This window comes from Thalassophryne amazonica, chromosome 8 (assembly GCF_902500255.1).
Source record: "Thalassophryne amazonica chromosome 8, fThaAma1.1, whole genome shotgun sequence".
Lineage (NCBI taxonomy): Eukaryota > Metazoa > Chordata > Actinopteri > Batrachoidiformes > Batrachoididae > Thalassophryne > Thalassophryne amazonica.
This window is the reverse complement of record NC_047110.1, coordinates 105573981-105680985: the sequence shown is the minus strand read 5'-3', so window position 1 is coordinate 105680985 and position 107005 is coordinate 105573981. Positions and strand designations below refer to the sequence as shown.

General features: G+C 41.6%; 2 protein-coding genes and 1 long non-coding RNA gene across 4 annotated transcripts; 2 read left to right on the top strand and 1 right to left on the bottom strand.

Moving 5' to 3' along the window:
- The first annotated feature begins 2699 nt into the window (after positions 1-2699).
- Positions 2700-4734, top strand: LOC117516249. The gene is made up of 4 exons (XR_004562342.1): positions 2700-2711; positions 2749-2841; positions 2950-4102; positions 4189-4734. It is a non-coding gene; the product is annotated as an uncharacterized LOC117516249 (long non-coding RNA).
- Positions 4735-7525: 2791 nt separating this feature from the next.
- On the bottom strand, positions 7526-66371 carry chka (choline kinase alpha). Its single transcript, XM_034177176.1, is given in 13 exon segments — positions 7526-7716; positions 9709-9761; positions 9764-9789; positions 9885-9991; positions 10690-10798; positions 20102-20189; positions 20310-20368; positions 26241-26345; positions 28075-28208; positions 32208-32321; positions 54683-54736; positions 62116-62224; positions 65935-66371. Coding segments are annotated over 13 exon segments (1260 nt in total). The 5' UTR covers positions 66177-66371; the 3' UTR covers positions 7526-7656.
- Positions 66372-73659: 7288 nt separating this feature from the next.
- Positions 73660-87208, top strand: si:dkey-12e7.1 (uncharacterized protein LOC557553 homolog). Of its 2 annotated transcripts, XM_034177174.1 has the most exons (5): positions 73660-73709; positions 73885-73917; positions 74071-74152; positions 84619-85246; positions 86475-87208. In XM_034177174.1, exons 4-5 carry the CDS (start codon positions 84683-84685, stop codon positions 87060-87062), a joined length of 1152 nt encoding a protein of 383 aa, XP_034033065.1. In that variant the 5' UTR covers positions 73660-73709; positions 73885-73917; positions 74071-74152; positions 84619-84682; the 3' UTR covers positions 87063-87208. The 2 variants fall into 2 exon arrangements, with proteins under 2 accessions (XP_034033065.1, XP_034033066.1); XM_034177175.1 differs by lacking the exons at positions 73660-73709; positions 74071-74152 and having other exon boundaries at positions 73861-73917.
- Positions 87209-107005: the final 19797 nt, after the last annotated feature.

Below are 107005 nucleotides of genomic sequence, written 5' to 3'. Positions count from 1 at the left end.
GCTAAAGGTCATATCAACAAAGTATTGAACAAAGTCTGTGAATACTTACGTACGTACATATGATTTCTTAGTTATTTTATTTTTAATAAATTTGCAAAAAAACAAAAAAACTTCATGTTGTCATTATGGGGTGTTGTGAGTACAATTTGGAGGGGAAAACATGAATTTCATACATTTTGGAATAAGGGTGTAACGTGGAAAAGGCAAAGTGGCCTGTGAATACTTTCTGGATGCACTGTACTTTCTGTATTAATGGTTCATTTGGCTGCAGCTTCAGTCCACCAGGCCAAGCGTGACTCATCTCTGCTCCCGCTGCAGCATTCCACCGTTTCCCACATTGCGATGTCCATTATCCCAGGAAACATTCCTCCTAAATCTGTCCAGATGGGCCTGCTGTGCACCTCAGTGCTGTTCATACCTCAGCACAAAACAACAGCACCATAATGGAAGCAACAGAGCAGTCAACAGTCTGAGCTAAATGAGGGTTATAAACAAGATAACTATTAAGATAGCCGCTGAGATCTACAGTGCAATGGCAAGTTTTTCCCCAGTGAAAGCTGGTATTCCTCAGGGATGTGTTCTAGATCCTACACTGGTCTATGGTTGAGTTGCTTTTGTGCATGAGGACAGCTTGCCTAACCTTTAAAAAAACAAAAAAAAAAACAGATGTGAACCGTCAAATCATCACAAAAACTCTTAAGTAGTCATGTGTATACGTGACCAAACAACAGGAAGGCGCAATCTGCTTGGTTTCTCCAATTTTATTTGTGCAAAGCAGAAATGTACATTTACAGACAAGTTAATTTCAAAGACGCAGCTGCCCAGTGCATTAATACATCACAATGCAAAGCAGTTCAACCCTAAAACCAGTTTAAGAGTAACATTTTAGGAACATGTATGCATTCAGTACAGCTGCTCAAACTGCATAACTGTCAGTCACACTGAAGGCTCACGTGGCTCCTGATGCAAAACAGGGTGCTTTAATTTAAAAAGTCTTAAAGTTAGTGTTTAGCTTGAGTATATTTTCATAAGCATTTAAAATTTCAGACTATGATTTTCTTTTCTTTTTGTTATAATTGTTCTTTAGTTGGTAGAAATTAGGGCTTTAGGGCAATTCTACAGTACCAAAATTAAAATGATAGCAAAATCTTGCCATATTGCAGCTTACAATTAATAATTTGCTCTGATTGTAATTCTGTTACTGTAGAATTGCCCTTATGTTGAAGAACTGTTTTTCATATTTCGTTTGGTTTAAAGTGTATTTAACATAAATGGGTGGAACGCACAAATGTAAAAGTCAAGTTAGTTTTTAGCAAATATACAGTAAAAAAAAACAAAAAAAACAACAACAAAATAGACTCGGGTAAATAATTAATGTTAGGGTTAGGGCAAATGATTACAAAAAGAAAGAACTTTCTGAATGAGAAAAATACAAATTCAACATACGCAAGTAGCTCAAAATGAAAGTCAATAACACTGATTCTGAACAAATGAAAGGACAGTATAAAAGACTGATGCACCAGCAATGCCTTTTTCCCCCTCTGGTGATAGCAGTTCTAAGATATATTTGGAAAACCAGTCAGCACTGTTTGTGTGATTCACTGGAATTAATGTTAAATGACGTTAATCAGCAAAATTCAGCAGCGCTACAGGTACATAGTTATTCCCATTGTGTCTCTCAAACTTAAAAATATACACATGCAAAGAAAATATTAAAGAAATTTAAAATAAGATCCAACTGAATACAAAATTGCAGTAAAGCAACAGCTCGACAAATCCAAAATACTGTAAAATTAAAAAAGCAGATTACATGTACATACTTTCTTCTGTCCACAGACAAAAAGTGCTACTGTAGACATTCAAACATTACATCCGCAGATCACATGATCAAAAAAATTATCATTTTCATTCTCCATCCTGCTCCCCATCCTTAGTGGATTTCCATGTTTAGTCAGTTGCCTTAACACCATAAATCTAGTAATCATTGACTTCACACAACTAAATGTTGTTCAATATTATTTTAAATAAGAATGTATAATAATGTGACTTAGCACTGCTGATTTTTGTTATTGGGTTTTCAGTGAATACTGGTTGCCAGATACTGAAAATGTCTTAGACTTAGTCAATTTTCTCCTATTTCCATGTAATAAATATTAAAAATTATCACAACAAAAACCCCATAATATCATCAATTATACTTCCATCATAGCTAGTGGGCTAGTTGATGATACTACTTGGTATGAGACTACTTAAAGGGTCTAGTTAGTGTCGGGCTGATGGATAATGGGACTATTTGGTAATGTTGCTGTAGTTGGTATTGGGGCTACTTGGTAATGGCACTACCAAGTAACGGGGTGATTGGTGTGGGCAGTGTTGCCACAGTTACTTTGAAAAGTTACTTTATGCAGTTCCTTAATTAGCAGCTTTATGCAATTACATCATTAGGAGCTGCTGACAACTTGCAACTAATAAGTAATGTAACTAATAAGGTAACTAGTAATCTAACTCGGTTACTCTTAAGACTGAGCAATCAGCAAAGTAACTAATAGTTACTTTTCTGCGTACTCAATCTTAAGAATAACCGAGTTAAATTTCTTGTTACTTTATTAGCTACATTCAGCAGCTGCCAACAAGTTGTCTGCAGCTGCTAATGAAGTAACTGTATAAAGTAACTTTTTAAAGTTACTTTGGCAACACCGGGTGTGGGGCTAGTTTACAACAGGATTACTTGGGAATGGGGCTAGTAAGTGTGGGGCTACCGGGTAATGAGGTCTGTATATGATTGGGCTAGTTGGTAATGGTGCTAGTTTGTGTGGGGCGAGTTGGTAACTGGGCTACTGGGTAATGGGGTCAGTTGGTAATGGTGGTACTTGGTTGGGGCGACTTGGTAACGGGGTAATTGGTAATGGTGCTAGTTGGTGTGGGGCACATTGGTACCTGGACTACTAGGTAATGGGGACAGTTGGTAATGGTAGTACTTGGTTGGGGGGGTTGGTAACAGAGTAATGGTACTAGTTTGTGTGGGCTCATTGGTAACTGGGCTACTGGGTAATGGGGTCAGTTGGTAATATTGGCACTTGGTTGGGTCGAGCTGGTAACAGCGTAATTGCTAATAGTGTTAGTTTGTGTGGGGCTCATTGGTAACAGGGCTACTGAGTAATTTGGTCAGTTAGTAATGGTTAGTTAGTAACACGGCACAGTGTGTGTCTTTGTTATCTCCACAGTATCCCAACTACATTTTATGTCAATAATTCAATAATCTTCATAATTTCAGTATGTTCTTTCAGTCGGTCTCATAAGTCTTTTTAATGAAGCAAAAAACTAAGATGCTAGTTTGTCACAAAAAAGTAATCATTTAACTAAAAAAGGCAACACTGACTCTTTATTTTTAACAAATGTGAGTGGGCTAAAAAGAAAAACGATTCAATTTTCTAAGTATCAATGTTGTCTTTAAAGGTTAAGTGACTGATTGACAGGAAGTATCATCTCTTTAAAAGGTCCGTTTTGCTAACGATGATTATTGCTAGTGCTGAGGCTTGTACCCAGAACTGAGTGACTAGCATCCAATTTACCAAATTATTGTTTGGGAATTGTTGATGGTGATGATGAAAAGGCAAAAGAACATTTGCTGTAACTTTTCATGTACTTATTACACGTTTTGAATGCTATCATTAATGAAATTGTGTTGTTAATTGCGTACTCCAGCTGCAGCTATGGAGCTGCTAATGTTAACTGTAGCCACAGCAAAGTGCCACATGCAAAAACTAACAAAACCTATAGCATCAGTTGAATTGATAGCAAGTGACTGCCCATAATTTTAAACATTTTGGAGGAGGCAGTAAGCATAAAAAGTGAAAGAAAGGCATCTTGCACGGATTCTAGTATCAGCTACTCTTGCTAATGCTAACTGCAGCTGGAGCATAGTGCTATTCATAAGAAGTAATTTAAGGTGTAAGTCATCCAAACTGATCACAAGGGACTTTGAGTTCTTGAGAATCATGCATGTTGCCAGTAGCACTCTCATACAGGTAGTTTTATTTAGCCTAATTTATCAATTCAGTTTTCTTTTGATTCTTGAAAATTCCACTATTTATAAAAGTGTGTGTGTGTGTGGAGGGGGTCCCCAACATTGCAAAATATTTAAAATATTTTAAGATTGAGACTGAAGTTTTAAATTTAAAAGAACAGTTGGGTGTTCATGAAGGGAAAACCCACCCCAACAAACCTTTTAACAGAGATCTGAAAAGAATGATTTAATTATTAAATTGTACTTTAGTCTTACGTCACTGGCAAAGGAATCCCAGGAATTTTTTTTGCTATATCAAGTTCAATTCAATATCAGATTTTGGAAATTGTCTTTTGTATTTATTGTGGTGACAGGCAGCAGTCAACTCCAAGGGCACTGGTGTTCCATCCCGTGTTCATGCCGACACAATATGAGATGCAAGTAAAACATAAAAAAGTTTTGTTTGTCAAAAATTTTAGTCATCTGGTCTTCCCCTCTGATCTGCCAGAGGAATCATTTTTATAATTAAAAGCATAGCGTTAAGGTATTTTTTCTCAGAAGAATATCTTTTTCTTATAACATAATTGTTTTAATCTCTCAGTTTTTCTTCTTTCTATGAATTACTAAAGCTTTCATAATAAAGATATGACTTTAGCATTTATTCAGTGTTTATTTCATTTGTTTTAAGAAAGTGATTTTATGTGACAAAACATACATACATACATATATATATACATATATATACATACATACATACATACATACATACATATATATATACATATATATACATACATACATACATACATACATATATATATACATATATATACATACATACATACATATATATATACATATATATATATATATACATACATACATATATATATACTCAACAAAAATATAAACGCAACACTTTTGGTTTTGCTCCCATTTTGTATGAGATGAACTCAAAGATCTAAAACTTTTTCCACATACACAATATCACCATTTCCCTCAAATATTGTTCACAAACCAGTCTAAATCTGTGATAGTGAGCACTTCTCCTTTGCTGAGATAATCCATCCCACCTCACAGGTGTGCCATATCAAGATGCTGATTAGACACCATGATTAGTGCACAGGTGTGCCTTAGACTGCCCACAATAAAAGGCCACTCTGAAAGGTGCAGTTTTATCACACAGCACAATGCCACAGATGTCGCAAGATTTGAGGGAGCGTGCAATTGGCATGCTGACAGCAGGAATGTCAACCAGAGCTGTTGCTCGTGTATTGAATGTTCATGTCTCTACCATAAGCCATCTCCAAAGGCGTTTCAGAGAATTTGGCAGTACATCCAACCAGCCTCACAACCGCAGACCACGTGTAACCACACCAGCCCAGGACCTCCACATCCTGCATGTTCACCTCCAAGATCGTCTGAGACCAGCCACTCAGACAGCTGCTGGAACAATCGGTTTGCATAACCAAAGAATTTCTGCACAAACTGTCAGAAACCATCTCAGGGAAGCTCATCTGCATGCTTGTCTTCCTCATCGGGGTCTCGACCTGACTCCAGTTCGTTGTCGTAACCGATTTGAGTGGGCAAATGCTCACATTCACTGGCATTTGGCACGTTGGACAGGTGTTCTCTTCACGGATAATGCGAAGGAGATGTGTTGCACTGCATGAGGCAAATGGTGGTCACACCAGATACTGACTGGTATCCCCCCCCAATAAAACAAAACTGCACCTTTCAGAGTGGCCTTTTATTGTGGGCAGTCTAAGGCACACCTGTGCACTAATCATGGTGTCTAATCAGCATCTTGATATGGCACACCTGTGAGGTGGGATGGATTATCTCAGCAAAGGAGAAGTACTCACTATCACAGATTTCGACTGGTTTGTGAACAATATTTGAGAGAAATGGTGATATTGTGTATGTGGAAAAAGTTTTAGATCTTTGAGTTCATCTCATACAAAATGGGAGCAAAACCAAAAGTGTTGCGTTTATATTTTTGTTGAGTGTATATATATATGTGTGTTCACAATTAGCAACAAACCTTAAACTCAGTAGTTTAGCTGATTAGTGCGGTGCAACGGTATAGTGGTTAGCATTGTAACCTCACAGCAACAAGATTCTAGGTTCGCATGTGACCTGGAGCATTTCTGAGTCCAGAAACGTGCAGATTATGAATCTATATTTAGTGCAGGCACTAACGTTTTGCTTTTTGCTTTCTGTATGTGTTAGTTACAGCGTACCCGGCCTCTTGCTTAATGTACACTGGGATAGGGCAGCGCAGGGGTACAGCTTTAGTGTTCTCGTCTTGCAGCGAGAAGGTCCCAGTTTAATCAGAATGCGCACATTAGCTAAAATGTGCCTTCAACTTTCACTAACCAAAGCAACTATCTGCAGACATGGACTTGGTCCTCGTGAACCGGAATGTGACCGTCCATGGCTCCTCGTAGTTAGCCTGTGTCTAAGTGTAATTGCAGTCGACTAAGTGCGGACAAATAATTTCCCTTTATGTACAACATAATGACAGTTAACAATGATCATCTTGATTCTGCAAAGCTGCTCAGGATTCAGATCAGAGTCATCTTAAAGGATTTATGTACACAAGCTTGTAATGCTGAGTTTTTAAACAAAGAATCTGATCTTTTTTCAAACACATCTCACAGTTGTTGCTGCCAGTTTAGGAGACATTTTCCATGCTGTAAAATGTCTTTTCTACAGCTTTTCAATGTGCAAACGACAAACAATGGCTCTAGTTATCTACTACGATAAGCAATGGGTTTGTCCTCTTATCCCACAGCAACCTGTACTCATGGTTCTTGAAATGGAGCAATATCTCCACCTGGTGGACATTTACCATTAATGCAGGTACAGTAGAATTTAGCCAAGAGCTCTACAACTACAAAATTTCACATCTGATGGGTTTGAATGCATTATTAGATAGGAAGCTGGAAAAAAACGTCCCCAATGTCAAACTAAATGTTACTGTGCTCAGAATAATCTGTATGAATAACATCAAATACAACATAAAAATATCAGCTCAGGCCTGAAGAGAATGTCACATTAAAAAAAGTAAAAAAGAAAAAAAAAAAGAAAAACCAAACAAATGTTAAGTGTGTAATATTTAGACGTGTCATCAACTGATTCCAGCCAGCAGGTTTGGACATCAGTAACACAGATGGCGAGGTGCCTGGCACGCTCAAATCTATATTACACACACCTGATAAGTGGTTGCTTTACTAAGCAAGGATTTACCACAACACACAAAATGTTTCCATAAAGGAATGACCAGTAGATGTACATTCATACATCAACGCGTCCAATCAAGCTGTAACTGAAATCGGCGTCTCCCAGCACAAAGTGCTGGTGTTGAAGCTTAAGAACGGAATTGGCAGAGAGCCCCGGTAAGTGTTACTGGCTCTCGGCGAGGTGTGCAGTGTAAAACGCTGAGCTGCGGTAGACCGTGTGACGTGCTTTGAGCACTCAGCCGCGTGAGCAATGTTTGGCTGTTGTCAATACAACACCAGAATGAGTCAGTAAGTCCTCTCAAGGCGGGGAATGTAGGTGGAACGGGGCAGTAGAATCTTGTCAGTGTGTTTGTACCCTTCCTGCCGCTTGGCTGAATGTTAGTCCACTCAGCGCGTCTCGCTCCTTTAGACTCTCCACAGCTTCTTCTGCTGGAAGTAGGCATCAAATCTGGCCATGGCATACTCCTAGAACACAGTACAGTGGACATGAAATGTACACAAGCAGCACAAAAAAAGACCCCTGAAAACAAAGGGCCCTATCTTGACAAGCCACAGTCAGGTCCATAACTAGTTGGACAGCTGCATACTTTTGATAATGCTGCCTCTGGACTCCACCACAATAATGTTAAAGGAAAACAAGATGTCCTTGTTGTGGAAACTTTTACAAAAATAAAGCATGCACTGTTTAGGAATTATGGCCATTGATATACAGTTCCTTCATTTTCAGAGTCCATATGTAACTTTAATGTAAGGATAATTTTCAATACAAATCATCATCACTTTTACAACCACTTTTGTTTAGACAAGTAAGGGGACGATGTGTGAAAGCACATGGGACACGCAAGCCTAGATTTTTCTTCTCCAAAAAACCTTCACTGTGCCTTGGTGGCTTCCCTCACTTGTGTCTTTCTTGCACAGTCACTCAGTTTTTGAGAACTGCCTGCTGAAGACAGATTTGCCATACAGTACCATACTATTTGTATATCTTAATGACTGAAATGAAATCCAAGACATATTCAGTGACTTGGAAATGTTCATGTATCCATCCCCCAACTTTTCCAAAGAAAACTGTCTGTGATGATTTGTATTAAAAAAAAAAAAAAAAACACCTTACAAAATAATAATAAAAAAATCCTTATATTTAGTTTGTCCAATTATTTGTGTCTCTGAAAATAAAGACACCATGCATATAAATGGCTACAACTCTGAAACGGTTAATATGATATTTTTCTAAAATCTCTAGAATGCCTTCATGGTGTTTGCATTTGTAGCAGCTATCGGTAGCTTCATGACATTAGGTAGTCAATTCACGATTAGCTGAGGAAATAAGCGGGTCATAATTTTTAATGCCCATACTAAAGCAAAATGCTTATGAAAACTACCGCTCAGCCCCATAAATCTGATTGAATAAACACTAGAGGTGGGCGATACCGGGAATTTTGGTATTGATCCGATACCAAGTAAATACAGGCCCAGTATCGCCGATACTGACACTTTTTCATATTTAAGCTTCATAGATCCAAAGGATCCAAAAGACCTATGATAGAATTTCGCCAAACATTGTACGTGACAACTAAATACTTTATTATCACAATCAACATCTTTGTTTAAAAAAATATCACTCAACACAACTTAAAACAAAATCTCCTGAGGTAGAGGGCTGACAAACCACAATACAAGGGTGCGCTGCTCCGTGTTGTGTGACACAGCGCAGCGCTGCTCTTACAGACAGAGAGTAGGCTTTGATGAATCTGTGTGCGCAGCAGTCAGTGTGTGCGGGAGAGAAAAAAAAGCTTGAGTATTGATGTTTTTACACGAGGATCGTTCAATATCAATACCAGCGTTGGTATTGATATTATCGATATTAGGATCGATCCGCCCACCTCTAATCAACACCTGAACTGAGGTTAGCCTGTTAGCTGAGCTGTGTTTGGGTATCATTTGTCCTGCCAAGTCATACAGACTCACCCACGCTCCACCTCTTTACCCACATGTGGTCTGCAGACACACACACAGACAAACAAGGTGCTCTATATCTAGGATTGCTGGGTGGGGTACAGCTGTTTTTATCAAACGGTTGATTACGGCTTCAGTGATTAATCAGTTGTCACTGTGGTAGTGGATTAATTTGTGACAAATGAATACTTCTTTTTATCTCCACAAAGACAGTTTTTTACTCTGAATGTTCTCAGCCAACCCTCCACAGAAAGCTCATGGAGCAGCACCTGGTCTTTGGCTTGTTTGAGATCCAGATGTTGATTCTGGATCCCAGCATGTTCCCCTAACTTTCTGTGTGGAATCAGGCCTTCGTGACCTAACCTCTTCTGAAGCGTTCACAGTGACACGGTCACGGTTGACGCTGTCTGTTCGGAGGTTAAATAAATGCATTTGGACTGAGACGGCTCATCATGACCTGTATCTCATTTTAGGCTTCACACAATGATATCAAACACCCACCAGGTATCCAAACTTAATGGTTGACAGCCGAGCCTGGATGATGGACCACAAGCCCAAAAGAAGTGAGACGCCAGGGAGAACCTGCAATCACAGACGTGCACTCTGTCTCATTTGTACAATATTCACCATTTCATTGTATGTGACATCTCGAGGTGTATGTCGTGTTCACATCTGACCTGTTGACCTCCACGTAAATATCCTCCTTTAATCTTGTTTGGTCCACGTCACTGAGGCTGTCAAATTCTCCGTGAGCCTCATGCAGATAGGCCTCAATGAACCGAAGCTGGACACAAATGCAACACGGTCACGGTTACATCATTTTACAGGAACTTTAATGTAACACAACTTTAACAGCCATTTTTACATTTTAGCACAATTACATACAATTAATATGCATGCTCGTCACAAAGGGAAAAACTATGAACAAACATGGACTCTGGAAATTAACAGTAGGGAGTTTAAGCAGTGATAGTTTCACTAATGGTGACAGGAAGGCCTGTATTTTCCAGAGTATAAATCACAACAGAGTATGGCACGCCTCTTAGAGGGAGGAGGGAGACCCATATGTCGCACTGGAGTTTAAGTCACACTTTTTTCTGTATTTTCAGCTCTTTCATTTGAGACTTTGGGAAAGCCCTACTTTGCTGTGCCCCACAGCAGCCTGTACTCAAGTTCTTGAAATGGAGCAGTATCTCCACCTGCTGGACATTTACCATTAATGCAGGTACAATAGAACTTCACCAAGAGCTCCAATTATTAATAATAGTGATAACAAATGTGATTTTTCAGTGTATAGGTTGTAGTACCTCCTAAACTAGGGGGAAAACTGACTTAGTCGATTTTCTGTTATCATACATAAATCTCTATAATTTAAACTGGTGTCAGTAGTAAATGTAAATCTATTTCCGGTCACTGTAGCAGAACTTTTAAAACCGCTGTTTATTAAAAATAGACGGCGTGCGTCTTCCACGGTAAACACACCTGCTGAGCCTTCGTGGGATATGCGTCGGCATCGACTTTGAAGAAAGGAAACTCCTCACAGGTGTAGTCGTACATCCATTCACAGAAATGGTTGCCGATGTCAAATCCCCTGCAAGGTTTAAAAATGCATGAAAACAAAAATACAAATAAGAAGACTAAATGCACACAGGAAATCTGCCTTTACAACAATGGTTCATAATGTGTTACTTTTCAAGGTTTGAATTGTATAAATTCAGCTCAAAATAGGCATTTATTTAATGTAGCAGTGAGACAAATTTTGTTCAAGTCATTCAATCACAAAACAACAACTGCAGGCCAAATTCTGTTGATCTCAGGGCTGGTCGTTACCATCCCTCTCAACTGTAGTTGGCATTGATTGGGTCTAGAACATGTTGACAGTCGTGAGGGGCCCAATCATTGGGGATGTCGGATGGAACCATTGCTTCCTTGCCGTTTCGTTGACACATCCCCAGACGACTCCATGTTGATACCTCTCTCACTGATAACTCATTTTCCAAAGAGTCTGTCCTTGAACTCCTCATGCTGTGAAGCAACTTGGTGGACAATATGGGTTGGAGGACACCATGTGGACAAGTGGAGAAGGGAAGACTTCGTGTCGGTAAGGTTTAGCCTACTGAGCTAACCAGAGTTGCTGCCTTCTCTCTCCAGCAAAACTGCCTCGACATGTTTGACCTGCATGTCAAAAACAAACACATATCCACTTTCCACCGCATCGTCACTTTTTCCTTGCATTTTCATTTTGTTTGCGTGTAATTTGTCCAAAAACTCAGAGAAAGTGTCGTGTTTCTGTCCCCGGAAGTACGAGACCTGTCAATAAAGTATAGGTCCTTTTTATTTTTTTCAAAAACTATATGGATTTCATTCATATGTTTTTACGTCAGACATGCTTGAACCCTCGTGCGCATGCGTGAGTTTTTCCACGGCTGTCGGTGACGTCATTCGCCTGTGAGCACTCCTTGTGGGAGGAGTCGTCCAGCCCCTCGTCGGAATTCCTTTGTCTGAGAAGTTGCTGAGAGACTGGCGCTTTGTTTGATCAAAATTTTTTCTAAACCTGTGAGACACATCGAAGTGGACACGGTTCGAAAAATTAAGCTGGTTTTCAGTGAAAATTTTAACGGCTGATGAGAGATTTTGAGGTGATACTGTCGCTTTAAGGACTTCCCACGGAGCGGGACGTCGCGCAGCGCTCTCAGGCGCCATCGTCAGCCTGTTCAAGCTGAAAACCTCCACATTTAAGCCTCTATTGATCCAGGACGTCGTGAGAGAACAGAGAAGTTTCAGAAGAAGTCGGTTTCAGCATTTTATCCGGATATTCCACTGTTAAAGGAGATTTTTTTAATGAAAGACATGCGGACGGGTCCGAGCGTCGGGACGCAGCCGGCACGGTGCGGCGGCACAGGAAAAACACCTCCGTGTTGATAACCATTTGTAAAATCCAGGAGGCTTTTGATGGCTTTCAGTGGAGTGAGTATATGAGAAATTGTTTAACAGCTGGACATGTTCCAACTTGTCCTTAAGGCTTCCAACAGAGGTGTTTTTCCAGTGGCGGAGCGTGGCGGCGGCTGCGAGCCGACGCTGCAATCCGTCCGCACGTCTTTCATTAAAAAAATCTCCTTTAACAGTGGAATATCCGGATAAAATGCTGAAACCGACTTCTTCTGAAACTTCTGTTCTCTCACGACGTCCTGGATCAATAGAGCCTGAAATGTGGAGGTTTTCAGCTTGAAACAGGCTGACGACGGCACCTGAGAGCGCTGCGCGACATCTCGCACCGTGGGAAGTCCTTAAGGCGACAGTATCACCTCAAAATCTCTCATCAGCCGTTAAAATTTTCACTGAAAACCAGATTAATTTTTCGAACCATGTCCACTTCGATGTGTCTCACAGGTTTAGAAAAAATTTTGATCAAACAAAGCGCCAGTCTCTCAGCAACTTCTCAGATAAAGGAATTCCGACGAGGGGCTGGACGACTCCTCCCACAAGGAGTGCTCACAGGCGAATGACGTCACCGACAGGCGTGGAAAAACTCACGCATGCGCACGAGGGTTCAAGCATGTCTGACGTAAAACATATGAATGAAATCCATATAGTTTTTGAAAAAAATAAAAAGGACCTATACTTTATTGACAGACCTTGTAGATAAATTACAGTAGTGTTCAGAATAATAGTAGTGCTATGTGACTAAAAAGATTAATCCAGATTTTGAGTATATTTCTTATTGTTACATGGAAAACAAGGTACCAGTAGATTCAGTAGATTCTCACAAATCCAACAAGACCAAGCATTCATGATATGCACACTCTTAAGACCAGTGATGCCGGTAACGCGTTACTTAGTAACACGTTACTCTAATCTGACCACTTTTTTTTAGTAACGAGTAATCTAACGCGTTAATCTTTCCAAATCAGTAATCAGATTAAAGTTACTTCTCCAAGTCACTGTGCGTTACTATTATTTTTCATTGTGGGTCGACAGCAGCATTAAACCTGGTCCGTGGGCAGGAGGTCGGGGTTTGACTGAACTGCCCACTTTCAGCGAGCTGTGAGCTTTTCATCCACGGTTTTTTGCAGCTGCTCGACTCGTCCTCACCTCTTAAAGCGCGGTGATCAGCACACCTGCACTGAGCTTTACAAAGACATTTTTAAACTTTTTTCCCTACTTTATTTAGAATTCTGAGCTGAGCCGCTCCGTATCGTCTCGTTAAAAACAGCTGATCCTCCGCGACGCGTCAACAACTAACACTATTTTCCACTCAAATGCACCTAAACTCTCTTTCTGAGGACCACATGATGTGAAAACGCAATAAAACTTTCTTACCTGTAAATCTGGTCCTGTTTTCTGCATAAATAAATGTAATCCATTCTTTGTGCTCAAACGCCAAAGCAGGGGCGAATCCAGATGGAATGGGGGCGTGGGGCAGGGATGTGCCCCCCTCACAACACCCCTAGATTAAAGGTCCAGTTTTGAAGCCGTTTTTTACTACAACTACTAATATTGCTTATAATAATAATAATTTCAACAAGTAAAATGTTTAGAGAGAATTTAAATGTTAGAAAAATGTTAGAATTTAATCATTACATTTATAAACAATGTAAGTTTGAAATTGCAAGTTTTACTGTTACAGTGCTGTCAACAGTTAAATATGAGGTCAAGAAAGAGGTCTTTATTTTACTTTTATAAAACAAGTATTTATTTTCTTTGAAGTCAAGAAAGGGTGACTATAAAGTGAGTTTTGGCAAAACAGGTATCATTGTCATGTTGACGTGGGTTGTTGTCAGCAGCTGGGGAAAGTAACTAAAAAAGTAACTAGTAATCTAACTTAGTTACTTTTACAATTGAGTAATCAGTAAAGTAACTAAGTTACTTTATCAAGGAGTAATCAGTAATCAGTAATTGGATTACTTTTTCAGCAACACTGCTTAAGACTATGAAATTGGGCTATTAGTAAAAAACGTAGAAAAGTAGGTGTTCACAATAATAGTAGTGTGGCATTCAGTCAGTGAGTTCGTCAGTTTTGTGGAACAAACAGGTGTGAATCAGGTGTCCCCTATTTAAGGATGAAGCCAGCACCTGTTAAACATGGTTTTCTCTTTGAAAGCCTGAGGAAAATGGGACGTTCAAGACATTGTTCAGAACAGCGTAGTTTGATTAAAACGTTGATTGGAGAGGGGAAAACCTATACGTAGGTGCAAAAAATTATAGGCTGTTCATCTACAATGATCTCCAATGCTTTAAAATGGACAAAAAAAACAGAGACGCGCGGAAGAAATCGGAAAACAACCATCAAAATTGATAGAAGAATAACCAGAATGGCAAAGGCTCACCCATTGATCAGCTCCAGGATGATCAAAGACAGTCTGGAGTTACCTGTAAGTGCTGTGACAGTTAGAAGACGCCTGTGTGAAGCAAATTTATTTGCAAGAATCCCCCACAAAGTCCCTCTGTTAAATAAAAGACGTGCAGAAGAGGTTACAATTTGCCAAAGAACACACCAACTGGCCTAAAAAGAAATGGAGGAATATTTTGTGGACTGATGAGCATAAAATTGTTCTTTTTGGGTCCAAGGGCCGCAGACAGTTTATGAGACGACCCCCAAACTCTGAATTCAAGCCACAGTTCACAGTGAAGACAGTGAAGCATGGTGGTGCAAGCATCATGATATGGGCATGTTTCTCCTACTATGGTGTTGGGCCTATATATCGTATACCAGGTATCATGGATCAGTTTGGAAATGTCAGAATACTTGAAGAGGTCATGTTGCCTTATTCTGAAGAGGACATGCCCTTGAAATGGGTGTTTCAACAAGACAATGACCCCAAGCACACTAGTAAACGAGCAAAATCTTGATTCCAAACAAACTGTGGTTATACAACTAAATACTAGTTTAGTGATTCACAGGATTGCTAAAAAAAAGCAGTTTGAACATAATAGTTTTGAGTTTGTAGCGTCAACAGCAGATGCTACTATTATTGTGGACACTCCCTTTTCTACTTTTTTTTTTACTACAACCCCTGGCAATAATTATGGAATCACCGGCCTCGGAGGATGTTCATTCAGTTGTTTAATTTTGTAGAAAAAAAGCAGATCACAGACATGACACAAAACTAAAGTCATTTCAAATGGCAACTTTCTGGCTTTAAGAAACACTATAAGAAATCAGGAAAAATAATTGTGGCAGTCAGTAACGGCTACTTTTTCAGACCAAGCAGAGGGAAAAAAAAAAGGAATCACTCAATTCTGAGGAAATAATTATGGAATCATGAAAAACAAAAGAACGCTCCAACACATCACTACTATTTTGTTGCACCACCTCTGGCTTTTCTAACAGCTTGCAGTCTCTGAGACATGGACTTAATGAGTGACAAACAGAACTCTTCATCAATCTGGCTCCAACTTTCTCTGATTGCTGTTGCCAGATCAGCTTTGCAGGTTGGAGCCTTGTCATGGACCATTTTCTTCAACTTCCACCAAAGATTTTCAATTGGATTAAGATCCGGACTATTTGCAGGCCATGACATTGACCCTATGTGTCTTTTTGAAAGGAATGTTTTCACAGTTTTTGCTCTATGGCAAGATGCATTATCATCTTGAAAAATGATTTCATCATCCCCAAACATCCTTTCAATTGATGGGATAAGAAAAGTGTCCAAAATATCAACGTAAACTTGAGCATTTATTGATGATGTAATGACAGCCATCTCCCCAGTGCCTTTACCTGACATGCAGCCCCATATCATCAATGACTGTGGAAATTTACATGTTCTCTTCAGGCAGTCATCTTTATAAATCTCATTGGAACGGCACCAAACAAAAGTTCCAGCATCATCACCTTGCCCAATGCAGATTTGAGATTCATCACTGAATATGACTTTCATCCAGTCATCCACAGTCCACGATTGCTTTTCCTTAGCCCATTGTAACCTTTTTTTTTTCTGTTTAGGTGTTGACGATGGCTTTCGTTTAGCTTTTCTGTATGTATGCTTACTTGTAGTTCCTAAGGTTTGTAAGAGTAGAATGGGAGGCAGAACCTTCAGCTTTCAGGCTCCTCTCCTGTGGAACCAGCTCCCAATTCAGATCAGGGAGACAGACACCCTCTCTACTTTTAAGATTAGGCTTAAAACTTTCCTTTTTGCTAAAGCTTATAGTTAGGGCTGGATCAGGTGACCCTGAACCATCCCTTAGTTATGCTGCTATAGACTTAGACTGCTGGGGGGTTCCCATGATGCACTGAGTGTTTCTTTCTCCTTTTGCTCTGTATGCACCACTCTGCATTTAATCATTAGTGATTGATCTCTGCTCCCCTCCACAGCATGTCTTTTTCCTGGTTCTCTCCCTCAGCCCCAACCAGTCCCAGCAGAAGACTGCCCCTCCCTGAGCCTGGTTCTGCTGGAGGTTTCTTCCTGTTAAAAGGGAGTTTTTCCTTCCCACTGTCGCCAAGTGCTTGCTCACAGGGGGCCGTTTTGACCGTTGGGGTATTTACGTAATTATTGTATGGCCTTGCCTTACGATATAAAGCGCCTTGGGGCAACTGTTTGTTGTGATTTGGCGCTATATAAATAAAATGATTGATTGATGTAAATCCCATTTCCTTTAGGCGGTTTCTTACAGTTCGGTCACAGTCGTTGACTCCAGTTTCCTCCCATTCGTTCCTCATTTGTTTTGTTGTGCATTTTCGATTTTTGAGACATATTGCTTTAAGTTTTCTGTCTTGACGCTTTGATGTCTTCCTTGGTCTACCAGTATGTTTGCCTTTAACAACCTTCCCATGTTGTTTGTATTTGGTCCAGAGTTTAGACACAGATGACTGTGAACAACCAACATCTTTTGCAACATTACGTGATGATTTACCCTCTTTTAAGAGTTTGATAATCCTCTCCTTTGTTTCAATTGACATCTCTCGTGTTGGAGCCACGATTCATGTCAGTCCACTTGGTGCAACAGCTCTCCAAGGTGTGATCACTCCTTTTTAGATGCAGACTAACGAGCAAATCTGATTTGATGCAGGTGTTAGTTTTGGGGATGAAAATTTACAGGGTGATTCCATAATTTTTTCCTCAGAATTGAGTGATTCCATATTTTTTCCCTCTGCTTGGTCTAAAAAAAGTAACTGTTACTGACTGCCACAATTTTTTTTTCCTGATTTCTTATAGTGTTTCTTAAAGCCAGAAAGTTGCAATTTGAAATGACTTTAGTTTTGTGTCATGTCTGTGATCTGCTTTTTTTCTACAAAATTAAACAACTGAATGAACATCCTCCGAGGCCGGTGATTCCATAATTATTGCCAGGGGTTGTAATAGCCCAATTTCATAGCCTTACGAGTGTGCATATCATGAATGCTTGGTCTTGTTGGATTTGTGAGAATCTACTGAATCTACTGGTGCCTTGTTTCCCATGTAACAATAAGAAATTATACTCCAAACCTGGATTCATCTTTTTAGTCACATACACTCAACAAAAATATAAACGCAACACTTTTGGTTTTGCTCCCATTTTGTATGAGATGAACTCAAAGATCTAAAACTTTTTCCACATACACAATATCACGATTTCCCTCAAATATTGTTCACAAACCAGTCTAAATCAGTGATAGTGAGCACTTCTCCTTTGCTGAGATAATCCATCCCACCTCACAGGTGTGCCATATCAAGATGCTGATTAGACACCATGATTAGTGCACAGGTGTGCCTTAGACTGCCCACAATAAAAGGCCACTCTGAAAGGTGCAGTTTTATCACACAGCACAATGCCACAGATGTCGCAAGATTTGAGGGAGCGTGCAATTGGCATGCTGACAGCAGGAATGTCAACCAGAGCTGTTGCTCGTGTATTGAATGTACATTTCTCTACCATAAGCCGTCTCCAAAGGCGTTTCAGAGAATTTGGCAGTACATCCAACCAGCCTCACAACCGCAGACCACGTGTAACCACACCAGCCCAGGACCTCCACATCCAGCATGTTCACCTCCAAGATCGTCTGAGACCAGCCACTCGGACAGCTGCTGAAACAATCGGTTTGCATAACCAAAGAATTTCTGCACAAACTGTCAGAAACCGTCTCAGGGAAGCTCATCTGCATGCTCATTGTCCTCATCGGGGTCTTGACCTGACTCCAGTTTGTTGTTGTAACCGACTTGAGTGGGCAAATGCTCACATTCGCTGGCGTTTGGCACGTTGGAGAGGTGTTCTCTTCATGGATGAATCCCAGTTCACACTGTTCAGGGCAGATGGCAGACAGCATGTGTGGCATCATGTGGGTGAGCGGTTTTCTGATGTCAGTGTTGTGGATCGAGTGGCCCATGGTGGTGGTGGGGTTATGGTATGGGCAGGCGTCTGTTATGGATGAAGAACACAGGTGCATTTTATTGATGGCATTTTGAATGCACAGAGATACCGTGACGAGATCCTGAGGCCCATTGTTGTGCCATACATCCAAGAACATCACCTCATGTTGCAGCAGGATAATGCACGGCCCCATGTTGCAAGGATCTGTACACAATTCTTGGAAGCTGAAAATGTCCCAGTTCTTGCATGGCCGGCATACTCACCGGACATGTCACCCATTGAGCATGTTTGGGATGCTCTGGACCGGCGTATACGACAGCGTGTACCAGTTCCTGCCAATATCCAGCAACTTCGCACAGCCATTGAAGAGGAGTGGACCAACATTCCACAGGCCACAATTGACAACCTGATCAACTCTATGCGAAGGAAATGTGTTACACTACACGAGGCAAATGGTGGTCACACCAGATACTGACTGGTATCCCCCCCCAATAAAACAAAACTGCACCTTTCAGAGTGGCCTTTTATTGTGGGCAGTCTAAGGCACACCTGTGCACTAATCATGGCGTCTAATCAGCATCTTGATACGGCACACCTGTGAGGTGGGATGGATTATCTCAGCAAAGGAGAAGTGCTCACTATCACAGATTTAGACTGGTTTGTGAACAATATTTGAGGGAAATAGTGATATTGTGTATGTGGAAAAACTTTTAGATCTTTGAGTTCATCTCATACAAAATGGGAGCAAAACCAAAAGTGTTGCGTTTATATTTTTGTTGAGTGTAGCACTACTATTATTCTGAACAATATTGTACATCATATGCGTCACATTTTACTCCTTTAGCGCCCACCCACAAACAAGACCGCGCTGCCCAATTAATGTTTTCACATGACTACAGGTTGTTTTAAAAAAAAGTGAATTTGTCCTTTAATAAAACAGGCTTGGATGAGGCCTTTCTGCTGCCAAATTGTGGTTATGTAAGAGCTGCAGTGCATTTCAGCAGAGTGACTTATGAACGCCACAAGGACAAACCTGTGGAAAACAACACGACCCAGAGTGCCGTCTCATTTGTGTTCTTTGGTGTCTGGTTTTCTCACACATTAGCATTCCCTCCTCACTCTATCTCTGTTTTCAGGTCAGAGTCGGGCCTATTTATCTTCACCAGCTTTCTGTCAGGCTTTGAGAAAGATGAAAAGAAAATGCAAACTATTCTCAAACTAGCGAACCCAAATCACATCCAGCTGCAAAAATAAAATTCCGAGAAGCGAACACACCGCGTCCTGATTATCGTTATATAACTCATGGAATCTCTGAGGGCGGGTGTGTTTAAAAGCTCTTCCAGCTCACTTTTTATCTTGTATTTGGAGATTTATGTTGCAGATTTGACCATAATAGTGGACAGTGGGGAAACGGGACCGTGTGGACTGGAGAACAGGACAACCAAACTTTCAACTGAGAAGACTCTGGACATTTTATTCACTTCTTTGAATTTATTCAGAATTTAAAGCCTTAATGTTATTTTAAAGTGGTTAATATTTGGTACTAAAATATGATTTTTTTTAAAAGTAGCTTCACACTTTATTTTGCACCTTTTCAGAATCTTCTTACCTGTAGTTGTAGCTGCTGTATTCGAAGTCGATCAGCATCAGCTTCTGTTGGTCTGAACTCTGGCGCTTGTTCAGCAGCAGGATGTTACCTTAGAATTTTAATGCAAACATTTTATATATATATATATATATATATATATATATATATATAAACACCCCACATGCATAAAGTAAACAAATAAGCATTCAGGATGAGTAGGACCATTTACCTTCTTGACAGTCATTGTGGCAGAAAACGACAGGAGAGTTTGTGGACTCCAGCAGAGACCTGAGCAACGAGAAAAACCTTTAGGAGTCCTGCACAGGACAGCACGCTTCAAACTGGTTTGATTTTACAAAAAAAAAAAAAACATGAACATATTGTATCTATGTGTTCTTTCACCAGCATGCCCTGGTGCCACGCTTTGCCACATCCATGGCACCATGGAACCACTTCTCCAGCCACTGGGGTCGTCAATATTCAGGCACGTGCGTGCTGGATGATGAAGTGAGAAACAGGCCACGTGGGCAAAATGTCAAACACGATGCTCCCTCACACTGCAAGTGATACTCCTCATCTTAGTTTCTCTAAGTTTCACTGGTTACCATCCCAGGCCTCATTTCTGCTCTCACAAAATAAGTGCATGTTAATTTACTGACCATGCACACTGAAGACTGTGCCTTTCAAATGTGCAACATTGCACATTTTGCCTTCATCAATATGCAAACTCGGGTTTGTCTAGCCGAATGCGCAAAATTGTGGGTGGGAACACGCATCGCAATTTATCAGTGTCAAACGGAAATTCTAATCCAATTAAATTTGTTCTGCAAATCTGATTGGTTAATACTGTGAGATTTCAGACCACCAAATATTACACTGACGGTGGCAAAATATTCAACCATTTCACATTTGACGTATAAGTCCATGCACTGACCACATTGCTGTGCTGGTGTCAATCGTGGCGCTGTCAGCTGAGACCGTGCAAACAATTGAAACTGAAATTGAAAACCCCCTTGTGTCTGACGATTTGTGGATGTTAATGCTGGATTACAGTCACAAATATCCATTTTACCGGCTCTGCTAATGTGTTGCCGGTAAAACTCAATTTGACAGCATCTGCATTTTGTGTGTTAATGATTGCGCTTGACAGACAGCTGTTAAAGAGCTAACTGTTTACTTAGTGCTTGTTTCTTTAAAAACAAATGTCTCCATGTGGTCCTGGATGGCAACTACCCAGGCACAGAATCGGTCCATAACCACATCTCTTAAACAGTGGTGGGCACACTTCTGATAATCCGATAACAGATAATTATCGAAGATAATGTTTTCATTATCGGATTATCTTTTTAGATAACTTTAAAAACCATTATCGGACCAATTATCTTCCGATTAATTTTTGTCCGATAACTTTTAGACCGATAAACAAAGTAAACAAAGCTGAACAGCGACAAGCATTTTTCAAATTTTAAATCAGTTCAGCACCTACCTGTTAAAACTTTTGTAACAGATGGACAGTTATACCCTCTGCTAACAGAAAAGAGCTGCTTCTATGAAAAGCGTCTCTATCCTCTGTAGACAAAGGAGAAATGGCCAAAAAAAAAAAAAAATCATTTCCTTTACCATACTGATATGCTGGCAATATCACCTAAGTCATCCAGAGGCACACATTTTTAACTTATGGTTTTAACCAAACTAATTTTGGACAAGTTATTTAAAATTACTGTCATGTCTGAAGTTTTATAAAGTGAAAATATCAGATATATGTTTTAGTTTTAAAGTAATGTGCTAATTTTTAAGGTTTAGTGAGCACATGCTGTGCCCAGCAGTGCATTATGGGTAGGATGATGTAATCTCAGTACGTTCACGACAGGACAATTGCATTTCAGACACTCTGTTCAGGCTCCACGGACAACAGCATTAAACTCTAGTGCCTAAAACTCTCGTGAATATATTCTCTGGGTTTATAGACGTTGTTACTGTATTTGCATTTGTTAAATTCCATGCATTTTAAATGTAGCAGACAGGGATTATCTGAAATTTTGTTTTCAAGGCCTCTACTGCCATCTACTGGCCAGTAGTGTTCATGGCAATATTCGCCCTAAGTACTAAGCATCTGGGCACCAGTAGATGGCAGTGTTCTATTTATTTTGACCCCGGTTATATCAGATGATTGTCAAATCACCTTTTTGGCTTTGCAAATGGCTTTTTTTTTTTTTTTTTTTTTTTTACAAATGAAGTTTAAAAACAAAACAACAGCAAGAAAAAAAAAAACATCACAAGACAGCTCTGCGGTGTTTGCACAGGCACAGTGCGAGCGGTTAGATGCTTGTAGCTTTTCAGCAGCAGGATACCCTCACGACGGCCAACCAGAATAATATCAAACAGGTTTGATTTTCATTGGAACATACAATTGGCGATCAGGAGGTGGTCCTGAGATGTTAAACGCAGCTTGTTACTCCATGTACACTACACGATGCAGGACGCGTGATTAACCTGAAACTCGGTCCAAAAAATTCCTGCATGAAAAATCATCTCGCACAGTGTAAAGCACGTTTTACAGCATCACAAAACGTGCGCACATTATCTCCACATGCAAAACATTTTGCGATGACACTTCCAGGGCTCCGTAAAAATGCCTGTTTTTACAAATAAAAAAAATGGAATATTTTACAAAAGCACATTTATCTGTCAATCAATCAATCAACTTTTTTTTTTATATAGCGCCAAATCACAACAAACAGTTGCCCCAAGGCGCTTTATATTGTAAGGCAAGGCCATACAACAATCATGAAAAACCCCAACGGTCAAAACGACCCCCTGTGAGCAAGCACTTGGCAACAGTGGGAAGGAAAAACTCCCTCTTAACAGGAAGAAACCTCCAGCAGAACCAGGCTCAGGGAGGGGCAGTCTTCTGCTGAGACTGGTTGGGGCTGAGGGAAAGAACCAGGAAAAAGACATGCTGTGGAGGGGGGCAGAGATCGATCACTAATGATTAAATGCGGAGTGATGCATACAGAGCAAAAAGAGAAAGAAACAGTGCATCATGGGAACCCCCCCACAGTCTACGTCTAAAGCAGCATAACCAAGGGATAGTCCAGGGTCACCCGATCCAGCCCTAACTATAAGCCTTAGCGAAAAGGAAAGTTTTAAGCCTAATCTTAAAAGTAGAGAGGGTATCTGTCTCCCTGATCTGAATTGGGAGCTGGTTCCACAGGAGAGGAGCCTGAAAGCTGAAGGCTCTGCCTCCCATTCTACTCTTACAAACCCTAGGAACTACAAGTAAGCCTGCAGTCTGAGAGCGAAGCGCTCTATTAGGGTGATATGGTACTACGAGGTCCCTGAGATAAGATGGGACCTGATTATTCAAAACCTTATAAGTAAGAAGAAGAATTTTAAATTCTATTCTAGAATTAACAGGAAGCCAATGAAGAGAGGCCAACACGGGTGAGATATGCTCTCTCCTGCTAGTCCCCGTCAGTACTCTAGCTGCAGCATTTTGAATTAACTGAAGGCTTTTTAGGGAACTTTTAGGACAACCTGATAATAAAGAATTACAATAGTCCAGCCTAGAGGAAATAAATGCATGAATTAGTTTTTCAGCATCACTCTGAGACAAGACCTTTCTGATTTTAGAGATATTGCGTAAATGCAAAAAGGCAGTCCTACATATTTGTTTAATATGCGCTTTGAATGACATATCCTGATCAAAAATGACTCCAAGATTTCTCACAGTATTACTAGAGGTCAGGGAAATGCCATCCAGAGTAAAGATCTGGTTAGACACCATGCTTCTAAGATTTGTGGGGCCAAGTACAATAACTTCAGTTTTATCTGAGTTTAAAAGCAGGAAATTAGAGGTCATCCATGTCTTTATGTCTGTAAGACAATCCTGCAGTTTAGCTAATTGGTGTGTGTCCTCTGGCTTCATGGATAGATAAAGCTGGGTATCATCTGCGTAACAATGAAAATTTAAGCAATACCGTCTAATAATACTGCCTAAGGGAAGCATGTATAAAGTGAATAAAATTGGTCCTAGCACAGAACCTTGTGGAACTCCATAATTAACTTTAGTCTGTGAAGAAGATTCCCCATTTACATGAACAAACTGTAATCTATTAGACAAATATGATTCAAACCACCGCAGCGCAGTGCCTTTAATACCTATGACATGCTCTAATCTCTGTAATAAAATTTTATGGTCAACAGTATCAAAAGCAGCACTGAGGTCCAACAGAACAAGCACAGAGATAAGTCCACTGTCCGAAGCCATAAGAAGATCATTTGTAACCTTCACTAATGCTGTTTCTGTACTATGATGAATTCTAAAACCTGACTGAACCTCTTCAAATAGACCATTCCTCTGCAGGTGATCAGTTAGCTGTTTTACAACTACCCTCTCAAGAATCTTTGAGAGAAAAGGAAGGTTGGAGATTGGCCTATAATTAGCTAAAATAGCTGGGTCAAGTGATGGCTTTTTAAGTAATGGTTTAATTACTGCCACCTTAAAAGCCTGTGGTACATAGCCAACTAACAAAGATAAGTTGATCATATTTAAGATTGAAGCATTAAATAATGGTAGGACTTCCTTGAGCAGCCTGGCAGGAATGGGGTCTAATAAACATGTTGATGGTTTGGATGAAGTAACTAATGAAAATAACTCAGACAGAACAATCGGAGAGAAACAGTCTAACCAAATACCGGCATCACTGAAAGCAGCCAAAGATAACGATACATCTTTGGGATGGTTATGAGTAATTTTTTCTCTAATAGTCAAAATTTTGTTAGCAAAGAAAGTCATGAAGTCATTACTAGTTAAAGTTAATGGAATACTCAGCTCAATAGAGCTCTGACTCTTTGTCAGCCTGGCTACAGTGCTGAAAAGAAACCTGGGGTTGTTCTTATTTTCTTCAATTAGTGATGAGTAGAAAGATGTCCTAGCTTTACGGAGGGCTTTTTTATAGAGCAACAAACTCTTTTTCCAGGCTAAGTGAAGATCTTCTAAATTAGTGAGACGCCATTTCCTCTCCAACTTACGGGTTATCTGCTTTAAGCTACGAGTTTGTGAGTTATACCACGGAGTCAGACACTTCTGATTTAAAGCTCTCTTTTTCAGAGGAGCTACAGCATCCAAAGTTGTCTTCAATGAGGATGTAAAACTATTGACGAAATACTCTAACTCCCTTACAGAGTTTAGGTAGCTACTCTGCTCTGTGTTGGTATATGACAATAGAGAACATAAAGAAGGAATCATATCCTTAAACCTAGTTACAGCGCTTTCTGTAAACACCAACACACGACAGACGTCACATTAACGTGTTGGTTTACATAATGAATGACTGAACCAATCAGTGTTTAGCAGAGGCACTTTTACCCAGACTCCTTTGCGATCTGTCTGTTTGTTACAAAACCTCAGAATTAGTGCATTATTCAACATTAAAAGATATATGCTATATTTTAACTTTGTACAAATGACAGAATTGACATTAATGGAGTTATTCTATTGGTATTAATGTTATTTATAAATCAAAACCATAAGTCAGCATGACCTTATTTTTCAAGACCTCCGCCTGACCGGAGCGTTGTGATTGATACAGAGTTGGCTTTATGGCTGCTCTCAGAGTGCCTCTGTGCTGGGAGCTCTGTAGTAAACAAGCGCTTCCAGCAGGGGCAGAATGTTCAAAGACGAAAGTGTGGTCTCATTGTTTGGGTCTGTTGTTACTTTTAATATTACTAGAAGCTATTGTGGCATTAAAACTTAAATTTGTTTTATTAGTAGTTGTAAATGTACCAGAGACAATATTGGAATTTATCTATTATTGGTTATCTGTAACTTCTGATAAATGTTTGGGTGGTTTATTGTTTTATCTTTATCGAAGATATCTTTTCAGTTATCTGATTATCTGTTATCGAAGTTAATTTTTTGGTTATCTGTGCCCACCACTGCTCTTAAATAAAAGGTACAAATGATTAGTCTAAGTATTATTGTGAGTATGAATATATGAAAACATATGAAAGCACACAATTAATTGTTGAATACAAACGGAAGTTTCTCCGTAGAGTATCTACATATAGAACTGCTAAATCCAGATGCGTATGGAAACTTCCTGTTGGTGTGTGTTTGCACATTTCAACTATGTACGTCTCAGTGGAGGAAACGTACTTGAGTGTATCCATCTCATGCGGCAGGTTGTGGCTGAGCAGACGGTTGAAGCACCGCAGGTGGGACTCTCTGGTGAAGTTCAACCTCAGGACTTGGCTCAGGTACCTGTTGAGAGAAAAGTTTAGAAAACTCATGTTGCCATTCACACAGCAGACAAAAAGAGACAGCTGGAAGAGGTGAAACAATATGACAGCTCATATCAGCATGTGCTGACAAAGCTTTTAAACAATCATTAAGATTAAAACAATTAAATTAAGATAAGCCAACAACCGGCTCATTACTCGTCGATAAGCGTAATATGTTACATCAAACATTAATATCTCTTACTGATCTTGGAGCTGTTTCAAATCGGAATAGCCTTTCATATCTCCCTGTCTCTATCATGTGGGACTACACAGGGAAATCAGAAAGCTAATAACTCTGCCAACTGACAAATGAACATTTAGTGGCTAATTACAGGCAATATCAAACAACAGGGAAGGTACAAATTCTGTCTGTCTGCAGGACGTCTGCAAACCTATGTGGTAAAATAAAGTCAATTCACAGGAGACAAAGGAAGTTGTAACATTAAAGGAAAACTGAAATGGGGAAAAAATTGTGGCAAGTCCAGATCACAATTAAACTTTAACTTTGAGTCCTCTATCTTGACAGTGTACAGCACGTGGTCTGAACAACACTGTGCAAGTCCTATTAGGGCGTGGCCAACTCATTTTTCTATTTATGTAGTGCAAAATATGAGTGTAAAGTAGGACATAGGGTTGGATTCAGTCATCTAATTAGTCATGGGTGTGTTCTAGGCATAGCAAAAAAAAAAAAAAAAAAAACAACCAATCAGTGTCATCTATCATTTCCTCTTGGACATAAGTGCACCAGATGGGTGGTGCATTATCATGTTCAGATGTGAGACATTTTCTGGCAAGGACATGAATCAAGCAGCAGGCAAAACAGACATGGACAACCCAAGAGCACCTGTCAAAAACACCAAAAACCAATGGAAGCCAGTTTTGATGATTGTTGTGATACTTGGATTAACTGATGTTGTGTATGAAAAGCAGTTCTAAGTGTTGTGCAACATCTTCACTGATAGGCAATGTGCCAAACATATATAGCATGCAGCTGGTTCAGATGTGACCTTGCATGCAAATTTCTGAAAGAACTGAAAGACAAGCTCCTCTGGGTACTCTACACTGAGAGGTGTCACCTGCAGCACTTTTATAGGTAAGACAAAAACTGTTCCCTTTGAATTGTACTATAAATCTGTGCACTCATTATGTACGTTGGGGAGCTCTGGTGCAATCACTTCTGACTTTCTCACAATGGTAATCCACCTGCACTGCCCCTGACCAGACTTCGTTTTCAGACCAGCACTTCTGGTTGTGCACAGATGAGTGCATCTAAGTGGAGGATGTGGCTGTGGGGGTGTGCAAATCTCACCCGTGTCAGGTTGAATCTACCACATGTACATGCACTTTTGTGTGCTCTGCTTTTGCACCATGTGAAAGATAAGCTGTTAATCTCCAAGGTAACTCTTTCCCTGATCCACATACGAGCTCACCACCAAACATAATCGTAATAGGTCTGTTACTTCTTGAGATATTTTGTCCACAACCAAATAAAGATACAAACAGAGAGGAAAGAAACTCATAGACTCCGCCTCTTCTGTCAGTTGGCAGTTACAACTTTAAATAGTTGGCAACAGACAACAGAAAATGCCATCTTAGTATCTTTGAACATGAGCCAAGACACAGGGGAACTGAGGACAAGGGTAAGGGGGGCGAGGTGAGACGGGGTGGAACACAGAGTGCTAAGACAAAGCAAAATTTACACTTCTTACTTTTCCATGGTTCCAAACAGCCACTTTGGTTCTTTATTGAAGGGCATCCTCATTCCATGGAACTTGGCCATCTTCTCTGCAACCTCCACTGAGATACTTGGGTCACTTAACTCGCAGGTATCCAGTTTACGGCTCTGTCAACAGGCAATTACACGTGATCATTTAAAAACACACAAATACATGTTGATCTTTCCACGAGCAAAATGACTTCGTTTAACAGCAGACGGTACATATTAAGTTTGCTGAAACCATAAAGTGGACCTGCGCGTCTGGTTTCTGCTGAGCTCACAATCGGCACCTGATCACCTCAGGGCTGCTGCCTCAGCCTCAAACCTCTTCACCCTGTACACCCACGACTGTGTCTCCAACATGGACAACACAGTAATCATCAAATATGCTGAGGACACGCCCATCCTGGGCCTCATCAAAGGTGAGGACGAGGCCGGGTACAGGGCGGTGGTCGACAGCACACTTGGCTACGGAGAGGAAAACGCCCTCATCCTCAATGTAGGAAAGAAACAAAGACATCACTGACTTCAGGAGGAAAGCCCCTCAAATGCACCCCCCACACCATCAATGGCACTGAAGTCTTGAGAGTGGACAGCCACATGTTCCCCGGCCTTCACGGGTCATGTGATCTGAGCTGGTCTGCAAACATTGCAGCAGCCACTGTGAAAAAAGCTCAGAAGCGGCTGCACTTCAGACTGCTCAGGAAGGCCGGGCTGAGCTGCCGTCCCCTCACACGAGCCTACACAGGCCCGGCGGAGAGTATCCTCACCACCGGCATCTCAGTGTGGCACGACAACACCACTCAGGCAGAGAGGAAGGCTCTCCCGAAAGTCGTAAAAACATCTGAAAAAAAATTATTAATAGACTCAATTTACAGTCAATGATGCACATTATCAGGAACCCCCACCACCCTTCTCACTTTTTCCTCAGGCCCAAACACACAGCTTACAGCCTGAGGAAATTATAGATTCCAGAAAAGTTTTTACTGGCCATATTCAGACTGAAACAGACTGTACATAACTAAAACCCACTGGGCAATATTTATCACTCAACTATAACTTAATGTGCAAGATTTTATTTTATTCCTTTTGAAACAACAGTCTTTGGGGCAATATACGAGTACGTTTGAGCCACATGTGCAATATACACTTTATTATCTGTGCAATATCCACTGTGTTGGAAGAGAAGTGTGCTGTTTCCCTATCCCCATGAACCTGACACTTTGTAATATATTTCTTTTATTCAGGTAGACCGTGTATGCTTTTTATTCTGCTATACCTTTTTATACTTTTGTACCTTTATATTTGTTTACTCATGAGCTCTGCACAAGAATTCCAATGTACCCAATCCTTGCATGCAAGTACAAATGTCAAATAAAGTCTATCTCTCAGTTCTGATAACAGATTCTGTTGACAGGTAGTTTTGGTTTTTTTTCCCCCAAAGTGGAACATTCAACTCTCTTGTGAAACATCAGATCAACAACATGAGGTTTGAGTTCATGTATTGGTTGAATGAACACCAACAATACTGTCACACAGTATTTTGTCATTTCCTGGTTTGACATGCTTCAGGTACTGAAGTAATAAAGTTTTAGAATTTGTGGTGGTGTTATGTTGGGCTTTGTAATTTTCTACATTTTGGAAATAAACATTTCATATTCGAAATAGAGGAAATTTACTTGCAGTTACACTGACTGACCACTGAATAGACCTCAATGGAGTAGGGCAGTAGAGAGCACTCTAGGAGGCTGGTATGCAGTTCCACCATAGAAACCATTGGATTTAAGAGAAAATGACTTTTTAGTAGCTGTCCACTGTAGTGACCACTATGCACCAGAGGGTTACTGCAGATGCACATAGATTTCTGGCCCACAGTGTTCGAAACACTGCAATAAAAAAAAAATGTGAATCCTGCTGAGCTGTCAACAGCTGTTTACTTTGGAATTTTTGTGCATTGTTGTAGTGTTCTTTTGCTATTCAAGTTTCAAAGTGGACATAATTTATGGTCATTGCAGGAAATTTTTTTCTTAGGCAAAATGTGCTACAGAAATGCAAAGCGATAGAAATGACACAGAAGACAGATAAAATAATTAAAACTGTTGTAAAACAGCATGAAAAAAATGAAATTGTTTATGGCATTGTTTCCTGGGAAACTCCTATATCAATAGTTGTTGTAATTATTCATTCATTCATTCATTTTCTTTACCCCCGTAATCCAGTTCTATGGAAAATATGGTACTTTCCAGTAGTTTATTTGCCCAGTTTCTTTACTGCTGGCAGTAAACTGAATATCTGACATTTGAGGGCATCATCTTGGGCTCTGGAAAACATTAACTGGTATATTTCACCATTTTCCCGTATTTTATCAACCTAACAATGGATAATTTAATCAAGAAAATAACTGATCAATTAATCGACAATGAATATGATCATTTGTTGCAGTTCCATTGGGCTTAAATTCCAAAATTTTAGATTTGGTGCAGTTTGGCACAGAGTGGAGGTTTCTAAATCTCAACAGGTTGAGAAAAATCAAATCCAAGGTGATTCTGAGTGTGTTTCTACAGACTAAACCGATACTGTAGTTTATTTCAAAAAAGCAGTTTGTGTTTTTGAAACGACAGACTGTTATCAGACAGACACGTGCCCTCTGTCTCTGTTAGGTAATAAAACTCCAAAAGAAGAAATGCACTTAAAAAAAATTATTCTTTCATATGCTACAGTTTGTAACCTGGTACTGACCACAGCAGATGGTCTTTGGTTTATCAGTTCCCCTGAACATTAGTCAGTAATGCAGCACTGAAGGGAAAACACACAAACTGTCATTCATTCCAGGCCGTCTGTCTAAGCCCAACATTCACCTTTAACCCTTTGTCACGCCGCAGCAAACTCAAAACTAAGGGCGAGGAGGTGCCGTGCTCTCGTTAAACATACGAGGTCCTGACAACTCGCATTACATCACAATTATCACGGACTACACCGGCCGTCTGAGGAGAACATGCGGTATACAACCTTCATACATGTTACATTACTGCAAAGTGTTTTCCAAAATATAGCTGGAACTTTTCTTTTCTGCATTTCTCAAGTCCTGCATGGCAAAAACTGGAGTGTTTAAAATCTCAAAGTCCAAAATGTGAGAGTAGATTTAAGCTCTACTCTGGGTTAGGTTGTGCAGTCCAGGAAAGGTTTACTGACCCTGACTTTGCAGACGATGCTGTGATCTTTGCGGAATTAGTGGATACCCAGAGTGCAGCACTTGAGAAGCTGAGTGAGGGATCAGAACACCTGGGTTTGTGATGATGCTAGATCAAGACTAAGATCCAGGCTTTCAATGACTTCCTAGACTCGGCCATCAGGAGTGTATGTTTGCAATGAAAGTATTGAGTTTGTAGAAGCATCCATTTATCTCAGCTGTGATGTTCATGCCTCTTGGTCCCTGAGCCTTAAGACTGAGAGACATGTGGGAAGAGCTTCTGGAGTCTTCAAGTTACTGCACAAAGGTGTTAGGAGGTCTTTTTAGAAGGATGAAGGTCCACGTCTTTAGGGTCCTAATGCTGCCTGTCTTACTGAATGGCTGTGAGAGGTGCAGGATGATCAGTGACATAAGGTGATGACTGGTACGAGCTCTCTTCAGAAGATCCCTAGGTACTGCTGGAAAGACTTTGTGTCAACTGAACAGTTACTCGTGGAGACTCTGATGAGACATACTACTTGAATTGTGAGGAACTAGCTATGACATTTCCATGTGGCGCGTTTCTTTTGGCATGATTCACCAGGGACCTCAGTGTTGAAGACTCCAGCAACTGGAGAAGACCAGGGGGATGACGATGCCCCCTATTGATGGACCGGTTGTCTACTTGGGTGGTTCCCATCCAGGACCCAATGTGAATCTGTAGTGTGGTGGATATGGAGCACCAACGTGTGTTCCCTGACCTGATGTATCAAGTCTGCATTTACATGGATCCTGAATCTGTATCGAATGGCTTTACTTCTTTGCTCAAAATGATGGTAACCTCACCACTAAACAGTTGCGTAACATGCATTAAAATTCCCCCAAACGGCAAACTGGCCAGTATGGTGGTGAACATCATGGCCTTCACAGTGGTTATATTTAGCACGGTCACTTACAGGGACGTACTGCTCCAGCCGGCCCTGAGGGAAGATACCATAGAGTTTCGGCCCCAACTCTCTCTCTGCCAAAATAGCAAACATCACGCTCTCCAGGACCATGGCTTCTGCCCCCTGAAAACACACAAATAGACATTCACAACTGTAAAGAAAATTCCATGAAGGTGCAACAAGTGAAGTACTGCTCCATACCACCTCTCATATAAGTGCTGTGAAAGGAAATCGGAAAAGAAGGAATAAAAAGCTAAACAGCAAAAGCTGTCCAATGTGTGTGACCACCACAGCAATCTTCAAAAATGAAATATATGAAAATATATATAAATGGAGAAAAACACTTTGCTTATTGGAAATGTTGTCATTACAGTGTGTCCAGCAGAGGGTGCTCCGATGGCAGTGTTTTGTAATTACTGAGTCTGTAGACTCAGTGACTGTCTCCACTGATCTTGTGCTAGCCTGGCCGATATATATCGCCTGGGCAATATCAGCCAATAAGAGGCTTTCATGAGCATATTGGTATCTGCAATATTTTTGCTGGTATGAAAATTATTATTTTATTGAATAAATGATGTAGAAAAACACCGGCAACTGGAAATGTTGTCATTACATACTGTGTCCAGCAGAGGGTACTTAGATGGCATTGTTTGCAATGCTGTCAGGGATGGCTGGGACCCCATCACCCCTTGGTGACATTAGCTACAAGAGACTGAGGTAAAAATGACCAATTGCCATTCATTTTCAATCTGAGTGGATGTTTTTCAGTGACGTGACAAGTGGTCACTATGCCACCAGCTGGGTGTGCCCAATGTAGATGAGAAGTATATTTTATGCAAATGCTGAGTGCAGCACAATGACTGTGTAGGCATTGTTAGTTCATAATAAAGTTTGTTCTTAAATTGTAAAACATCAAGCCTCATTTACATTTCTTTCCCCTAAAGTTTTAATTACAGTAGGGGAAATAAGTATTTGATCCACTGTCAATTTTGCAGGTTTTCCCACCTACAAAGAATGGAGAGGTCTGTAATTTTTATTGTAGGTACACTTCAACTGTGAGAGACAGAATCTAAAAAAAAAAAAAAAAAAAATCCAGAAAATCACATTGTATGATTTTTAAATAATTAATTTGCATTTTATTGCATGAAATAAGTATTTGATCCCCTAGAAAAACAGACCTTAAAAATTGGTACAGAAACATTTGCCTGCAGTTCCAGAGGTCAGACATTTCCTGGAGACCAAGTTTTCACACTGCAACAGGGATTTTGGTCCACTCCTCCATACAGATCTTCTCCAGATCTTTCTGGTTTGGAGTTTCAGCTCCCTCCAAAGATTTTCTATTGAGTTCAGGTCTGGAGACTGGCCAGGCCACTCCAGGACCTTGAAATGCTTCTTACGGAGCCCCTCCTTGTTTGGCCTGGCTGTGTGTTTGGGGTCATTGTCATGCTGGAAGACCCAGCCATGACCCATCTTCAATGCTCTTGCTGAGGGAAGGAGGTTGTTTGCCAAAATCTTGCAATACATGACCCCATCCATCCTCCCTTCATTACGGTGCAGTCGTCCCGTCCCCTTTGCAGAAGAGCACCAGCAGAGTATGATGTTTCCACCCCCATGCTTCACGGTTGGGATGGTTTTCTTGGGGTTGTTCTCATCCTCTAAACATGGTAAGTGTAGTTGATACCAAAAAGCTCTATTCTGGTCTCATCTGACCACATGACCTTCTCCCATGCCTCCTCTGGATCATCCAGATGGTCACTGGTGACCTTCAAATGGGCCTGGACATGTGCTGTCTTGAGCAGGGGGACCTTGCTGCCCTGCAGGATTTTAAAGCATGACAGCATCATGTGTTACTAAGGTAATCTTTGTGACTGTGGTCCCAGCTCTCTTCAGGTCATTGACCAGGTCCTCCTGTGTAGTTCTGAGCTTTCTCAGAATCATCCTTACCCCACAAAGTGAGCTCTTGCATGGAATCCCAGAATGAGGGAGATTGACAGTCATCTTCTGTTTCTTCCATTTTCTAATAATTACACCAACAGTTGTTGTCTTCTACCAAGCTGCTTGCCTGTTGTCCTGTAGTCCATCCCAGCCTTGTGCAGGTCTACAGTTTTGTCCCTGGTGTCCTTAGACAGCTCTTTGGTCTTGGCTATGGTGGACAGGTTGGAGGGTGATTGACTGAGTGTGTGAACAGGTGTCTTTTATACAGGTAACAAATTCAAACAGGTGCAATTAATACAGGTAAAGAGTGCAGAATAAGAGGGCTTCTTAAAGAAAAATTAACAGGTCTGTGAGAGACAGAATTCTTGCTGGTTGGTAGGGGGTCAAATACTTATTTCATGCAATAAAATGCAAATTACACTCAACAAAAATATAAACGCAACACTTTTGGTTTTGCTCCCATTTTGTATGAGATGAACTCAAAGATCTAAAACTTTTTCCACATACACAATATCACCATTTCCCTCAAATATTGTTCACAAACCAGTCTAAATCTGTGATAGTGAGCACTTCTCCTTTGCTGAGATAATCCATCCCACCTCACAGGTGTGCCATATCAAGATGCTGATTAGACACCATGATTAGTGCTTATTAGTGTTTAAGATTCTGTCTCTCACAATTGAAGCGAACCTACGATAAAATTACAGACCTTGACATTCTTTGTAGGTGGGAAAACCTGCAAAATTGACAGTGGATCAAATACTTATTTCCCCCACTGTATGAAATGTTAGGATTCACTGGTATTATTTATGTATATATTGGTATGGTCTTATGTTTTTACTCCATAATATCTGTATGCCACCACCACCCCCCTGAAAAAAAAATCCTCATTAGAGCCTCTGTTGAGCGCTAATAAAAATACTGAACTAGTTAATCTCTCTCCCAAAAATATAATAGACCTTCATCCATTCCACTTATACACCCCATCTAATTCCATGTTTGAGCAGGGAGGGTTTTAATGACCATGTCGGTGACAAGAAATACATCCATGCAGTGAATTTATATTGCTGAGTGGAGAGATGTCTGGGAGGAGCTTACAGAGTCATGTGTTCGGCGATGCCAATATTTTTGCAGGACAAAGTCCAAGCCCTTGGTATCCTGTTGCTTCTGGTCTAACTTTATGATTCTGAGATTTGTACACTAACAAGTGACTTGCATCAAAAACAGGGGGTCTTCAGTACAACGTCTCTGTAGAGAATCCTTTAATATTGCTGGTATGACTTTTGGGTCCGACCATCCACAGCAAAGCAATGCTAGTGTAACAACCAGTTTCTTCCATACTCAGTTGCCATTTTCATAACCAGCACACTTTTGTGCCTGCAGGTGTTTGCGTTTTAAAATAATGCATAGTCAGGTGCAAGTGCTACAACATGATTATCATGAGGAAACTGAAAAGGATTGTGGCACAGGCGACCAAAAACCTGATCTAAAGTCAAGGGCAATTCTGTGGCTCATACGGTGAAATATTCAGATACACCTTACATATGCAGGTTCACGGTCCTTGTACACACAGGAATACACAGAGCATCAAAGCAAAGTTAAACTGAACAGAACAACCTTTACACTAAATTAATTAAAAAATTAGGAAGACGAGGAGATGTTGCAGGGAGGAGGTGCTCAACTGCTTCACCTCAGGGAGCTTTGGTGGCTATTCCCATGAAGGATCCACCAATAAACTTTGACGCTATGTGTGCAGAGTCATTTCTTCACTAGAAAACCTGTTGTGCGTTTATCTAATTAACACTGCACCAGGTTTCCAGTCCGACTGGTTTAACTCAAGTTACATACAGAGCATACTTAACTGAGAGATCATATGTAAATGTTGTGCAAATACCAAAGCAGGGTTGGGTCCTCCTCAAAATGCACTTGCAATGAAGTACTTTACACCATGTACTGTAGATCATCAAGTTAAGCCCCTATCACACCAGGCCTGCTTCGAGTTGTTTCATGCGGCATCATGACGACGCAGGAACGCCTGCATCAGTTGCACGCAGCGGGGGGGGAGTTTGAGGTGAGAGAGCTATAGAGGGTTTTCATGTGACGTATCGGACACGTGATTTTGTGTCCCACGGCCATTCTGGATTACAACGAGGTGGCCGCTGTGATACGCTACGTGCATTTGGTGAACAATTGCAGAAACTTCAACAATGGTCAACTTTTGTGCTGTCATCGGTTGTTCAAACAGGTGATAAAAATGAGGCAGGTTGCTCATTTTACAGGCTGCCAGCAGTTATTGTGCATCAAGCAGTGAAGGGTTACGAGCTTTCTACGTGGCACAGAGAGACCAGGCTCAGCAGATCTGAAGGAAGCTTTAATATGGCCAGAACCAAGCAGACCGCCCGTAAATCCAAAGTCAAAGACACCCCGAAGAGCGCTCCGGTTACTGGCGGTGTGAAGAAGCCTCATCGTTACAGACCCGGCACCATGGCGCTGAGAGATCCACCGCTACCAGAAATCCACCGAGCTGCTGATCCACAAGCGGCCCTTCCAGCGCCTGGTGAGAGAAATCGCTCAGGACGTCAAGACCGACCTCCGCTTTCAGAGCTCCGCTGTGCTGCTCTGCAGGAGGCCGGCGAGGCTGACCTGGTTGGCAGGTGTGCGCTCTGATTTCTCTTCTAAGTTGATATTTCTTCTTGTGTAGCGCTGCAGATGTACATTCTGATTTCTGTTAAAGTTTATCATTCTTTCTGTGAGTGGAGCTGCAGCCGGCAAGCGCGAACAGTCCCTGAGTGGACGTGGAGGAGTTGTCCTCCGTGAGGAGTATACTGGATGTGGACATGTCCTGTCTCTGGTCATCAGTCTGTGAGCAGAATGAACTTTATTTAACACAATCGTGACAGAACCTGAGGTGAATGAGGAGCTGCTTGCAGCCGCAGGCTGTAATGAGCATTTTTTTTTCTTTTAATTGTTCACGTGCTGTTTCAGCGGTATAGTTTTACTGCATTGATATAAAAAGTTCAATAATCCTGCGTGATTTAGGTCGGCAACAAGGGAGTACAGCAGGAATCATAAACTGGCATCGGGTGGCTTCCAGTCACGTTAAGTACCGCTACGTTGCCTCAACTTGCGAGAAAACTACTTCCTTTCTGCGTCCAGTACTTGACACAGAAAAATTAAACCTGTTTAATTTTTGGCATCAGTCTTGCTTCGCCCTTTGCGTCCCTCACGGTGTTGTGGCGTTGAGCTGCATCAACTCGGCACTAGGTTGCATCAATGTGGCGTTGTCATGACGCTGCATGAAGTAACTCGAAGCAGGCCCAGTGTGAAAGGGGCTTTAGGGCCCTAAAACAAAAGACTCATCTGACTGAACACAGTGTTCTAGCAGCTGAAACGGAAAACAGCCTTGACTTTTCTTCCTTATCTCAGAGTCTTACACACACAAAAATTTAACAAACATCATCATCGGGGGGGACTGATTTAGGGGGACCGTTCGGTCTGTGACACCGGCCTACAGCATTGGAAACTCCACAATAAAAATGTGAGTCCATGTGAATTATTTTATTTTTAAAAATGCTCTTTAGTAGGACTCTTGATACTGATGTCACTGATGATGTGCTCTGTGTGGTAAGCTGTGCCATTAATCGCAGGCTACAGAGTCTTAACGCAGAGAGAGAGAGAGAGAGAGAGAGAGAGAGAGAGAGAGAGAGAGAGAGAGAGAGAGAGATAGATAGATACTTTTAATGTCCCCATGGGGAAATTTGTCTTGGACTTCTCAAAAATCATGACCCATACAAAGATACAGAACAAGACATAAACAGTTCATAACAATAAATAAATAAATACATAAATAAAGAATAAAAATAAATAAAAAAACATACAAGTACTAAAACCTCCTAAATGTGCCTGATTGTTAGCGGTGTTTATTATGATATTTGTTAAGGGCTATGATTGATATAGGAACAAAAGAGCTCCTATATCTATTCAGTCTGCAATGGGGGACTCTGAAACGCCGACCCGATGGTAGCAACTCGTACTGCGTGTGCAGAACATGGGAGGAGTCAGAAAGAATTCTGTCCGCTTGCTTCATCACGCACTGATCAAAAATTGACTGAGGATTGTTATACTGTTTCAGACCAATGATTTTCATTGCTGTGAGAACAAGGTAGTTTAATTTTGATCTTAGGGACACAGGAAGGTTCCCAAACCAAGTGGTTATGTCATATCTTAGAATGCTTTCAAGAACTGCCTGATAAAACAGTAACATAATTTTTTGGTCGACTCCATGAAAACGCAAACGCCATAGAAAATGGAGTCGTTGATTCAAGCGGGAACATAACCAGTCAACATGAGTGTTCCATGTAAGGGAACTGTCTATACAGACACCAAGATATTTGTACGATTGCACCTGTGTGATTGGTTGCTGGTGTATAATTACAGGGTTGTGACTGCCAACTAACTTTGGGTCAAAAATGACTTCCTCTGTCTTTTTAACATTTAAAGTAAGGTAACTGGAATCACACCACTCAACAAACTGCCTCACCTCTGAATGATAGATATTCAAATCATCATTCTGTTGAAGTAAGCACAGAAGTGCTGAGTCGTCTGAATATTTAAAAATATAGTTCCCAGGGTGCTTGGCTGAACACTCATTAGTATATAAAGTAAAAAGGACAGGTGAGCTCACACATCCCTGTGGTGCTCCAGTACTGATGTCTTTGATTTGGGACAGGCTAGAATTTACCTTAACCTGCTGTGTTCTGTTTGTCAAAAAAGAGTGAAAACACCGTATAAGTGACGGGTTGACATCCAATGCTTTAAGTTTCTGAATTAGTAAGTATGGCTGAAGCGTATTAAAGGCGGAGCTGAAGTCAATAAAAAGTAATCGGGCATATGATGACTTGTCATCAAGATGTTTTAAAACAAGATGCATGATGGTGGAAATCGCATCATCTGTGCATCGCCCTCGTCTGTAAGCAAACTGAAATGGATCTAATTTGCCATCTACATCTATTTTCAGCCTGCTCACAATGTATTTCTCGAAACATTTCATCACAACTGATGTCAATGCTATAGGCCTAAAATCATTGTCTTCGCTGGGGTTTGCCTTCTTGGGCACCGGGATGATCATAGAACGTTTCCACAGGGCAGGGACTGTATGGGTGTCTATAGACTGTTGAAAAACAGGACACCAAGCTGCAGTAAGCTCCTGTGCAAATGTTTTTAACAAAAATGATGAAATCCCATCTGGCCCTGCAGCCTTTTTTAACGGAGCACGCTGAAAGAGACGTTCGACCTGTTGTGGATCAATCCACAGTCTATGTGACGCATTATCAGAGTGGAGCAGGGAGTCCAGCTCCTTGTTACACTTTTCAGAGAAATCATGTGTCTCAAATCTCAAATAAAAATCATTTCACTCATTGGCCATTTTGGAGTCATCAAGTGATATAAAATGCTTTTTATAAGGGTTCATGTTTGTGATAGCCTTCATAGAATCCCAGACTCTCTTGGTGTCTGAAATATTAAAATTAAGTTCTAAAAGCTCTTTCTGTTTTCTCCTTGCTACACGCAATTGCTGATTAAGTTCTTTTTGTGCTGATATCAGTGCAGCCTTATCATGAGTTTTAAAAGCAATTTTCTTTCTGTTAATACAGTCTTTGATTTGCTTAGTAATGAAGGGTTTGTTATTTGGATATATAACAACATCCTTTTTTATGACAACACTTTCAATACAGAAATGAATATAGTCTGTAATTGCCTCTGTTGCAGAGTCAAGGTCCTGGCTGTGAAATATGTTCCAGTCTGTACTGAGAAAACAACCTTTTAGAGTCTCAATGATGTCATTAGACCATGTTACCCATTTTGTCTTTGGCTTAGAGCTCTTTAATACAGTCCTGTATGAAGATAATAAGTGAACAGTGCTATGGTCTGAGTTGGCTACAGGGGGCCTCAAGGTGGCAGTATAGGCATTTTTAACATTTCCGTAGCATTTGTCTAATGTGCTGTTATTTCGTGTAGCACATCTCACATATTGTTCATAATCCAGTAGCAATAGTTCCAATTTACAGTGATTAAAGTCACCCAGAATAAAAACCGGCGCACCCGGTGTGCGTTGCAGTGTATACAGTCAGCTGTAAGACGCGCAGCTGCGTTCGCACTTGGGGGGACGTATGCTGCACACAGGATAATATTCCCAAACTCCCTAGGTAAATACCAGGGCCTCAAAGATAAGCAAAGGAGTTCAGCATCAGGAGTACATACCATTGCTCTCGCCGTAACCTGTCGACACCATTTGTCATTCACGTAGACCACAATGCCTCCGCCTCTGCTCTTTCCTGAGGCTGATGTTCTGTCCGCCCGAAAAAGTGAAAATCCATCCACTTCAACCAGGGAATCCGCGATGTCTGAATGCAACCAGGTCTCAGTAAACACCATAACGCCTGCTTCACGGTACTCATAGTAGGCTTTGGCGTTAATCCGAAGTTCTGTGATTTTGTGCTGCAGTGACCTTATGTTAGACAGGATCATTGATGGCAAGGGTGGTTTGTATCGACGCCGGCGAACCCGCTGTCTGACGCCTCCTCTGCGGCCTCTCCTCCGTTGGCATCCGCCTGTGAACTGGGCTCTAATTTCATTAGGCAGGTCCGGAGCAGCGGAGATATTTGAGAACCGCAGGGACAAAAGGATATCTCTTGTGTATGTTAGCGGTGATACTGCAGTTGTGCCACATACTAACTGTTGACAAGAAGTTAGCAGATATATCAGAAGCAAAGTGAGGAGGAAGAATACGGAACTGGGCGCCATGTCGTGCCCTGTAGGTCAACACTGGCAACGCCAATCCCTGCGCAGAAAAACGCTGGCAGTTCCTGGAGAACCACTGCTTGGAGCACCAACAAGCCACTCAGTCCCAAAAACAAAACAATATATGACAAAAAGGAACAAAAGACAATAAACAATAGACAAACAATTTTGTTTCGGTCACAACAGCGAGAGCCCGAGTCGCCAACAGAGCAGCGCCAAACAGGAAGCAGTCTTGGCAGACTTACTTGTGGTGTAAGTTCATTATAATTTTGATATAACATTATGAAAAAAAAAGCACTGCAGCAGGAGGGTTTGTGTGTGTTGATCATGTTATTTATATACACTTTTCTCTCTGATTAGATTAAAACAGCAGGACACAAACTCTGTTTTTTTTTTATATTCTTCTTCTTCTATCCATATTCTCTTCTTTAAACATCTTAAGTGAGTAGTCCAGAGCTGAAATCATTGCTGGTTAGAGTTTGACATGAACATTGGTGTATGTGGCTACCAGCCAGGGAATGTGTTGTGCAGCACGAAGCCAACTCCCAGGACACAATACAGCCCGTTTTATGGCCCCTTAGCCATTAAAACATGCAGAAAGTGCTTTATAACAAAACTGCACCACTGAGAATCTTTTTTAACATTGGTATCTGATTCGCAGAACTGTTACAAACTGAATGTACACAGTATCCTACAACTCGAGATGGACCATAAACGACAGTTGTAGGTTTGATGAAGGACTTTCACAAACTTGTGTGCAGCAGAACAGTCTAAGATTTACAAACTAGTGAATGAGAATTTCTGTTTTTAAAGTGCCGTCTCTGAGATCTCAGGGTCAAAATGAATATGGGTCCAATCATGACATTTGTAGGATTCTTTAAACACAGTACATTGTTTTTGTGTGTTTTCTAAAAAATATTTCACAGAAGCAGTATCATATACAATACACTTTGAATATTAGTTGATATATCATCATTGGGAAGTTCTTACAGAGTTTAACTCAAGATGAATTTGCTCTAAAAACAGGAAATACTTCCTTCATGCTTATGAGGCATTGGATGTTCTGCAGAGTTTGTGAAGCCTTATGTTCCTTCTTGTGCTCTGTGTTTGAAGTCTCCCAGTTTATTCTGTGTCTCAAAGGTGAGCAAGGAGCTTAGTCCCATCTTCTGAAGGGCTTTAGAGTCAAATTCTGTTGAGTCCTTCAAACGTAGACTAAAAACACACTTGAGTTGCTTATAACTACTATTCATTCCATTTTATTTTGTTGGCCCTGTAAAGGTATGAAATTGAAATTAATGCTATTATATTCATCCAGAAAGTATTCACAGCACTTTACTTTTTCCACATTTTGTTATGTTACAGCCTTATTCCAAAATAGAGTAAATCCATTTTCCCCTCAAAATTCTACTCACAACACCCCATAATGACAACATGAAAAAGTTTTTTTTTTTTTTTTGGCAAATCTGTTAATAATAATAATAATAATAAAAATCACATTCACACCCTTTGCTCAATACTTTTGTTGATGCACCATTGACAGCAATTATAGCCTCAACTCTTTTTGAATATGATGTGATGGAGGCCACTGTGCTCATTGGGATCTTTAAAGCTGCAGAAATGTTTCTGTACCCTTCCCCAGATTTGCTTAATCAAGGGTGTGTTTTGGCCGTAACATGAATTAAACCAATCTGATTTAAGAGCCATGTGGGCTGGAACATGGCGCATTGCTATTTAGGTGGTGGACTTTAAATGAGAGGTTTTCTGGCAAGGAATCTGAGATGCACACAAGGTGACAATGTGTGCGACAGGCCATTTATGGGAGCATCCACCACTGCTCCCTGAGGTGAAGCAGATGAGCACCTCCTTCCTGCAGCACCTCCCCTCCAATCACCTGATCTGTTCCATAACCCATTAGTACTATGCTGTGGAAATGACATTTCGATGTTCCCCTCCTGTGAGGAGGGGGAGGAAGAAAACCACTGCGCAATGCTTTGCACCAGGTGCAACATGGACCACAATGTATACAAACCAGTCACGTAAGGTATGATAGAGTAGTGTTCAGAATAATAGTAGTGCTATGACTAAAAAGATTAATCCAGGTTTTGAGTATATTTCTTATTGTTACATGGGAAACAAGGTACCAGTAGATTCAGTAGATTCTCACAAATCCAACAAGACCAATGTTATATGCAACTCTGAAATGCAGATATAATGCTGAACCGATGCAAATTGTACCATGGACAAACAGTTTCATGCTTTCAAACTACTCTCCAAATATTTTAAAATTGTAGAACAATGTAAAAAAATGAACCCATTGCTTTGCATGACTTATTTAAGTATTGCAGTTTAGGCTAACAGATGCTTGTCATATTACAAAATATAAACATAGTTTTAGAATTACAATTGCCTGATGATGTATTCTGCAGATGTGGATTAATGACAGAACTCCAGATGTGTTACTGTGGCTTTGGGAAAAACCCTTTCGCTGTTCCCAGGATGCCTAATGTTACAAAGTGCTTTAGCTGCAGACTGCTGTGCACAAACCTTTAACATGCACTATCCACACTACCATAATCACCTCGAAACACGTGTGCCGAGAAAGAAGGCCAGCTGGCTGCTTTTGCAAAGTCTCCAAAGCCTCCTGTGAGAAACTGAGTCCCACGGGAGCAAATACCAAGTCAGAAATTCTCCACTCCAGCTTATCTCTATTACCGCAATAATATTGACAAAGTTGCTTCATTCTGGGAATACAAGCACAATGAAAGCACTCCACACAATATTCTATGGAATAAACCAGAATAGAATTGTTTCAATAATTTATATTCAACCAATCTGACAAAGTACATCGTGGAAAAGAATGTGAAACAACAAAAGCTGCTGCTCTGAAGGTCTCCAGGCTGTTCCTGCTGAGGAGAACAATTTTGAAACGGAGCCAACAACGTCCACCAATATTTCTCTTTACACATTAGGATGTGTGTTGGGTAAATATGACCCCATCAGGGAGGTTGACACGTAAAACGGGATTATTTGAACTATCTTCTGAAGAGCCAGAACATAAACAAGGAGTGCCAACTTGCTGAAATTGCTGTTTGAGGCTAACACCCAGCAAAAAGTCTCCTTCCATCAAGATGATGTCGTTCACTACAAGTCTTATTCTGTGTCCATAAGCCCTGTGACTTTAACCAAACATAAAAAAAAAAAACTGGCTGCAAACCAGATTTAAGACAGAGATGATGATGTTGCATCTGACAAATGGGATGAAATGTTCTGTGAGGCAGGAATCCGGTACCTCTGCATAAACATCTCTAATGACTACAAAAAGTAACCAAGAGCTCATTAAGGAAGGGCATCATAGTTAGACCCAAAACTGTTCATCGAACATTCACACATCATCATATACGCAAAAACTGATGGAGCCTGAATACAATCTGAGAGACCCTCAGTGTATTCCCCATGGTTCTTACTGAGGAAAAACCAGTCAAATGTTCCGAAGTACTCCTATACCTCTGCGTTTTGACGAGAACCAGTCACAGACTTTGTGTAATTTTAATTAAACGATCTCAAAAATATACACTTCTACCGTTGAACTTGACCCAGAAAAAATAGGGTGTGGTTCTCCATCTCTTGCATTATGAGAAACCAACATTTCTCAACATTGCACCCAGTGAGTCAAAATGTCACACATTCTCCAGAAATGTCGGTGTCTCAGAATGCAAAAGATGGAGAACCACACCCTGTTCTGGGTCCTCAAAACCTCTCAACCGCCCCTCATACCAGGACCTTCCTGTTACAATCTCAACAACTACAAATTATTACCTTCAGAAAGTATCAGTTATCAAATGGTGTTGCTTTAACAGGGGGCAGATATGTGGAAAATATCAATATGACTGTGTGTGGGGTTTTTTTTTTTTGTTTTTTTGGTTAAAGCACCAAATTTTGGAAGACATTTATAATACATGTTTTTTTAATAAATAAATAAATAAAAATTTAGATATCATCCCAAGCTCAATTTATTTATTTTTTTTAAACAATGCAATTGTGGTTGGAACAGACTTAGCATTTAAGGAAACACAGAAAATGACACTTCACATGTCATACAGACACAAATGATAATTTCTGTCTTCTTACACACTTAATTCACAATTACACTGCCAAAAAAAAAAAAAAAGGAACTGGCATGACATCTTTGTTTAAAATTATTTAGCAATTCTGTGCAAAATTTGGTGTTTTTGCTATAAAATGCACAACTGATTTATTGCCACGGAGTTCATATAAGTTTAATAAAATAAAAGCTGTTCAAAACATACATGGATTCCACAAACAGTACACAAGGTCTGATTGCACAATTTAACTAAGACTAGTTTTGTTCAAGAGTATTTTCTAATCATCTCTATGAGGTGAGTCATGTTTTTTGACCCGAACAGTTTTTCTTGCTTATTATCGAGTTTAAATTTTGCTCTGTCAGAACCAAATGTTCTGAAATGTTTCAGCTGCAGTCTGGTTTTACGTCACTCTGTCGAGTACAGTTATTCATCCACGTCCTTCTCATGTATTTATTTAATTTGTTGTTTGATCCTGAGATAAATGAATGCACAGTGACATTTATCCTTTGATGTTCTGTTTGATGCTGCAACAGCGTCCCACACGTCCGACATATCAACTCGTGACAGAGCGCCAACCCCCCCCACCAAACTCACTTCTACTTCCTCCGACCTATTTCGCAAAGCCAGTGATAACTTTGCGGTTTCTTTGAGTCTTGCCTCACACTCACTGCATGCAGTCCTCACACCAGTCCAAAAAAGTTAATGATCAACAAGTCATGCATGACAAGCTGCTCCGCTGACTGGAAACATTCTTCCTCTGCATTCCTCTTTTTCTCCAAGTTACACTTCACACCCAACGTTCTATTTGCATCTTAATAAAAATCAGTGCTGCACTCACACGTTGGCTCGAAATGAGACACTTGTCCTACATCGAAGCTCTGACACACTTGGTGATCGACTTCAAAGTGGAGCACCAGGTGCACTGTGAGCACAGCTACTGCTTTAACCTTAATCCTTATCAGGCCTCTTATCCGAGTCAATAACCCCGCAAGGCAGACCCGATTATAGCTCCAGAGGGGCAAAATCTACCTGGCCCCCGATGCAGTCAGGCTGATGCAGTGGTGACATTGGACCCGAGGCATGGATGTAATGAAGTGACTCAAGCTGCAAATACAAACTATACACGAAAAAAAAAAACTAGTCACGGCCATGCAGAGCATTTCATTTCATTTTCATTTACATTGAAGAAAATAAGTATCTGAACACCCTGCGGTTTTGCAAGTTCTCCCACTTAGAAATCATGGAAGGGTCTGAAATTTTCATCTTAGGTGCATGTCCACTGTGAGAGACATAATATAAAAAAAAAAAATCTGCAAATCACAATGTATGAGTTTTAAAATAATTTTTTTTTCTATATTACTGCTGCAAATAAGTATTTGAACATCTACCAACCACCAATAATTCTGGCTCACACAGACCTGTTAATTTTTCTTTAAGAAGCCCTCTTATTCTGCACTCTTTACCTGTATTAATTGCACCTGTTTGAACTTGTTACCTGTATAAAAGACACCTGTTCACACACTCAATCAATCACACTCCAACCTGTCCACCATAGCAAGACCAAAGAGCTGTCTAAGGACACCAGGGACAAAACTGTAGACCTGCACAAGGCTGGGATGGACTACAGGACAACAGGCAAGCAGCTTGGTAGAAGACAACAACTGTTATGATTATTTATTAGAAAGTGTTATTGTGTTGTGTTGTTATTGTGTTGTTAAGTGTTGATTCTCTATGTTGTTTTCATTGCAGCGACTCTCTGGCGTGCAAGGGATTATGGGACACGTCAATAGGGCGAATAGCTTAAAATGTATATTTAGGAAGGAGATGATTAAAGAATGCATCAAATCACATCAAATGTCTATTTGATTACATAATTTGGCTGAAGCAAGTATGCACCGTCTCCAACTGTCTGACACCTGATGTTAACGGATAACTATTACTTATGAAGATGAGTGGTCAGTCAGCATTTGACAAAGGCCAGAAAACACAGCAATGACTGTCTGGATTGAAGGTGAAGCTAAAGGTGTTATCACTAAACATGCTGTGTAATGCAATAGCTTTTCACAAATTGTTCATTGCATGCAGGAAAGACAGACAGCGGGCCTAACCAGAGACGGCAATGAGCTCTTTGTCATTCACATATTTCTGCAAAATATAAGACTAAACATTACAACTGCCTGTTAAATAACTGCTGGAGCACAGAAAGAAAATCAATTTTCAATTTATTTTCATTTATATAGCACCAAATCGCAACAGAGTTGCCTCAAGACGCTTCACACAAGTAAGGTCTAACCTTACTATCCCGCAGAGCAGCAGTGGTAAGGAAAAACTCCCTCTGAGGAAGAAAGCTCAAGCAGACCAGACTCAAAGGGGTGACCCTCTGCTTGGGCCATGCTACAGACATAAATTACAGAACAATTCACAAAACCAACATACAGGAAATGTTGCCGGTGCACAGGATGGTTTCCGGAACAGATACCACACTCATCTCTGGATGGAGCTGCACCTCAAACAGAGAGAAAAGGAAAAAAGCAGAATCAAGCATCAGAAAGACAACAAATACAGTGTAATTTGTCAGCATTAAGCAACAAGAAAGACAGAGAAATGCTAAGGTGATCGTCGGCCACTAGCCCTAAGCTTCACTAAAAGACCCATTATTTAGGTAAAGTTGAAGCCGCGGCCCGCTCCGTTTCCTAATAAAATGAAATTAAAGGAGTAAACAGCATAGAACTATACTATGCCAGCATGCTAGCCATACGAAAGAGAAAATAAGTGTGTCTTACGTCTGGACTTGAAGGTCTCCACAGAATCTGACTGTTTTATTGACGCAGGGAGATCATTCCACAGAACAGGGGCATGATAAGAGAAAGCTCTGTGACCTGCAGACTTCTTATTCACCCTAGGGACACAAAGTAGTCCTACACCCTGAGAACGCAAAGCCTGGGCCAGTACGTAAGGTTTAATTAGGTCAGCTAGGTAGGGAGGTGCCAGTCCATGAACAATTTTATAGACTAGTAGCAGAACCTTAAAATCTGATCTCACAGGGACAGGAAGCCAGTGAAGGGATGCCAAAATGGGTGTAATGTGGTCAAACTTTCTGCTTCATGTCATAAGTCTGGCTGCAGTATTTTGAACCAACTGGAGACAGCTAATGCTGGACTGCGGTAAACCAGAAAATAAAACATTGCAGTAGTCCAATCTAGAAGAGATAAACACATGAATCAGGGTCTCAGCATCAGCCATAGACAGGATGGGACAAATCTTCGAAAATCATGGAATAGTATTCAGACACTACTTTTCTTAATGACCATATACAAAAAAAGAACACTTTTCTACTTGTAACAGTAACCCACGTCTTTTTCAGCGTCAACAGGTGTACAACAACTCAAATGAACAAGAAAGCCAAAATATGACCACCAACACAGACTGTGGAGTCCCTGCCCGATTCAAAAGATGTCAACCAACAGTCCTTGGAATACCTCGTTGTGGCCACTGTTGACAAATCATCATCCATTGCACTGGCTCATGATTGTGTGGTGCACATACTACATGCAGTCTTGCACATATTGAACACTTTTGCCACTCAGTACTTAACAGCAGCAAGGCGCTAAGGAGCTAAGAATGGATGGCTGTCATTCCTTCAAGTTCGCATTTTCTTTGAATCCAGCGACTCCACTTCCAGTAGAGGGGGAGACTGATGGTCATGACTGTGTTCCCATCATTGGCGTAACTACATCTCCAAGACCAGACTGGCAACAGACACCATCTGAAAAGGCGGACATGATTTTTACATTGGCGATTCTGCTTATAGACCCAGCAATGATAAACATGTAGCTGGGTATGTGGTTGTGAATGATTGGGAGGTGCTAGATGCAGGAACTTTGCATGCTGGTACATCATCACGAGCAGCGGAATTGCATGCTCTTTCTCGAGCCTGAGTTCTGGCTGCAGGGAAGGAAACAAACATTTATACTGATTCCAGATATGCATTTGGTGTTGCCCATGACTTTGGCCAGCTGTGGGAAAATGAGAGGCTTTCTTACTTCTTCTGGGAAACCTATTCAACAGCATGTTTTGATAGCTGATCTATTGAACGTGTTGGTCACCCTGATGGTCGACCAACACGTTCCCACCTCCATGTGTTGGACACAGGCCTTCCCATGTAGGACAGAGGGGCAGTTTATGAATGGGGTAATTTGTTTGCAATGATTCGTGCCAGGTATCATAAAAGTGCCACAGATACTTGTAGATCGATGCATGACATGCCAACAAAACAGAAAAAGTATGATCATGTGAACCACCATTGGGTCATTTTATAAACAAGCAAATATTTCTGTGTAGGCTCTCAGTTGTGCAGGTGGTTTCCATAGTAGAGAAGCTTGAATCTTCGACTGGACTGGGTTGGTTGACGTGACGAAATGGTTTGAGAAAGGTGTCAAGGAAGCATTCTTGGTAAAACAGTTGAAACCCAGCCTTAACCGGGGAGGGGGTCTCAGACACGCTTTGTCCCCTGTTTACAATGGGGTACTCAGGTCAAAGCAGTTTCAGTCTTTTGTTCATGGTAATGAGTCATTCACGTCATCAGGAGAGTCGTCAAGGGAGCCATCAGGAGAGACTTACGTCCCATCATTAGGAGGGACAGCTGCCCTGTCATTAGAAGGGTGCTAACTAGAGCACAATAGGTGCTAATTAGAGCTATTGTTTAGTCACTAGCCTGTAGCAGTGGGCCTCTCGGTAGGAGTGGTCTGGTTAGGTTAAAAACTCCAGCTTTTGTTGGCTTCTGTTTTATTCTTCTCTACAAGAGTCAAGACGGAAGTCAGACTTCCAGAGCAAGAATTTTAGCTGAGGAAGCTTCTGCGATTTGAAGCGAAACGTCCTCACGTCAAGCAACCCAGTCCAGTCGAAGATTCAAGCTTCTCTACTAAACAAGCAAATAGACTTCATACATATGCCAAGTGCCAAGGCTATAAACACGTTAGTATATAAAGGAAAATCACTAAGGTATTGACAGAAAACATGAACCTAAATAAAATGTTTAGTTCCAGGTCCAAATTCACCCAGATCAGATATCTGTCTGGACTCCATGGACAACATAGCTGACACATGCCTGTTTGACACAACGTTCTCCTGGAGGCCAACAGCTCTCTGTTCTCTAACCCAATGAGAACCAGTAAACGCAGGACTCCAGTTAAATTGTTCAATTTAACCGTCTGGAATCTTGGCTATTTTTGGGTGTTTTGACTACTTTTGGTTTGACCTTCATAGTTTACCTTAAAAACTGTATATCTTGTTGTGTGTTGGGGGGGTTTGGGTGGACATTTTGGTGTTCTTTTCTTTTCTTTGCTCTCCAGGTGGTATGCAAACTGGTTTTTTTGTCTGTGGAGAAGGTGCTGGCAGAAGAGTCCTTCACCCTCATCAGTGTGATATGCAGCACCTGTGGATGATGCTCACGTGCAACCTTAAAGACTTTCAGCTGAGGCAGATAATGAGATGGCGTTCTGCATTTAAGCCATGTGTGATTCGAGCAGAACTGCCGGGAACTCGACCTTGTGACGTTCGTTTGTGAGACGCTGAGGACCGCGCCTGGGTTTGACACATCGTGCCTGTGAAGGAGGACGGGTGAGGGACACATGCTGTCAGCACACATCAGAGGTGATTGATTGTCTGAATAAGTGTTAACAGTAATTTGGTATTTTGTTACGCAGTATATGTGAATATTGATGAGAATTGTGCAGCTCGCTTCTCACAGCCGTGGCATGCGGACAGATGATCCTCCACCTGTTGTGAGAAGCTGCTCATTTACATAAAGCTTAAATTCAGACCTGAATGTGTTGCTGATAGTGTGTGCCTTTGAAGGATATTAGTTGTAGCTGCTGACTTACCTCACCTTTTCTATCCTTCGCAGAGTCGGTTTGTCGTGTCCACCTGGGGGGTGTTTGGCGGTGAACATGAGTCCAGTAGCGCCGGGCTTCGATCCCTTTGGGCACTGGAGAGTGCGCCGTCCTTCGCTCCGCCAGATAAACGCACTTTTTGTTTGTACACTGAGTATTGCACAAAAGGGGGAAAATAAATTGTTTTGTTTTTTCTGGAACCGCTTTCTGGTTATTTAGCGCTGGGTTCAGTCAGACGCAGGTCCGCTCCTCAACCCGCGTCGACACATAACATATCTGGCCTTGTTTGGTGTCCTTTTTTTTCAGCACAACCTCACTTGTGTGACTTAATAGCTTTTCTTTCATTCTGACAACTGCATTAAAACAGTCACAGTAAATTAATCACAAAACCTAAAATATGAATCAGAAAAGTTAGTTTTCTTAACTGTGAAAACCACAAATATGTTTAACAAACCATTTTTATAAGAATGCAATTATAAATTGTAAATTTCAAAAATATATGTAAAAATGTAAGATAAACAAAGTAATATACAACAATTGACATTAAAAGGCTTCAGGCATTTTTTTGTGACTATTTACATGCAATAAGATGCCACACAAATTTTACTGTATTTGTGCCACTCAGAAAAACAATTCCTGTTCAATGCAGATCAGAAGCCCCAGAAATATGTAGATATTCCACCTCAATATCCATGTGTATTTTCTCCTAATTCCTTGTTTTTGTAGCATTTTTATTAGTGTTTGTATATACTGTCCTGACTGTTAGTGGCCAAAAAAAGAAAAAGATGTTTTGGACTTTGGGGGGGGTCTCAACCTGAACTCCTGTATTCTCCATGCCTGGAGTCTGCTCTGTGTTCCAGGAGTCAGCGCTGGAGCAGAGTACTGCAGCGCCGAGTCCTGGAGAAGCTGGAAAGAGTAACACGCAGTCCGATCGGTGCAGATCTGTGCACACAGCTCTACGAATCCACTTGCTCTCGTTCATCCAAACCTGAACATTAAAGTCCACTTCATCATCAGACTGATCAGGCTCTGGTTCAGACTCTGATGACGCGCTCTGCCCTTCGATCATCTTCATGCAGTTCAAAAAAAGAGAGACTTGACGCGCTGTTCCAGAGGCCTAATTATTTTGACACACCAAACAAATAAAATAACTACACCACACACTAACCATGCATGCTAAAACACTCCACCACACACACACTACAACACACTCTTAGCATGGCAAATAGCACAACTTTTAAAACTGTTTGCCATCTGCTTTTTGCTCCACACGAAATCACACTTTTCTTCCCTCAGCAAGCAAATTATGTGGATTGGGGATCATTGTTTATTAGGTAATATATTTACAGCAGTGATAAAGAAAAATTTGTGTATTTTTTTTTTTCTTGTTTGCTGTAATAGACAGAGAGCGTGGAGAAAAGTCCCGTTCCCAAAACGTGCGCGCACACACACACACACACACACACACACACCCATGTGGGGTCTGTGGGTTGTCATCAAACACACGTGGAGTTGGTGATTGTGACTGGTTAACTCCTGAGTTTTCCACCAATGTTAATACCCCTCTCCTACTGCAGTTGAGGGAGTCTTATTTCATTCCAGCCATCTCTCTCCTCCAGCTGAATCAGAAAATGTGTTGTTTTGCTGCCGCTGCCTGCAAAACGCACAGCGAATATGAGAATATCCCCCCAAAAACTTGCATAAATTATTAATCATAATTCAAGTTATACTTGGCCTATTAACAAAATTTAAAAAGTGATGTGGGGGTTGAATTTCACAGGTTCAACACACATTCAAACAGACACTCAGAGTGGAGCAGATTGTGTGCTATGTCCGCTTAATTAGGTCATGTGATTTTTGACGCCACGGCGTGTCATTTGACTCCAGAGGGTTAATTAAACTTTGAGATACTCAGAATTTACAGTTATGGTGAGCGATTATTTGGGAGAAGCAGGTATCCATCTTCCTCTACAGGTATCCTGGAGACTTCAAAGGCCTTCAGATGAACTTATTCATCCATTTTCATTATGTGCTAATCAATCTCTCAACAAAGTATCTTCGTCTCCCAGGTGAAAAAAAAATGTCAATACTTACATCAGGTTCTAGCTGTGTTGAGGAGGCTGTAACAGAATGGAAAGGTGAAATGGGTTTACACGACAAGATGCCATCCGTCACCTCAGGCTGGCTCAAAGGCTGGCTCAGAGGAAAAGAAGGATCCCAGAGAGTAGTGGAGGCTGATGGTCCTCACTCTGCTGTTGCAGAGGTCTAAGGAGGTCCAGGGTGAGCTGAACATCTTGGAGGAGATGTCAACACTGGCAGGTTCTCTGACCTGTCATTCTGAGTGAGCAAACACTCACAACAATTGGACCCTGATACAGGAGCCCTTTAATCTGGCGTATTACACAACATGTTTTACTCAAATATGAAATTTGAGCTACTTGTAGGTCATCTTTGACCTCAAGGTAAACCCTGAAGGTCAACTTGCAATGTGAACATGTAAGAATCTGCAATGTAAACTGTGCACTCCAGAGTGAGCTAAAGCTGAAAAATGCAATGATTACAAAAAAAAAAAAAAAAAATACTGATCTTGCAAAAATTTGGCAAATTCATTTTGGCAAGATAAGACGCAAGATGGACAAATAAATGGCCACTGAACAAAATGCTGCATATTATTTGAAGAGGACGGGTGGACTACAGTGTTGGAAACACCACAGTAAACATATTTTTGTTTGTTTGTTTTCAATGTAATTTGAGATGTTTGTGCATTGCTGCAGTATGCCATTATTACTGGCATTTATTCTTTTGTTATTGGAATTTATTTGGTATAGTGTGTTCCTTCCTATATAAATAGTTGTTATTATTGTTGTTATTAGTCACAGGACCTCCCAAAACAGTAAAAAAAAAAAAAACCTGCAATTTATACTCCAAAAAAAATGGTCCTCCAAAAGGGATCTGACCCTATACTGTAGAAAGTGGCTGCACTTGAGCTTTGCGCAACGGCGCTGCGGAAAGGTCGGTTTTATCAGCTCCATAAGGACGAGATATGAGGCAAGTAAAGCTGATGGCAGCCGTTTATGGAGCTGTTGAGAATGAGGAAGGCGGGACAAAAACCTGAATGACAATAATAGCTCACTAACAACCTCGTGTCTGTCACATGATGGAATGGTGACTCACCCTTGAAACATGAGGGTCAAGGATCGTAACTCCATGAGACAATGCAGAGTAATTTCTAGGTCAGTGGTTGGACGGGCCGGGAAGTGATTCAGGCTGACAGCAGCGACCTTCTGAACACGCTGCTTTTGCTTCAGTGTCGCTTGGACTTAGCTGACTTCAAGCCATGTCAGCTCACTGGATCAGAATCAAAGGCTTCACGATCAGTGGCGTGTCACATCTGATGTGCAGCCGCGACAACGGCGGTGTTTCCCAGCTCTGTTTTAACTCACTTCTATCGCGGTGAGGTTGAGGACAAAAGGACGCTCGACTTCAAAGGGTTCTGAACAAAATGTCAAAACCCACCCATGGATGTGAAGGTCCAGAACTTCCCACCGATTTCCCCAAAACATAGCCGCTGCTTCACGAGTTCACAAGTCTTGGGCTGATCAAAGAGACAACCCCCCATCCCCACCCCAACCCAACACCCATGCTGACAAGAAAAGGTTCAAGGAGAGCAACAGGAATGTTAGAAAAGCAAAAAGAATGTTTAAAGGCATCAGGGGGTTGGCACTGGAAATAGACAGCGGCTCAGTCAGTTACTTACTTGGAAGTGATTTTCTTTGTTTGACTGTCGGGAATCTCCTTTATTACAGGACATCTATCAACAAAAGAAAAAGCAAAGAACTATCCATGAATACTTTGTGACAAAACCCATCGGCCCGCAGGGCAGACAGCACAGTTCAAACACATATGTTGAGTCTTTTAGAAACGGTAGATGTTCGGTAAACTAGTTACCACAATTCCGCGACAACCTATACTTAACGGGCAGAACGAGGTAGAAGTCGAGCGGTGAGAGCGAGAAGGGAAACTATTTTCTTTCGGGCACTGAAAAACTTGCTGTCGGTTATTGTACGCTACTGTAGCACTACACGTACTTGAATATTTCCATTTCTGAGAAACGATCCAGCCAGCAGCGCTGGAGGTTTGTTTAGTTATTATTAGTCACCTCAATCATTAGTTTTTGAGGCATCGTTAATTCCTTAGAGGCTTTTTTGTCTCGATGAAAATGATGCAGTTACCATGGTGAACAGTGCGCCTGTGCTAGAGTAAATATCCCCCAGCAGTAAAATCTACCCGTGCATAAACTCATTAGCAAGTTAATAGCCTTTAGTTATAATACCTAATGTAGGACTCACTCTGCCAGTTTATTTTAGCCCATTACATAGTACAACCAACATACACATTATTATTATTATGACAATTGCATATTAAACCACACAACTTCAACACACAAACATTTTCTGGGGACTAATTGGTTCAGTTCTTTGTGGTTCACTTTGAAAATCAACTCCATGATACTTGAAACCCTCATGGACAGCAAACAGGACACCTGGTACTGATAACAAGGTATTATCCTAAACACGACATTAAAAGTTTACAGCTCATCACTGGAGCAAAGACAAAAGCCCACTTAAGTCCATTTGAGATTCATGGATTCCTCCATGGAGAACAGCCTTTAGGTCACAGTGAGTGAGCGCTCGCTAATAACAAGTGGACGATCTCACATTTCTACCTGATGCCTCCAGTTTCTTTATCACTTCCCTCAGGTGCAGCCCTGGGAACAAAAGCTCCTTAATTGTTTTTTTTTTCAGGTTTAATAATAATAATAATTATTATTATTATTATTATCATTATTATTGTTACTGTTATAAAATAATAGATTGTGCAGTTGCTTGTGGAACCATGAATCTTCTTGAGTTGGATGTTTGAATGTTTTATTTCAACTAATCTGTGGTGATATAGAGACAAAATAGCATAAGGAGGATCCAGACTCATACAGATTCAACATTTTGCTCTTGAAACCATGGCTTCATTATTTAAGATCCCCCCCTGACTCTTAAAGTAAAGCAACCCTTCCCAAAATTATCCCCAAATTATGTTGATTAAAACACAGTCAGAAGCTTTTGTAAGTAATTCCAACAACTTCTAGAAAGTTCCATGGTGTTTAAAGAGGCATTCATCTTGCTGAATGTAAAATGACAGATAGCTAAAAATCTGATGAAGTGAAGAAAAGCTGAAATAAATCTATGTAGAACTACTTTTTTTTTAACATAATTTTATGTGGAAATAAGCTAAAGTTGACATTTTACTGGCCTACCAAACATATTGTTAATAAAATGCAGTATCACTGTGTTTTGTACAGTAACACTACCTCTAACCTTAGTGACATGAAATTTGGGGTTCCACAGGGGTCTGTCTTAGGCCCCCTGCTTTTCTCCCTTTATATAGCACCCTTTGGGCACATATTGCAGCATTTTGGGATTACCTTTCACTCCTGTGTTGATGGTACTCAGTTATACATGCCGATAACTGCTGGTAATCTCATTCACATAAAATCCCCGCATCAATAAAACAATCAGATTCTGTGGAGAGTTTCAAGTCCAGACTTAGGACACTTATTTTCCATTTTGTATGGCTAGCATACTGGCATAGTATGGTTCTACGCTTTTCACTCTTAATTCATTTTATTAGTAAACGGAGCAGAATGTGACCTAAATTCTGGGTCTTTTAGTGAAGCTTAGGGCTAGTGGCTGGTGATCACCTTAGTATTTCCTGTTTTTCTTGTTGTTTAATGCTGGCAAATTCTACAGTATTTCTTGTCTTTCTGATGCCTGATTCTGTTTTTTTCTCTCTGTTTAAGGTGCAGCTCCAACCAGAGATGGGTGTAGTATTTGTGCTGGAGACCCTCCTGTCCTGTGCACCAACAGCTTTTCCTGTATATTCGTTTTGTGAATTGTTCTGTAATTTATGTTTGTAGCATGGCCCAAGAAGAGGGTCACCCCTTTGAGTCTGGTCTGGTTGAGGTTTCTTCCTCAGAGGGAGTTTTTCCTTACCACTGTTGCTCTGGGGGTTGGTAACTTACTTAGACCTTACTTGTGTGAAGCGCCTTGAGGCAGCTCTGTTGTGATTTGGTGCTATAGCAATGAAAATAAATTAAAAATTAAGTATGTACATTGGGAGAATATTGAGATTTAAAAGTTTTAATTTGTGTGTATGTAAACTTATGTCTGCAACATACATATGATGATGGTGACGCTGATGATGATGAGTGATTATTATTATTATTGAATCCACGCTGGCCATTTCTTTTTCTTCCACTTCCAGTGAGTTTTTAATGCAGCTGAATGTGAAACTCTTCTTGCCTGTTTGTCCTGCAGCATGGGAACATAAAATTTACTTCACTTTTCATCAACACTACAATTCTAAAATGAAGTGACCACTGTCTTGTTTGCTGTGTTCCAAGGAAGTATCACATGTCAACAAGTTCATTTTAACAGAACCACATCACGAAATTAACCCACCAACACCCAGAAAACGGAGAAAATGATATTTTTAATGTCACTGCTCCAGTTATACGATTTTGAAAAGTCATGTGGATGTTAACTGCATATATTTGGTTAAATATCCAGTGTGGCCTTTTTAGGTGCATATTGAAGGTGTAGTCCCTTTTTTAAAAAAAATGTTTTTAAACTATTAACTCATCACACTGACATTCTTCAGCAGCACTACAATTTTGTTTCTTAGTATTCAAGTAACTGATTCATAATTTCACATCAGCAATATGAAATTTCTCTGGAAACAATTAAGGATTTTAACCCATGTGAGTTACAATAAAATGATAACACCATGACACACTTCTTGCGGCAATGTCACAGATCATGTGGGGACTTTTACTTCCACTGAACAGCAAACATGGAGCCAAAAATACACTGTGACTGAAAGTGCCTAAATAAATAAAGTAAAACTGAATCAGGAACAAAGTAACAGATACAGCTAATAAACCCAGGTGACCAGAGGTCCCACTGGGAAAAAATTCAACAACATCAGAACGTATTAAACATATGCTGGATATGTAAGACGACACGCCTACAGCTCTAATGTGTCAGTTGCCAGCGTTAATTATAGTTACAATGCCTTTATTTTATCTAAATGAGTCCATATGGAGACTAATATTTCATCATACTTTTTCTCCTAGTTGGAAGTTCCGAGTTCCCAGGTTCCACTGAATGCAACATGAACTTTGTACCTTGTGCAAACATTTTCTCCTTCGTATCATTTGCAAAATGTCACAGAGCAAAGTCCCCATAGTAGTCATGGAATTTCCCCAAACAGGTGACTTTGGTAGCAATAAAATTATCTGTACTTTTTGTGAGACAAAGTTACTTCAGGATGATTAGTTTTCAACACAAAGTAAATTTTGTCAATTTTGTTAAACTCAAAAGGGACCGCACCTTTAAGCAGCGAGTCTTCAGAAACTGGCAGTTTATTTTAAAGCAAAAATATGGATTTTTAGTACTTTGTGGATCTTTGTTTAAACAATATGTGCTGCAAATAATTTCATCCCAGTAATTTTGACCCAAGATCAGCATACACTGATTTCAGGAAAACTATGTAAATATTTTGGTTGTAAAAATAAACCCGTTTGTACTTGCGATGGCCATAGAGCCCGTAGGTGAAGAGTTCGGTTACAATCACTGATACGGACACAGTGTTGTGCTGGATTTATGAACTGTGAGACAAACCATCGCTATCTCTCCGATATCTACATCCACTGAAAACCTGGAGGCGGGGGACCTTCCATCAATATGTCTGTGTACACTATGTGGCAACTGCATGATAAATCACAAACCGCATGACTTCTTGTTTTAGTTTTATCTGCTAAAGTCACAGAGAAAAACAAAGTAACTAGACTTGACTCCTCACGTGATTGTGCTCCACCAAGGAAGCGGCGCCGCCATCGCCACCATTGATTAACGGCCAAATAGCGTAACAATTTCAATATTAACCTCTTTAGCTATTTTTAAGCTGATTTATGGAAAACTATTGCACAGATTTACAAAGTTCTACACACACAGAATGACTTTTAAGCATTTTGTTTTTGCAAGTCACTTAATGATGTTAAACATAGCAGCGCTTAGTGACTCCGGCTCAAAGCTGCCTCTAAATTAACCATTTAGAAGTAAGTAAATATATATTTTTTAAACCCATCATTTTTTTTATAAGTAGTAGGGGTGTGTATCTCTCCCTTACAAAGTAATACAATATGTATCTGGACACATGGGCCATGATCAGGAACCACACTTTTTATTCTAGAAGAATGCGATGTGACTCAATTCAGTTTGATGCAATTCTCTTTGTTTAATGTAGAACAATTTAGAATAAGCCAAGAGTGTCATTGCTCACGTTCAAATACACTTTTCTTGAAAAAACTGGGAGCTTCTGCAGTTTTTTTTTTTTTTTAATAGTGGCGGCTCCTAAGCTCACCTTCTCTTTACCACTAGGGGGCAGTATCACAAACAGTTGATGAAAATGTAGCATAGACAAAACCAAGAAGGAGGAGCCATGAAACTGCATAACATAATGTTCCCATTCTAAAGTGGTACAACAGCATTAGCAAAGTGTAAAATGAATGTAGAGTTCAAATTGGTATATTTATTCGTTATCTCTCTGATCAGTATCGAAAACGCTGATTTTATTTTTACTTTCCAAAGTTAAACCTTCCTGTGACTAGTCTCACGAAAGCCTCACGCCGACCTTTGAAGTTGATCAGAATTTGATGATGTGGAACTAGGAGAGAAACAAGCTTAAGTTAACCAATTTATAACATTAAAATTGAGTCACTGACCAGTTTGTAGTACGATTAGATCGATTTCTATCTGTTAATTGTTACACCCCTCGTTAAGCACAATTAATTTTTTTTACTTTGATGATTTTGCGATGATAACTTTATGGATTGCTTCTAGCGTAGTAGTTGAGTCCACCTCCTCCGCGGCTGAGTCCGAGTCTTGGGTCTCAGAGGACAACGCCAAGACTGAGTCAGAACAACTGGAGGCGAACACCAAAGCATTCAAGGTCAGGGTACTATACGTGGCCTTGAATGATTTGAAATGCCCGAGTACTGTACAAAGTCTACTGGAGTTGCAGTGACCCATTCCCATAGGCATTATTTCAAGCCACTGGTAAGTGAGTCGGACATGGACTTTCATAATCTTTCGCGTACTTTTGTGATGAAATGCGTCAGGAACACAGACATTAATATGTTACCTGGTCAAAGGAATATAATAATGCGTAGATTACATTGTTCGCGACCACTTCCAGCCCCCTTTCGCTGATGGTAGACATCTCCACCTGGTGGCGCCCTTGCGACACAAACACCACTTCGGGAGTCACTGCTCTAGTTCTATCTTTCTCTGTGATTCTGGCAGAGTCATCCTCAAACTACGAGGTCTGTCAATAAAGTATAGGTCCTTTTTATTTTTTTCAAAAACTATATGGATTTCATTCATATGTTTTTACGTCAGACATGCTTGAACCCTCGTGCGCATGCGTGAGTTTTTCCAAGCCTGTCGGTGACGTCATTTGCCTGTGAAGTCGGTTTCAGCATTTTATCTGGATATTCCACTGTTAAAGGAGATTTTTTTTAATGAAAGACGTGCGAACGGATTGTCGCGGCAGCTGCCGCCACAGGAAAAACACCTCCGTGTTGATAACCATTTGTAAAATCCAGGCGGCTTTTGATGGCTTTCAGTGGAGTGAGTATATGAGAAATTGTTTAACAGTTGGGCATGTTCCAACTTGTCCTTAAGGCTTCCAACGGAGGTGTTTTTCCTGTGGCGGAGCTTCGCAGCGGCTGCGAGCCGACGCTGCAATCCGTCCGCACGTCTTTCATTAAAAAAATCTCCTTTAACAGTGGAATATCCGGATAAAATGCTGAAACCGACTTCTTCTGAAACTTCTCTGTTCTCTCACGATGTCCCGGGTCAACAGAGGCTTAAATGTGGAGGTTTTCAGCTTGAAACAGGCTGACGACGGCGCCTGGGAGCGCTGCGCGACATCCCGCTCCGTGGGAAGTCCTTAAAGCGACAGTATCACCTCAAAATCTCTCATCAGCCGTTAAAATTTTCACAGAAAACCAGCTGAATTTTTCGAACCGTGTCCACTTCGATGTGCCTCACAGGTTTTGAAAAAATTTTGATCAAACAAAGCGCCAGTCTCTCAGCAACTTCTCAGACAAAGGAATTCCGACGAGGGGCTGGACGACTCCTCCCACAAGGCGTGCTCACAGGCGAATGACGTCACCGAGAGGCGTGGAAAAACTCATGCATGCGCACAAGGGTTCAAGCATGTCTGACGTAAAAACAGATGAATGAAATCCATATAGTTTTTGAAAAAAATAAAAAGGACCTATACTTTATTGACAGACCTCGTATGTTCACCCGCGTTTCGACGCCAGTTTAATGTTTTAAGAATCGCCCGGCAGGGGGTGTGGACAGGGAAAGAGACAGACAGGAGAAGGTTTTTCAGCACTTTGACGTTGTAGCATGGCAACCGGGCTGTACTACATGAATGTGTTACGTCTTTGTATTAGGCCGAGATTTCAGAGATCTCATACTGTACCGTGGTTTTTGGTGGGTTCACCTGGGAACAAGAGTGCCCAAGGCGCGCTCCTTTGGGAAGCCTACGGCAAAGAACACATGCATGTACAGCCATGGGGGTACATCAGTGTGTACAACAATGGCTAACACGCACACACACACACACACACACACACACACACACACACACACACACACACACACACACACACACACACACACACACACACACACACACACACACACACACAACGTCTGGTTGTGCCACTGTCACATCACACTGCTGCTTTTCTAGGTTTAACTTCTGAGCTCATAAGAACAAGAGCAGTTACACAAGTCATCAGTCAAACATTCAGCTAAGAGATGATCAGTGCCTGACTTCTACCATCACCGTGCTGGATGGCTGCGTGCCGGACGGCAGGACAGCGCCCTCCCTCCACTATATCCAAAATCAACTTTAAACATGACAGATAGCAGACACTAAGCATGGCCTACACAGCAACAAACCCTACTCAGGCGCTCGCCTTACTATGATCCACTTTATGTGTGCAAAGTGCGTTACTGTTTGCCAAAGTCAAGCGATGACAGCGGTGCCTCCCACCTGCAGAATGGCGCCATAGAGACGCAGCAGGACGCTCCTCGGCTCGTCCCCGAGAACGGCGAGGCCGTCAGGGAGGCTGCACAGGAACAGTTTGTTGCTCAGACCGCCACTAGGAGACAACAAGGTGCAAAAACACTGACTACAAATCAAAACATGCAGCAGAATATAAATTTTAATAGCTTTTAAAGGTAAAAAGGAACCTGTTAATCACAACACTACACAATATTAAATTTGAAAAAAAACAAAAACAGTTTTGAGTTGATTTGTCGCTCTCCTGCCAGTGCCCCTTTGATGTCGTTATTTCCTTTATAGCAGGCCAGATATATGAAACATTTGTGATATGTATGATTATAAAAGCACTAAATTCTTCAGATATATTATATATAAGTATTTAGATATTTCACATCCTGCTCATTTTCTCGGCTGAGGATCATTAATAGCTAAATCCAAGATGGCCGCCATGGTCCGCAATATCTTCAAAATGCTCAATCTTTATTACTGCATGTCATACAAACACAGGCGGACTGCTACTTTCTGTTTTCCTGCACGCTGAATCCATTCTAATCCCATCCATCCATCCATCCATCCATCCATTTTCTTACGCTTTATCCGGAGTCGGGTTGCGGGGGCAGCAGCTCAAGCAAAGCCGCCCAGACCTCCCGATCCACACACACCTCCCCCAGCTCCTCCGGGGGAACCCCAAGGCATTCCCAAGCCAGTCGAGAGATGTAGTCCCTCCAGCGTGTCCTGTGTCTTCCCCGGGGCCTCCTCCCAATGGGACGTGCCCGGAACACCTCTCCAGCGAGGCGTCCAGGGGGCATCCGGAAGAGATGCCCGAGCCACCTCAACTGACTCCTTTCGATGTGGAGGAGCAGCGGCTCAACTCCGAGCTCCTCCCGAGTGACCAAGCTCCTCACCCTATCTAAGGAAGCGCCCAGCCACCCTGCGGAGGAAACTCATCTCGGCCGCTTGTACTCGCGATCTCGTTCTTTTGGTCATGAGCCAAATCTCATGACCATAGGTGAGGATCGGAACATAGATCGAACGGTAAATCGAGAGCTTTGCCCCCCTACTCAGCTCTCTCTTCACCACGACGGTCCGATACAGCGACTGCATCACTGCAGATGCTGCACCGATCTGTCTATCGATCTCACGCTCCATCCGTCCCTCACTCGTGAAAAAGACCCCCCGAGATACTTAAACTCCTCCACTTGAGGCAAGGACACTCCACCGACCTGAAGAGGGCAAAGCACCTTTTTCCGGTCGAGAACCATGGCCTCGGATTTAGAGGTGCTGATTTTCATCCCGGACGCTTCACACTCGGCTGCAAACCGCCCCAGTGCACGCTGAAGGTCCTGATTTGACGAAGCCAACAGAACCACATCGTCCGCAAACAGCAGAGATGAGATTCTGTGGTTCCCAAACCAGACCCCCTCTACACCCTGGCTGCGCCTAGAAATTCTGTCCATAAAAATAATGAACAGAACTAGTGACAAAGGGCAGCCCTGGCGGAGGCCAACGTACATTGGAAACAGGTTTGACTTACTACCGGCAATGCGAACGAAGCTCCTGCTGCGGTCGTACAGGGACCGGATAGCGCTTAGCAAAAGACTCCGTACTCCCGGAGCACCCCCCACAGGGTGCCCCAAGGGACACGGTCGAATGCCTTCTCCAGATCCACAAAACACATGTGGACTGGTTGGGTGAACTCCCATGAACCCTCGAGCACCCGATGGAACGTGTAGAGCTGGTCCAGTGTGCCGCGACCAGGAGGAAAACCACACTGCTCCTCCTGAATCCGAGGTTCAACCATCGGCCGAATTCTCCTCTCCAGTACTCTGGAATAGACCTTACCGGGGAGGCTGAGGAGTGTGATCCCCCTATAGTTGGAACACACCTTCCGGTCCCCCTTCTTAAACAGAGGGACCACCACCCCGGTCTGCCAATCCAGAGGCAATGTCCCCAATCGCCACGTGATGTTGCAGAGGTGTATCAACCAAGACAGTCCCACAACATCCAGAGACTTAAGGTACTCAGGACGGATTTCATCCACCCAGAAGCCTTGCCACCGAGGAGCTTTCTAACCACCTCGGTGACTTCAGCCTGGGTAATGATTGAGTCCACCTCTGAGTCCCCAGTCTCTGCTTCCTCTTCGGAAGATGTGACGATGGGATTGAGGAGATCCTCGAAGTATTCCTTCCACCGCCCGACAACATCCCTAGTCAGGGTCAACAGCTCCCCACCCGTACCATAAACAGTGCTGGTGAAGAGCTGCTTCCGCCTTCTGAGGCGTTTCTGAGGTTTTTATGTGCCAAAGATGTTTTTTTTTGGTCATTAAATGTTCTATACAAATCTTTTCAGAATAACTTTGTATTTGTTTCTAACACGCAAATGTTTCTTTAATTTGCATATTTAGTTTTTGTGCACAGTATCTCTTCCAGCGATCTTGTATTAAACCTTTATAAAGACCATTACACCAGTTATTTTGCATTTAATCAATTTGATTGTAGTGTGAAGGGATTCAGCAAGAAAACAGAAAATGATACTATGTGATTATATGACATATAGTAATAAAGATATAAGCCATCTTGGATTGCACTATTTATTATCCTAAGAGGAAAAATTGGGCTTAGCATGATATGTAATTTTAAAAAATGATATATCAAACAGCTTATGCAAAATTTGGTGCTTTTACCATCAAATACAATCATAGTGATATTTTATACATACGTATCTATCCACTTATTTCAACAATTTATTTTTCTGCATCTGTAAGCAATAACTCAAAAAGGAATAACTGCAATCATACTGCACAACTCAAAGTTAATAGAATATATAACAAGGATAAACAGATTAAAATTTGTGAACTTTGGTGAAGCAGGTTAATAAAAAAACAACACTGTTAAGATATGCAATATCCCACATGCCCATGTCTGCCACCTACTGGAGAGCATTTGATTTCACATAAGCAAAAGAGAACAGGAAAAAAAAAAAAAAAGAGAATTATGGGTTGAACACATTGACTGATTTTATTTTGTACAATTCAATACACATACCAAAAGTGTGTGCATCAAAGAGAACACAAAAAAGTTAAAACACTAAAGTGTACAATCAACAAGAAAAGAATACAAGATAAATGAACAATTACATCAAAGTTGAAAACATTTGAAATAAGTTAGCAGTACAAACACACACAGCTAAAGGAAAAGCTCAAATCTGGTGTAGACCACCCCAAAAAATGGTATTAAAATATAAAACTACCTTTTAAAAATAAATATAAATACCTATCTACAGTGGCAAACAAATTTTTGACTGTATTTCAAATTACTCACGGCCAACTTCAAATACTGCTGTTGAACTTATTTTGAACGTTATTACAGAATCTGGCATGAAAAGGTTTGCTGCCACCTGCTGAACACTGACACCTGCTGGATGGTTCAGGAATGTGCATCCATATCAAATTATGAATTTTAATACTTAAAGGCTGGAGGCAGCAATGGCTCTGTACGTGCACAAGAGTGTATACGCTGCTTGTGTGATTGCAAACTGTAAAAATAAGTGAAGTTGTCAGTTGGAACTAAAGCAGGCGGCAGTTGCGCAGCTCTGCTGAACGCCCCCTGGTGGGAGAACTATGAAACGCACAAGGCTGTGTGCATGACGTCATTGATATGGTAAACTAATCGAATCACGTCAAATGCGCGACGGAGTTGGTTTAACGAGCATCAGTTGGAAACCGTTAAAGAAAAGAAAGGGGGAGGGGTGCGGCCACGCCTCCACGCGGTCAGCCCGCGGCCGCGCGCCACAGCTTTAAAAACCTACCGTATGACGGTGATGTGGAAGCGGTCCTCGGTCAGGTCTTTCCAGGCTCCGTGCAGGAACTCCCGGCACCACATGAAGGCGCTCCTGCGGGTCTCCTCGTCGACCTCCTCCGGGCGGAGCAGCTGCTCCTTGCCGTCCTCCTCGTGCGCGTCGGCCTGCACCTCCAGCACGCTCTCCGTCACCAGGAGGCCCAGGGACAGGGACGGGGACGAAGAAACGCCGTTGATGAATTTGGTTTTCATCCTGTCTGCTGCAAAAACGGAGCTCAGATCCAAACACGATGCGTTCGAACCACCTCTCGATTAATTAACGAATCTGATTTGAATCGTGTCTCTCTTTTTAAAAATTAATATATAGGATTTTTTTTTTTAAATCTATCTCAGGCAGATTTGTTAAAGGCAAGAGTTTTGATGTTTCTCCCGTTCTAGTTGAGATGTCAAATAACGAAGGCTGCCGAGCAGCACACGAATAAAAAGCGTTTAGAAGAGAGGGAGCGGGAGGGCGGGGTCACGCCGCACGGTCACGCCGCTTCTCTTTTCTTATTGGCTGGCGTCATCAAAGCCCAAAGGCATCGACGTAAAACGTCACACATTCCACTGAAATCACTGCTTTGACAGCTTAACAAAGCTGCACCATGAGAACGAATATGGACACAAATCAAAGACAGTGCAAGATTAATGGGCGTTTATTAGCAGAAACTGAATATACATAATTAATTAACTACAACCACAACTCGATGTCTGTGGAGATTCTTAGTTATTCAATTCACTTCAGTTTAGCAGGTCATCTCAAGGCACTTCACGAGAGCTGGATCCAAAGGATGGACCCACCCATCTATAAAACAAAATAAAATACAAGAGATTTGTTATATCTAATACCAGTAAAAGCACAACTGATAAAAATGGACAATACATTTCAATCAATCCATCAATATTTATTTATAAAGCGCTTTACAGCACCGACTGGTGGTCCAAAGTGCTTAACATTAAAAACACAAATTCACAAAAGTAAAACACATATAGAATAAAATTTTAAAACACGACATAAAAAAGAACATAAAAATAACAGAACATGTCACCTCCCCACTAAGTGTTAAAAGCCAGTTTAAATAAGTCTTTAACTTAGATTTAAAAAGTACTAGGTCAGGAATAGTATTAACTCAAGAGGTAGCTCGTTCCACAGTCTGGGGCCGGCTACCGCGAAAGCATGATCACCCCAGCGTTTATATCCTGACCTTGGAACATCTCAGTAAAGCTGGCCAGATGCCCTTAATGTCCTACTGTAGGTGCGCAAAGTTAAAATTTCATACAAGTAGGGAGATGCAAGGCCATAAATAGCTTTAAAAACAAACATTAAAATTTTAAAATCAATTCTAAAATGAACTGGAAGCCAGTGGAGTGAGTACAGGACGGGCGTAATATGCTCACGTCTAAAAGTGTTTGTTAAAAGACGAGCAGCAGCATTCTGCACCAACTGGAGACGTGCAAGAGACGACTGATTAATGCCCGAATAAAGTGCATTACAATAATCAAGTCTGGAGCTGATGAAAGCATGAATGGCTGTCTCAAAATCACGTCTACTGAGAAAGTGCTTTATTTTAGCCAAAAGGCGAAGTTGGAAAAAACTAGCTTTGACAACAGAGTTTATCTGTTGATCGAACCTCAAACAACTGTCAAATATCACTCCCAAATTCTTGACAGCTGGTTTTACATAGTTAGCCAAAGCACCAAAATTTGGTGTTACCACATTTGGTATGCCAGAGCGCTCAGACACCATGATCTCAGTTTTACCATCATTCAGGTAAAGGAAGTTTTGGGACAGCCACTGCTTTACATCATGAATACAATTAAATAATGATGACAAAGCATCACTCCCATTAGTCCTCACAGGCAGATAGATTTGCAGATCATCTGCATAGCAATGAAAGGACAGGTTGTGCTGGGTTATAATTGACCCCAATGGCAGAATGTACAAAGAAAATAGAATCGGCCCAAGGACAGAACCCTGCGGCACTCCACAAGATAGATGAGCAGTTGATGAGGAGAGGTCCCCAATCATGACAGAAAAGCTCCTTTCAGCCAAATATGATCTAAACCACTTAAGCGCAGTACCCTGAATGCCAATAAAATGTTCTAACCGGGAGACAAGTACTGCGTGATCCACAGTATCAAAGGCTGCTGTGAGGTCCAACAGAACCAGCACAGCGGGATTCCCTGCATCCACCGACAGAGTAATATCATTATGAACTTTTAAAAATGCTGACTCAGTGGTGTGTCGTGATCTAAACCCAGATTGGAATTTTTCAAGGATGAGATTGTCTTCTAAAAATGATTGTAACTGTAAAAAGACAACCTTTTCTAAAAAGAAATGGCAGATGAGACACAGGTCTAAAATGAGATAAAACTGACGAGTCCAGGTGAGGTTTTTTTAAGAAGAGGTCGAACCACAGCATGTTTAAAAGCAGTTGGAACAGACCCTGATCTAAGACAAGCATTGATAAAAGTTAGGAGTTATTTATATATATTATGAAAAGTTATTTCAATAAAATTAATTTTAAACAATTAAAACAAGGAGTAAAAGTGCAAATAAATACCACTAAGACAGTGTCAGTTAAGTCTTTAATCTTAATTTAAATGATTCCACAGAATCACACATCCAATCTTAAGGATAAATGGTCAAACTGGCTTTGTGCCTCAAAGGACCAATGACCATTAATTCCGTCATGTTTAAGAGCAATAAGTCACTGGAACCAAATTTCTCACGGTTGTTAGATAGATGCTGATAACTCCTCTCAAATTGGGACCCCAAGGTCCCAATTTGAGAGGAGTTATCAGCATTAATCAGCATATAAATCTGGATGTCATCGGCATAAAAATGAAAAGTAATTCTGGAGTTTCAGATATTTTGTCCAAGAGGTGCAAACAACAAAGGACCCAACACAGAACCCTGCGGGACCCCGTATTTTACTAGAACAAGTTTCCAAGTAACACTGTTGTACAAACACACTGATATCTGCAGAAGAGTGATGATGTTGACTAAGACAGAGCCTGACTGTTAATACCAGAGTAATTTTGAAGCCTACCCAGTGACAGCAATCTACTGTATCAAACACTGCACTAAGATCAAGCATAGGCAGCAGTGTAGTGGCATCTAAGTTATTCTCAGGTTTTATACAGCAATATCAAATATTTAATGTCTGCTACAACCCATGTGGAATGTCTCAAACCTAAACCTACTTCCAGACATCTTATATATGCTACTCTGGAACCACCCCTAAATCCAAACAGTCCAACTGTCAACCCCACTGAGGTCCTTAGTCTGGGTCTCATTAACATAAGATCACTGTCCTCAAAATCATTGTTGATTAATGATCTAATTATGGATAATCACTTAGATATGATTAGGTTTGTGAAACCTGGCTTAAACCTACAGCTGTCCTCCCCTTAAATGTGGCCTGCCCACCGGCGTACACATTTAGTCACGTCCCTCATGATGCAAAGCAAGGCGGGGGTGTTGCTGTTATCCATAAATTTAGGTTTCGCTTATTAGCTGTTGGGGGTCACAAATATAACTTGTTTGAGCATCTGATTCTCCGCTCTGCCTACGATGCTACATATTTAAGCGCCTTGGGGCAACTGTTTGTTGTGATTTGGCGCTATATAAAAAAATTGATTGATTGATTGATTGATTTTCAAGGTTGGAAGAATAAAAATCAGCTGTATTATTTTGTCACTGTATATAGACCCCGTGGCCCATACTCTGAATTCTTAGATGAATTTGGTGAGTTCATTAACTTGTTAACTAGGGCAGATAACATTCTGATTATTGGTGACATAAACATTCATATAAATATGCCTTCTGGTCCCCTCTGCAAATCATTTATGGAAATTGTGGATGCATTAGGATTTCAGCAGTGCATTCAGGACTTGACGCACATTAGTGGAAATACCCTGGATTTGGTTATTGCACGTGGTATTGCTGTCATGAATACTGACATCATGCCTCTTGCATCTGTGGTCTCTGACCACTCACTTATTAGGTTTAGGCTGGAGAATCATTTTGGGATTACTGGGAGTGACGTTGCATGGTTGATGTCATACCTGACCAGTCGTTCTGTGTTTTGTACAATAACACTACCTCTAACATTAGTTACATGAAAGTTAGGGTTCCACCAGGGTCCATCTTAGGCCCCCTGCTTTTCTCCCTTTATATAGCACCCCTTGGCACATATTGCGGCATTTTGGGATTACCTTTCACTGCTATGCTGATGATACTCAGTTATACATGCCGATAACTGCTGGCAATCTCGTTCACACAAAATCCTTAGAAGATTGCCTTGCATGAGTGAAAAGCTGGCTGTCTAGCAACTTCCTACTTTTAAACTCTGATAAGACTGAAATGATGGTTCTTGGTCCAGTGAGACATCTGCATCAATTTGACCAGCTAACATTTAACCTAGGCTCATGTGTCATACATCACACTGACAAAGTGAGGAACCTTGGGGTAATTTTTGATCCTACGTTGTCCTTTGACCGCCACATTAGAGATGTTACAAGGGATGCTTTCTTTCACCTGCGAAATATAGTGAAGACTCATTCCATCCTGTCTATGGCTGATGCTGAGACCCTGATTCATGTGTTTGTCTCTTCTAGAATGGACTACTACAATGTTCTATTTTCTGGTTTACCACAGTTCAGCATTAGGACTCTCCAATTGGTTCAAAATACTGCTGCCAGAGTTTTGACATGAAGCAGAAAGTTTGACCACATTACACCCATTTTGTCATCTCTTCACTGGCTTCCTGTCCCAGTGAGATCAGATTTTAAGGTTCTGCTACTAACCTATAAAATTGTTCACGGACTGGCACCTCCCTACTTAGCTGACTACTTAAACCCTACGTACCAGCCCGGGCTTTGCGTTCTCCGGGTCTAGGACTACTTTGTGTTGCTAGGGTGAATAAGAAGTCTACAGGTCACAGAGCTTTCTCTTATCATGCCCCTGTTCTGTGGAATGATCTCCCTGCATCAATAAAACAGTCAGATTCTATAGAGACTTTTAAGTCCAGACTTAAGACACACTTATTTTCCCTTTTGTATGGCTAGCATATTGGCATAGTATGTTACTATGCTTTTTTACTCTTTTAAATTCATTTTATTAGGAAACAGAACGGACTGCGGCCTCAACTTTATGTATTTTCTGGGTCTTTTAGTGAAGCTTAGGGCTAGATCACCTTAGTTATTTATTTTGTTGTTCTTGTTGCTTAATGCTGTTCTTTCTGATGCCTGATTCTGTTTTTTTCTCTCAGTTTGAGGTGCAACTCCATCCAGAGATGGGTGTGTTGTCTGTTTTCTGAGGCCTTCCTGTCTGTGCACTGGCATCATTTCCTGTATGTTCGTTTTGTGAATTGTTTTGTAATTTGTGTTTGTAGCATGGCCCAAGCAGAGGGTCACCCCTTTGAGCCTGGTCTGCTTGAGGTTTCTTCCTCAGAGGGAGTTTTTCCTTACCACTGTCACCTGTGTTCTTGCTCTGGGGGTTGGTAAGGTTAGACCTTACTTGTGTGAAGCGCCTTGAGGCAACTTTGTTGTAATTTGGCGCTATATAAATGAAATAAATTAAAATTCTCCTGCAAAAGATCGCTCACTACCTTAGTAAAACACCATATGGAATGTTATGTATGTATTATGTGTACTTTTTTACATTTTTTTCCTTCGACGCGTGCATTGGACCCTTACCAATATGGCGGACTAGTCTGTGCCATCCGGTTGTTAAGCGCTGACGTAACGCATCACGTGATACCTCTTTCCGGGTCCAAAGACCCGCAAGTTTACAATTAAAGTTACGTCTGTTTGATCCTTTTAAGGATTTGCAGTTTAAGTTTAGTTTGTGTTTACATTGTGCGCAAACCTCCGTCCCTCCCTTCTACGCCTCCGTTAAGCGCATTCGTCTGGTTCTACGATCAGAACACTTAATAAAACGTTTTTTTCTTTTACTTTACATATTTTATTATGCACAGGTAAAATATGCATGTCTGTTTGTTAATAAAAAAAAAAACTTTCTCCCCGAACATGAACAGGAAGCGATCGAAGCTCACAGCAACTCCTATTGAAAATAATGGAGAAACTGAGTGTCTGACATTTTTACATAAAACAAACGCAGTGACAACGTCTAAAAACCCAGTTAATATATCCAGGAGAGTTTTATGTTGCGATGTTAATGCTGTTGTCCGTGTGCAACGGTGTAAATGCAGCCTGATCAAATCGTCTCAGGGCAGTTCTCAGTGTTTGTTTGGAGCAGGAAGTTGACAATCACATGATGCGTTACGTCACACTAACCGGATACTTATGAATCAGCGACATCTGGTGTCTATCTGTGTCGTTTCTGCATTAGAACTGAGCTGTTTTTTTTTGTTTTTGTTTTTTTTTTTTAGTTAAAGCATCTATCCATCACCGATATAAACTTTTCGTTATTCAGTAAAGTTCGACTTTTTGTGTGTAAATCTACAAAAGAAGCCAGATTTTATTTTTATTTCTTTTTTATTTATCTATCTATTTATCTATCCCATCCCACGAAGCTCTGCTGGTGCAAAACGTGCGGTCCAACATCTGATTTTTGAAAAAGCAGGTGGACTGGATTTTCTCTTAAGATGTGATTATGACCTTAAAAACTCCCTCTGAAACTTTCAGATTTCCCCCAACAGTATTGGAAACGTATATTCAAACATAACTTCACACAATACACCAGTGAGGTACAATGACTATATACTGGTTAAAAAAAAAAAAAAAAAAAAAATCTCTTTTTATGTCTGAATGGTTCTCCAGAGCTTTGGCCCACTTAATGGATGGTAATGGTAATATTTTTCATCATACTGAATTATGTGTACCGAGATAGATCGTGAAAGCTCTCCAATATCCCTTCTAGCTGTGATTAAACAAGATATAATATATGGGAAAGTCACCCCTGCTATAAGAAAACTTAACATTAATGGTACTGATTTCTGTGATTACAGATGCAACAAGGAATTTATAAGACGCATCTTACTTACTAATTCTACCACCTATTCGCCCAAGAGAGATTATATTCTTTAAGATTTTGGAAATGATGAAATAAAAAAGATTGGATGTAAATATTTAACATTTCCAGTGGCACCAAAGACGAAATAACTCCATTTTAAAATTATTAACAAGATTTTTCCAACTAAGGAGTTTTTAAACAGATTCCAAATGGATAAGTGGCTTTGGAGAGACAGGAATTGAAGAACTGCTGGATCATCTTTTCTTTTTGTGTGAAACAATGCAAAGCTTTTGGTTTGACAATGCATTGTTTCTAAGGGAATTTGGATCGGGGATCTAAGCATTACAGACATCCCATTTGGAATATTTCGTAAGTAATGACTTTGGTATTAATAATATAAATTCACTAAGCAAACATTACAGACACAAGCCGTTTTTTCAAGACAAAACCAAACATTTATTAGTCTTTATCAATGATTGAATCCAATAATGCTTTACTAGTTTCTTTTATAGAAAAATATGATTTTGTAAATGTTTGGTTGCCCTATATTTTATTTTCTTTAATTATTTGTAAATACAGTAAGCTACTTGTGTTTTTGTTTTTGTTTTATTTTCATGTATGCAGCTATTTCAGGATTTTGTACAGCAGTTTGTATTTGATTTATACATTTAAAAAAGAAAAAAAAAGTGCGGTCCAACCGGCGTCTGATGATGACGTCATCAGTCCAACGACATGGAAAAACAACAACAGAGCCCAGCTATTCGGTAGCTAGCTTTCTTAGCTGCTGAATTTGACGTTATTTTTTTATTTATTTATTTGCATAATAGGCTGTGATTTCATAGTCTTTAGTACATCGTCGTATCAAAATGTATTTTTGGAATTTTGCTTATGCGCAGTTTCAAGGTTTAATTTAACGTTTGTTGGTTTTGTTCTTTGTAGTTCAAGAAGAGAAGAATCCTGTTCAATCAAAAGGTGAATAAATAACTGCACAACTAATCAAGACAGTTTTACATCAGCTCAGCTAATTTGCTCAATGATTAAGAAAAAACTCAACTACACGTTGAGTTAGTTGGTTGTTGTTAACTGGTTTGTACTTCCCACCATTTGTTTGTTATGCTTGACTAGGTGCACACCAAGTCCTGAACTGAACCAGCTTTTATGACTCTGGACTGACTGCTGGAACCTGCACAACTGTGAGATTGAGCAGGTACGGGTACCAAACAAGCAGAACTTAATCTGGATTATCACCAAAATTTGGCAGGGCTCTGCCTCTTCCTGGACTTGGCCATCGTACGTTTGTGTGGCGAAAGTGTCAAGCGTTTGACGCAGTGATATTCATGCCTTTGGGTCCTCTGATTGAGAGATGCCTTGGAAGAGTTTATGGAGTTGCTGGTCAGTTAAGCCCCTTTTACACTGGCACAACTGTAGAGTTGCGCATTGTAGCGTACCTACTACGTTGAGTTATGCAGCTCAGCGGTAAGTTTTTGCTCCCCAACGCAGCAGTAAGCGGAAGAAAGTAAACATGTTTAATTTTTTTCTGCGTAGAGCACTAACAATTAAAGCACGCCATTTTAAGCAAGTGCGCTTCTGCATGTACCTCTGCGCTACACTGAGCTACTGCATACAAATCTGCACAGCTGTACACTGTAGAAACTGAGTCGTGGCTCCGAACGTTGCGTGGTAGAAGTGCTTCTGTGGAGGGAGAGGCTTTGCAGCGTGATCACCCTTGTTGTCTTGGTGCTGCTAAGTGCCGACATATCCTTGATGGCTGTGTATTTATTCACAGCAGGGAGGCTTTGCAGGAGCATGGAGCTGAGGGTCGACATGAAGTAATAATATTTTGTGTCTCTGGTGATCTCTGAGAGTGAACTGCGCCTCAGTTTGTGCAAACCAGACGGCAGTTTATAGAGTGTGAAAAGGTTTCAGATTTGTGTGTGGACAGGCTTGATCCACACAGCCTGCAGCACATCTGATCCAACGTGCGCAAGTCTGTGATAAATGATCCACACAGCCTGATGTAGCTCCTCTAAAAAAGAGAGCTTTAAATCAGAAGTGCCTGACTCCGTGGTATAACTCACAAACTCGTAGCTTAAAGCAGATAACCCGTAAGTTGGAGAGGAAATGGCGTCTCACTAATTTAGAAGATCTTCACTTAGCCTGGAAAAAGAGTCTGTTGCTCTATAAAAAAGCCCTCCGTAAAGCTAGGACATCTTTCTACTCATCACTAATTGAAGAAAATAAGAACAACCCCAGGTTTCTTTTCAGCACTGTAGCCAGGCTGACAAAGAGTCAGAGCTCTATTGAGCTGAGTATTCCATTAACTTTAACTAGTAATGACTTCATGACTTTCTTTGCTAACAAAATTTTAACTATTAGAGAAAAAATTACTCATAACCATCCCAAAGACGTATCGTTATCTTTGGCTGCTTTCAGTGATGCCGGTATTTGGTTAGACACTTTCTCTCCGATTGTTCTGTCTGAGTTATTTTCATTAGTTACTTCATCCAAACCATCAACATGTTTATTAGACCCCATTCCTACCAGGCTGCTCAAGGAAGCCCTACCATTATTTAATGCTTCGATCTTAAATATGATCAATCTATCTTTGTTAGTTGGCTATGTACCACAGGCTTTTAAGGTGGCAGTAATTAAACCATTACTTAAAAAGCCATCACTTGACCCAGCTATCTTAGCTAATTATAGGCCAATCTCCAACCTTCCTTTTCTCTCAAAAATTCTTGAAAGGGTAGTTGTAAAACAGCTAACTGATCATCTGCAGAGGAATGGTCTATTTGAAGAGTTTCAGTCAGGTTTTAGAATTCATCATAGTACAGAAACAGCATTAGTGAAGGTTACAAATGATCTTCTTATGGCCTCAGACAGTGGACTCATCTCTGTGCTTGTTCTGTTAGACCTCAGTGCTGCTTTTGATACTGTTGACCATAAAATTTTATTACAGAGATTAGAGCATGCCATAGGTATTAAAGGCACTGCGCTGCGGTGGTTTGAATCATATTTGTCTAATAGATTACAATTTGTTCATGTAAATGGGGAATCTTCTTCACAGACTAAGGTTAATTATGGAGTTCCACAAGGTTCTGTGCTAGGACCAATTTTATTCACTTTATACATGCTTCCCTTAGGCAGTATTATTAGACGGTATTGCTTAAATTTTCATTGTTACGCAGATGATACCCAGCTTTATCTATCCATGAAGCCAGAGGACACACACCAATTAACTAAACTGCAGGATTGTCTTACAGACATAAAGACATGGATGACCTCTAATTTCCTGCTTTTAAACTCAGATAAAACTGAAGTTATTGTACTTGGCCCCACAAATCTTAGAAACATGGTGTCTAACCAGATCCTTACTCTGGATGGCATTACCCTGACCTCTAGTAATACTGTGAGAAATCTTGGAGTCATTTTTGATCAGGATATGTCATTCAAAGCGCATATTAAACAAATATGTAGGACTGCTTTTTTGCATTTACGCAATATCTCTAAAATCAGAAAGGTCTTGTCTCAGAGTGATGCTGAAAAACTAATTCATGCATTTATTTCCTCTAGGCTGGACTGTTGTAATTCATTATTATCAGGTTGTCCTAAAAGTTCCCTAAAAAGCCTTCAGTTAATTCAAAATGCTGACGGGGACTAGAAGGAGAGGGCATATCTCACCCATATTGGCCTCTCTTCATTGGCTTCCTGTTAATTCTAGAATAGAATTTAAAATTCTTCTTCTTACTTATAAGATTTTGAATAATCAGGTCCCATCTTATCTTAGGGACCTCGTAGTACCATATCACCCCAATAGAGCGCTTCGCTCTCAGACTGCAGGCTTACTTGTAGTTCCTAGGGTTTGTAAGAGTAGAATGGGAGGCAGAGCCTTCAGCTTTCAGGCTCCTCTCCTGTGGAACCAGCTCCCAATTCAGATCAGGGAGACAGACACCCTCTCTACTTTTAAGATTAGGCTTAAAACTTTCCTTTTTGCTAAAGCTTATAGTTAGGGCTGGATCAGGTGACCCTGAACCATCCCTTAGTTATGCTGCTATAGACGTAGACTGCTGGGGGGTTCCCATGATGCACTGTTTCTTTCTCTTTTTGCTCTGTATGCACCACTCTGCATTTAATCATTAGTGATCGATCTCTGCTCCCCTCCACAGCATGTCTTTTTCCTGGTTCTCTCCCTCAGCCCCAACCAGTCCCAGCAGAAGACTGCCCCTCCCTGAGCCTGGTTCTGCTGGAGGTTTCTTCCTGTTAAAAGGGAGTTTTTCCTTACCACTGTAGCCAAGTGCTTGCTCACAGGGGGTCGTTTTGACCGTTGGGGTTTTACATAATTATTGTATGGCCTTGCCTTACAATATAAAGCGCCTTGGGGGAACTGTTTGTTGTGATTTGGCGCTATATAAAAAAATTGATTGATTGATTGATGTGTGTACATGAGCCAGCAGGGATCCATCCATTAAAATGCACATCAGAAAACATGATTACATTCTTTCAATTCATAAAATGGATTTCTTTCAAAATCCAGAGAACACAAACAGCAGGTCTCGAAAAAAAAAAAAAAAAAGCAGACAGAGAGACTGAGTTGGTGACTCCAAACATTGCGTGGTAGAAACAGAAGCCGGTTTGTGAGCGCTACTGTGGAGGTAGAGATGCAGCTGCTTCCTCCATGGGGCGGTGCTGGTGTGTGGTGTGGGCCTGCTGGTGTGTGGTGTGGGCCTTCTGCTGCTGCGTGTGATAGGGCGAGTGTGGCTGCTGTCATGCTGTGGTACTGGTTGGCCAGAAGAATTTGTCAGCCTCTTCTGCCAGCGCACGGCAGTCCATGATCTTGGTGTTGGCCAATGCTGCGTGCACCTGAGGAGGGAGTTGGTTCACAAAAAGTCCAGCTGGTGTCCTCTCAGGAGCTGCAGCATTCTGTTCATGAGCACTGAGGGCTTGTTGTCCTCCAGCCTGTGTAGAACGAAGAGCCTGCTGACCATTTCAGTGTCTGACAGTTCAAAAATTTCATCTACGGTCATCTCTCAGAGCGAACTGTGCCTCGGTTTGTGCAGACCAGGCCTCAGTTTACAGAAGTGTGACTTTGAGCATCAAGTGTGAAAAAGTTTCAGCAGCAGTGGACATTCATGTTTGAACAGCTTTGAGCCACAGAGGTGTGATATATAAAAACAGAAAAGATAGAAAGATCGGAACAGAAAGATTGCAAATGGCTGCATTCTTTTCTGAACAACGTTTGAGTCGCTATATGAGACAGTCCTTTTGTGCACGCGTGTACGTGTCCTAAAACACATCCAAACACTGAATGCATTCATCCAGAGTGAATCAGCTGGAAAGAAGGTGAAGAGCGTGTATTTGTGGCTGATCCACGTAAGTAACGCCTGTGTGTGCATAATCAGAACTGGACGTGTCCCTGATCAGAACAGGTAATTGAACCAGCACACGTGCATGTGACTGACTGCATGATCACACAGCCACAGTGCCCAGTGATCAGAAACAGCAGTGTTTTGAAAAAAGGCAGCGAGAGAGAGAGAGAGAGAGACAGCGCTATCTCTCTCTCTCTCCCCCCCCCCCCTCTCTCCCTTCCTCCCCCCCCACCCTCTCTCTCTCTCACTCTCTCCCTCTGTCTTGTTCTCAATGCTGAAGCAAGAAACGGGATTTAAGTTTGCTTGTGCGTATAAATGGCAATGTTTTCTCCTTTTTTTGGGGGGGGGGGGGGCACAAGGACTCTGAACTTTGCAATCTGATGTTCCCAGCCCTGGCAAAGAAGCAGTGTGTCCTGCTGTACATCTGGAAACTTAAGTGCCATTTGCTTTTTACCGTTTTGAGAAGGGATAGCATTTCAACAATGCAAAAAAAACAAAAACGTAGTGGGCAGGAGTGCGTCAAGGGCAACAAGCGACAGTTTGCATACATTAAAAGCAAACATACACAGCTGCAAGCAACACTCTTAAGGCTATGAAATTGGGCTATTAGTAAAAAAAGTAGAAAAGGGGGTGTTCACAATAATAGTAGTGTGGCATTCAGTCAGTGAGTTCGTCAATTTTGTGGAACAAACAGGTGTGAATCAGGTGTCCCCTATTTAAGGAAGAAGCCAGCACCTGTTGAACATGCTTTTCTCTTTGAAAGCATGAGGAAAATGGGACGTTCAAGACATTGTTCAGAAGAACAGCGTAGTTTGATTAAAAAGTTGATTGGAGAGGGGAAAACTTATACGCAGGTGCAAAAAATTATAGGCTGTTCATCTACAATGATCTCCAATGCTTTAAAATGTTCAAAAAAACCAGAGACGCGTGGAAGAAAACAGAAAACAACCATCAAAATTGATCGAAGAATAACCAGAATGGCAAAGGCTCACCCATTGATCAGCTCCAGGATGATCAAATACAGTCTGGAGTTACCTGTAAGTGCTGTGACAGTTAGAAGACGCCTGTGTGAAGCTAATTTATTTGCAAGAATCCCCTGCAAAGTCCCTCTATTAAATAAAAGACGTGCAGAAGAGGTTACAATTTGCCAAAGAACACATCAACTGGCCTAAAGAGAAATGGAGGAACATTTTGTGGACTGATGGGAGTAAAATTGTTCTTTTTGGGTCCAAGGGCTGCAGACACTTTTGTGAGACGACCCCCAAACTCTGAATTCAAGCCACAGTTCACAGTGAAGACAGTGAAGCATGGTGGTGCAAGCATCATGATATGGGCATGTTTCTCCTACTATGGTGTTGGGCCTATATATCGCATACCAGGTATCATGGATCAGTTTGGATATGTCAAAATATTTGAAGAGGTCATGTTGCCTTATGCTGAAGAGGACATGCCCTTGAAATGGGTGTTTCAACAAGACAATGACCCCAAGCACACTAGTAAACGAGCAAAATCTTGATTCCAAACCAACAAAATTAAGGCCTCGCAGATGTGAAGAAATCATGAAAAACTGTGGTTATACAACTAAATACTAGTTTAGTGATTCACAGGATTGCTAAAAAAGCAGTTTGAACATAATAGTTTTGAGTTTGTTTCCCATGTAACAATAAGAAATTTATTCAAAACCTGGATTAATCTTTTTAGTCACATAGCACTACTATTATTCTGAATACTGTTGTACATTCTGAGTAAGCATCAGCTACTGTATTGTGGTTATGTGGGGCCTTTCAGTATGCGTGAATCAGCATGCAGGATGCCCATATTTCACATGGCTGTGGCAGATTTGTCTACCTTCGAGCCTTTATTGTCATTGTACATACATGGATCTTCTTTTGGCTGTTCCCGTTAAGTGTCGCAACAGTAGATCAATCCTGTCCTCTGTGTCTTCCTCTGTCACACCAACCACCTGCATGTCCTCCCTCACCACATCCATAAATCTCCTCTTTGGCCTCCCTCTTCTCCTTCTGCCCAGTGGCGCCATCTTCATCATCCTTCTCTCTATATACCCTGGGTCCCTCCTCTACACATGTCCAAACCATCTCAGCCTCACCTCTCTGACTTTGTCTCCAAGCTGTCCCACCTGAACTGTCCCTCTGATATGTTCATTCCTAATCCTGTCCATTCTCGTCACTCCCAAAGAGAATTGCAACATCTTCAGCTCTGCCTTCTGTCTTTGTGTTAGTGCCACTGCCTCTAAGCCGTCCAGCATAGCTGGCCTCACTCCTGTCTTGTAAACTTTCCCCTTCAGTCTTGCAGATATTCTTCAGTCACAAATCACTCTTGCCACCTTTCTCCATCCACTCCACCCTGCCTGCACTCTCTTCGTCTCCTCTCTACTACACTCTCCATTACTTTGGGCAGTTGACCCCAAGTATTTAAACTCAGCTACTTTCACCAGTTCTGTTCCTGGTAGCCGCACTATTCCACCAAGCTCCTTCTCATTCACACACATGTACTCAGTCTTTCTCCTACGGACTTTCATTCCTCTTCTCTCCAAAGCATATCTCCACCTCACCAGACTAGACTCAACTTGCACTCTACTCTCTCTACAGATCACAATGTCATCTGGAAACATCATAGTCCATGGACACTCCTGTCTGATCTCATCAGTCAACCTGCCCATCACCACTGCGAACAAGAAAGGACTCAGAGCTGATCCTTGGTGTAATCCCACCTCCACCTTGAATGAGTCTGTCATTCCTACTGTGCATCTCACCGCTGTCACACTATTCTTGTACATGTCCTGCACTACCCTCACATTCTTCTCTGCCACTCCAGACTTCCTCATACAATACCACAACTCTTCTCTTGGCACCCTGTCATAAGCATTTTCTAAATCTATAAACATTCTCTGTACTTCTCAATCAGCGTTCTCAGAGCAAACATTACATCTGTAGTGCCCTTTCTCTGCATGGAACCATATTGCTGCTCACCAAGCGTCACCTGTTTTCTAAGCCTCACTTCTACTACACTTTCCCATTACTTCATGCTGTGGCTGATCAACTTTATGCCTCTGTAGTTATGCCATCATTCACATTACCCTTGTTCTTAAAAGTAGGAACTAGCACACAGTCTCCACTCCTCAGGCATTCTCTCACTTTCCAAGATTTTATTAAACAATCTGGTTAGAAACTCCACTGCCATCTCTCCTAGACATGTCCATGCCTCCAAGACACTTCCATGTTTCCACTGGAATGTCATCTGGACCAACTGCCTTTCCACTCTCCCACCATTGTTGTTACTGGGCGTGCACACACCCACATCTCACTGTTTTTGCTCATCGCCAGCAGTACCAGATCCGACATTCGGAGACGGTGGCCACCTGGGTACTCGGGACTTGGCGGCTCCAGTATTCTCCGGGTTCGGTGGCGGAGGAAATCGTGTGGTTCCGGTTCCTCTCAGGACAGACGTCTTCTATCCTCGAGCCTGCCCACACGTCACCTCTGTGGATTGACTGTTTGCAAAATTCTGTAATCCTCTGTATTTTGGTTGTGCTCTTTCACAACAGTAAAGTGTTCATATTCGGCTCTTTCATTGTCCATTCATTTACGCCCCCTGTTGTGGGTCCGTGTCGCTACACTTTCCCAACACTTTTACCACCCTAACCTGCTGCACATCCTTTCCAGCTCTGTCCCTTTGTCTGGCCAATCGGTACAAGTCCTTTTCTCCTTCCTTACTATTCAACTTCTTGTACAGCATGCTAAATACCTTTTCCTTAGCTTTTGCTTTTTCTCTTTTCGCCTTATGCTGCACCTCCTTATACTCCTGTCTTCTTTCTTCATCTCTCCAACTATCCCAATTCTTTTTTGGGAACCTCATTCTCCTTATGCTTTCCTGGGCACCTTTGTTCCATCACCAAGTCTCCTTTTCTTCCTTCCGCTGTCCAGTTGTCACACACAGTACCTTTCTAGCTGTCTCCCTCACCACATCTGCAGTACATTTCCAGTTGTCCAAAATTACTTCCCCTCCATCCAGTGCCTCTTTCACCTGCTCACTGAATTTCACACAACAGTCTTCCTCCTTCACCTTCCATCATCTGATCCTTTGTTGAGCTCTCACTCTCTTCTTTTTCTTCACCTCTAAAGTCATCCTACAAATCACCATCCTATGCTGTCTAGCTACACTTTCTCCTGCCACCACCTTACAGTCTCTGATTTCTTTTTGCTTGTGTTGCCTACACAGAATGTGATCCACCTGTGTGCACCTTCCTCCACTCTTCTGTGGTCCTCCCGTTTGTTAAAGTAGGTATTCACCACAGCCATTTCCATCCTTTTTGCAAAATCAACTACATCCCTGTCCTTGATACCATATCTACCAATTACTTCCTCATCACCTCTGTTCCCTTCACCAACATGCCCATTGAAGTCCGCTCCTATCACTACTCTTTCATGCTTGGGCACACTCTCCACCACCTCATCTAACTCACTCCAGAAATTTTCTTCATCTCACAACCTACCTGTGGGGCATATGCACTGATGATATTCATTATCACCCCCTCAACTTCCAACCTCACACTCATCACTCTGTCAGACACTCACTTAACCTCCAACACACTCTTATCATACTCTTCCTTTAAAATGACCTCAACACCATTTCTCTTCCTGTCCTCACCATGATATAACAGCTTGAACCCACCACCTATGCTCCTGCTCTTACTTCCCTTCCACTTGGTCTCTTGTACACACAATATGTCTGCCTTTCTCCTCTCCATCATATCAGCCAGTTTTCTCCCTTTACCAGTCATACTGCCAACATTCCAGTTCCAGACTCTCACTTCCACCCTTCTAGTTTTCCTCTTCTCCCGGTGTCTGTGAACACATTCTACTCCTTCCCTTCTTCTTTGTCCGGCAGCAGCCCAATTCTGCCAGCACCCTGTTGGGCAACGGTGGCAGTCGTTGCTAACCCAGGCCTCATCTGATCCAGTATGGAAATTTGCTTTGTACTCTGCATCTTTATTTTGGCTTGTTTCACGCTGGATGCCCTTCCTGATGCAACCCTACTCATTTTTTCCAGGCTTGAGACCGACACTCAGAACGTACTGGCTGTCCACCCCATGTGGCTGACTTTGTACATGCATGGATACCTCCAACAAATTTGTTCTCTGCATTAAAGCCATCCTAATTACAGTTAGACACAATTCCACCAGTGGGAGCAGTGGGCAGCCACAGTCTTACGTCTGAGGACCAGTCAGGGATGGGTCGGATGTATGTCTTGGTGGTTACATGCACTGGCACCAGTACGTGCTCCTAGACCAGACCTGATCTGCTTCTAACAAAGGACAGTTCCCCCAAATATTTGTAGAAGTTAGCTAGAAATGTTTGAAATAACCCTTTAACAATCTACCACACCTACCAGCAGAAGCATGTGAAAATGTTTTGTGGAGTTAGAAACAAATACGATACCAGTAAATGTTGTTGTATATGGAATTTCAATATTATGCAGAAAATAAGTAAATATTTTATTGCATCAAGTTGAGCCAAAGACATCTGGATTTCTTGTTTAGTTTTCAAGTTAATTCATCATCATCCATTGTTTTTGGCTCAACTTGTAAATATCTTCACCTGTTTAACTGAGAATCTTAAAATTGATAAGTTGGGTAGATGCACCGATAACATTTTGTTAAAGAGGTACAGATGTTTATCTTTTTTGATTGAGAAAATGGACAAAAGGAATTTAATGGTGGATTGAAATTTGGTTGATATATATTGTGGAATATTGTCCTGTCATGTGGTTCTTCCTGAATGTGTTTAACATAAGCTGTCTTCTAATTTTGTTTACGGTCATTAAGTGATTGTAAACCATCAAGTTCAAGTACAACAAACTAAAACGGGCAGATCACACGGAATGATTCCTTGTGATCTGCTGTTTTACAGTTATCAAAGGAGAACTGTGTAACATGAAAATGTTGAGTTGACTGAAAACATTAAAGTCCAATTCCACTGACAGCTGTACAAAAAGTGAGACAACCACAAGTCAGTGCAGTAGGGGGCAGAAGGTCTTTTTACGCTCCCTGATTCTGCAGATAATGCTGTGTCTTGACTTACTCTGCTGCTGCCTGATCTTGTCTGGTGAACTTGATCTTGAACGATCCTGGTTACTGTTGGAAATCAGAAGGGTTCGAGAACCAGATTCTAAAATGCTGACATTCCAAATGGGCAAAGACCTTACGTCACCCCAACTTTTTGTCGTAATTGCAATCTGTATTGATAAAAATATTGACTATTATTTATTTTATTTGAAACTTTACCAGGGCAGAGATACTCATGGGAAGGCCAGACCATAAAACCTTCTGGTGGAGAATGTGACATTTGCCCATGCGCACTAGAATCATTTCTTCAGCTGTCATCATGTCACCAAGAAAGAGGACTCTGGTTCCTTTAAACAGCCGGCGGAAAGCAGTGGATGATATCTTCCCATTCAACCTGCTGCCCATGGCGTGCCAGCTGCACATCTTTTCCTTTCTAAATGAGGTGGATAAGTGTAGCTGTGCTTTGGTGTGCCTGAGCTGGAGCTGTCTCGTCCGCTCGTGGAAGCTGTGGCGGGTGGCCGACTATTCCCGTCGTGGCGTCTTCCATCTGGGTCAGGAGGGACTGCTTGTTTCAAACCGTGAGTTTGAGAGGTGGAAATTCTGGGTCCACAACTACACGCACCACCTCATCTCCCGCCGAGCTAGCCTGCTGACGCTGAAGGCAAGTTTTGACCTGGGAGATCGCTGCAATAACTGGGGCGAGCTGCTGAATCACCTGCTTGATAATGTTGACTGTAGAGACCTCAGCCAGCTGGAGCTTAACTGGACCTTCACTCTTTTTGAGCCCCTGGACCTCAGGGTTCACTGCAGCCCCAACTCACACCAGGACAGCATCACCAAGATGGACCAGGTAAGTTGTAATGAAGCTTGATTGTAAATCTGTGTCAGGTCAGGTCAGTTCAGTTCCATTCATTTGTACAGCTTTGAATCATAGGTTAACTCAAAGGTCCCTTACGCCACACCATGAGCAAGCACACTGGTGAGAGTGGTAAAGAAAAATTATCTGAGTGTTTTTGGATTACAGGAAGAAACCTGAAGCAGCTCAGACTCAGAAAGAGGAACATCTGCTATGGTCATAGGAACATGATGAAATAAAAAGCACACTGCATACACTCAGGTTCATAATTCATTGGACAGTGGAGATGAAAAGATGTTAGTGTAGATTTTCAGCTTTAATTCAAGGAGTTGATCAAAATATTACATTAACTACTTCAGAATTATGGCCATTTGTATACATAGTCCCTTTATTTACAGAGTTCAGAAATAATTTTGGAGTCTGTAGACTCATTGAGTGAATGTCTTCATTGATCCCATGCTTGCCCTAATTTAGAGCCTGACCTGATATATTTGTTGGCCGATAATATAGGCCAATATGAGTGTTTCACTAATATTTCAGTATCAGCATTATTTTTTTCAGACATGTAAACATTTATTTTACAGAATATACAATGCAGAAAATCACTTTGGCTCTTGGAAACTGTGTCATTATGTAGTTTGTCCAGCAGAGGACACTCCAAACGCATTGCTTGTAATCCTGTCAAACATTGCCGAGACCCCATCATCCACTGGCCACGTTAGCTATAAGCAAAGTGACCAGCTGGCATTCATTTTTAATCAGAATAGGCATCAGTGACAAGAGATCAGTGGTTTCCATGTTGCCAGCTAGGCGAGGCCAGAATAGATGAGAAATCTATTTTATGCAAATGCCAAGCGATGTGACATGGTGACTGCCAATCCAAGTGAAGGCACTGTAACAGCAGCGTGACTTAAGTTGGAGGTTGCTCAAAGTAATCTGGGATGGCAGAATTGGCTCCCAGACAGCAGTATAAATGTTATTTTATCGCATATTTTGTAAAAGTTAGAGAGAAATAAAACTTTTTATATCGGCAGATAGATTAGTATCGTAATTTTTTTTTTCTTACTCCCTAATTTCGTATCAGTATCGACCCCCTCCAAAAACATCCATATCAGTTGGGCTCTACCCTAATAGCATGGGATAAGGTTGTTTTTAATTGTAATCCTGTGTGCAGTGTATGTACTCTATATCCATATAAATGTATAAATGTCTTATTTGACAGGCTACCAGTTTCCAGGAGCTGCTGACAAAGCTCACCCACAGCTGCCCTCGCATTTCCAAGATGCGTTTACATTTCGACTGGTCGGACTTGTCCGTGTCACTTCTCACACAGTTCCAGCAGCTCAGAGTTCTTGAGCTCAAGTACTTCTGGGTTTTTAAATTAGTCACTCCCTCAACCTTGCAGACACTAATCAAATCCCTGCCAAACCTGAAGTCTCTGACTTTGCACATCCTGGTGCCACTGAGGAACCTGGGCATCTCCTACACTCTGGAGTCAGACTCTCTGGAGTTCCTGGATGTGTCAGCCAGCCGAGGTCTGGTATTCTCCTCTCTGAAGCTGCCTGCGTTGCGCGAGCTTCGCGCAAAGAAGATTGTCTGCGGCATCACACTGGATCGGAGGACCAGATTGAGGATCCAGGGTAGGTGGCCGTGCCTGTACCACGTACTAAGGGAGGGGACACCAAAACTGCAGGCCTTCAACCACGAAAGGCTTCTGCCCACTTGGAGAGAACAGAGTTACAGGGAACTGTCCGCCATCCTGGAACAGTCCTGCTACTGTGTCCAGCATCTAGACAGCTGGCTCTGGTAATCCACAGTTTAGCATAGGACAGTACCGTAAATGTAGGACATTCTATAGATGGTCATGGTCATTAGTGTTTAGGTTCCAGGGGGAATGATGGGTATCAAAAACAGAATTATCAACATAGCCATTCCAGGTGATAGAGGGTGATTCTGTTTTTGTTTGTTTTGTTTATTTGACTGTGATTCCAAGCCATGTGACTTTACATTCAAGCCTGACCAACATAAATTTTTTGGGGAAACTGATGCTGTCATTCATATATATATATATATATATATATATATATATATATATATATATATATATATATATATATATATATATAGTAGTGTTCAGAATAATAGTATTGCTATGTGACTAATTTCAATTCAATTTATTTTCCTTTATATAGCGCCAAATCACAACAGAGTTGCCTCAAAGCGCTTCGCACAGGTAAGGTCTAACCTTACTAACCCCCAGAGCAATGGTGGTAAGGAAAAACTCCCTCTGAGGAAGAAACCTCAAGCAGACCAGACTCAAAGGGGTGACCCTCTGCTTGGGCCATGCTACAAACATAAATTACAGAAATAATTCACAGAACAATTCATGGACGAATATACAAGAATTGCTGTTTGTGCACAGGACAGGAGGGTTGCCAACACAAACACAACTCCCATCTCTGGATGGAGCTGCACCTTAAACAGAGAAAAAACAGAATCAGGCATCAGAAAGACAAAAAATACTGTATAATTTGCCAGCATTAAACAACAAGAAAAACAGAAGAAATACTATGGTGATCGCCGGCCGCTAGCCCTAAACTTCACTTAAAAGACACTAAAAAGATTAATCCAGGTTTTGAGTATATTTCTTATTGTTACATGGGAAACAAGGTACCAGTAGATTCAGTAGATTCTCACAAATCCAACAAGACCAAGCATTCATGATATGCACACTCTTAAGGCTATGAAATTGGGCTGTTAGTAAAAGAAAAGTAGAAAAGGGGGTGTTCACAATAATAGTAGCATCTGCTGTTGACACTACAAACTCAAAACTATTATGTTCAAACTGCTTTTTTAGCAATCCTGTGAATCACTAAATTAGTATTTAGTTATATAACCACAGTTTTTCATGATTTCTTCACATCTGCAAGAAATGGAGTCATCCAACTTGTGGCACCTTTCAGCTGTTATTCCACTCCAAGATTCTTTAACAACATTCCACAATTCATTCACATTTCTTGGTTTTGCTTCAGAAACAGCTTTTTTGATGTCACCCCACAAGTTCTCAATTGGATTTAGGTCCAGGGATTGGGCAGGCCACTCCAAAACATTAATTTTGTTGGTTTGGAACCAAGATTTTGCTCGGTTACTAGTGTGCTTGGGGTCATTGTCTTGTTGAAACACCCATTTCAAGGGCATGTCCTCTTCAGCATAAGGCAACATGACCTCTTCAAGTATTTTGACATATCCAAACTGATCCATGATACCTGGTATGCGATATATAGGCCCAACACCATAGTAGTAGAAACATGCCCATATCATGATGCTTGCACCACCATGCTTCACTGTCTTCACTGTGAACTGTGGCTTGATTTCAGAGTTTGGGGGTCGTCTCACAAACTGTCTGCGGCCCTTGGACCCAAAAAGAACAATTTTACTCTCATCAGTCCACAGAATATTCCTCCATTTCTCTTTAGGCCAGTTGATGTGTTCTTTGGCAAATTGTAACCTCTTCTGCACGTCTTTTATTTAACAGAGGGACTTTGCGGGAGATTCTTGCAAATAAATTAGCTTCACACAGGCATCTTCTAACTGTCACAGCACTTACAGGTAACTCCAGACTGTCTTTGATCATCCTGGAGCTGATCAATGGGTGAGCCTTTGCCATTCTGGTTATTCTTCTATCCATCTTGATGGTTGTTTTCCGATTTCTTCCACGTCTCTGGTTTTTTTTTAACATTTTAAAGCATTGAGATCATTGTAGATGAACAGCCTATAATTTTTTGCACCTGCGTATAAGTTTTCCCCTCTCCAATCAACTTTTTAATCAAACTATGCTGTTCTTCCGAACAATGTCTTGAACGTCCCATTTTCCTCAGGCTTTCAAAGAGAAAAGCATGTTCAACAGGTGCTGGCTTCATCCTTACATAGGGGACACCTGATTCACACCTGTTTGTTCCACAAAACTGACGAACTCACTGACTGAATGCCACACTACTATTATTGTGAACACCCCCTTTTCTACTTTTTTTTACTAATAGCCCAATTTCATAGCCTTAAGAGTGTGCATATCATGAATGCTTGGTCTTGTTGGATTTGTGAGAATCTACTGAATCTACTGGTACCTTGTTTCCCATGTAACAATAAGAAATATACTCAAAACCTGGATTAATCTTTTTAGTCACATAGCACTACTATTATTCTGAACACTACTGTATATAAAATGTGTGTATGTAAATGGAAATGATTCCTAACATTTCGTTGTCAAATTCTTATGTCAATGTAATTGAGGCTTGATGTTTTACAGTTTAAAGATGAACGTTATTATAAATAAGTATAAATATATCCAACAACCAACCTACGGCACTCTGCCTACACTTGGATTGGTAATAGCCCGCATCTCATTGCTCACCATTTGAATGAAATAGACTTCTCATCTATTTTGGCCATTCATTTTAAAAATGAATGACAACTGGTCGCTTTGCCTCTGTCTCTTGTAACTAATGTGACCAAGGTTGAGATGGTGTCCCAGCTATGCTTGACAACATTGTAAACAATGTTGTGACAATCCCCTCTGCTGCAGAAACTACATGATGACAATTTCCATTTCCAACAGCTAAAGTGTTTTGTGAATTGTTTATTCTGTAAAATAAAAGTGCTCATGTTGACACATACGAGGTCTCTTAGATAATAAACCGACCCTTTTATTTTTTTTTTTAACTATATGGATTTGAATGACATGCGATTACACCAATCATGCTTGAACCCTCGTGCGCATGCGTGAGTTTTTTCACGCGTGTCGGTGACGTCATTTCCCTGTGGGCAGGCCTTGAGTGAGATGTGGTCCCGCCCTCTCGGCTGAATTCCTTTGTTTCACACGCTGCTTGAGACGGCGCGCGTTGCTTTATCAAAAATTTTTCTGGACCTGTGAGGAATATCCGAGTGGACACTATTCGAGAAATTAAGCTGGTTTTCTGTGAAAAGTTTAACGGCTGATGAGAGATTATGGGGTGTTTCTGTCGGTGTAAGGACTTCCCACGGAGCGGGACGTCCTGCAGCGCTTCCAGGCGCCGTCGTCGGCCTGTTTCGAGCTGAAAACATCCTAATTTAAGGCTTAATTCACCCAGGACATCGTGAGAGAACAGAGAAGATTCAGAAGAGGCCCGCATGAGGAATTTATGCGGACATTCCACTGTTTAAGGACATTTTTTTTAATGAAAGACGTACGCGCAAATTCGCCGAGTCGTTTCCGTGACGACTCGGCAAATCTGTGTGCGCCGCGACAGGAAAAACACCTCCGTGTTGAAAACCATTTGTAGAATTCAGGCGGCTTTTAATGGCTTTCAACAAGTGAGTAACTGAGAAATTGTTTAACAGCTTGGGCATGTTCCAACTTGCCCGTTAAGATTTCCAACGGAGGTGTTTTTCCTGCCGCGACCCCCCGCGGTCGGGTCCAGCCCGACATGCGACTCTGCCCGCACGTTCTTTCATTACAAAATGACCGTTAACAATGGAATGTCCGAATAAACTCCTCATGCTGACTTCTTCTGAAAGTTCTCTGTTCTCTGACGACTTACTGCGTCAACAGAGCCTGAAATGTGGAAGTTTTCAACTTGAAACGGCGAGACACTGCCGCCTCGAAGCGCAGATCGCCGTCAGGCGCCGTGGACCGTCCTTAAAGCGACACTACCAGACCAAAATCTCTCATCAGCCGTTAAACTTTTTACCGAAAACCAGCTGAATTTATTGAATGGTGTCCACTCAGTTGTGCCTTACAGTTTTGAAAAAATTTTGATCAAACAAAGCAACAGTCTCTGAGCCATTCCTAAACAATGAAAAAAATCGACGAGCGGGTGGGCGACTCCTCACTCAAAGACTGCCCACAGGCGAATGACGTAACCGACAGGCGTGAAAAAACTCTCGCATGCCCACGAGGGTTCAAGCATGTCTGATGTAATCACACGTGATTCAAATCCATATGGTTTTTGAAAAAATAATAAGGTCGGATACTTTTCTAATAGACCTCGTATTATCACAGATACTGATATGTCCATGAAAGGCTCATATTAGCCGATATTGTTGGCCTACTGATATATTGGTCAGGCTGTGTAGATCTGATTTCTGCAAACAACTTCATTGTTCATTGCTGAAAACTAGCGCTCACTCAGGTTTTGATTGATGATGATTCTTGGACAATACTGGATACCTGAACCTTCTCATTCCTAATGAAGACAATAAAACTCGAATTGTCAGCACAGAATTTCAAGTGTGCACAGAATAAGTTCAAATTAACCACTTTTGTTGATTTTGAACAAAAACAAAACTTTTTTGTGTGTGAAACATAAAATGCACGACACAGTTACTGGTGCGCTTTGATGAATTTATAGTCAGTCATCACTTTTTACGGCCAGATTTCTTTAGACAAGCCAAAGGATGAATACAAGTCACTGAAAATAACTCTGATTTCATTTACATCAAACATTAAGAATTACATACTAGCGTGATTTTAACTGAAAGTGCAGGAAATTAAAATGAGGAAGTTTTGTGAATAATTGTACTTATTATTTGGCACATTTATTTGATGTCATGTTTTACAACTGGCAAGGTTGAGATATTTCCTTTGTTCAGAGCTTGCCCGGTTGCCAGGGACTGATTAATGGTGATATCACTGTCCATTATTCACTGTTGTTACCTAATATCCCTAATTTCTCCAAAATATTAGTCTATCAACTTTCCATTTTTGCTGCATTTATCAATGACCCAAAATAAATATGCATACCAAACTGCAAATGTCAGCTCTCCCCAGTTTTTCTGTGATCAAAGTTCCACACAAACATGCACGTGTACAGAGGCCACTTCACCGTTATATAAGAAAAGATAAGGTGCTACTGTGCAGTAAGTCTGTCTCGAGTGGAAAGTTCTTAAAAACTGACTGTGCAAGAAGGAGCTCAGTGTGGAAAGCCACCAACGTACCAATGACGACTCTGAAAGAGTGATAGGCTTATGTGGTTGTGACTGGAGAAACTGCACAGTGGGACTTTTGTTGGTTACATATAGTTTCATGGTGGAGTAGAGCAGAGAAGGAGATAGAAGTCCTCTGTTCCACTCCACCATGAAGCTGTGTAACTGATGATGTAACTGACAGAAATTGCACAGTTTCTTCAGTTACATCCGCAGAAACTATAACTCCTTTAAAACTGTCTTGATGGCTTCCCACACTGGTCTTATTCATGCATGGTAACTCAGTTCATTGATAACTGCCTACTCCGGACAGATTTACTATACGTACAGTACCGTACTGGTGATTGCGTATCCATCCCCTGACTTGTCTAAAGTGCCTGCGAAAGAGATTTACGGTAAATTCATTTAAAAAAAACAAACATGTTTTTGTCTTAATAACTTTGGGAATTTTATTAAACATTCCAGTTATACAAAAGAGGTTAACTTGCATTTATTTCTGGAAACATTATAAGTTCTTATATTGATGGCAGTAATTCTGACCGGCCTGCATCATGTGCTGTCAGTTTGACCCGTGTAGCTCTCTTTGTGTGTCTGTGTGTTGTTGGTTGTGTTTCTACTCAGACTGCAGTGTTTCCAGAGAAATTCAGGCCTCTGCTGATGTTGCTGCAGTGTTTACGCTGGAATTTAAACTCCACTTCTATTCTTAAATCTTCTTGTAAACTGGAAAGTGACTAACTTTTTTTTTGTTTTTGAATTATGTAAATCGTAGCGATACAAGAAAACACTATCAGGCGGTGGCCAGGAAACACTCAGGAAATATCGAGTAACTGAAGAGCAAAATATGTTTTTGTAAAAATTAGTTGTGACTAATAGAGATAAGGTGAGAGTGTCTCCTTTAGAGATTGGATGAGAAACTCGGCCATCTGTGGGGAGCTTGGAGTAGAGCCGCTGCTTCTTCGCGTTGAACGGAGCCAGCTGAGGTGGTTTGGGTATTTAGTAAGGATGCCCCCTGGGCGCCTCTCTAGGCAGGTGTTCCAGGCACGTCCAGCTGGGAGGAGACCCCGGGGAAGACCCAGGACTAGGGGGAGAGATTATACCTCCACACTGGCTTGGGAACGCCTTTGGATCCCCCAGTCAGAGGTGGTTAATGTGGCCAGGAGAGGGAAGTTTGGGGTGCTGCCCCCACGGCCCGATCCCAGATAAGTGGTTGAAGATGAGTAAGCGAGTAAGTAGTTGCGACTGATTTGATATCGCATGTCCCCCTAACTCTGGTTCCGAACCCGTTTGGATTGTGGCTGCCTTAAAATGAAGTCATGTAGTTTAAATGAAGAGCTTTGGAATTCCATGAGTCCATCTCAGCAGTCTGAGACATCCATTGGATTCTTCTACACTGCCCTCACTGCCCATGTCACAGCCACACGTGTGATTGTCTTAATTCTTTGCTCGCCAAACGCTCCAGATATTTTCTTCCAGTTGTTCCACCCAGACTGCACCAAACACACATTTGTTGTTTTCTCCTTTGGGTGCCACACGTGTGATTGTCTTAATTCTTTGCTCGCCAAACGCTCCAGATATTTTCTTCCAGTTGTTCCACCCAGACTGCACCAAACACACATTTGTTGTTTTCTCCTTTGGGTTGTTTTGTTGTTGTTTTTTGTGTGCCGTTAGTCGATCTCGTGTTTTTTGTGTGTAAGTTACACAGGTTTTAAACATGCTTGATGTCAAAAATTTCTGCCTGTCATACCTGCAAATGTTTTACATTTTACCCATTTCTATTGTTTAAATAACCGCAGCAACTCTGTGGTGTTTTTTGTTTTTTTTGTCTTCTCTGTACTCAACCACTATGGAGTTGCAGTGAAATAACATGTGCTTATAGTGTCGACATTCATCTTAAATTCAAGGTTTCAAAAAAAATTTAGCATTAACCAATAATGAGCTACAGCCGTTTTATACACGGTTCATAGTCGTGGGACATGAGGTGCTGCAGCACCCCCTGCTGGAAAAGCAGATGTCACAGTACCCCCTACTCAATGACAAAATAATAATAAAATAAATGAACACATAAAACATTTAACATACAAAATTGTTAAAATATTTTGAGAATAATAAGCAATTCTCAATAAATATTCTATAACAGAATCTGGTGATGCTTGTTGTCACACTTTCCTTTTTTATAGCATCTATTGATTTGTTGGTACAAATAATGTGTGTGTGTGTGTTAGTAAAGAAGACATAAAGTTTATTTGTATAGCTCTGTTCAAGATAAAATCACAAAGTGCTTTACAGTGGAAAAAATAGAAACACAGAAACTAAAAACAGCAGTAACATAAAACTAGTAAAAGCAAAAGCCTGTACAAGTGGTTCTTGAGCTTCTCTTTAAAAGTTCCAACAGAGTCCACAGAACGTAGATGCAGTGGCAGTGCATTCCACAGTTTGGGGACCACAACCTCAAATGCATAGTTTCCTTTGGTCTTCAGCCTTGACTTTGGTACAACAAACAGGTTCTTGTCCAAGGACCTCAGAGACCTTCTTATTACATAAGGGGGCAAGAGTTTACTGTTGTAGAGGCATTTGACCACACAGAGCTCTAAAAGTCATCAACAATATTTTAAACTGCAGTCTGAACTGAATGGGGAGCCAATGCAATGGGTTTTACGCGAGACCGCTTAGATGGCCTTATAAGAATTTCCAGCTCAGTTTGAGACACAGTTAAATGTTTCTAAGGGCCCCTTCACACATAGTATGAATGTGGTCGAATTGCGCATGAAGCAAGAATTGTATGCAATACGTGTAAAATCATAGCTGCATCCAATGCCTTGTACACCTGTTGCTACAACTATTTGTGCACACCAGCAGCTGAAGGACAGAGTGTGCGCTGTGAGAGCCCATTCAATCCCTCTCGTGGCACTGTCGGCCAAATTCCAGCTGACACACACGAACATCTACACCGTTCCGTTGGCACTTAGGAAAGGTGTGGCCATTTGAACTGTTAGCACGAAAACAGTCAGCAGACAATCACTGTCGAGCTGGATGTGAAATACATCTAAGTGTCCCCATGAGTGTGGCTTTACAAACAGCAACACACGTGGTCTGCATGTGTATCATGCGTGTATCACCCCCCCCCCCCCCGAACACATATGACATATGTGTGGCCTCCCCCATAAAATGCTGATATATATGCTGCACAGCGAGGTGCCTGTCAGCTGCTGACCAGAGACTCACTGACAGCTCACATAACACAGAAGCAGAGTAACACTTTGGTGTGTGCACTGAACTGACAGGGGGTGTGTCCACCCACAGGAGTGGCTGTGGAGATCTCTGGTTCTGGATGTCCCAGCTGGAGAACACGTACCATGTTTGGATGGACATGAACTAACAACTGCCCACTGTGTGCCCACGTGTGTGCCCACGTGTGTCTGCTTGCTGTCCTCACGTGGACATACATAAAACATATATTAATGTTGCAACAGGCTGCAGCGATGGGCTGCAGAGAGCACACGCACAGTACGCATATTGACAGGCTAGCCCAGGTGAAACGGATCATCAGATCACAACACACAGCGGGTGATCTGAATGTCACACCACCCACGTGAGCTCTGTTCCACATGACGCAGTTTCTGTCCTGTGGTGCGCCGTCCTGTGGCACGTGTACGCGTGTCGGGCCAGACACGTGCAGGGCTGGTTGGACATATTTTCAGCAGATGTGGACATGATAAGAGAGCACTGCTTCTTATTCATGTCATTTCATGACTGTACGTCTGTGACCATGGGTCATCTACAGAGGAACAGACGGTTCATACTTGTATTGTCCACTTGATTTTAGGGATTCAATAAAATGCGGCATTTTTATATGGTGTGGGATTTTTTGTTTTGTTTTGTTTTTTTAATACGTCCATGTCCTTCTTGTTGATATCAGGCATTTTTACAGGGCAGTGGTGGTAGCTCGGTAAAGTTTCTGGCTGGCAATCAGAGCTTTTGGAAATTGCAGGTTTGAATCCCGTGGGTGGCATGTATTTTTTAATTTTTCACAGCATGCATTGTTATTACTCACACTGTGTTCCCGCATGCACAAAACTGTGGCAGCAGTATTGTTCACGCCTGCCCGTCAGCTCGATGTTTTCATGGTTCGCGCATACGAGCTGTTCTGCTGTGATTTGCCCTGCTTTGTACTTATTTGCACTATGTGTGAAGGGGCCCGGAGATGGGCAATGTTCCGTAAATGGAAGAAGCAAGGCTGCACAAGACGGGTAATGTGTGTCAAAATTGAGAATGTAACATTCAGAGTTCTGACTGCTGAGTGAACAGAAGAGGTTCTTAATCACTGAGGGAACAAGCTCCTTAGGGACACAAACAAGAACTTCAATTTTTGCTGTATTATGTGACAGCAGCCATCCAGTGTTATTTATGACAACATGGTTTTGAAGGACAGATACCTTGGTAAGGGGCCCCTTCACACATAGCACAAATACATAGGAATCAGGGTGAATCACAGCGAAACAGCCCGCATGAAAACATTGAGCCGATGTCAGGAGGGACACACAGTCGGGCAGGTGTGAACGATCTCACTGCTATGGTTTCATTGCACAGGCACGGGCGTGCATGAAACCACTGCAGTGAGGTCACAGTGCGAACCACTAGTGTGCCTTAACTGAGAGAGTGGTGACATGACAAGTCGAAAAAAAATCGGTCACGTGACTCCTGGTGCCATCTTGGTTACAAAATAGCGTTTGCTGTTAATCTGTCTGCATGTAAATCCAGGTAATTTATTTATGTATTTGCTGAAAATGCGGTTTGTTGTGCATTTGGAGGCTCAAATAGACACAACAAGGGCTTCAAGATGTACAGATTCCCTTCAGATCCGAACAGAAGAAACATTTGGGAAAATAAAGTCAGCTGTGTGGGATGGAAGGCGACATCATTGTCAAAGTTTTGAGAGGTAAATATATTGTTCAGTCTCATGTACTGTAAAACTCACCTAAACCATTGCTTAACATCCCTTTGAGCAGGTGGGATGAGTTTATCAGTGAAATCACCTGCTGGAGTCAGTGGCTGCAAAAAAACCCTGCACCCTCTTGGCCCTTTCTGGAATAGTTTGGACACCACTGCATTAAAGGTTCATTCAGTAGCTCAGTGCAGTTGGAACCAAAGTAGCACCATGTTCTGAGTTGACACCACTCTCTCAATTAAGGTACACTAACTGGAGAGTGTGGAATGACATTGTGCAGCTGCTGTAGAAAAAAATAAATAAAAATACATGCCACCTCCGGGATTCGAACCTGCAATTTACAAAAGCTCTGATTGGCAGACAGAAACTTTAAAATGCCTGAATTCAACAAGGGGATAAATGTAAAAAATAAATAAATAAAACTACACACCTTTAAAAAAAACACTGCACTTTATTGAATCCCTCTTACTGAGCAAACAATGCAAGTACAAACCGTCTGTTCCTCTGTAGATGACCTGTGGTCACAGATGCACAGTCATGACATGTCATGAATGAAGCGTTGTGTTAAGATGTGCACTTATCATGTCCACATCTGCTGGCCCAGTGTATCCAGCCAGTCCTGCCTGCGTGTGCGGCCTGACATGCGTGTCCTGTGGATGGTGCGACACAGGACAGACACCGCGACACATGGAACAGAGCTCACGTGGGTGATGTGACATTCAGATCGCCCGCTGTGTGTTATGATCTGACCGTCTGTTTCACCTGGGGCAGACTGTCAATGTGCGAGCCATGTGCTCACTCGCTACAGCCTGTCACAACATCGATATGTTTTTACATATGTCCATTTGAGGACAGCAAGCACACACGCACGTCACAGTGGACAGTTGTTAGTTCATGTACTTCAAAACACAGTATGTATTCCCCAGCTGGGACGTCCCAAACCAGAGATCTCAGCAGCAGCTGCTGTCGGCGGACACACCCCCCTGACAGTTCAGCACATACGCCAACGTGTCACTCTGTTTCTGTGTTATGTGATCATTATTTTTTAGCTATTTGTCATGTCATTGTGTACAACTATGTAGATAGTATAGTACTTATTAATATACCTGTCCTGGCAGTGGTCTCTGTGTTTGTACTGTGACATGTCGTGCACTGAGCTGTCATTTGTGTCTCTGGTCAGCAGCTGACAGGCGCCTCCCCATGCTGTGTGTGTTCAGACGTGGCTGTCCGGCCAAAGCGAGCGGTGTTAGATATTCGTGTGTGTCACCTGGAATTTGGGCACCACCTGCCGCAAGAGGAATTGAATGGGCTGTCACAAGACACTCTGTCTTTCAGCCGCTGGTGTGCGCAAATAGCTGTAGCAACACCTGTACGAGGTGTTGGAGGCAGCTACGATTTTTCATGAATGGCATGCAATTCCTCCTTCGTGGTCTAGTCGGCTTAAATCATGTTATGTGTGAAGGGACCCTTAGGTTGGTTCAACAATTCTGTTTGATCAATATAGTATTCTACTGTTTGTAGTTTTTTAATTATTGATGTAAAGCAACTCCAAGACACATCCATTGACTTATACCCCCGTCACACTTAGCCAGAATCACGCAGAGTGACGTCGGATTATGAATTGGCGCACATCCAAAAAGTGAGAGATTTCAGTTCCAAAACATTCTGACAGGCATCTGCGGAAGTCAACACAGTTGGTCAAAATCGGCCGTCGGCCCAGAGTTTGACACACATGTTCAAAACTCTCCAGGCCCCATCGAGATGGGACACCTGTCCGACAGCGATCCATGTGTAATCTGACGACCATCTGACCACAATTTACATTTTCTGATGGCATCAAAACAGCATCTGTTGATTGAGCTCTGAGATCAATCGGTCACAACAAACCCTGTCGACAAGCTGTTCAATATTTGTCCACCTCCACTGGACCCCGGTCAGGGAGGGCGAAGGAAATGTTATGTAATAACATATATGTGGCACTGTGCGCGCGTCAGAGACTCGGTGCAGTGCTGCAGCGTAGCTGAACGGGATGGCACCGCTGTAACACACGTGTTATTACATGTTCACCTCCTAAGTCTGTAGCAGGTATGACATGGAAATATTTGCTCAGCACATGACGACATAAATAAACATGTAACGCACCTCCGGTACGTCGCGCACCACAGCGCAGCGCAGACAGCTGGTCAAGTCCCTTTCACCCGGCTGCGCTGTGTGCTGGCAACGTCGATCAGATGACAAATTCATAATCCACCTCTGGTATAAATAAATCCCACGTGAAGCACCGTCCCACAACGATAATCCAACTACAGTTGTATTAAGATGCGTATCAAGTGAAATGGCCACAAAAAAGAGATTAAAAAAAGAGAAAAGAGAAAGTCCACTGGCTGCAAATGAAAGTTGCGCACATGTGGGAAGTTGGCGCACTGCCGGCACAAATCAGCAGCAGTTACATAGTCCAGCCGGACAAATAATCTAGCAGTGCAAGTATATACTGATCAAACACCTAAAGGGATTTTTCACCGGACTAACAGCAGACGATCACTGACAGCTGTCAGCCTGTTTGTGCGCTCTCTGGATGTGGAGCGACTGGTACAGCGTTTATGAACACATACACACAGCTGAGCGAACATTTCAGCCACACACTGCTTTGATCACCTGTTTTACACACACAGGCACACGCGGCTCATTCAACCATTGTGAACACACGCGCGCAGCTGAGCGGACACACACTCATCACTCTGGACCTGTTCTACACTCGTACACACGTGCACTCCGTCATGTGTGACACACACTGATGAGAGGTCAGTTTAGCGATGAGAATGTGAGGACGAGTGGAGATTTGATTGCGTGGGTGGGTGAGTGAGTGAGTGAGTGGATGAGTGATAGCTCTAATGTTGGTGCCGTCTGACAGCAGTCTGTGTCATCTGACTGTTGTCTGAAATATGTTTGGGCTGCATCCTGCAGGTGTGCACGAGGCAGTCCGGATGCGTTCGGACCACGGCTGACCACGCCTCTTTTCCTCCCAACTGCATCGGATTATGGCAATATTTGCCGTGTCGGAATGGTTCCTCCACATTCTTGCTATGTGTGTTGGGGCTTTAGGAATGCATCCGTCCCCTGACTTGTCTCCAGAAAACTGGCTGTAAAAGTGATGTATGCATATTTTCTGCTCTTTGTCCAATTAATTATGGCCTCTGAAAATGAAGACATTGTTTTACAAATGGTCGTAATTCCGACATAATTCATGTAATTTATTATTTTTTTGAGTCCCTTTGAATTAAAGCTGACAGTCTACCTTACAAGCACGTTTCATTTTGACTCCATTCTAGAGTCAACCTTCCACATTTCCAGATAAACTGTTTTCATTTGCATTTGCAGATCTGTAAAATCGCAGTTCCACTTTTTTATTTATTATTTTTATTTAGTTAAATCATGAATCTCATATAAGAAATGTTATTAATGTTTTAGCAGGAAAACTAATTGCTGGAGGAACTTATTTTCAGGTGAACGTGAAAACTCCTCACCCAACTGAAACATGCTTGTTTACAAATGCAATCCCGTCATGTTCTGATCCAGTAAAATCGGATAAGTCTGCAGCTTTACTTGTGTTTGTGTGTTTGTAAAAGGAACAAACGTGACTGGGGAAATTTACACAATTGTGACTGCATTCCAATAAGGATGGAGTTTTATGGAGCTAAAGTCCAAACACAAATCAGCTTTCTTCTGAACATGTTTAATGTGTTAGATGGCGAGGCTCAGGAGTGACACATGACAAAACAATGGCGAGTTGGGATAATCTCCCTGTCTGTCTTCCACAAACACCACAATGATCCAGTCAACTAGTAGAACAACACGTATATTAATTTTGAAAAACTGGAGTCCATGTCCCAAAGTAAGAAAGCTGTTCATGAAATCTGGTCTGAAATACCTCAAGGATAAAACCAACTGGATTTCAAATGCTGTGGAAAAGAGTTTAAGAACCTGCCCGTTAACAATCAGGTTAATTTGAATTGAATCCTAAATTATCCCTACATTTTTTTGTCTCTCTTCGGGACCTGTGGTTTCTCTCTGGCTTCGCTGCACAGGGTTCAGAGCAGCTAGTTTGGTGGATTAAGGATTTGGGCTACCAATATGTAGATCTGGGTTTAATTCCCAGTGTTTTTCCTTGGGCAAGATACTTGATCTGCATAATACCATTATGGAAATGTTTGCTATTTGTTTACGGTAGCTTCCGCTGCATCACTACTAATCTTTTAGCTCGTATTTCTGGGGATGCAGATCTGTAAATTAACATTAGCTTCTTTTCTTTATGCTGATTGGTGTGGCTGTGAGTAGAACATGAAACCACCACATGTCCTTCAAGCTAGAGGTTCAAAAAGAGAATTTGGAGGGATATTGAAGAATGTAATTGGTTTTGTAGTTTTGCTAACGGGATTTAACCTTTCTTGCCCACCGTCATGGCACATCGTGTCATCTAATGATGTCAGCTGCATAGTCTGACAATGATGTCCAGTAATTGGACATCCTACAGGTTTTCAGAATGTCCCACGAAGCAACTGCTTGAACAAAAGCACTTTGCAAAAATCCAAGTCTGTGATGTCATGCTTGTGTTCATTGAGTACACGCAGACGTAGGATGCATACGACTGTTGATTTCTAGATTGTGGTCAACTGTCACTGGATCCTGTTGAGAATGACCCTTACCTTGCCTGGTGCAGTGTGATACCCTTCCAGTAACTGCAGTCAGTTGTGATCACCCTTTCCTAAGACTGATAATAAAGATGTTTTTTTTAAGTTGGGCTCCCAAATAAAAGGAAGGTTTGTTTGCAATATCACTGTCACCCACCTGAAGAAGTTCAGCCTGGATACAATGGATCCATGTGCCTTTTCCTGTCCAAAGGAAGTCTCTCCAGACATGGTGAGAACATGCAAGCCCAACACAGAAAGGAACTGACCTTTGATGGAATCTAACCCACAACCTGTTGATTGAGGTCATACTGATGGGCCATTCTTACTGTGTTGTGGTAGCACCTTGAGCCCAAAGCCAGTTATGACCTAATCATTACCACTTCAGGGACTAAACAACAATCACAATCCAGCCTCAGTATACCATGGCCTAAGAAAAAACATAACCATCCCAGGGTGGCATCTATAGACTTGTAGGTGTCAACATTTAACAATGCTCCAGTGATATTGAAAGTATACCACATTATTTATCTGATCGTAAAGATTCCAAAATGTTATAGTTTGGACCATCTATGAGATGGTCGTAGATGGTTCGTATGACTGAATGTTATGGGGTAAAAGGAGCAAAAATGGTGGCAAAAGTCAATTTCGGTTTATACAGGGATTAAAAGTTAAAGTTGCTCCAGTTTTGATAAAAAGTAATGCAGATTATTGGTTCAATTTCAATTTATTTCGTTTATATAGCATCAAATCACAACAAAAGTTGCCTCAAAGTGCTTCACACAAGTAAGGTCTAACTTTACCAACCCCTACAGCAAGAACACAGGTGACAGTCGTAAGGAAAAACATCCCTCTGATGATTTGAGGAAGAAACCTGAAGCAGAACCGACTCAAAGGGGTGACCCTCTGCTTGGGCCATGCTACTGACACAATTGACAATACAAATATACAGAAAATTTTAGGTGTCCATGCTGATGTCCAGGACGGGAGGCCTGCAGAAGATGACACCCACTCCCACTTCTGGATGGAGCCGCACCTCAAAAACAAACAAACAACAACAACAACAAAAAAAAACAGAATCAGGGCAGAAAAACAAGAAATACTAAGGTGATCGCCTAAGGTGATCAGTTGACTTAATACAGCTTTTAATAGAAATAGGCTGCACCATCAGTCATGCTTAGTTCTAATGTTATGAGGTAACATAACGTTTGTCACAGAACCCAATGGACGTTGACCTTGTTTGAGATTTACTTTGGAGACCAAGCATTTGACATGGTCAAAACTATTCCAGTTATTAATTCTATTAGTTCAACAAATAATTTGCATCACTTTCTACCAAAATTGGAGCAACTTTAACTTTTGACCCCTGTATAAACTGACATTTGTCACCATTTTTGCGAATTTTACCCCATAACTCCAAATATTCTGTCAAAGATGGTCCAAACTATACCTTTCTGGAATTTTTATGACCAGTAAAACGATATGATATACTTTTCAATACGATTTAAAGATTTTTAATTGTTGTCCCTTATGTAATCCTTCATGGCCACCATACATTTTGTGTAAGTCGTGGTACATTGAGGCTGGATTGAAAGTGACCAAAAACCTGCTTGATCCAAGGACTATCCATTTACATCCATCAATAGAAATCAGATGAATCTCCACTTGATTAAATGTTGTAGAGAGCTCAGGGAAGAACTGCTTAATTTTTGGGGTTGATTCCTTTTAATCTCATTGTTTCTCACAACAAGACTTGTTTTCCTTTGATCAAATTCTTTAACATTCTTTGCTTTAAAAAAATCCATTCTGTTTTTTCAGCGGTAACAAAGAGCACATACCTCCGGCAACCAATAGAGGAGGGCAAAGGTCAGATCATGGCCCTGTCTTTGTGGGTACTGAGCTCATATTGAAATGGACAGATGATCTTTGATTATAACTGTATACCCACTATATGCACATTCTTCATTGCACAACATTTATATTACGTTAATGGACCTTTTAGTCTCAAAAAGCAGCAACAAATCGGGACATCATGGAGGATGAGCAGTTTCCACTGGTGCTTCACAATGAGAAGGTCCTAGGTTCACTTCCGTGGAGTTTGCATGTTCTTCCTGTGTTTTCATGGGTTCTTTCCACTTGCTCCGGCTTCCTCCCATTTCCAAAGGCATGCAAGTTTGGTGAATTGGTGAGTCTAAATTAACCGTAGTAGAATCTGAACAGATAGAACCACATCACATTTGGTCTCCTGCTGTCTTCGTTCCACAACTGACACATGCATAAATGCTCAAGTAGTTACCAATCTAATCAGTAGAGGTCCTCGTTGTCAAAGATTTCACCTTGAAGCTGTTTCTGCTAAGATCTTAAAACACAAACAGACTTTCATCTTATAAACCTCATTATCTACCAGTGAATTCTCTTAGTATATCACCAATACGTGTTTGTGTGTGAACAGTAATTAGAATATGTCATGTGTACATAAGCAACATTAAACATGACGAACATTTCAGGAGATATTCTGTGCTTACTTTTTTTTTTAATATATACCCATTCATGCAGGATCGCAATGACTCCACTGGTTTTAATCAGTGGAGGAATGTAAGTGCAAGTGCCTAACCCTTCTGACCGGCACTTGATGGAATAAAGTTGTTGAAACAATGCAACGTTTTTGTATTACATATAGTTAAAAAATATTTCAGGTAAGAAGATAATCAAGCCTTTTTATTTTTTTGTGAAAAGACATTTAGCAATGAAAGGCCTCAGAGGGCTGATGCACCCTGAGCTCTATAAATGTACAAGTATGCAAATATACATCTGTCTGTAATGGTATTTCTGACTATGTAGGACTTCATAGTGGGACTTGAATATGGATTCATTCATATAAATGTTTTGCTGATCAATATATGATTGAGATCATCATCCATCCAGGCTAGTTGTTGAGATGTTTTTCAGATCATGTTTTCTTTGACCACTCATCTTCATCTTCAACCGCTTTTCCGGGTTTGGGGCAGGGGGGCAACAGCTCCAGCAGGGGACCCCAGACTTCCCTTTCCCATGCCACATTGACCACCTCTGACTGGGGGATCCCGAGGCATTCCCAGGCCAGTGTGGAGATATAATCTCTCCACCTAGTCCTGGGTCTTCCCTGGGGTCTCCTCTCAGATGGACATGCCTGGAACACCTCCCTTGGAAGGCGCCCAGGAGGCATCCTTACCAGATGTCCAAACCACCTCAGCTGGCTCCTTTCAACGCAAAGGAGCAACGACTCTACTCCGAGCCTCCCGCGGATGACCAAACTTCTCACCCTATCTCTAAGGGAGACACCAGCCACCCTCCTGAGGAAGCCCATTTCGGCCGCTTGTACCCGCGATCTAGTTCTTTCGGTCATGACCCAACTCTCATGACCATAGGTGAGAGTAGGAGCGAAGATTGACCGGTAGATCGAGAGTTTCGCCTTTTGGGTCAGCTCCCTTTTCGTCAAAACAGTACGGTAGAGCGAATGCAATACCGCCCCTGCTGCGTCGATTCTCCAGCCAATCTCATGCGCCATCGTCCCTTCACTCGTGAACAAGACCCCGAGGTACTTAAACTCCTTCACATGGGGCAAGGCCGTATTCCCTACTCGGAGTAGGCAATCCATCCGTTTCCTGCTGAGAACCATAGCTTCAGATTTAGAGGTGCTGATCCTCATCCCAGCCACTTCACACTCGGCTGCGAACCGATCCAGTGAGTCTTGGAGGTCACCGGCCGATGAAGCCAACAGGACCACATCATCTGCAAAAAACAGCGATGAGACCCTGAGCCCACCAAACTGGAAACCCTCCTCCCCCCCAACTATGCCTCGATATCCTGTCCATGAATATCACAAACAGGACTGGTGACAAGGCGCAGCCCTCGCAGCCAACCTCCACTGGAAACGAGTCCGACTTACTGCCGAGCACCAGAACACAGCTCTCGCTTTGCGAGTACAGAGATTGGATGGCCCTGAGAAGGGACCCCCTCACTCCATACTCCCTCAGCACCTCCCACAGTATCTCCCGGGGTACCCAATCATATGCCTTCTCCAAGTCCACAAAACACATGTAGACTGGGTGTGCATACTCCCAGGCACCCTCCAGGATCCTTGTGAGAGTAAAGAGCTGGTCGGTTGTTCCACGACCAGGACAGAACCCGCATTGTTCCTCTTCAATCAGAGGTTCGACTATCGGCCGAACCCTCCTTTCCAGCACCCTGGAATAGACTTTACCAGGTAGGCTGAGTAGTGTGATGCCCCTGTAGTTGGCACACACTCTCTGGTCCCCCTTTTTAAATATGGGGACCACCACCCCAGTTTGCCACTCCTCAGGCACTGTCCCAGACCTAAACGCAATGTTGAAGAGACGTCTCATCCAAGACAATCCCTCCACACCCAGAGCCTTCAGCATTTCCAGATGGATCTCATCAACCCCCGGGGCCTTGCCACTGCGGAGTTTTTTGACTACCTCAGTGACGTCCACCAGGGAAATTGATGAAAATCCTCCATCAGCTTCCAGCCCTGCCCCTACTATAGAGGGCGCTCCGGTCTGATGCACAAATTCCTCAAAGTGTTCCTTCCAGTGCCAGATTACATCCTCAGTTGAGGTCAACAGAGTCCCATCCTTACTGTAGACAGCTTGGATGGTTCCCCATTTTCAGTGGTGGGCATGGTTCCGATAATCCGATAACCAATAATTATCGAAGATAAAGTTTTCATTATCGGATTATCTTTTCAGATAACTTTGAAAACCATTATTGGACTAATTATCTTACGATAAATTTTTGTCTGATAATTTTTAGACCGTTGACGTGGTAAACAAAAGTGAACACATGTTTCTAGAAGAAACCTCTCTATCCTCTGCAGTCAAAGGAGAACTGGTCACCAAAAAAAAAAAAAAAAACTCTTATTTTTTTTTAACCCCATACTGATATGCGGCCAATATCACCCAAGTCATCCAGAGGCATACATTTTTAACTTATGGTTCAAATTTTAACCAAACTTATTTTGGACAAGTTATTTAAATTAACGTCACTTCTGAAGTTTTATAAAGTGAAAATATCAGATATATGTTTTAGTTTTAAAGTAATGCGCTAATTTTTAAGGTTTTAGTGTGGGGCATGCTGTGTCCAGGTGCATTATGGGATAGGGTA

Bases quoted from the DNA above. Each gene is read 5' to 3' on its own strand.
- si:dkey-12e7.1 (XM_034177174.1), top strand. From the start codon at position 84,683: ATGCGCACTAGAATCATTTCTTCAGCTGTCATCATGTCACCAAGAAAG. The intron at 85,247-86,474 runs GTAAGTTGTAAT...CTTATTTGACAG, and splicing joins GCATCACCAAGATGGACCAG to GCTACCAGTTTCCAGGAGCT.